The 133,528-nt window shown below is 42.5% G+C and overlaps 2 protein-coding genes across 3 annotated transcripts; one reads left to right on the top strand and one right to left on the bottom strand.

Annotated features, from left to right (window-relative positions):
- On the top strand, positions 27,102 to 28,606 carry GJA3 (gap junction protein alpha 3). Its single transcript, XM_018056529.1, has one exon. The coding sequence runs from the start codon at positions 27,316 to 27,318 to the stop codon at positions 28,552 to 28,554; it is 1,239 nt and encodes a 412-aa protein (XP_017912018.1). The 5' UTR covers positions 27,102 to 27,315; the 3' UTR covers positions 28,555 to 28,606.
- On the bottom strand, positions 41,685 to 109,628 carry ZMYM2 (zinc finger MYM-type containing 2). 2 transcript variants are annotated; one of them, XM_018056528.1, is made up of 26 exons: positions 109,415 to 109,628; positions 108,517 to 108,585; positions 89,837 to 90,338; positions 89,482 to 89,575; positions 82,678 to 82,963; positions 81,187 to 81,352; positions 80,236 to 80,448; positions 77,894 to 77,965; positions 72,975 to 73,125; positions 72,406 to 72,521; positions 69,613 to 69,729; positions 67,506 to 67,656; positions 65,166 to 65,338; positions 59,186 to 59,351; positions 58,042 to 58,076; positions 55,521 to 55,650; positions 54,700 to 54,815; positions 54,028 to 54,193; positions 52,842 to 52,967; positions 51,931 to 52,025; positions 50,598 to 50,766; positions 50,266 to 50,417; positions 47,916 to 48,030; positions 47,045 to 47,296; positions 46,637 to 46,757; positions 41,685 to 45,762 (listed from the first exon to the last, which is right to left on the bottom strand). In XM_018056528.1, the coding sequence occupies exons 3-26, from the start codon at positions 90,326 to 90,328 to the stop codon at positions 45,570 to 45,572; spliced, it is 3,867 nt and encodes a 1,288-aa protein (XP_017912017.1). In that variant the 5' UTR covers positions 90,329 to 90,338; positions 108,517 to 108,585; positions 109,415 to 109,628; the 3' UTR covers positions 41,685 to 45,569. The 2 variants fall into 2 exon arrangements, with proteins under 2 accessions (XP_017912017.1, XP_017912016.1); XM_018056527.1 differs by having other exon boundaries at positions 89,482 to 90,338.

Raw genomic sequence — 133,528 nt, 5'->3', positions numbered from 1 at the left:
CCTCGGCTCCATTAGACCCTCTGTGGCCCCATATTCAGTTTATATGAATATGTCATGTCGGAAGCAATTCCTTCCAACTTCATGTCACCTCTCAGTTTAACGCGCCTAAGGCCATTTCAGCCAGTAAAAATGTTGACTGTGGAATGCCTCCAGACTCTTCCTTTGCGCTCCACCACAGTTCATTTACCAGCAGGATTTGAGTTAGGAGTTTTCCAGGTAAATGTACTTAGCTGCCTCTGGTTCGCACGTTTTCTTCTTAAGAGTAAGGATATTATGACAGACTGGGCAAATGGCCTGAGTGCGTTTACGAATCTGGTGTGCTCTCTAAGGACACACTCACCGAGGTCCCCGCAGGTGGGGGGTACTGATAAACACAGAGATGGTTCCAGAAGCAATCATGGTGTGGAGGGCAGGTGTGTCCAAACAGAACAGCAATGTGCTGGGGGTGACGGGCACACCAAGCACCACAGGAGAGACCTGGGCCAGAAATGGTTTCTTTGGGGCCTAAAGGAGCACAAAGTAAACAGTGGAAGATGCAGCCTTTGGCCAGGAAGGGAGACAGTGTTCAGCCTGGCATTCTTCCTTTTCTTTGAGATGCTGCATGACTTATCAAGGCCTCTTTCTACCACTTGGTGTTATGACTGGCCCGCCAGTTTCTGGGGAGCCCAGTATTTTGAAGTCTTACCATCCAGGACCGTAAATGCTCTGCTGAGATTATTTCTTATTCAGGACTCATCTATGGGACAGGGAAGTCTCGTATTTAAAATGTTTTTTAAACCATCATCTAATATTAACACAGCAGCTCTAAATATTCAGTGTTATTTGGTCTTAATTCCGTTATAGATGGGAAAATCACCTAATAACATTCCACTCAAAATTTTCAGGCACTTTATCAATTGTGATATTTACACAATTAATATTTATAAGACATAAAAAGTGGTTTGGGGCAATTGTGACTCACAAGAACTCAATAAAGCATTAATTTTTCTCATTTGCCCTGATTTTTCCAAAAGAAACAGATCTCAGTGTTAACAGATGTGTGTTTGCTTGTGTTCATAGCAGCTTTATTCACACTTGCAAAAACTAGAAGCACTACAGGTGTCCATCGACAGATGAACAGATTTTTTAAAATGTGGCTCACATACACAACAAAATATTATTCAGCCTGAAAAAAAAAAAAAAAAGGAAATTATGACACAGGCTACCACATGGGTGAAACCTGACATTATGCTCAGTGAAATAAATCAAACACAAAAGGACAAATACTGTAGGATTCCACTTCCATGGGGCCCCCAGATTAGTCACATTCACGGAGATAGAAGGATGGCTTCCACGGTCTCGGGTGGGTCAAAGGAGCACAACTAATAGGCAGAGGGTCTCAGCTTGGGAGGACGAAAAGTTTCTGGAGCTGGTGCTGGGGATGGTCTCACAGTGATGTGAGTGTGCTTCAAAGTGCACACACAAAATGGCTAATACAGTGAGTTTTATGTCATGTATATTTTACTGTAATTTTTTAATATGTCTTTTCTCAACGCAAGAGACAATGGATTGTCTTCATACAAGACACTGCTGGTGATCATAAGCACTAAGAAGAGTTCTGAGCTCAGACATACCTTAAACACTGCAAACGTCTCCAAACCAGTTTATTGGTGCTATAACGCTCCCAAATAACTCCCTAAGCCTGTAGATTAGATGTAAGCACGACGCAAACACAGGTCTGAGCATGGAGCCTTTCTGCCCCACAGAGAGCACTCCTTTTCAAGTCCAGTCAGGTCGTCCAGAGAAGAAGCCCCATGTTCAGGCACAGGGGGGGCTTCTCCTCACCTCGGAAGTGTGCACCGTGGTCTCCGCTGCCTGTGTCAGGAGAATATTGCAAACAGAGCGACTCCCAGGATGGAGATGAAAGGCAGAGGAAATGCCCGTGGCCAGGTTGTGAGAGGTCACACACATCCCGGCCCCGGGAGGTGGAGCACATTTGCGTCCCTGCAGTGACTGCCTGGGCTTCATTTCTGCCCCAGACATATGCAGGACCATCTGTGACACTCACACAAGTCTAGAAACACGTAGGCGAAGAGTTTGCTCCTGAGGGTCAGCGCAGCTTTTACTCACAAAAAGAATTTGATGGGCTTTTTGTTCTCAAGTATCATGACTACCTTTGCATTTCTGAAAACATACACAAAGCTCCCAGAACAGCAAACAGAGCCATCATCTTTACAAGAAGCAGAAAATGGACATCTCTGTGGTTGTCGTCCTTTTTTAAAAAGTGATTTATTTCTGTTTTGTCAGGACAGGAAAGTCCTTCTGTTTACTGCCTGTGAGGTGGTGAGGCAGAGCTGAGCTGCTGTGTGTTTTGCTGCCTCGGCGCCATCCTGAGCGGCCAGGAGATCAGAGGCGTGGGGGGTGGCGGCGTAGGGGGACCCCAGCCCCTCATGCGCTCAGACCTTGGACAGCAGGGGCAGAGCCCCCGTGATCTTTCTGTCCTGACCTGCCCATGCCTCCCGTGTGCCCTGAGATGAGACCCTAAGGAATTGAACAAAATTCCAGTCTTTTGTTTGAATCGACCAGCCCCGCCCTACCCCCAGACCCTAATAAAGGGCACCCAGGTCCTGCTTCCCCTCCCCACTCTTCTATCTGCACCTGTGTCAACCCATCCTCCCAGTTTGTCCTCCAGGACCCTCAAGTCCTCAGTTCAGTTCAGTCGCTCAGTCGTGTCCGACTCTGCAACCCCATGAATCGCAGCATGCCAGGCCTCCCTGTCCATCACCAACTCCCGGAGTTCATTCAGACTCAGGTCCATCGAGTCAGTGATGCCATCCAGCCATCTCATCCTCTGTCGTCCCCTTCTCCTGCCCCCAATCCCTCCCAGCATCAGAGTCTTTTCCAATGAGTCAACTCTTCGCATGAGGTGGCCAAAGTACTGGAGTTTCAGCTTTAGCATCATTCCTTCCAAAGAAATCACAGGGCTGGTCTCCTTAAGAATGGATTGGTTGGATCTCTTTGCAGTCCAGGGGATTCTCAAGAGTCTTCTCCAACACCACGGTTCAAAAGCATCAATTCTTTGGCGCTCAGCCTTCTTTACATTCCAACTCTCACACCCATACATGACCACTGGAAAAACCATAGCCTTGACTAGACGGACCTTAGTCGGCAAAGTAATGTCTCTGCTTTTGAATATGCTATCTAGGTTGGTCATAACTTTTCTTCCAAAGAGTAAGCGTCTTTTAATTTCATGGCTGCAATCACCATCAAGTCCTCAGCTTCTCTTAACTCCCAGGTCACTGTCCAGACTGCGTGCACTGCTCCACCGGGGCTCAGAGCAGAGGGTGGAGACGTGGTCCCGTCGGAAGGAGGGGAAGAGACCTGAACTGGCGGATGTTCAGCACTTGGACGTCCATGCTCAGGAAAGCCCAGAGGCCCACGAGGAAACCCAGCTGACCCCAGGGATGAAGAGGGAACAGTTCTAGACTCATCCAGGCTGGCTCCACACGGCTCTCCTTGCAGAAGGAGAAAGGACTGCTCACCTCCTCACAGCCGGGGACAGCGCCGGAGGGAGCAGGCGAGTGGTGCCCCCAGGACAGAGGCGGCAGTGGGCTGGCCAGGCCTTGGAGCCCTTCAGTCAGAGAGGACAGCGCTGGGAAGGGAATGGCGCTCACTCACAGATTCTAAGACAAAAAGTTCCTTGGTTCTTTCGCATTTGACCATCCCTGAAACAGAGAGCTGTGTCCTACCACTGGCAACATCTCAGCATCATGACTGAGCCTTTATTCTAGTGGAAGAAAGCAGAGGGATCCCTGCCTCTCAAAACTTCACTTTATGTGGCTTTGCTTTTACCAAAGACCTGCCTTCGTGCCCATTTACCATCGGCTGTGCTTTGAGGTCAATGGAGCTCAGCGTGTGTGCTGGTGAGGTGACTGTTCAGTGGCCATCGTGTTGGACCTCGAGTTTCCAGGACACAGTGACCAGCTCAGCCTGTGGCCGCGCCCCCAGCCTGGTGGATGTCTTGCCAGGCCCCTGGCAGATGGGTGGCAGGTCCTTCACGGGGAGCAGACAGTCCTCTCCGCTTCCACCAGAGCTCAGAGTCCCTGCGACGGTGCTGCCTGCACTAAGCACTTGCTGAGTGAACGGCGTTCAAGCTGGATGGAGACCATCTACCCCCGACGGGCCTGTGCTCATTGAGAGAAAGGAAAGGATTAAACATGCCTCATTCTTCTCGGGGGACAAGTGCTGGCAAGAGTGTACACGGCCTGTGTGTTCTCTTCCTTGGCCAACAGCCAGCCCAGCCTCTGGAAAGAGAGTGCTGCTTCCTGAAACCTGCACACATGATCTTTCCTGTCGCCCTTGTGGCAACACTCTGCCTCGGGGACGTTACACGGGAATCACTTGAAAGCAGTGTCAGTGTTTTTTTCTTCTCCAGAGGGTTGGTGATATGAAGACAATGACACATCCGTATACTCCCGGCAACTGCAAGCCACTTACAAACACGTTCCCACACATCAAGTGAAATGGATCTGGAACACGCAGAAAAGTAAGTCTGTCCCCATGTGTGGGCACATGGGACTCCTGGTCTGGGCGCCTCGGTGTGCATGCTCAGGGCAGGGGTCAGGCCAGGTGCCCAGCATCCCTTCAGCCTCTGCCCTGCTGGCCCCCAGGGGGCCATGGAGGAACAGAAAGGAGAAAGGATGTAATAGGGTGTCCTGTGTCTGCCTGTTCACTCAGAACTGACCTGTGACACTTAGTCCCCAGTTGCTTCTTTCAGCAACTTTCTGAGGACTTCACTAATCATAGATGCACCTCTGGTCACTCTAAGGACCTTTCTCCGAGAACAGGAATCATGACGTGCAGACCAGTGTTTCTCAGACTATCTGCAGTGAAAGATTGTTTTTTCCCCTTCATCTCTTGGGGACCGATACTCTTGTAAATTACAATATAAATGTCACAGCAATGATGATAAATTGCAGGAAAAGTTTCCAAGTACTAATAATAAGAGCCATTTGGAGGCGGCAGCTGTGTACTGTATTAGACTATTTCATACACGGGCCACCTGGATTCATCTTCAAAACAATCCCACAGGGATTTCCCTGGTGGCACAGAGAATCCACCTACCAGTGCAGGGGACATGAGTTCAATCCCTCATCTGAGAAGACTCTACATGCCATGGGACAACAAGCCTGTGCACCACAACTACTGAGCCCATGCTGCAACTAAGATGCAAGGCGGCCAAATAAATTAATTAATCAAGGGGAAAAAAATCTGTCCTCTTAAAGAAAACTACAGACTACATAGATGCTATTTCATGTCGTTTTGGGCAAGTGAACCTTAACGAATGGGGAGCCGATGAGGGTCAGGTCTATGATTTGAGCTTAGACATCCTCTCAGTTATCTGAAGAACATACTTAGCTCTTTTCTGATCATCACTGCTGAGGGTAGGGACGCTGTCAGCTGGGAAGGGGGGCTTGCTCACCCACCTCTGCTCATTCCCATCACAGGTGTGGGGTGTGGAAGGGGAGTCGTCCACCCCGAGGAGTCAGGGGAGGGAAACAAGAATGACACGTTAGGCAAAAGTAAAATTAAAATGAGAGGGTGACAAAGAAGAAAATGTATCCAGTAGAAGTCAAGAAGGAAACAAGTAGAAAGCAGTTGAAACAGGTGATCAGTGAAAAAAAGTCCTGTTAATCAAGAGCCTGGCTGCAGTGGAGCCGAGCCTCAGACGCTGCTATCTCCCCAAAGCACCCCAGGGCAGAGGCTGCATCAGGAGCTGTCTCAGGGGGCCCAGGGCGGCCACTGCTCTTCTGGCCCCTCTCACTCTGTGCCCTGGACGCTCGGTCTCAGAGGACCCCAGGCTCCCAGCGGATGAGGAAGCCCCCCGCCTCCTGCCCTTACACAAGATGGCTCAGATGTCCTTCTGACAAATGTCCAGTCAGCTAGGGCACCTAGTAGGTTTTATTTAACACACTGACACACCGAGCTGGTATCCAGCCTTGATGGGATCTGAACTCATTCCTCCGTTGTGGAAGGCTGTCCTTCTCACCTCTCCACAGGCGCAGTCCCGGCACCTTTCACTGCGTCCTTCCTTTCACTGTGTCCTTCCTGCCCCCCCAACCTGACCCTGCAGGGCTTCAAGCAGCGGGAACCACCCCCTTCTAGGACTCCAGGCACTTGTGATGGATTGAAGCAAAATCCGTTTTCTTTCCTTGGTGGCTCAGACGGTAAAGAATCTGCCTGCAATGCAGAAGACACAGGAGACACAGGTTCAATCCCTGGGTTAAGATCCCCTGGAGGATGGCATGGCAACCCACTCCAGTATTCTTTGTTTTTCAATTTATTTTTTTATTGAAGGATAATTGCTTTACAGAATTTTGTTGTTTTCTGTCAAACCTCAACATGAATCAGCCATAGGTATACATATATCTGCTCCCTTTTGAACCTCCTCCCCCATCTCCCTCCCCATCCCACCTCTCTAGGTTGATACAGAGTCCCTGTTTGAGTTTCCTGAGTCATAACAGCAAATTCCTGTTGCCTATCTATTTTATGGTTCCAAGTTGGAAAAGGAGTATGTCAAGGCTGTATATTGTCACCCTGCTTATATAACTTATATGCAGAGGACATCATGAGAAACGCTGGGCTGGAGGAAGCACAAGCTGGAACCAAGATTGCCGGGAGAAATATCAATAACCTCAGATATGCAGATGACACCACCCTTATGGCAGAAAGTGAAGAAGAACTAAAGAGCCTCTTGATGAAAGTGAAAAAGGAGAGTGAAAAAGTTGGCTTAAAGCTCAACATTCAGAAAACAAAGATCATGGCATCTGGTCCCATCACTTCATGGCAAATAGATGGAGAAACAGTGGAAATAGTGGCTGACTTAATTATTCTGGGCTCCAAAATCACTGCAGATGGTGATTGCAGCCATGAAATTAAAAGACACTTACTCCTTGGAAGGAAAGTTATGACCAACCTAAACAGCATATTAAAAAGCAGAGACATTACTTTGTCAACAAAGATCTGTCTAGTCAAGGCTATGGTTTTTCCAGTGGTCATGTATGGATGTGAGAGTTGGACTATAAAGAAAGCTGAACACAGAAGAATTGATGCTTTTGAACTGTGGTGTTGGAGAAGACTCTTGAGAGGGCCTTGGACTGCAAGGAGATCCAACCAGTCCATCCTAAAGGAGATCAGTCATGGGTGTTCATTGGAAGGACTGATGTTGAAGCTGAAACTCCAATATTTTGGCCACCTGATGCGAAGAGCTGGCTCATTTGAAAAGACCCTGACCCTAGGAAAGATTGAGTGCAGGAGGAGAAGAGGATGACAGAGGATGAGATGGTTGGATGGCATCACTGACTCAATGGACATGGGCTTGGGTGAACTCCGGGTGTTGGTGATGGACAGGGAGGCCTGGTGTGCTGCGGTTCCTGGGGTCGCAAAGAGTCAGACACGACTGAGCGACTAAACTGAACTGAACTGAATGTAAGTTTCCATGTTACTCTTTCCATACATCTCACCGTCTCCTCCCCTCTCCCCCTCTCCCCATGTCCGTAAGTCTATTTTCTATGCCTGTTTCTCCATAGCTGCCCAGTAAATAAATTCTTCAGAACCATTTTTCTTGATTCCATATACATGTATTAGAATACCATATTTATCTTTCTCATTCTGACTCACTTCATTCTGTATAATAGGTTCATCCACCTCATCAGAACTGACTCAAATACGTTTCTTTTTATGGCTGAGTAATATTCCATTGTGTATATGTACCACAACTTCTTTATCTATTCATCTGTCGATGGGTATCTAGGTTGATTCCATGTTCTGAATAATGCTGCAATGAACAATGAGATACATGTGTCTTTTTCAACCCTGGTTTCCTCAGGGTATATGCCTAGGAGTGGGATTGCTGGGTCATATGGTGGTTTTATTGCTAATTTTTAAAGAAATCTCCATACCATCTTCTGTAGTGGCTATATCAGTTTACATTCCCACCAACAGTGCAAGAGCATTTACTTTTCTCCACACCCTCTCCAGCATTTAATGTTTTTAGACTTTTTGATGATGGCCATTCTGACTGATGTGAGGTGATATCTCATTGTGATTTTGATTTGTATTTCTCTAATAATGAGCAATGCTGAGCATCTTTTCATGTGTTTGTTAGCCATCTGTATGTCTTCTTTGGAGAGATGTCTGTTTAGGTCTTTTTCCCACTTTTTGATTGGGTTGTTTGTTTTCCTAGTATTGCTAGGAAATATTAGTATTGCTAGTATTTCCTAGTATGAGCTGCTTGTATATTTTGGAAATTAATCCTTTGTCAGTTGTTTCATTTGCTATTATTTTCTCCCATTCTGAGGGTTGTCTTTTCACCTTGCTTATAGTTTCCTTTGCTATGCAAAAGCTTTTAAGTTTAATCAGGTCTCACTTTACTTTTGTTTTTATTTCTATTACTCTAGGAGGTGGGTCACAGAGGATCTTGCTTTGATTTATGTCATCAAGTGTTCTGCCTATGTTTTCCTTTAAGAGTTTTATAGTTTCTGGTCTTACATCTAGGTCTTCAATCCATTTTGAGTTTATCTTTGTATATGGTGTTAGGAGGTATTCTCATTTCATTCTTTTACATGTAGCTGTCCAGTTTCCCAGCACCATTTACTGAAGAGGCTGTCTTTGCTCCATTGTATATTCTTGCTTCCTTTGTCAAAAATAAGGTACCCATAGGTGCATGGGTTTATCTCTGGACTCTCTATCTTGTTCCATTGGTCTATATTTCTGTTTTTGTGCCGGGACCATACTGTCTTGGTGACTGTAGCTTTATAGTATAATCTGAAGTCAGGAAGCTTGATTCCTCCAGCTCCACTCTTTTTTCTCAAGACTGCTTTGGCTATTCAGGGTCTTTTGTGCTTTCATATGAATTGTGAACTTTTTTGTTCTAGTTCTGTGAAAAATGCCATTGGTAATTTGATAGGGATCACATTGAATCTGTACATTGCATTTGGTAATATAGTCATTTTTGCAATATTGATTCTTCCTACGCAGAGACATTACTTTGCCGACTAAGGTCTGTCTAGTCAAGGCTATGGTTTTTCCTGTGGTCATGTATGGATGTGAGAGTTGGACTGTGAAGAAGGCTGAGCACCGAAGAATTGATGCTTTTGAGCTGTGGTGTTGGAGAAGACTGTTGAGAGTCCCTTGGACTGCAAGGAGATCCAACCAGTCCATTCTGAAGGAGACCAGCCCTGTGATTTCTTTGGAAGGAATGATGCTAAAGCTGAAACTCCAGTACTTTGGCCACCTCATGCGAAGAGTTGACTCATTGGAAAAGACTCTGATGCTGGAAAGGATTGGGGGCAGGAGGAGAAGGGGACGACAGAGGATGAGATGGCTGGATGGCATCACGGACTCGATGGACGTGAGTCTGAGTGAACTCCGGGAGTTGGTGATTGACAGGGAGGCCTGGTGTGCTGCAATTCATGGGGTTGCAAAGAGTCGGACACGACTGAGTGACTGAACTGAACCCAGAAACATGGAATATCTCTCCATCTGTTTGTCATCTTTGATTTCTTTCATCAGTGTCTTATAATTTTCTATGTACAATTTTTTTGTCTTGTTCAGTTCAGTTCAGTTCAGTTCAGTCGCTCAGTTGTGTCCGACTCTTTGCGACCCCATGAATCGCAGCACGCCAGGCCTCCCTGTTCATCACCAACTCCCGGAGTTCACTCAGACTCACGTCCATTGAGTCCGTGATGCCATCCAGCCATCTCATCCTCTGTCGTCCCCTTCTCCTCCTGCCCCCAATCCCTCCCAGCATCAGTCTTTTCCAATGAGTCAACTCTTCGCATGAGGTGGCCAAAGTACTGGAGTTTCAGCTTTAGCATCATTCCTTCCAAAGAAATCACAGGGCTGGTCTCCTTCAGAATGGACTGGTTGGATCTCCTTGCAGTCCAAGGGACTCTCAAGAGTCTTCTCCAACACCACGGTTCAAAAGTATCAATTCTTCGGCGCTCAGCCTTCTTCACAGTCCTACTCTCACATCCATACATGACTACTGGAAAAACCACAGCCTTGACTAGACGGACCTTAGTCGGCAAAGTAATGTCTCTGCTTTTGAATATGCTATCTAGGTTGGTCATAACTTTTCTTCCAAGGAGTAAGTGTCTTTTAATTTCATGGCTTCAGTCACCATCTGCAGTGATTTTGGAGTCCCCCAAAAATAAAGTGTGACACTGTTTCCACTGTTTCCCCATCTATTTCCCATGAAGTGATGGGACTGGATGCCATGATCTTTTTTTTCTGAATGTTGAGCTTTAAGCCAACTTTTTCACTCTCCTCTTTCACTTTCATCAAGAGGCTTTTTAGTTCCTCTTCACTTTCTGCCATAAGGGTGGTGTCATCTGCATATCTGAGGTTACTGATATTTTTCCCGGCAATCTTGATCCCAGCTTGTGTTTCTTCCAGTCCAGCGTTTCTCATGATGTACTCTGCATAAAAGTTAAATAAGCAGGGTGACAATATATAGCCTTGACGTACTCTTTTTCCTACTTGGAACCAGTCTGGTGTTCCATGTCCAGTTGTAACCGTTGCTTCCTGATCTGCATACAGATTTCTCAAGAAGGAAAGTCTACTCCTAGATATTTAATTCTTTTTGTTGCAGTGGTGAATGGGATTGATTCCTTAATTTCTCTTTCTGATTTTTCATTGTTAGTATATAGAAATGCAAGTGATTTTTGTGTATTGACTTTGTATCCTGCAACTTTGCAAAATTCACTGGTTAGCTCTAGTAATTTTCTGATACTATCTTTAGGGTTTTCTGTGTAAAATATCATGTCATCTGCAAACAGTAAAAGCTTTACTTCTTCCTGGATTCCTTTTATTTTTTTTCTTCTCTGATTGCTGTAGCTAGGAGTTCCGGAACTATATAGAATAATAGTGATAAGAGTGAACACCCTTGTCTTGCTCCTGATCTTAGAGGGAATGCTTTTAGTTTCTCACCATTGAGAATAATGTTTGGTATTGGTTTATCATATATGGCCTTTACTATGTTGAGGTAGGTTCCTTCTATGCCCATTTTTAGAAGAGTTTTAATCATAAATGGGTGCTGAATTTTGTCAAAGGCTTTTTCTGCATCTATTGAGATTATCATATGGCTTTTATCTTTCAATTTGTTAATATGGTATATCACATTGATTGATTTGCATATATTGAAGAATCCTTGCATTCCTGGAATAAACCCAACTTGATCATGGTATATGAGCTTTTTGATGTGTTGCTGAATTCTGTTTGCTAAAATTTTGTTGAGGATTTTTGCATCTATGTTCATCAGTGATACTGACCTGTAGTTTTCCTTTTTTGTGTTGTCTTTGTCTGGTTTTGATATCAGGGTGATGGTGGCCTCATAGAATGTGTTTGGAAGTGTTCCTTCCTCTGCAATTTTTTGAAAGAGTTTTAAGAAGATAGGCGTTAGCTCTTCTCTAAATGTTTGATAAAATTCTCCTGTGAAGCCATCTGGTCCTGGGCTTTTGTTTTTTGGGAGATTTTTGATCATAGCTTTGATTTCAGTGCTCGTAATTGGGTTGTTCATAATTTCTGTTTCTTCCTGGTTCAGTCTTGGATGATTGAGCTTTTCTAAGAATCTATTTCTTCCAGGTTATCCATTTTATTGCCATTTAGTTGTTCATAATAGACTCTTATAATCCTTTGTATTTCTGCATTGTCTGTTGTAACCTCTCCTATTTCATTTCTAGTTTTGTTGATTAGAAAAAAATTAGTAGAAGGAAAGAAATCATAAAGATCTGAGCAGAAATAAATGAAAAAGAAATGAAAGAAACAATAGTAAAGATTAATAAAACTAAAAGCTGGTTCTTTGAGAAGATAAACAAAATTGATAAGCCTTTAGCCAGACTCATCAAGATAAAAATAGAGAAGAATCAAATCACTCCAATATTCTTGCCTGGAGAACCCCATGGACAGAGGAGCCTGGCAGGCTACAGTCCTTAGGGTCTCAAAGAGTTGGACACAACTGAAGTGACTTTAGTACACATGTACTGTCTTTGTTGTTCAGTTACTAAGTCGTGTCCAACTCTTTGCTACCCCATGTACTGTAGCACACCAAGCTTGCCTGTCCTTCACTATCTCCCAGAGTTTGTTCAAACTCATGTCCATTGAGTCAATGATGCCATCCAACCATCTTATCCTCTGTCATCCCCCTCTCCTCCTGCCCTCAATCTTTCCCAGCATCAGGGTCTTTTCCAATGAGTCAGCTCTTCCCATCATGTGGCCAAAGTATTGGAGTTTCAGCTTCAGCATCAGTTCTTCCAATGAATATTTAGGACTGATTTCCTTTAGGATAGACTGGTGTGATTTCCATGCAGTCCAAGTAACTCTCAAGAGTCTTCTCCAACACCACAGTTCAAAAGCATCAATTCTTCTGTGCTCAGCTTTCTTTATAGTCCAACTCTCATATCCATACATGACTACTGGAAAAACCATAGCTTTGACTAGATGGACCTTTGTTGGCAAAGTGATGTCTCTGCTTTTTAATATGCTGTCTAGGTTTGTCATAACTTTCCTTCCAAGGAGCAAGCATCTTTTAATTTCATGGCACTGTCTTAGTTTCCCCAATTCTCAAACAGACAACATAACATCTCCCCAGGCGATGACAGGGGATTAAGCTTCTGCAGACAGTGAGAAATGTACGTGCTTGAGGACCCCAGAAATACCAGCCCAGCATCACAACCCGTGGCCTGACCCTTCCCTGGTGTTACAAGACTTTCCTTATTCATAAACAACGAAGTTCTTTTCCTCATCGGCCTCACAAGGCTTGTGGTTTTATACAAAAAGTATTATTAATAGATTCATAGTCCAAAGTGTTAGCTGCTGAGCTGTTTACCAGCGGTGGTAAAGGTCCCCTCCCTGCAACTCAGCTTCTTTCTCCATAACACGGGGAAGTGCCCCTGTCCTCACACTTGTGCAGTGAGGCTCAAGTCTGATCAAGCAGCTTGAAAACTAAAAACCACCGAGCAGCTATGGGCAGCTGCATTGTTATTGTCAGAGGGAAGACCATTTTCAACCAAAACAATCTTTATTTCTGAAGAGCATGAAACGCCAGGAAGAGGCCTGTGCTCTGAGGTGATAACCCAGCAAGCAGGGCCTCCCATACACTTGTTTTATCAGCTGTGTTCTACTTGCTTTAGAAATCACACTCTTCAACTTGAGGAGATGGAATTCAGCTGCCGGAATAACCTCCCTGTTAACCCCTCTGTTCACGTTTCTTTTAGGGTCGTACAGTAAGTGTGAGGGCTTTTTTCACTTTTTTATTGTGGTAAAATACATGTAACATAAAATGTGCCATTGTAAACATTTCTAAGTGTGCAGTGAAATGGTTTTAATACATTCAAAATGTTGTGCAATTACCACCACCATCTGTCCCCAGAATTCTGTCCATCTTGCAAAATTGAAGCTCTGCCCCCCATTTAAGCACCAGCTCCCCACCTCCCTCCCTGCCCCCACCCATCCTACTTTCTGTCTCCTTGAATCTGACTAATCTAGGGGCCTCTTTAATGAGGAATCACTCAGTATTTGTCTTTTTGTGGCTGGCTTATTTCACTTAGGATAATGTTCTCAAAATTCATCCATGTGTATCCACCCTGCATCAGAACTTCCTCCCTTTTGAATTCTGAGTTATGCTCCACTGTATGCATGGGCCACCTTTTGAATTCTGAATTATGACCGCATTTTGCTAATCCATTCATCTGTCAATGGACACTAGGTTCCCTCTGCCTTAAAGCCACCGTGACTAACACTGCTGTGAACACCAGGGTACAGACATCTCTTTGAGACCTTGCTTTCAATTTTTTTGGTAATTCCCAAAAGTGAGATTGCTAAATCATATGGTAAGTCTATTTTTAAAAAAATTTTTAAGAACTTCCATACTGTTTACCATGGCTTCCCTGGTTCTTTCAGTGGTAAAGAATCCACCTGCCAATGCAGGAGACACAGCTTCGATCCCTGTGTTGGGAAGATCCCCTGGAGGAGGACGTGGCCACCCGCTCCAGTATTCTTACCTGGAGAATCCCATGGACAGAAGAGCCGGGCGGGCTACGGTCCATGAGGTCACAGAATCAGACACCACTTAGCGACAAAACAACAACAGCAAGTCAGAATAGGCTGCAAATTCCTCCAGTGGGCAGGATAGGGCCCAGAGCTCAGCGCAAGAAATTCTTTGAGTGGAGAAAGCGGGGATCTTCACATCTTTTCCAGCACTCATCCATGGCCTTGAATGAGCAGATGTTTTATAAAAATAGTAGTTGCATTAATTTTCAAAAGTACAGTAGAAGATATGTACACCTCACAAGTAACTAAAAGACCATGCATCACCTATTAGTATAAGCATATAATGAATTTTAAACTAAAAGGAAAAAACCAAGTAACAACTTTTTCTGAACCTTAAATCTGGCTATTTAAAGAAAAGCACCATTAAATTCTACTGTCCACGATTACAGCAGGGTTACTGTGTTTACTCTGGGCGATTGTGTTCAGGAGTGAGTAAGTGAGTGAGTGAAGTCGCTCAGTGGTGTCCGACTCTTTGCGACCCCATGGACTGTAGCCTACAAGGCTCTTCTGTCCATGAAATTTTCCAGGCAAGAGTACTGGAGTAGGTTGCCATTTCCACTCCAGGGGATCTTCCCGACCCGGGGATCGAACCGCGGTCTCGCGTATTGCAGGCAGACGCTTTAACCTCTGAGCCACCAGGGAAGGGTATCTATATTGAACAAATATTTGTTGAACTTCTCTTCGTATATAAAGCGCAGATGCACCCAGATTCAACACAGGCCCTGAAGGTTAGTTCCGGCTTTGACCGCCAGAGGGCAGCAGAGGCGAGCGCATCTTCGCGGTCTCCGAGAAAGAACAGAGTGGGCGACGCCTTCGCGGGACCACGAGCGGGGGTCTCCGGGCTGTCTTCACTGCACGTTTCTTTCAGATATACATATTAATAGCATGTGGAAATGAGGTCTATCGGTTGAGGATTCAGCTCTAAGCAGGTTGGCATATGTGTATGTATTTGTACATATATGTATTTTCCCCTGAAATTATCCTAAACACAATCTCTCTTGAAACCAAATTGGCAGTCTTTACATCTAAAACTGAAACCATACGATTAGCATCTTAGTTGTCTACCTAGATAATATAAGTGTAAAGAAACCACTGTTTCCTAATTTTGGTAGTCTTTACACAATGTCACTGAAATTTTTTATTGTAATAAAACCTACATAATATAAAATTTACCATTTTAGCCACTTTAATCTTTCAGCTCTCTGTGTTAGAACTGCTCTGCAACCACCAGCGTAACTTCATCTTCTCAAACTGAAACTGTTCCCACTAAACACTAACTCCCATCCAGCCCTGCCCCTGCACCCACCACCCTACTTTCTGACGACTTTAGATATTTCATAGGTGGAATTATACTGTATTTTGTGACTGTTGACTTCACTTAATATCATCATCAAGTCCTCAAGAGTCATCTGTGTGGCAGCCTGTGTCAGAATCTCCTCCCCTTTTTAGGGTGGATATTTCATTCTACATAGAAGCACATTTTTTAAGCCATTCATGGAGTTGTCCCCACATTTTGGCGATTGTGAATCAGGTTGTTATGACAAGGTGTGCAAGTAATTGAGTGACACAACATCATTTTAAATCTGCATTTTTAATGAAAAGCTTTAAATCATTGCAATGTTGTATTTACACGTTTTAGCCTTGGAATACCAATAAGCGTTCTGCAAAGAGACTATAAATATTAAGACATTTTAGTTCTTCTATGATCAAGAAAAAATAAAACTATTTTTGTACTTCTCAGAGAGAATTAAAAAGTGAGAAAACATCTAAAGACCTATGTGTGTGTGTGTGTGTGTGTGTGTGTGTGTGTGTGTGTGTTGGTTACTCAATCATGTCTGACTGTTTGTGACCCCATGGATTGTTACCTGCCAGGCTCCTCTGTCCTTGGGATTCTCCAGGCAAGAATACTGGAGTGGGTTGCCACGCCCTCCTGCAGGGGATCTTTCTGGCCCAGGGATGGAACTCTGGTCTTATGCATTGCAGGCAGATTCTTTACTGTATGAGCCACCAGGGAAGGCTTCTATAGTAATATTTCTCAATTTAAAAACAAAACCAAAAAAAACCCTAACAACCAAAAAAACCTAGATCCAGGTAACCACCACCTACTAAATACACACACACACACACACACACACACACACACACACACACGTCCGAGTTCTACAAGGGAAGGTGTTTTAGACAAGCCTTTAGCAGCTCAGCTTTCTTTCCCCCTGGGTTACCCTCAAGTTCAGATCCCACCCGAACAGGTAAACTCTGCGGGGAGCGCAGCTTGCTAGTCAGATCTGAGCGCTAATCAAGCAACCTTGGAAGCAACCAGAGACTCGGTTGTTCTTAAAAAAAAAAACAATAGGAATCCCAGTGCCCTGGACTGAATTAAGTGTGTCTGACGCGAGCCAGGCTCGCTGCGCTATTTATAGCCCCCGGCCCGACACCACTACCCCCCCCCCCCCCGCGACAGCGTGGGCCGCTGCGATCAGGCAACACGCACTCGGCGTGGATCCTGCACCCCGCATTCACGTCCTACACCCGCACCCCTACTGCCCTAAGCGAGCGGCCGGGAGGTGCGGGGTGGGGGGTGCGGGACGTGGAGCCACAGCTTGGCTGGGGAGAAGCGGGCGGATGCGGGTGTGGAATGCGGGAGTTAGGCGTGTGAACTAGTGGCTGGAAGCAGGATGCGGGTGTAGGATGCGGTGCCAGAGCGGGATGTGTGATGTGGGCGGGGCCGGGCGGGGCGGGGCGCGGGGCCCTGGAGCCGTGTAGGATGGGGGGTGCGAGTGTGGGTTGTGGGGGTGTGGGCGGGGGATGGGGCGGGGCGCGGGGCGGGGCGCGGGGCCCGGGCGCGGGGCGCAGCGCAGGGCGCTGGGATGGCGCCGGGGCGGGGAGCCCGGGTTGCCGGGCGCACGCGTCGAGCTTAGCGCACGGAGACCGGGTGTCCAGCAGAGCGGCCCGAGCCCTGCCCGCGGGAGGAGCGACCGGGTCGGTGCGGCGGGTAAGCGCGGGCTGCGGGCTACCCCTCGGGGTCCGGGCAAGTTTGGGAGTAGCGGGCCTGTCGGCGCGGCTTGGGCACTCCCTGGGGAACTCTGGAGCTTGGCGCGGCGATGGCTTTTTCGGGGTGTGGGGGGTGGCCGGCGATGGCTTCAGACCTTTCCCTGGGCTGCGCCCCTGTGGGGCGCCGGACCTGCGCTGAGACCCTGTGGGCGCCGGCACTCCCGCGGGGCGCGCGCCGCTCTTCCACAAGGTCTTGGCTCGCCTGCGCTCCTTTAAGAAACTCTCTCAAAGTTTTTTTAAAGACTGACTGGCTCTGAGCGCCTCGGCCTCGTTTCTTGCCGCGTGTGCGCGTGGCGGCGGGTTTCAGCAGAAATTGCGGAGAATGGGCTGGTCCCGCGTCTGCGCTCTTCGGGCCGCGCTCTGGGGCTGCGGGCGCTGGCACGTGCTCGTTGTCCGGCCGGGTGAGACTCTTCCATCCCGGTGGGCAGACCCCTCGGTCCAGAGCAGCTGCGACACGGACTTCAGCGACCAGGGCAGTCCGCCAGGGTTTGCTTAAGCAAGGTTTCGCCCAAATGTGCCATTTAATAATGTTCATATGCAAACAGTAGGGGAGTGGACGGTGCTTTGGTTTTTAATCACGCAAGAATTCAAAATGATGGGTTATGACATGTGCTTCACTTCGCTGGCAGGCCCTCCGTGTGCTGGAAAATGTATTGCAAGTCAGACATTAAAAGATTAGAGTGGAAAACGGACTTATTCCCCGAAGGTCAGTGTATTCAAAGTAAACCTCAGCTAATCTGGCGCTGATTCCACTGGTTCAGCAGTTTGGTTCTTGCCGAGATAAGCATCTGTTGAGGGCAGTGCACGTGTTTTGTAGTGAAAAGTAATTCACAGAAACTTTACAACTGTAACAGATTAGACAATGCTGTTCGTGTCAACCAGCAAATGCTTAACTGGCTTAAAGCTGCCTTATAATAATGGCGTGTAACAGAATTTCATTGTTGGCCAACGAGAAAGAGAATTTTGAAATAATTTCTCTGAATGTTCTTACATTTTGTGTTCATTTTCTTAACTAAGGTAACTTTTACCCTGCACATTTGAAACTTTAATATAATTATAGTCACAGCCATTTTACACAGTCTCACACGAGTCAAGAATTTAAATCTAATTTGCCTCTCACTTGTTACCATTACTTGAACACACACCTAACACAGGATAAATAGGACATACATGTCTTTAGGATTTTACCTCAGTACAGCACATAAATATATCAAGAAGCACATAGTCTTTGTAATGTACTAAAATATTCCCAGAACATTCTAGACAGTGTGAAAGCCTTTGAGGTTGCCCAGGGTCTGTATGGGAAAAAGTTCAGCCAAACTCAGTTGCTATCCTGATGTACCCCCTCTTTCTCCCTGTGCTGTGTCAGGTCTCCCCACCCTCCAAGGCCATGCCCAGAGCTGTGTAACGCGTGTGGTGCTACCTTTTGAGCAGTTTGACAAGCCTGCTTCTCCTGCTGTATGAGAGGGTGGACTGGGTCTGGATTATTTTGGTCACTCCATGTGTAGCACAGTCCCACACATGTAATAAGCATTTGATAAACACTTACTAACTTAAGAGGCTTCCCTGGTGGCTCAGACGGTAAAGCGTCTGTCTGCAATGCGGGAGACCCAGGTTCTATTCCTGGGTCAGGAAGATCCCCTGGAGAAGGAAATGGCAATCCACTCCAGCACTCCCGCCTGGAAAATCCCATGGATGGAGGAGCCTGATAGGCTACAGTCCATGGGGTCACAAAGAGTTGGACACGGCTGAGCAGCTTCACTTCACTTACTAACTTAAAGAGTGCAAAAAATCCAATACATGTGGCCCTAAATAGCATACACATGTCTCTAAAAACACTTATGTTTTTGCAATTTCAATGTAATTCTTAAAAGCAATAAATAGCCATAGATTTTCATGTTACTTTTCATTCCTACAATGGTGGAAAATTTATCTCAAGAGATAGATTAGTACTATGCTGCTTGCTTTTGGGGAATCTCTGTGTCTTCAAAAGTGTGACACGAATGGTTCATGTAAGGTTTCTGCATTCTTATATTTTCTTTAATTTGAAGTTTGTGGCTTGCTTTAAGTTACCTGTTAACAGACTATTGATAAATGATGCTTAATGTAAAAATCACTTGATTTTTTTCATTCAGATCACATGATTAGCTCCTGAATGCTCATCTGTTCGTGAAACTCCATTTCCTCTTAGCTTTAAAATGAATCTTTTATTCTAGAACAGAGAAGAGAGTTCTGCTTTGTACTAATAGAAATAGATTCAAATAAGAAAATTCAAATAAGAAATTGATCCAAATAAGAAAATTCAGATTCTGTTTATACTATAGAAATTATTATTTCTGCAGAACATAGAAAACATTTTCACAGATGTAATTTATGTCTGTAATATAAATGGAACAATAAAATGCCATAATTATAAGGCTGTGAGGTTTTGTTCACTAAGCAAGAGTAAAGATAATACCTGAATTTGATTTAAAATGACAATTCCAATTTATATGATGAGGTAGCTTGTTGTTGTTAGCAATCAAAAATATTTGACAATTTTAGACATTCTGGACTGGAAGAAAAGAGCAAAGCCTAAAACATACTCTAACCCATGTTTCTACACGTTTCTTTTAAAGTGTGGTAGAAACAGCTCAAAAGGCACCTGTTGTCATCTGGACCATGTGCCTGGTGCTTAATCCCATGAGGTCACATGGACAGGGACCCAGAGCAGAAAGTCAGGAGTTCTTGTGCCAACTTCAGCCCTGCATGCTGTGCAACGTCAGGGAAATCACAGAACCTCTCTGGGCATCCATTTTCTGATCTGTAAAGTGAAAATGACAGTTGGGCCACTTCTAAGGTCCTTCCAGCTCTAAGATGCTGTAATTCCATGTTCCTTTCATGGATTATGAATAAGATTCCTGAAAGGTGTCACTGGGATTTACATAGGGAAATTACCTTTTAACTGCATTCTGGTGTACTGTTGAGACATCCTGACCTTGTGTTTCAGGCATGATGAGCTGCTCAGAGCACAGGAAGCTGTCACACCCTATAGTTTTCTTGATTGTTATTTACTCTTGGCCCAAACCAGCCTTCAGAAGATTGTGTGCTGTCATGAGGGAGACAACTTTATTTTTTCACTATTCAGTTATTAAAACCTTGAGGGCTAATGTGGAAGTATATTAAAAGTAACACATCACTAAAATGTCTAAATAAAACGTTTGAGTGAGTGAAAATTACTAATGGTGTTCTTAGGTCTTTTGCAGAGTTCATTCTAGAAATGGGCAACGTGGTTTAATAAAGGGCGGGAGGAGCTGACAAGGCAGTGGGTAGGGGACTGTTTGAAGGGCTTGGAGAGGGTGCCCAGCGTGGCATGAATAGCCTTGGAAGACAGTCATGTTTCTAATTTCATTGCAGACTATCTACATTTTCTGTCAACTGAACTGAAGCACGACCAGCTGGTAACTTTCTAGCTTAATATTAGAATTCTAATTGTGGAACTGTGATGTGATACTCCTATCTGGAGGGAATATTTATTTTATTCAAGTATTTTAAGAAAAAAAATACTGTGGCTAACATCTTAAGTGTACTTTTAATTTTGCCATTCCTGAATATACAAGCTTGAAGACATTTGTTCTTTGACATAGTCGTTTAAATTGCTTTTGACTTAAAATTAGCTCTCACTAAGTTTGTATGTTATAGAAGGTCAAAAACAAAGACTGGTGAATCCTTCCCTTGGACTAAAAATCAAAGTGTCACCCATATTTACCTTCACCAAATAAAGATTTAGGAGCATATGATTTTTTGCATATTCATAAGTAATTAAATTCCATGAAAGAGAAGATATGAGAATAATAATACATGGATGGCAGGAACTATTATAAATGTTTTCACACATTCTTAATGAATAAATAAGATAATGAAATTAAAATATGAATTTAAAACAGTTTCATGTTTCTGGAGATTTTTTCTTTGACAGTAAAATATACAATCCTAGAAATGCTTTAGAATTACTAATAAAGAAGCTGGAAAGTTAGTGTTTTATAATTCCACTAAATCAGTCAGTTCTGAGTGACCGTGATATTTCCTGCCACAGATTCATATTATTGAAAAGTTAAATTTCCATTTAAAATTAGGAAGGGAAACCCTTGGATATAATAAGAAATAATTTTACACTAAGGTCAAGGATACTCTTAAATTGCATATGTGTCATTTACAAAGCCATCAGTAAACACTAAAATCTTCATTATCTATTTAAAAGATCCTTAGGAGTTTTTGGTAGATGTATTCTATGCATTGTGAATATAGTATGCATGATAAGACATTGGAAAAAAATAACAAACTCTCATTCTTTTTCAAGCATATCAAAATTGATTCTTTATTAAAAGGAACATTTCTAGCATGACTAATACTTTAACAGCCTCAAACAATATTTGGGAACCAAACAAAAGAGTCTAACTACAGATATCATGGAGTCTTTGCATCATAAAAAAATACCATGAATAATCTTATGACAACAAATTTGAAACTTGGATGAAATGGAAAATTCTCTAAAAGACATAAATAATCAAAAATGACTTTAGCAAAACTACTTCTGTTAATAACAGTTAATGAGATTGAATTTGTGATCTAGTCCTCCCAACCACTCAAAATAAACAAAAAGACTTTAGGCCCAAGCAAGAGTTTTCATGGGACATTCTTTTTTTTTTTTTTTTTTTAGGTAAGAAGTAGATTTATTCAGATTCAGAGAGAAGCACACTCCAGAGACAGAGTATGGGCCATCACAGAGGGCAAGTGCAGCCTATTGAACATTTTATACAGCTTTTTACACAGAGAATTTTGAAATAACTTTCTTTTCAAACTCCAATGACAGTACAAAAAACAATAAGATCAGTCTCAAGTATGAACAAAAACATAATCTAAAATAAAGTTGTAGCCAGTTTAATTTGATTGTATATTAAAAATAAAGTCATGACCTAAAAGATGCTTCACCATCTAAAAGTCACCATCAGTTGTGGAAGTGAGAAATAGATTTAAGGGACTAGATCTGATAGAGTGCCTGATAAACTATGGATGGAGGTTCGTGACATTGTACAGGAGACAGGGATCAAGACCATCCCCATGGAAAAGAAATGGAAAAAAGCAAAATGGCTGTCTTGGGAGGCCTTACAAATAGCTGTGAAAAAGTCACCACAGATTCAGAGAAAAAAGTACTCCACCAAATCCAATATTCATTCATGATTTAGAAAACAAAGCAGACAAAGACTGAAGGAAAATTTCTCCACCTGATACAAGTTGAAACATCACACTCAATGATAAAACTTCAGAAGCATCATTTTCAGACTGAAACCAGGGAAAATGTCACCATTCCACATTGTACCAGAAGTCCAAGCCAATGTAAGAAGACAAGGGGAAAAAAAAAACAGGGATTCAAATTAGAAGAGGAAGAGACACATCTCTCCTTAAGAGGATAGGATCCTGCATCTTTCACAGAAAATCCAAAGGAATCTCCTGACTGGTCCATCTAGGAGGGGCTTTCTGCCAGGTTGCTGAATACAAGATCGATATACAGAAATAAGGTTCCTGCTGCTGCTGCTAAGTTGCTTCAGTTGTGTCCGACTCTGTGCAACCCCATAGATGGCAGTCCACCAGGCTCCTCTGTCCCTGGGATTTTCCAGGCAAGAGTACTGGAGTGGGTTGCCATTGCCTTCTCGGAATAAGGTTCCTAGGTACCAATAACAACTACTCAGAAATTATAATGAAAACAACTATTTAGAATGAAGAATTAGAACAACTACAAAGTTATCTCGGAATAAGTCTTAACAAAAGTGTGTAAGACCTGTTGGGACAGCATCCTAACGGCATAAAGATGCCCTTCATCTATGGAGCAGTAGTGCTCAGCAGTGGGAGCACTAGATTGTAAAGAGGTAAATTTGATTCATCTGTGAATTCCATGCAATTCGAATCAAAACTGTGTCTCAGATTTTTGTGGAACTTGACAAGTTCTGCCTAAACTTCATATGGAAGAAATAAAAATAAATTGTTGTGACAAATATGAAGAATGAAGCTGGAGGACTTGTCCTTTGAGGTGTGAAGTGTGTCTGCAGCCACTGCCGCTGGGTGTCCTGCCTCTTGCTGTGGTCAGTCCCTTTCTTCTGGAGAACAAGTATCCTGTTAGTCAGTGTGAAACTTTGGAGGGTCGGCTTTTTCCCTCTTTCATGCTTGTCTTTGTGGTTGATCTTTTCCATGCAGGCTCTTACAGGCCTGGCTTCCATCTTGCTCTTGGGATTCCAAAGCTACGTGTTTGGGTCATCTCCAAAGAGCAGAAAAAGAATTAATCTTTTGTTAAGAAACTTATTTTCAGTTATATTTCCTCTTTAAAGAGTCAGACCAGAATTATAAAAAGGTGTGATAAGTATGATAAAGGTGGTGCTAGAGGTAAAGAACCCACCTGCCAATGCAGGAGACACAAGCTCAGTCCTTGGTTGGGAAGATCCCCGGGAGGAGGGCATGGCAACCCACTCCAGTATTCTTGCCTGGAGAATCTCATGGACAGAGGAGCCCGGCAGGCTATGGTCCATAGGGTCACAAACAGTTGGACACGACTGAAGCAACTTAGCATGCGTTGTTGTTCAGTTGTTCAGTCATGTCCGACTCTTTGTGACCCCCGTGGACTGCAGCACCCCAGGCTTCCCTGTCCTTCACCATCTCCCGGAGTTTGCTTAAACTCAAGTCCATTGAGTCGGTGATGCCCACTGAGTCAGCATGCATGCAGGTACGTAATACCATAGTCTAGGTCTCTTGGCATCTAGAAATTACTGTCTTAAGTGTGAGAGCTGGAAATAGGCATGTAAAACATGAAAGAAAAAAAAAAGCGAAATAAACAGTCTTTCCAATGGCTAAAAAGATACCCAGATAATGCCACTTTTCAGTACACCAAACCCACTTTTCACAGCCTACCAAGTCCTTTTAGCTTTGTACCAAGTCAGGGATTACAAAAAAATAGCATTAGGGCCACCACTGCCCATGCCAAACCCTGGCAAACATTACTAGTTAAACATAGAACTCTTTCTGGGTTAGCCTTCAGGTCAGTATCCAGATCCTACCTGTGGTGTTCCAGGAAATCACAAGAAAACATGGAATGAATATGCCTGGTCATTCTATTGCCTCCAATTTGTAAACCAAGTAGGAGTGTTTTTAGTGTCAGTCTGTTACAAAAGGAAATCTAGTGCAATGCAAATTGTACATTTTGCTCTTGTTCATTCTGGGGTCTCAACTAAAACTGGCATTTCCACATGGGCAGCTCATGGTCCTCTGGATGCTGGAGCCCCTGGCTTGATCTCCAGCCCCTTTGCGCTGCCCTCCCCACCCCAGTCCTTAGAGGACCTCAGTGCTGTCTCAGGGTTCCGTGATGACTTGACCTCTAATGCCTGTCTAATAGACATTTCAGTCTGAACGTTCGTTCCTAAATAAAACTGTTCGTCCTCTGCCCCCACCCCCCACCCCCACCCTCTGACCCTCAGCTTTCACCCTTGCCCCGAAGATAGTTCTCATCACCAGTACCACTGGTCCCATAAAGACGTGGGATTGTATCACAGCTGTTCAACCCCCGCCCCCCACCCAGTACCTTCCCAACTCACCCAGAGTCAGAGCCCAGGTTCTGGTCACTGACCGTTGTGGTCCACCTGCCTCCGGTTCACCGGATCTCTGACCTGCTCCACCCAGTCCCACCCCACCTCTACCCCCCCCTCCCCTCCCCCTCCCCCCTGGGGTGTCCTCTACTCCGTCCACATTTGCCCAGCCCAGCAGGCTTGCTCCCCTCTGAGATCCTTGTTATGCCCCGGCTCTCCTCAAGCCCCGCCCCCTCTACCCCCAGCTCCCGGCTTCTCCAGGGCACCCCGGCTTGACCGCTCTGTTCCCACGTTCCAAACTCTTCTCCAGCTCAGGGCCTGTCCTGGCCTGAAAGACGCCCTCTTGACTCGGGAGAGAAGTCTCATCTCCCCGCAGCTGCCCCGCCCCTCCCCTATCGCCCCCGCCCCCACCCCCACCCTCCTCCGGGCGACAGGAGCCCCCACCGCCCATCCTCCTCCGGGGCCCAGACTGACAGGTCCCCCTCACCCTCTGGTCTCCAACCCGCCCCACGTGCTCCCCGGGCCTGGCCCGCGGCCGGGTCACTGGAAGGGCGTCCGTGGCCTCCTCGTGTGAGATCAAAGGGCCTCTTCTCTGCTTCTTCTCCCGGAGTGGACGCCTTAGTCACCGGCTCCCTTGAAGCCCGCCGGCGTCCCCAGCTCCGCGGGTCCAGCCCCTCGGGCCATTCTCTGGTCTCCGGCTCTGGGGGGATCCTCACAGGTGCGACCCCCGGACCTGCTGCCCCACGGGGTCTGGTCTGGGGAAGCTAGGGGTGCTGCTTGACTCTCTACCCCTAAGGTTAGAATTTCCTAGAAGTCACTTTTTCCAGAAGACTCAGGGGAAAACAGTAATACAGATAACAGATAAAACAAGATTTCAGAGCATACGCTCCCTGGAGCACCCGCGGCCCCCACCCAGGGCCCTGCCTCCGTCAAGGCTCAGCCCTGGCCCTCCCCCCCTAGTTGGACCCCCTACCTCTCCAGCCGGTCTCCTTCCAGCAGGTCCTTCCGCAGGACATGGGGCCATGCGGCCGCCCCGCCCCAGCACTGCAGCCCGCAGTTCGGCCCCACGGGCGCAGGACACAGGCCCCTTCCTTCGGGAAGGACAGGCTAGGGCCCCGCGCCCCCAGTCCGTCCTCCCTGCGTCTGCGCGCACACCAGTGCTGCTCTGTTTCGTTTTCACGACTGTCCCTTTCTGTCCTCCCCCACACCCGTCGACCCTCCTATCACCCGCCGGCCTTCGGCAGTCACCCAAGACGTCACGAGGCCCTTCTTTCTGAAGGACACCAGCTGTCAGGTTGGGAATCGGCCCAGCTGTGTGCAGAACGCCAGGGCCAGAGAGCCGTCGGGCAGACGAGGCCGGCAGGGGGCGGGGGCTTCCCTCAGGCAGCCCTCCTCGTGGCCTGCGGTTGCCTCCCTCCTGCTGGCACCAGTGTAGCATGACCTCTACTCAGGGCCACAGGTGCTGGGGACAGTTACCAAACCCTGCTCAGGGGGACTCACGGGCATGCTTACACCTGTGCCTGCATCCGTGCAGGCACACACACATCTGTATTTGTACCCATAGATATACATACACACCCACTCCAGTGTTCTTGCCTGGAGAATCCCAGGGACGGGGGAGCCCGGTGGGCTGCCGTCTATGGGGTCGCACAGAGTCGGACACGACTGAAGCGACTTAGCAGCAGCAGCATCATATACATACACACACTTGGACATGTACATACACATCTGTGCCTGCACACATACACCTATACATGTACACACACCTGTGCATGCACATACACACACCTGTGCCTTTGCATGTACACACACACACCTGTACATGTATACACACACCTGTGTCTGCATACATACACACACCTGCACACACACATGCACACCTGTACATGTACACACACCTTGCATGAACATACACCTGTGCATGTGCAAACACCTGAACATGCACATACAAACACACCTGTGCTGCACACATACACCAGTACCTGCACATGTGCATATACACACCTGTACATGTACACACACCTGTATGTGTGCATACACATCTGTACATGCACATACACACACCTGTGCCTTCGTGTGTACACACACACCCATACATGTAATGCACACCTGTACATGTGTGTGCACACCTGTGCATGTACACACACCTGTACCTGTACATACACACCTGCTCCTGCACATGTGTATACACACCTGTATGTGTGCATACAGCTGTACGTGCACATACACACACCTATGCTTCACAGGTACATACACACCTGTATATGTATACACACATCTGTGTCTATACACACACGTGTACATGTACATGCACAGCTGGGCATGCACACACACCTGTGCAAGTACAAACGTGCATATACATACACACCTGCTCCTGCATACCTGCATGGACACTCACAACCTTTACTGGAGGGTTCCCGCTCCGGAGGGGGTAGCACAGCTCCCCATGACAGCATATCCCACGCACATCGGGGCCCAGGGCTGCCGGGGCCGTGCCCTCGCCTCGCCTAGCCAGCCGGCCTAGTAACAAGCCTGTTCCCCTGCAGGTTAGCAGTCTGAAGCGATGGGCGACTGGAGCTTCCTGGGGAGACTCCTAGAGAACGCCCAGGAGCACTCCACTGTCATCGGCAAGGTCTGGCTGACGGTGCTGTTCATCTTCAGGATCCTGGTGTTGGGGGCCGCGGCCGAGGAGGTGTGGGGGGATGAGCAGTCGGACTTCACCTGCAACACGCAGCAGCCCGGCTGCGAGAACGTGTGCTACGACCGCGCCTTCCCCATCTCGCATGTGCGATTCTGGGTGCTGCAGATCATTTTCGTGTCCACGCCCACGCTCATCTACCTGGGCCACGTGCTGCACCTGGTGCGCATGGAGGAGAAGCGGAAGGAGCGTGAGGAGGAGCCGCCGAAGGCCGCCGGCCCAGCCGAGGAGCACCAGGACCCGGCTCCGGTGCGCGACGACCGCGGCAAGGTGCGCATCGCCGGCGCCCTGCTCCGCACCTACGTCTTCAACATCATCTTCAAGACGCTTTTCGAGGTGGGCTTCATCGCCGGGCAGTACTTCCTGTACGGCTTCCAGCTGAAGCCGCTATACCGCTGCGACCGCTGGCCCTGCCCCAACACGGTGGACTGCTTCATCTCACGGCCCACGGAGAAGACCATCTTCATCCTCTTCATGCTGGCCGTGGCCTGCGTGTCCCTGCTCCTCAACGTGCTGGAGATCTACCACCTGGGCTGGAAGAAGCTGAAACAGGGGATGACCAGCCCCTTCCGCCCGGACACCCCTGGTTCGAGGGCGGGGTCCGCAAAGCCCATGGGGGGGAGCCCCCTCCTCCTGCCCCCCAACTCCGCCCCGCCCGCCGTCACCATCGGGTTCCCGCCCTACTACGCGCCCTCTGCCTCCTCCCTGGGGCAGGCGTCTGCCCCGGGCTATCCCGAGCCGCCCCCGCCCGCGGCCCTGCCTGGGACCCCCGGCACCCCCGGCACCCCTGGCACCCTCGGCGGCGGCGGCAACCAGGGCCTGCGCGCCCCGGCGCAGAACTGGGCCAACCGTGAGGCCGAGCTGCAGACTTCGGCCAGAAAGGCCTCCCCACCCGCGTCGACACCGCCTGCAGCCCCCGCGGGTGGCCCCCAGCAGTCCCTTCCGGAGGGCGCGGCGGGGAGCTCGGGCGACAGCGACGGGGAGGGGGCGGTGACGGCCGTGGAGCTGCACGCGCCCCCTGAGGCCCCCGCAGACCCCGGCCGGTCCAGCAAGGCCAGTAAGTCCAGCGGCGGCCGGGCCAGGGCCGGCGACTTGGCCATCTAGCGGCGGCCCGGCGTCCAGGCCCAGGGCGCTCACCGGCGGGTAGCGGCCTGGAGGCGGGAGGGGCTGGAGCGGGTGGAGGGGGCGAGCGAGGGTCGGGTCCGTGTGTCAGTGCTTGCTGTTCCTAGCGCTGTGAGGTAGTGAGGGGCGCATCAGAGACGGGAGGGGGCACAGGGGCCGGGGGCCTCCAAAGATTCTCCCAGCAGCCTGCTCGCCCGGAGCCCGGCGGCCTGCCCAGAGATGCTGCGGCCCGGTGGGAGCTGTGGTGTCTGCTGTGGGAAGGCAGAAGGTCTGCGTCACTTCAGGTTGGGGTCAACGGTTTTCCAGCCCTACGCCCCCCGGAGGCTTTGGACCGCCCAGCAAGTCTAGAAGCTCTTAGCTTTATCTCTGTTTGAGACTTTAACTTAGAGTTGAATTTCATTTGGGATATTTGCCAAACAGTACTAAGAAAAGATTCCATACAGTCATTGAGTTTCTGACAGGTTTCTGAAGCCCAGGACATCAAACCACACCCTTCATGACAACTGAGGAGCAGCCACCCTCCAGGGTCAGAGATGTGGTGGGCAGGCAGGAGAGCCTGCAAGAGGCGGACCCTTGAGATAAGTTTGAATGGCCAAGGAAACTGAGTAAAAGTGTGACAAGTATGCCTTAGGTATTTATTTTTTAAATGGCATTTTGTGCTTTGATATGAATTGTACAGATATGCCTATTTTTCCCCACTTACTATCTTTCAGGAAAAATGAAGCAAATAGTCCTATTAAAATAGATACTGATCAAAAGAGTGCAAATTTTTCCTTTACATACTAGTAAAGATTTGAACTTTAAAAGAAATTCTTCGACTTTATGAGTCAGTTAATTACTGTGAAAATGTACCATATACAACCGAAGCCAGTGTTCAGAAATCTCTAAGTGCAGTTCAAATGCTTGAAGTTGTGAAGTTTTTGAATGGGAGGTTAAAAGTTAACTACTGTTGCCAGAAAATTTATTTATACAGATGAATCCATGACCTACATTTTTTTTTAACAGTACAAAATAAAACTCCTCAAGTCTCCTAACCATTCTTTGTGGGTAGCCTGTTTGCTTTTGGAGGTGTGAGTGACAGTGTCATGGTTGCCCACATGGGTACTGGTTGGGACGGGGCCATAAGGTGTTCACACTGTTCCTGCACTGACTGCAGAGGCGGGTTCTGTGCACCCGTGGCTGGATGACGGCACAGGGTCCCCAGTAGCTCCTTGTTTACAAGCCAGTGAACAGTGGTGATGCTGAGCCCAGTGCTTGTCACACCTCACCTCGCACCTCCTCTGCATCTCATCAGTCCTTGTCCCAAAAACTGTACCTTGTCCCACCTGGTTCATCTTTTACGAATAACTTTACCTTCCTGATGATGTATGGGGGGCCACACTCCACGGCAGACTGTGTTTTATATCTTAAACAGTGATTCACTGACAATATGATGAAAGGATGACTGTGTGGAGCTGGCTGGTAGTACCTGCTTGGAAGGCACATCCCTTCTCAACCTCGCTGAAGGCATGGTTAAGAAACTAGCTATTTAACCGTTAACACTACAGGAGAATCTCCATCTGGCATGTCTGTGCAGCCAGGTCTCTGAGACCACCTCCATACTCAGATGATTTAGTCTGGATGAGACACCAAACAGCCACGAGGAACCCTCACATTTTGGAGTTGACCCATTTGGCAAAACTAGCTGAAGCTGGAACAGTCCTTCCCTGTTCCCCTGTGTTCCAGGCCTCGAGATTTTCTCCACTCACCATCTAAGCTTTTCCTTGGGACACTATCCCTGATGAGAAGTGGTCCGTGGCCTCTGGATGGAGATGGGTGGGACCGCAGGAGGCCCGAGGGCCAGAAATGGACAGCCTGAGGCTGTCCTGCCCAGCCTCTGTCTTGCCAGGTCCCCCATGGATTGAGGGACGGGCAGGACGGGCAGGGCTGCCTGGAAGGGGCACCCCCTGATCCCCGCCCCTGCACTTCAGATGGGCTGGGTCCAGCTTGGGTTCTGCGACTGTCTAAACTTCCTCTGATGCAGGTTGGAGCAGTGGAGGGTATGGTTTCAGAGATACTCTTTCCTGGCCAGGCTGGTGGATTCCTTCTGTAAAACCAGCTCTACTGAGACAGACCTCAAGTTTCTCTGAGTGGGCCAAAGTGCCACCAGCTCTGGGGCTAAGCCCCTCATCCATGGGCTCCTGTGCCCCTCCGGTCACCTTTCTTTCAGCTCCTCACCCCAGGGCTCCACACTTCCATGACAGGGCACACAGGTTCAATCCCTGGTCAGGGAATTAAGGTCCCACAAGCTATGTGGCAAAAAAATAAATAAATAAAAGTTTAAAAAAGAAATGAAATGAGGTTCCATGAGTGAGATTAAACAGAAACAACAGAAAGCAGAAATAGACCTACAAGGAATTCAGATTCTAGACTTATCAGAGTATAATTGCATTATGCCTACTATGTCTAAAGAATTAAAAGGCAAGGTTAATAATAAGTGCAGAGAACAAGAAATTATAAAACTAATGACCAAACAGGAGATCTAGAAATTTTAAAAAATAACAATAGTTGAAATTTAAGACAATGGATAGATTTAACACACAGCTGAAGAAATACTAAAGGTACAGTTGAAGGGATGACTAGAATGCTGCTCTGAGAGTCACAGAAATGGGAAGCATGAAAAAGAGGTTCCATGTCATGAGGACAGAGAGGGAGAGTCCCAGGTATGCCTAATCAGTAACCAAGAGGACAGGGAACAGAGAGGAACAGAGACAATATTTGAAAAGACACAGCTGAGAATTTGCCAGGATTAACCGAAGATCCCACCCATAGCTTCCAAATCCCAATAAAGCTCAAGTCAAAGGAAAAAAAAAATCTATACCAAGACATGTGATACTAAAAGTACAAAGATCAAAGCAGGAAGAAAAATGTACAGGACATTTAAGATCCCACCACCCAGAGATAAATCTTTGCTAACATTTTAATTTTTTAATAGATATTTTCTAAATGATCATATTTATTCTGATATTTTTTCCTACTATATTATGAACATTTCTTCAGGTTAATACATTTTCTTCAAATTCATAATTTTAAAGGCTTCCTTTCTACCATATAAATATATGATAGTTTGTTTAAGCAGAATTTATATGTTGGACATGTAAATTATTTCTAGTTTTTTACTATTTTAAATAGTATATGTTGTACATCAATCTCTTCCACATCCCTGTTTCACTAGGACATATTCATAGAAGTGGAATTACTGATCAAAAGACACAAACAGCACTGAGACTTGAGATGTATCTGCCCCTCTGCTTCCCAAAGAGACCAGCACTCCCACGGGAGGACACCTCCCCACCCAAGGTCACTCCAGCAAATTCCAGACAGCTTGGTGGACACACTTCCCAAATTAATTAACTCTCACTTACACATGGATCCAAAGCCAAACAACCCAATGCTTCTAAACTAGTAAAAGGACATCAGTTCCTACACTGCGTGGGGACTAAAGTGACCCAAGTCCCTCAGGAATGTTAAAAATAACGAGCATTTGAAAACCTTTTTAGCTCTTTCAAAATTTTGCCTCCCTGTTTTCCAAAATGACTGTGCTTCATTCACTTGAACAAAACAGTTTAAAATGCAGTCGTCATCTATTCTATGCCTCCAAGAGCCAGGCGGCCGTTTATAATAAAGGTGGTCTTAGTTCACGCCGCGTGACCAAGGGCATTCAACCTCTAATCACATCCGTAATCTCGCTTTCACATTCTCTCTGGTCCATCCTACTTGACCCTGCTTATTGAAGCACTTTCATTGTGCTGGCTCAAAGGACAAGAGATGAGCAGGGACAAAAGTGAGGTCTGAGGGTTGGGTTTATGCTTGTCCCCTATCCAACTCCTCCGTCGATGAATAAATTCCCTGGAATCTGGCCAAGTCACATGATGGAAAACTCTGATTCCCAAAAAAAGCATTCCTGGTGCTTTTTTAAAGCATCGCAATCTGCCCAGGTCGAAAGAGAAAGCTCTGACGGCTCACAATAGGAGCACAGCTAGCTAGGTAGCCAGCTGTATCTGCCAGGTTTCCTCCAATCTCCTGTGAAGGGAAGGATAGCTAGCATTTTAGATGTTTCAAGCCAGACAGTCTCTGTGGCACTGCTCAGTTGTTTCACAACTGCTTGAAGGCAGGCAGACTCTGAGCCCCTGTGGCCTGAGTGCCAGGAACCATCCCAGTTCCCCAGAGATCCAGGGAATGACCTGGCTGGCAGACAGCAGCTTCCCCTGGTCCTCACCTGACTGTCACCTCCAGGGTCCCCTCCAGCCCTGAGATTCTTTGAATCTGTCACTAGGCTTGGCATTCGGCATTTGGAGTTAGGTTGTCCCATGTCAGCTGGTGTAGGGATTAGAGGGTGGAGGCAAAGGAAATCCAGCTGGTATGCAAAGATGGACCCCTGCAGCCCCGTGGTCTGGCTCCTAGACATGCCCTGTTGGTCCTTCTCTCTCTTCTCCTTACATGTGGCCATTCCCAGAGGCCCTGTCCTTTTCTCTCCTCCCTTTAGAGTTCTCCTGAGAGCCTGTCCACACCTAGTCTGATCGGTGATCAAGGAGGTGCCCCTGGTCTTCAGGGCCCCACCTGGATCCCAGACAGAGCACAGCGAAAGCTGACAGAGGGTTGGCCAGGGCTGGACGCTGCTCCTGATGGGCCTCCTTCAAAACCTCAGAACGACCACCAGCTCCCTTCCCCTCGATCCCAAATCGTGTCCCCTCTTCAGCCCGTTTCTCTGCTGGCAACTCTCACATTTGTTTCTGCCACCTGCTCCCTGCCCATTCAACTGTGTTCTCTGCCTGCAGGTTGGGCCCTGTTCAGCCCATCTGGAACAAAACCTCTCAGATTTATATTTTAAAGCTCAGTTTTGAAGTCACACACCTACTTACAAACCATCTGTGAGTCCCATTTAAATAAAGCTTCAAGGCTGCATGGTCCAGCTCCAGCTGTTACTGGCTTTTTGGGGCACCGTTTCCCTGCGTGGACTCTGCACCTGCACTGAAGGAGACCACCCACAGTACCCACTGTTCTCCCAATGCAGGTCCTTCCTCAGGAACTGCTCCTCTTAGTCTCTGAGAGTTGAATGTCTTCTGTCTTTCCCAAACCATTCTCGACCCCAATTTCAAGTCCAACCCCTCCAGTCTCCCCACACCACCGAGGTGGACGGCAGCTCCTTCAGCCTCCTTGCACCAGAGCCCTGAGTCTGCAGCCCTCTCGTCCCCTGGGTCACGTGTCACCCAAAGGTGGAGGTGCGCCTGCCGGTATCCAGGCTCCCTGACTGCTCTGTGACCATGTGTCCCCTGAACTGTCTTGTCCACTGCTGATGCCAATCAATACTGACCACGTGAAGAAGCGTGGGTGGGGGAATGGTGCTGTTTCTACCATTCCTGGGGAGAAGATCCTTTGTGTTTGGGGGCTGGGGTTTTGTTTTGTTCTCTTTTAAGACTGGCACAGATACATATTTTATAGGCGAGTCTTAATCTTAAAAAAATCAGCAGCAATGAGTAAAGTACAAGGGAGGCCTTTTCCCAGTGACCTTATGCTTAAAAAAATTTAAGAAGTCATAGTAAACTACAGAAATAGTTTATGTAATCAACAATCCTCAGAGGAACTACATAAAAAATACTTATGCTCTATCAGTGCAAGAGTAGAATATGAATGTAATTGTATTTATATACCAGTTATGTGCACGTACGGGTAAGGACCAGGTGGGCAGAATGTGAATACTCCAAGAAGATGAACTTTCAGATATATTTGTTGTATTAAGATGTTTCCCCCTTATGGGAGAAATTTAGTATTCTTTATTCTTTTCACAAAATAATCTGGCCCAAAATATTTTTTCAAGTCTAAAGCAGAATATTTACCAAAAAGAATGAGAATTGTCCAGAAAGCCATTACTTATACATCCTAATTCCAAAATGTAGTCACTTTCTACCACCTCTAAAAAGCTCTCTAGAATCTTCTTTGCCTCCTCCCCCATTTCCTGCGTGTTACCGCGTGCATCCATCAGCCTCTCCCCACAGGGTCACTGAGTGGCTGTGGCCTTCTGTTACATGCTGACTGAAAGTTTGACCACATGATTATTTCAGAGATTCAGTTCAACAAGGTGGAGTTCTGGGCCACATCACCAGGCTAGAGGAGAAGGAGAAAGACAAATGGGGATTTAAATAAACACCTCTTATTTCAGAAGGTTTGCTTTTTCACAAATATCTAGATTTGAGAGCTTCTATAATCTGTCCTGGTGATGCTAGTAGTGAAGAATCCAGCTGCCAATGCAGAAGACACAGGTTCCATCCCTGGGTCAGGAAGACCACTGGAGAAGGAAATGGCAACACACTCCAGTATTCTTCCCTGGGAAATCTCATGGACAGAGAGCCTACTGGGCTATTAGTCCATGGGGTCGCAAAGAGTTGGACATGACTTAGCAGGGACCCACATGATCTACCACAAAGCTGATTTCAGTTACAAAGGCGACCTGCTTCTTTCCTGACTCATACTCCCCCGTGTCACTGAAAATGTCCCTCATGTTGCCAGCGGGTAAACCTGGTCCCTTCTGGCACACCGGGTCGTGTATGCGTGTGCGTTTGTGAATGTGTCCAACCAACAAACACAAGACTTCCAAACTGTGGGGCCTGGAGCTGCTTCACCAGCTACCAGCTTGTCAGAACACAGTTTTTTCACCCAAAGGAGTGAGCTCAAGTGTACCCAGACAACAGCTAGTACTTTAATACAGATTTTTTTTCCTTTCAAGTTCTGGGGAAAGGGCATGATTTTCCTTCTGCAGCTTGTCAACTGAAATTTTGTAAGAATTTTGTCAGTCGACTTCCTGTAATAATAGTAACAAGGACCACCCTAATAATAGTAACAAGACCCACTGTGCCCAAGGGTGGCTGCAAGGCCAGCCCCTCTGTACTGGGGTGGGAGGCGGGGCCGGCCCGCTTGTGATGGGGGCGGGGGCACAGTCTACAGGCACAAAACACGACCAGAACGGAACCAGGCAGAGAAAGATGGACTTTGCAGAAGGGGCAGCAGGTGCGGCTGACCTGAGCCATCTGGTGGGAAGCCCCCGGGAGAAGCGACACGGCACGGATGCCGTCGCCTCTAGAAGATCCTCTGTCTGCCGACTGGGTACAAACCAAGGCCTCCCCGGCGGACTTCAGAGAGGCTGGTCCTCCATCCAAGCCTCTCCAGTCGCTGCCACTTCTGGGTCAGCAACCTCGTTAAAAAACGAGCGATCCGATGTTTAAAAAGATTGTGTGGAAACCGTGCCAACAGCGTGCTCAGCCCGCCCCCCTCAGCCAGACTCGGGCTCGGGTGGTCTGCGGAACCGCGGGAGAAAGGCGTACCCCCTCCCCCCTCCCGGCCACTGAACACGAGACAGGAGTCCCTGTGTGCAGGCTCGCCCCGCGCCCCCGTCCCGTCCCTCTCCTTCCCCATTCGTCTCTCTCTCTGCAGTCCGTCCTGTGTGACCGCGGGGACTCCACCAGGACTGCTGTCCACACCCGCCCCCTGCAGACCCAGGTGCGCCCTGGTTGGAGGACGGGCGGCTGAGATCCACGAGCAACTCCGGACACACCTCGTTCCTCTCTGGGGCGAAATCACAACCCAGGTGAGGAAGGGGCGCACCTTAACTTGGCACAAAAAATAGCGAATTAACATTCACGCTCCAGCTGAGACTCAACTGCATGTGTGCTGAGTAGCTCACTCCTGTCCTACTCTTTTGAGATCCCACAAACTAGCCCGCCGGGCTCCTCTGTCCATAGGCTTCTCCAGGCAGGAATACTGGACTGGGATGCCATGCAACCATGCTGGGGAGTGGGGGTGGTGGGGATCAGCTGCTGTCGCCAGGATGGAGGGAGACTGCCCATCCCACCCGGGTGGACCTGGTGCGCCCGTGGCCTGCTGGGGGCAGAGGTGGGTGAGGGGCCAACACTGAGGTTTCCTAGAACCCTGGCGGCCTGGGGCCTGAAATTCAAGAGGAGCCAGCCCCTTCCTTACTCTCCCTCCGCGGAGGCCCCACACCAATATCGCAAAGGGAAGGGTGCGGGTCCAAGCTAGTCCGGCAGAGACCACCCGGTCCTGATCCTCCACCTCCAGTCAGTGCTCCCTCCCGTCCTGTCCCTGGACCCATGTCTCCCTTTCCTTCAGTCACCTCACTTCGGGGAGAAGAGTCACTCCTTGACAAATACACCTAAGAGGTAAACTTTCTGAGAACTTTAATATCTGAACACATCCTGGTAGTTTGAGATAACGAATTCCAAACTGGAATAATAATTTTTTTTTGTCGGAATCTTAAAGGCACTGGGGCATCGTTTTCTAACTCACAGCACTGCTGTTAAAAAACCTGATGACACTCACACGCCCTAGCTTCTGTTTGTGGTGTTGGATTTTTTTTTTTCCTGCCTCTGGGGAACCCTTTAGAATCTTTTCTTCACATGCAGATTTTTTTCCCAGCAGTGTGTCTTGGTCTGAGTCCCTGAAGTAATCACCCTGTGGGCTGGGGGGGCCTTTCACCCGGGGTGACCTGCTTCTTCTTCCTCCCCTGCACTTTTATTCTTTCTCGAAGTCTGCCTGTTTCACGTTGCACCTCCTGAACCTTTAGTTTTCTTCTCTTTGCCTTTCTTCATCTTCTTGCAGGACTTTATGAAGATCTTCTCAAATTTGTTATTTACTTGGTATTCCAATATTTTTCTTTTCTTGTCTGACATTCCTTTTCCATAGCCTCTGTTTACTATGTTTATCTTTCCTTGAATATCACTTCCAGTTTTCTTCGTCTTCCACTGCAGTTTCTCCTTCCACCTTCCTTTTATTCTGATGTCCTTCTTCCCTGTTGAAAGCTTCCATCCTTGCTCTAGAACGAGAAGACACCTGACAGCAGGCTGCAGACACAAGTGGAGGTTCCTGCCAGGCTCAAGGGCAGCTCACGGTGCACACTGTGGGATCTCTGCCTCCCATCCTGGGCTAGCCTGCCTTCCAGCCTTCTAGGGGCCAGACCAGGTCTCCCTCCAGCCTCCACCTGTCACACATGGTGCCTGAGGCCCTGGGTCTCACCCTCCCCTGAACCTCCAGAACCCATGGATGTGCGGAAAGTGCATTGCAGGGGAATGGCTTCTTTTACAGACTCTTAAACCACATACCAGGGCATCCCTGGTGGCTCAGATGGTAAAGGATCTGTCCATAATGCTGGCTACCTGGGTTCGATCCCCAGGTCAGGATCCCTTGGAGAAAGGAATGGCAACCCACTGCAGTATCCCTGCCTGGGATATTCCATGGACAGAGGAGCCTGGAGGGCTATAAGTCTGTGGGATCACTCCTATACCCTATCTTCAGGCTATCTTGCTCCTCCAACTCTGAGATGCTGGGGTGTAAATCACTAGCTCTGCTGGATATGTTCAGCGTGTGGACACCACAGTGCAGTGACTGAACATGTGGTGTCTGGAACTGCCCATGGGAACCCTGGTTCTGTCACCTCCTGGGTGCTGAGCTCACTAAGTTATTCGGCCTTTGTACATCAGTATCTCCATCTGAAAAGTGAACTAATAATACAGCTACCCTACAGTGGCTCATAGAGAGGGCCATTAAGCAACCCACAGCCCGGATCTGGCCCACAGCCTGTGTCTATACACCCTGTGGGCTAAGAATGGCTTTACATTTTTAAAAGGTTGGAAAAAAAGAAAAAAGGGGACTTCTCTGGAAGTCCTGTGAATGTGACTCCACATTCCCAATGTCGGGGGCCCAGGTTCAACTCCTGGTTGGGGAACTGAATCCCACATGCTGCAACTATGACCCAGCGCAGCCAAATAATTGTTTTTTTTTAAGAGCACCTCCCCCCAAAATAAAATACATGAAACCTAACATGAATTTTGCAATCAACTTTGATGATAGTGAACCACTGACTTTGAAACCCAACTAAGCAAAGTGGGCGCTCCCCCAAAACCTTCCATCCCCCTCATTGTAGCTGTTAGGAAATCTTGTTCTCAATTATATTTTGAATTTTGTCAGTAAAAACTGTGTGGAAAGTTCTCTTGTACGTACCTACACAGTAAGCTCCACATTGCCTGAGATATTGACCCTTTGGTCCTATTTACATGGGTTTACTGACCTCTGAGCTTAAGAATGGGGGAAAGTATTAGAGATGTGAGAGGAAAAGGTCTGGTAGAGGGAAACAGTGAGTGGACAGAGCAGTGGGTGGGGGGCGGGCACCTGCTCTGGGGGGGTGTTTGGGGCCCCAATTGTCTCCCTACCTTCCCGCAGCTCAGTCCTTACTCCTGCCTGGGTACCTGCTCACAAAATACTTGTTCTATCAACAGCAGCAGCTCCCAGATGACTGGGGTAGACCAGAAGTGGCCAGCAGGGGTGAAGCGGCACACTGCCCACAAGAAGACCTAAACTGGGCCCAGCTGCACCCCTTACTGAGCCGGTGTCAACACCACTCTGTGGGCTTTCCCACAGAAAGGAGGCCAGTGACTATTCAGCTCATCCCCATGGCCACTCTTGAGAAACAATATCCTCAAAGTAATGGAAATAGGCGAGAAAGGCCCATCTCAAATGAGCCACATGCCCCCTGGTTACGGCAATACGTAAAAGCTGTGTCTACAACAGTTCACAGTTCTCTGGAGTTCGATGTAAGTGAACGGGAGACTCTGGTTAACGAGTCTTTCCACAAACGTAGGCTTCCTCTCAGTTTCCCAAAGGCAGGCTTTCAAACTTTGAAAAGCATAAACAATTCTCATAAGAAAAATGCCTGTATTGGCTTCTCTTCCATTCAATTCTTCCATCTCTTCTAAAGGAAATGTTAATGAGGTTTTGTGACTGTAGGTCTTGGGTTTTGAACCCAGGTGTTAAAAATGCAGCTCTCTGGGACCCACTCTGAATCTATTAAATCAACCTCAGGAGACAGGTCAGAAATCTGCATTTTAAGCTTCACTAGTGATTTCCAAGTATTTCTATTTTGAACGTTAACTATGAACCACCAAGACCTACATCTCAACGCCCTCAGCCCTCACAGACAGGAGGTCACGGGCAACCAGCAGCTCCAGAGAATGAACGCAGGGCCGATTAGACTGACTCCTGGAGATGCAGACCAGTGGTCAGAGGTGAACGCAAAGCATGTGCTATTTCATGGATGGTGGGTCAAGCTTCCTATAGATCACATTCTAGGTGCTGGACTGAAAGTGCTTACAATCAGTAATTCATTCAACAACTGTTTATGAACACCTTCCCTGTGCAGGGTTTTTCTAGGTGCTGGGGGTGGAGCCGGGATGCATACTCACCCCTGCCTGTGACCTTATCTCTGGTGAGACACCTGCTCCTGCCCCACGGCCCCCTTGGGAACCTGGGAGGCCACAACTGCGGCAGGCAGCTGGGAAGCCAATAGCACAGTAGAGACCTGGCCTGGCCTACAGTCAGAGTAAGAAAGCTGGGCTAAGAGCAGTGTGTATAAATTACTTGACCTGTGTATTAAATGTTGTTTAATACAGGTGATCGTGTTCAATAAGGCCCATGGCTCCATCTTATTCTGGCGTTCCATCACACTTTCTCTTCTCCCCAGGTAGACCACATCTTTTGAGGAGAGGTACTGTGCTCCCAGCACCTTGCTTAGGGCACCTGAGAGAATAATAGTCACTTGAGAGTGTGTGTTGGATGAATAAACAGCTCTGGGACATAACATGAGCCACTCAAGAAAGGCTTTTGAGCAGAACAGTCATGCTACAAATTCTGAGGAAAAAGGAAAATAAAAGCAGTTGTTCTTAAGCTTCAGAATTCAATGATGGTTCTACAACTGCCACTGTATTTATGCCTGTTCCCTGCCATTTTCAATAGGCAAATTTTACAGAAAGTTTTCAGTTACCTCTATCCAACTGAACACCACAAGAGGAAAAAAATGTTTCATTGAATGAAAACAGTAGATCTGCCATTACTTTTATTACAGACCTGCAATCCCTCATCAGCCACTCTGAGACCCCAAAAGTCTTTTGTACGTTTGGCCCTGCTGCACGGCATGCAGGATCTTTGTTCCCTGAGCAGCGATCAAACCTGTGTCCTCTGCATTGGAAGTGTGGAGTCCTAACCACTGAACTTCCTGGGAATTCCCATGGCACATTTATTTTTTAAGGAAAATTCTGGATCCTAAATCCCCAAGAATTTCTGATAAAGAGGTACAGTATATTTACAGTTGTATAAACAAAAAAGAGCAACTGAAGCCTGGGGCTGCACACTACTGCCACCTGCTGACAGCAGCTTAGAAGCACAGACATAATCAAAATGGAAAACTTGAATCTTGCACACAGGGCTATGAACAGCACACTGGTGACTTAAAAAAAAAAACACCTGAGAGGTTTTTTCTTTTCCAAAACCAACTGCTATGAAATAAATCCTCAGTGGTTGAAGCACTATATTGGATATTATGTGTTCCATGCACATCACACAACCTAGAAGCTGTTACCTTAGCTGCATGTGGTTCCACAGTTTGGTATCACCTCTAACTCACCAGCGCTAGCTGCCCCTCTAGGCACTGTTAGAAGTTGGTCTGGAAGCCACAGGTGAGCAGGGATGCCACCAAAATGGAAACATTAAACTAACCTGTAATGGCTCCTGACCATCTACTACAGAGCCATGAGCAATGTCAAGATTACAGGAATCTAAATAAACTACAGGTGGTGGCTGAAGTCTATGAAGACTACACTAGATCTTAACAGACTATCAGACGATGTCCAAGTATCCACAATCTTCTCTGCTTTAAACTATCATGGATACATTCCCTGGTGCTCCTCAGGAGTTCAATATCCTTACAAGTATATCTTGTTCACCCTCATAATTGTAACCTTTGGAACCCTATTTTCATCTTTTACTTTCTCTTCCTAACTACCATAGTTCGCAGTAGCTCTCTGGCACAGAGAAAATACGAAGCGAAGATCTGTGGTTTAGGTTTTATGATAACGAATTTCCACGTGCTAAGTGTACCTCTGACAGGTTATCTAACAGTAACAGGATTCACAAAACTAAGTCTAATGCCCTTTGTGTTCAGGCTATTTTAGGAGAGATTGCTCCACTCTCCAAAAAAAAAACATGTTGCTAAATAAATCATATGGATGCAAACGTAAATATGCAAAAATTTAATACAAAGTCTCTTAAGTATAATATTAACCACACTTAATTTGAAATTCCACAGTCAGAAATCCAAGGCAAAGCCTTCATCTTACAAATAAACTGAGACCCAGACAGAATAAAGGACCCTCTCCTTTATTTATTCCTGGAGCCAACTGCTCTTCCCCTGGAACCCGGCAGGATCTACATCTGCTTCATTCAACAAAAACAGGGACCTCCAATGATATACCCACAGGGTCTGTGGGTCCCTCTGGTTCTATTCCTAATATACACTTTATTCACAGATTAAATCTTGGTTTCTCTTTAGTTCTTTTTTCCTCAAAAGGCCTAAATTCATGGACTGTTTAACTCAGTAATGAATTAGGACATTATGTGTCCAGATATTAAGAACTTTCTCTTGTCCAGTATCATTTTCAGACAGTAACAGCAATTTACTTGCAGTACCCCTCTAAGATCTAGCTTCTAAGTAATGACGTGGGGGTAAAGTACAAACTGAGACACCATTTTAAGTGTTTCTACTCAGACTGACACAATTAACCTGTTCTGGACATCAAATTCTAATTTGTAAGATTTTGTTAGTGGTATCATTTTCAAGCATGCTATACTCAGGAATGGCAAAAAAAAAAAAAAAGAAGTACTTAATATTGGGGAAAAAAACCATTAACAACCGTCTATTTCTAAGAACACAGCAGAATGAGGATTGAATCCAAAGAACTGCTCTAAAAATGAGTATGGGGCTTATTGAGGGGGGAAATCCAACTGCATTATAATTTAATTAAAGAAATTTACTCTCTAAAAAACCATTTTCACACACATTTTCACGACCATATTGTTTGAGGGAAATAAGATGACCATGCAGGCAGTGTCCACTTGGGAACGCAAGTGATATGTGTGTAATAGTACATTCTGGAAATAACTGGAAAAATAAAAAGTGTAAATTTTTATAGTGATTTAAGACTGCAAGACATTTAAGATCTCAGGTTAAATGGACCGGTATTAAGAGTAATACAAACCCAAACTGTACAATGTTATCACTACTCCATCACTGTGACCCTTAACATGGTGCACATACAACCACCCTAACCCAAGCCACAGTCGCCCAGGATAGAACGAGACCCCATCAGGAGGCAGTAACAAGACGTGTGATGCACAACGCAATTCACAGCCTCCTCTCCCTGTCTCAGTGTGTGTAATCTGCTGTAACAACTCCACACAGCAGAGAAACATTAGGTACTATTTAAAATAATGTACTGTTATGGCCAAAAGAAGAGCTGAGTTTCTTGCCTAGAAAAGTCCTTTAATGTCTTACATTACCCAATACAGTTAGAAGTCTAAATAAAAAGAAAAGCGTTAATGAAGATTCAATTTTGCATGGGAAATTCACTTTTCTCAATATGAGTAAAATTTTTCATTAATTCATTTTAAATGGCAAAATCTTCTTCAGAACAGAAAAACAGAATCTTCAACAGCAATCTGAAGGCAACGTTATAGTTATAGGACACTGTCATCAGAACCACTGAGGAGCAAAATGAACTATCATTTCATTGCCCCTTTCTCATGGTCATGTAGGACCACAAACCAAGGAGGTCCAGGAAGCAACAAAATGTGCTCCAGATGAAGTGGTTTCACAGAACAAACAGTCCTCACAAAATAGGATTATTTTCTTCTTTTGCTTCTGAGAGTCAAGTTAACCAGTCCTTGGACTGCAGTCAAGACAAAGTTCTAAATCCTCAATCATATCAACATCAGAACTATGCGGACATTTCTGTTGAGAAAAGGGGGAAGCCTTTTTCATAATAAAGAGAAAGAAAGTAGCAAGACAAGGTGCTATGAATAGTGGGGCCACAGCAGGATGTATGGCGTTTGGTAAAACACACGAGGTGACATTTAGGGAAAACGTTATTGCTCTGGGTGGAATATACAGCACCAGCTCAAAGAATAAAAGATGGTTAGGATTAATCACCTTTAATCAACATGTGTTTATAGGAAAAGTGCTTAAAGCCATAGTTCTTAAAAAGGCGAGGATGAGAACATTTTTGTATTATTGTAAATGTTACCTACTTCATTAAACAATGAGCAATCTGTATCTATTTAAGTAATATCAGATTTGCTGTCAATCTATCAAATCCACAATATAAAACCAGTTAAGGGACAGAAATGTTATTCAAACTTATAAAACAAGTTAGAACCTTATAGAGTAATTTCTATGCCAAAAATATTTGTTAATTATTGCTTAAATATACAGCTGAATACACTCATGAAATTTCCCAAATCATGACTGAGGAGACTTTTTTCTGAATGCTAACATTTATCCCAAGGAAGAGAGAAATGTTTAAGGGATGTGTAGACACTGCTTAACCACTGTGAAAAGTAGCCCAATTTCCCCCAAACAGTTTTAATAATGAACATCACTGAAGTGACTCAAGAACTGGAAACAAGACCATATGATCACACTCAAGCTCTATGAAGTCAGCCAAAGGATTCCTTCAAGATAATCACAGTTGGCACTTTCTCAGTCTAGACAGTAGGATTTTATGTAAACTTCCTTGTTCTAAAAAAAAAAGGTCTGGATAAATCAACATGCGGCAGTATAAAGTTTTTTGATGCAATCTTCTATAAGAAGTAATTAAAACGTAAAAGCCAAACAATCTAACATGGAACGTGATTTCCTTCGAGATACACTTAATCCATCAGTCTCCTTCTCTGCCCTCCAATCACCTGAATTGGCAGTCATTGTACTGCTAATCCTCAGAGTGAAATGGCTCCTATCTTATTTCAACTCACTCTCTTCCCTAATGACGGTCTCAGGAGTGGCGTTTCTGAACATAATTTTACCTAGCATGAAAGCAGGTATAAGAATCTTCATAAAGTTTTAAAGCTACGGAGTCCTATCTAGGGACCCAAATGTGATCTTGTCCTCAAGGGCAGAGGAAAACCAATGGCTATATAGTGAAGGGGTACTTAGGGTTGACATAAAAAACAGAATTTTATATTTTCATCAGATGTTTTTACAAAGAAAATGTCTCTATGACGTATTAACATCATTTTTTATATGTGTGTGTGTGTGTGTACACAAATGTACACACATACACCCACACATGTATATATACAAGTGTATATATGTATATATGTGTGTATATATATAAAACTATTATTGTTTGGGATGCTATAGAAAGCCACCAGTGAGGAAAGGACACCAAGGTTTTAAATACGGGGAATAGAGAGGTCGGCCTGCAGTATGGACTCACGAAACAGTTCAACAGCATCCACACCAGGATCAACAGCATTCCCTCATCTGTTTTGGTACAAAAGATGGTATCTCTCTACACAAGCTTGTAAGGCTTTAGGAACTAAAGCATAAATCAAACAAACAAAACCCCCAGAAAAACAAAACAAAAACCCCAGCCCATTAGTTTACAGTTTATTTTAAAAATTCTGAAAGACACTGCAAGTTCTAAACTTTTAGTAGGTGCTCCCCACACACAACCATCCGGTCAGAAACCCAGCAGAAGAGCCCCCTTTCCAGGAAGCTTTGCAACAGCAGAGTGGTGCAATATGGATGTTTCTTACTACAAGAAAAAATTATACATGGCACATTCTCATTCATATTTTGTAATGTAAAAAGTTACAAACATACCTAATCAAATAAATAATAATAAAAAAAAAAGAATTTGAATGTATTTGTAAGTATCCTAAAACCACTACATAGAATAATGGCAACTTCACTCACAGATTATTTACACGGTAGTACCCGGTGTGGGTGCACTGCTACAAAACCCAGAACAGGAGGAGTAAACCTGAAATGTTTCCATAATGAAGATCTAGCAGCATGACTGCCTAACGCTGTTATCCCGACTGCTTCTGAATCCTTCCTTTTTTTAGTCTGTGTCTTCATCCAGTTCGTAATTGTCTTTATCATAAATATCTTTTACTAAAAGAACCCGTACGAGCATGTTTTCCAAGGTGTTTCGGTCCAGTGAGGCGGACGTGTACCAGACAGGGCTGTCTGCAGAGCTAGAGCATTCTGGTTGCAAATAAAAAACATCCATTCTCTGATTAAGATTCTGTGGACTTTGGAAGAAAGAAGAAAGTCAATTTCACAGTATGTATACAAAATTCCTCACAACTTATTTTTTTAAGAATAATTCTGCTACCATTACCACATTACATAGGCAGACCACACGCATGATTAACTACATTAAATATTCTATCACTTGAGACATTCTGAAAGTTAATTTCTATAATAAGATTATTTTCCCACCATAATTTAAATTACGTATTTCACTGAATCTAAGACACCATCAATAGAAACATTATTTTTAATCATTATTTTAATACTGCCATTAAACAAGTAAAGCACTGCCAATTATAATTCTTCAAGATTCATCCCAGTTCCAGAGACAGAATAAAATATATGACTGGAAGATCCAAATACTAGTGTAGCCACACAGGGCTACCCAAAACCACTTGAAATGCTAATTATTAAAAACAATCATCCTAGAGGTGACATTACTGTTTTTATGGTTCTTGACAGCTAACCTGGAGACAGTTTATAAAACTGATTACCTAAGAAAATACACTCTGAGTTCATGTTTACCTTTTAAAAATTAGAGGGTGCATATATAAAATAATGAACTAGCATAAAAAACTTATGATCTCTAAAAATTTCACTGGCTGCAAGACTCACAGCCCCCAAACTTAACACTGTTTACTGTCTGACCCTCTACAACAGCAATGATTTCCTTAGTAGAAAGCAATTTCTTAACATATGCTGAGGAGATACAAGCTGGGTGCTTTATAATAACAGGACTAAAAACATTATAATTGAAATAAGAGAAAAATTTTAAAAAGGATCAATGAAAAAAAGTCACCTCTTGGTAATGATAAATTCACAGCACCTAACTGTTACTACCACTTAAAAAAATCAAGAATCATAAATACTCACCTCTTAGACAAGTAGCATTCAAACATTTTCACAGGACATCTAGAAGGATTGGCTGTATTTTCAATTTGTTCAAATACTGGCTCATCATCTTCATGTTTTCTTTTTCCAGTAGTAATTTTATCTTAAGAAATAAAAATAACATAAACTCTCTATGACCAGCCTTCAAGAAAGGTGACCCGTCTCACTGTGTTCATTCCCACTGCTCTTACACCAAAGGATGGGACCGGGTGTGCTCAGAGCCAGAAGCTGTGGCTTCTGGTAATTCCTAATTTTAACACGACATGGGCTGTCTTATCTTATGGAAGTGACAGTCCTTGAGTTCCTAACAAGGGACCTATGTGGCCTCTAGTCAGGCAAGAAGCAGCTATCCCTACCACAGCCAATCCCAAACAAGACCAGTTACACTACCTTCACTATCTGTTCCGCACAAGGAAGACACTTGGTACCGAAGACAGGCTTTATTTTCCATGGTTAAAGGGTTTTTTTTCCAGTGCCTAAACACAGTGCCAAAGGAAAGCCGTAAGTGCTGTTCCACTGTTTTCAGGCCAAAATACTTAGTGTTAAAGTAGAAGAGGGTGTTCAGAAGAGCTACTGGAGAGTGTGATCCTAGCTGTTTTATCCTCCAGAGATAATCTTCTTCAACTCGAGAAAATATTGACCCTTAAACAGAGAGAAATATTTTTAAAGAATTACAATAAACAGTTTTCCTGTAACCGTCTAGGAACAGATAGTTAATTCAAGAACAAACCTAATCCAATCCTCCATTCACTCCAGGGCAACTAGAATGAATTTCAGCATCCCCTACGTGGCTCTGAAACAACACAGAGCCAGAACCACAACACACTACACAACTAGACCCTGGAGCCAAGCCTGGGGGCTGCTCCTGGTCTTCCAGGTGACAGCAGACTGTGGTCAGAAGGGGATTTAAATCTGTAGAAATCCTGAAAAACAATAGGTCATTTCCATTCAAACAAGTTTTCTTTATACATCTGAAACAGGTTTCTAAGAGAAATTTATATCAGAATCTCTACTAAAGGGCTTAAGAAACAAACATCCAGTTTTTTTCTTATTCCAGAGAAACTGAGTCACATTTATTACAAAGTTCTTCATAAACACTAGTTATCAATCACATTCAGTTCTTATTCAACAAAGGATGATCTGATACATTCATAAATAAGTACTCTCTAATTTAAATTATTTCTTATTTTTAGCACAATTTCTATAAAAACAAGGCGATCCCAGCAGAAAGTCACTGCCACTGTATTTAAAGGAGAATTACCGTCTGGAAGTATGCTTGGTTGCCAGCTTCGGAGTATCTTATTCAATTCTTGCTCAAATGTCTGGTATCCTGGATCAATAAATATGTTGTCTTTTCGATTACTACCACACAAGTACTAAAAAAAAAACAACAAAAAACCATACACCTTGAAGGAAAATCAACTAATTGTATATCACTTATACTCTTTATTTCCTAAGAAAAAAATAAATGCCTTATGTCTATTAGCACACTTATAAAATGGGAAATTATCTCTATCTATATACTTAGAAAATGAAAGAAACGTAAGTTACCAATTAATCTGTTCCTAAAAACACTCCAAGCTGAGGTACACACCTAAGAGCTCAGGATGTAAGAGGATGAGAGCCTTCAGTCTGTCAGATAAGAACAGAGCAGGTGGATCCACTGCTACATACAGGGTCCAGGGGATGCAGGGTGAGGCTCGGGGCAGGGGTTGGCTTCCCACACCCATGACAGCCTCGCCGAGCGGCCCAAGTGGCTCTCTATGCTCCACTCTCCTCAAGTCAGTGGAAACTTATGAATCTTATCGCCTCCTATGACAATCCTTAACAGTGAGGGTTGTTAAAGAATGATGTAAACACGAAAGTCCATCTCCAATGAGTAAAAATAAAGTATAAGGGAAACATGGGATAAGAGCACAAAGCCCGGGAACCAGGACCATACACAGCATGAGAGTGTCATGTGTATAACGGGCCACGAAGACATGAAGGGCAATAATAAGTCACTGAAGATGCATGTTGTAAATCCATTAGAAATCATCTAAGATGCATAAAAAATAAACCAATGGTGGAGGTAAATATATACAATACTGTATACAGAGCAGCTAAGAAAATCCTTTACAATTCCCTAGTATTTTCAAAAAGGTCAGTTTTCATTCCAATCCCAAAGAAGGGCAATGCCAAAGAATGTTCAAACTACCATACAACTGCTCTCATTTCACATGCTAGCAAGGTTATATTCAAAATCCTTCAAGCTAAGCTTCAACAGAATGTGAACCAAGAACTTTCAGATGTACAAGGTGGGTTTCGAAGAGGCAGAGTAACTAGAGAGCAAATTGCCAACATTCATTAGATCACAGAAAAAGCAAGGGAATTCCAGAAAAACATCTACTTCTGCTTCACTGACTACACCAAAGCCTTTGATCATGTGAATCACAACAAACTGTGGAAAATTCTGAAAGAGATGGGAATACCAGACCACCTTACTTGTCTCCTAAGAAACCTATATGGGGGTCAAGAATCAACAATTAGACCTGGACATGGAACAAGTGACTGGTTCAAAACTGGGGAAGGAGTACACCAAGGCTATATATATTGTTACCCTGCTTATTTAAATCATATGCAGAGTACATCATGTGAAATGCCAAGCTAGATAAATCACAAGCTGGAATTAAGATTGCCGGGAGAAATATCAACAATCTCAGACAGGCAAATGATACCACTATAATGGCAAAAAGTGAAGAGAAACTAAAGAGCCTCTTAATGAGGGTGAAAGAGGAGAGTGAAAAAGCTGTCTTGAAACTCAGCATACAAAAATCTAATAAGATCACGGCATCTGGTCCCATCACCTCAAGGCAAAATAGAAGGGGAAAAAGTGAAAGCAGTGACAAGATTTTATTTTCCTGGGCTCCAAAATTACTATGGACAGTGACTGCATTCATGAAATTAAAAGACACTTGCTTCTTAGAAGGAAAGCTACAACAAACCTAGACAGTCTATTAAAATGCAGAGACATCACTTTGCGAACAAAGCTACGGTTTTTCTAGTAGTCATGATATGAGAGTTGGACCATGAAGAAGGCTGAATGCCAAAGAACTGATGCTTTGGAATTGTGCTGGAGAAGACTCTTGAGAGTCCCTTGGACTGCAACGTGATCAAACCAGTCAATCCTAAAGGAAATCAACCCTGAATATTCACTGGAAGGGCTGATGCTGAAGCTCCAATACTTTGGCCACCTGATGCAAAGAGCTGACTCACTGGTAAAAACCCTGATGTTGGCAAACACTGAGGGCAAAAGGAGAAGAGGATGGCAGAGGATGAGATGGTTAGATAGCAACACTGACTCAACGGACATGAATTTGAGAAAACTCCTAGAGATACTGAAGGACAAGGGACCCTGGCATGCTGCAGTCCACAGGGTTGAAAAGAGGAGGACACAACTTAGCAACTGAACAACAAAAACCCTATTTCAAGTAAATTATCTTTGCCTTGCTTGGTAAGCCAATAAATCCTTATATTACATAATATCTTAGAAGAAAACATTTTTCTCTAGAAGAACTGCCATAACAACCTTCCTTAACAACATTATATTTCAGAGCTGTGGAATTACTGACCTCCTGAATTCCAAGGCAGAGATAGTAGATGCTATCGGGTGCATAGTTTTCCCCATTGGGCCTTCGGATCTCATTGACAAAGTGGGCCAGGCCGTAGTCCAGCTCAGCCGTGGTGTGAGAGAGCAGATCCTCTTTCAACTTCACTGACTTAGCTAAGAAAAGAAATGTAAAGTAATTGCTATTTACTGTCTGAAGATTAAGAAACCTTCTGAAATCATTTTATCCTATAAGAATTCAAATGTATTTTAAGTTCCAGTCATCCTTTTCAAAGGTGGATAACAAAAAGCCTGATTTTAAACAGTAACCAGTGAAGACAGAACCAGAGCACTTACGAGGTGTCAGCCCATCTAACACCAGAAGGTCTTCCTCGAGCCGCCTCGTCCGGACCCAGTGTCTCCAGGCATTGACCCCATACGCGTACTTGAAAGGGAAGCTGCACTCAGAATTGTCAGAGCTGTCGTCGTGACACTGGTACCCTGACACCGCCTTCCTCTTGGTGCCCTGGTCATGAAACACCATAGTCACATCTTCTCTTCCTTAAGCCTATTTATCTCACGACTTTAAGTAAGCCATCTCTCAACAAATGCATATGACAGAGAGCTGACTGGAACTTCTGATTTGAGAACAGCTACCTACAACATGAAATCTCTCTCTAGGAATGCTGTATTTCTGCCCAAATTACTTTGTATAACAAAATCATATTAACTTTTGCTGTGAGAGTGACTAATGATGAGATAATAAAGACACAAATAATAAACTAAAGATCTGAAGTAAGAGGATTCCAAATATTCATGTAAGAGAGAACTAAAGAACTTCTCCCAGACTCCACCTTAGGGAATAACTCAGTTCCTCCTGCTTCCCTGATGTACTGTTTGGCACACAAAAACTTGAAATTTGGACATAATCCAATTCTCCTATTTTCCCTCTTGTTCCTGAGCTTTTGGTGTCAGATCTAAGAAACTATGCCTGACACAAGTTAAAAAAGATTTAGGCCCCTGTTTTCTTCCCAGAGTTCTAGTTCTTACATCCAGGTCTCTGACTCACTCTGAGTTCATTTCTGTGCGTTGTGTCAAGTAAAAGTCCCATTTCATTCTACCACAGGTCTCACTTCACTTTCAATTTTTCCTTTCTTTATGGAGAAATTTGTGAAAGTCATCTTTTTCTTTTATTTAGATATTGCTTTATATTGGAAACTAGAAATACAGAAAGTTGTTAATAAAACTTTCAGAACAATGATACCTGTTCGTTTGTTTAGGTCTGAGAGCCCCGAATGACCGAATTGTCTAGCACGTCTTCCTATGTGCTGGAAGGCTTCACAGAGACCAGACATAACCAATTGTAAACCTCAACCTCACCAAAAGTCACAGGGGGAAAAACAGCTTCAACTGCTGTAAAAGTAGTGAATTTACTTTTGTAGAAAGTATGTCAGCCTTTAATCAAGATAAAAATTAAAAATAAAAGCTAAGTTGCAATGATACTCACTCTTCTATGAAGGTACAGCTATTAATAGGAGATCCTTTACTTAGAAATGAAGTAATAAAAACTTTACCTTTAAGCCATTTTAATCCTGGAAAAGGAAGTATCTTCCCATATTCTGGTGTACAACTGAAGCTCACTACTCGCACAGATGTGATGTGAGTACAAGAACAGCATCACGATTCATACCTTTTTTTTAGATCGAGGTCTAGGCTGTTCCTCATATTCTTCTCCAAAAACAGGTGGTAATAAAAACTCATTTTCCATATCAAGCTCCTCAGCAGCTGACAATCAAATCAGAAGAACTTTCACTCCAAACATAATAGCACAGGCTTGCATCACATAAACTCAACCAACAAAAGGACCAGTCCCTGACTCTGCACAATACCACGCACAGGGCAGCCTGTGCTGGCTGAAGAACCAACCATTTCTTTACCTAACCTGATCTATGAGATCTGATAACATCTGTTCAGATTCTTAAAACACACATATAATGCACATCAACATGGAATTTCACAGAATGTGAAATTACTAAAACCTGAAATTCAATTACAAGATCTACATGATCTCAGCACAAATCTATTTCAAGCTAATACATTTTTTCCGAAGTTAAAACACTTTACATCCTGTTCAGTACGCTTACTGGCTGGAAGTAGATTAAGAAAATAATGAAAAACAGGACACACTTCTTTAACCACAAAAGATCTAAAAATATTCCCTGTGAAGGTTAACTTAATTTTCAAAAAGGTTTTAAGAAAAATACTATCAATATTTTCTTTAAATTTTTAAAAAGACGCCAACACTTCTTTACTCTTCATCTCCAGAAGTTCCTATAATGAAATAGTTTTAAGGTTTTTTGTTTTTTTTTTTTAGTTTTAAGGTTTTTAAGGCTCTGGGAAATCCTGTTAATTAAGCTCCTACAATTCAACATGCGCTTCCTTTTGGAAGAAAAATGCTGAGTTTTATTTGCATGAAAAAGACAAATAGCAATACAGGCAATGACACGAACACGAGATTGTTTCCCAACCACAATGATGACCCCATAGCTAAAGTCTAGAAACACACTTCATACTCCAAGAGCAAAATTTCACGCTCAGTACCTCTGGGAAAGTCTATTTCAATATCCAAGTCTGGCTCATATGGCACATCGGGCATGCTGGACTGGGTCTCTGGCTCAGCACTCTTCAAGAGGTCAGAACCAATCATGTCCGTTTCAATAATGACACCTGTAATCAAGCCGTAGTATCATCAGAAAACAAAACAGAAAACCGCAAAATACTGATATTTAATCTAGGAAAAGCTACTTAATTATAAATGCAAAATAAGAATCTTTAATTCATCACGAAAGGAAAGAGCATGCATCTACCTTCAAATGTAAGCTACTATAAGCTTTGAATTAGATAATCATGAATACACAAAAACTTTCAATCCTATAAGTTTTCACTGTGCCTCTACCAAGAGAAAAAGCATGTTTTAAGAGTAAACAACTCTATAATTTCTAAGAACAATCTCTGGTCAAAAATAAACTTATGAACACAGACAACTGGAATTTTCAACATTCTTTTTGAATTGTGACCTAGGTTTTCCACATCATTCAATATATGCTTATTTACTATTGCCTTCTAATGTTTTGGATAGTTGTTTTAAACACTTTTGTACTAAAACCCACTGAGAAAGGCATCTTACTGAGTTCAGGGTGTGGTGGGAAACAGACATGCACGATGGAAACAAAAGTTGCACAAAATAAAAGCCTTTCTAGGAGGGTTTCATGCTGACAGTGCCCCGCTCTGGGTGAGGGGGAACGGGAGGTCGAACGTGGAGAAACGTGCTCAGACACAGAAGCATCCAGCACACATGCGTCCAGCTACCCCATCTGGCCAGCACTGCCCTAACACAAACCCTGGTTTAAATAATCCAACTTACTTTCTTAGTATAAATGAATAAAACAAAACTGGGGATAACCATCATAAAATAATAGTTTGGATATTTATAAAACCTACAAGTCAGTTTTGTGTCTGAGCTCACCCAATGAAACAAATTTAGATTTGATTTTAAAAACCAAATCTTGTCAACCATTAAAACAGAGACTGTTTGAAATAGGTTATAAATTGCTGGGCTTGAATGTGGGCTTGGCATCACAGAGCAACTACAAATCTGACGTGGGTCTCAACCTGCAATCACCTCTGCAGCAGTGCATCCCCCACACCCCCTCCAGGCTGAAGTTCAGTGAGGGGCCAGCGCAGACCCCCCACCCGCTCTGCCCACCCCAGGCAGTGAGGAGCTCACTGTGGAGGTCGGCGCCTTCCGCCTTCCCCTCGTCCTCAGTCATGTCTGTCATGGTCAGCAGCTCTGTGCCCAGGGCGTCTGAAGAACCTGTACTTTTCAGCTCTTCGGCCACAGCAGTCTTCTCACCACTGTTCATGGGGGCAGGGAGAAACACAGGGACTGGCACCTAAGGGAACAGAGGACCTACCATCAGGCTCACTCGCTTACAAGGTATTTTTCCAAATTAAAAATTACTCTGACATGTGATCTTCTTCATAATGCTGGATTTCCTAGAAGCTCTGGAAAGAATTTGTATGTTAACTGTCACAAGGAAAGCCCCAAATACAAGCAGCTACTTTTTGAAGTAAAAATTAATTTCTGAGGTATTTCCATCACCCGAGGCCTCCAGCAGCCATGCCCTGACACAGGGACCCAGCAGTGCACGTGATGACATCTGTATGTGGCTCCATACCATTCTGGCTCACAAATCTTACTTTCTTCTAAAACAAACATGAATACAAAACATAGTATATGTAAAGCAGACACAGACATTGGTTGGAACCATTTACCTAATACCTAATTAAACACAGAGTAACCCCTGGCAGAGCCTCCACCAGATCCAAGTGAAGGTCAGAAGCAGCCAAGCCTCATCCTTGCCCCCTGAGCTCACACATTTGGTTGGGGGAGACTTACGGGCACAGGCACGGTGGTGGGCACGGGGATGCTCTGGCTGTACATGTGCATAGGCACTGGGACGTACACGGGCACAGGGATGGGCACAGGCACGTACTCCGTCCTCCAGTCGCCATCTGGGGACACAGAAGGCAGTCAGGGAGCAACCAGCTTCAACCACCACCCACCCAGCTGCTCCGGGTGCCCGGAGTACCCATTTTAAAAAATGCCCAGTTTTCACAAAATTAGTTAAAAAACAACAAACTGAATGCAGTAGCTGTTCTAACTTATAGAAGGCACTGCATGTGGGAATCTTAGCTTCTGCAGTGGAAGTGGGGAGTCCTAACCCCTGGACCAAAGGGAAGTAGCTAGACTTGTTTTTTAAAAAGAAAGAAAACGTCTTTTGAAATATAATATGGTTCCAGACACCCCGGCACACTCCCCTCACACTCCCCTCACAAAAGTTTTACTTAAACAACAGAATACAGCTAACATTTAAATTTGGTGAAAATACAGGTTTGAATGATTTCAACTCACTCTGACAAGGAAACAGAATAGTTATGGTTACAGACCACACTCAAAGAGATGGTTTTCTCAGAGGAGATCACTTAACTTCAGTGGGCCCTGGCCCCCAAGGAAACCAGACCACCGGCAACATAACTTGCACGCCTTTGTAGAGACTGATATTTATTAATGACTGTAAATGAGATGCTGTATTCTGAAGGAATGTCTAGAACCAGAGAAGCAAAATCAACAGAAAGTGACAAAACACCCAACAAGTCTACTCTGAAGCCACTGCTGAAAAGATTATGGATGTCACTCAAGGGCAGGGCCTGGGTCACCTGTCTGACAGGACTTGCTCTGCATGTGGGGTTTGCAGTAGGTCGCCTTGGTCATAGTCAAAGGTTTGCACAGAACTGCCTTGTTCTTCATCTCCTTGTTGGGGGTTGGAGAAGGGGGTGGTGCTGAGCCCTACAGAGAAACAAAGAGAGACATTTTATTTCTGCCTCGAATTTTTACTGCTTTTGCTATTAAAAAATATCCAGTGTGTTCCAGTGCAGGGAGCACACATGGAACCAATGTGAACCTACCCCAACTATCAGCAAAGCGCAATAATTACCCCTCTACAGATCTGTTCATCAAGACACCACAGCACACTGTCTGGTCCTGCAGCGTGCGAGGTCTTAGCTCTCCACCAGGGTGTGAACCTGCGCCTGCCCCATTGGGAAGTGTGGGGTCTTAACCACTGGACTGCCAGTAAGTCCCCACAGCAAAATTTTTAAAAATACATGAGACAAGTCTCACTCCTAAGTGAAAAAGCAAGGTTGTTAACCCAGTATTTTGAAATTATTACGGCTTTCTGATACTCTGGCTTTTTCTAATGCATAAACTATTAATGTGGTACTAACTCTGAAAAGAAAAATGATGAAAAGAATTACCATAAATGCTATTAAACCTTAAGCTGTGTGTTTCAGGGTAATTTTAGAAACATATCTCAATAGTCTATCAGATGCTTCAGCCTGTTCACATCACACACACATGCACGCACACGCACACACACGCATACACTCTGTAAAGGAAGCTGAAGCCCTGTCCCTAAGGGCAGAAACAAAGGTGCTATGGGGAGAGCGACAGAAAAAATGAACCAGGGGTCCAAGTCAAGACATCCTGGTTGCCTGTGCTCCACTCCTGTCACTCTACGAACAGGGCACCATGTCAACTAAACTTGGTCACCTGGTAAGACAGTCAACAGGCAAGGTCTATACCTATCAAAAACGAATGCTAAAGGACCCCCAATAATGAAGACTACAATGACGACAGCCACCACATCTCAAGAGTGTCTGCTGCAGAGCTGGGTGTTTGTGTCCCCTAAACTTCACACTGAGATGGAACACCAACTGGATGGCACCTGAAGGCATGGCCTTTGGAAGGCGATAAGGTCATGAATGGGCTTGGGGTCCTCACAGAAGAGCCCCCACAGCCGCCCCCCCTCCCATGAGGACACATGGCAAGATGGGAAGAGGAAGCAGGAAGAGGCCCTCGCTAGTCCCTGGGTCTGCCGGAAGCCCCAGAATCTGAGAAACACGTGCTGTTGTTGGCAGGCACAGCTTCTGGCTGCAGCTCCTGTTATATGCTCCTGTTATATACAACAGCTCCGATGGGCGTGACTCCATGCATAGCACCCTTGCAGCACCTTCTGACATGAGCCCTCTAACCCTCTCAGCACCACATGGGCAGCAGGTGTTCTCTCCTCCCGTTTTACAGATGAGGGAACTGAGGCTCAGACGATGCATGGCCAGGAGAAGTGACAGAGTGAAGAGCTCTGAAGTCAGGGCCTCAGCAGTTCCCTGATGCAAGCCTCTGTCTCAGTGCTCTTTGTAATGACCCTGAGGAGGTTCCACCACAAGGAGCAAAGCCCCACTTACAAACGAGGGCAAAGTCACACAGAGAACCATGAAGTGACTCGCCCCCAACTATACAGCTGACTCATCCTCCGACACTCCTCAGCGGGGAACTAAGGCTCCTAGAGCTCACAGTACTAGGTGGGGAGGATTCCACACGGTGGAGCATGACGCTGGAGAGGCTCGGCTCCCCCCAGGTCACACCCCCTCAGTCCTCCCATCTTCCCGTGAGGAGGTCTCAGGGCTGTTGGAAGACACAAGTATTCATTCGCCTCAGTGCAGGTGAAGGGGTGTCTTGAAACCTTGGTCAAAAGCTTGGAAACAAGCTTTGGAGTTGCCTTATGGCTGCACGAAGAGAACCAACAGGAAGCAACCATCTTTACACTCCTCAGTGTGGACCAAGTGCCTGGTGAGCATGGGACGATTCCACTGACTGTGCTGTCCTGGCCCCCAGCATAGACCCCATCCTGTCTGAGGGGCGCTGGCCGGCCCACCCTACCCCGGCTCCCCAGAACTCCACCTCAGGCCCCTCCAAGCTCGGCCTCAGGGAGCAGTCTGGACAAACGTGCACACCTCTGCACACCACATTCCTCCGGCTCATCGTCGTCCACTGGCAACCTTCTGCTTGGCTGTTCAGAAGCTCTGTCACAGCCGCCGGACCACACACGCTCGCCCACTGCAAACGCTCCACTACTCTTGCCCAGGGACACGAGTATTCATGTGTCATCTCGCCCGACGTGGGTGAGGGCCACAACTAATCCACCTTTGTGTCCCTCAGCAGGCAGAAAAAGACCTGTTTTTATTTTGGGTAATTCAACAGAATATGAATACTTCAACCATCTCAACAGGTAAGTAAAAAAAAAAATCTTTTATTATTAATCAGATTAAAATGGACTAATTACTTTTTATGCCCACACTATAAAAGTCAGTATATTTAGCACTTTACTTAAGCAATACTTACTGTCATTTTGGTTCGGGACGTCTGACAACCCTGATCTAAAAACAAACAAATTTAAAATAAGACAAATATCACTTTCTTCAGGATTTTCTAAATCCATATTTCTCATTAATTTTTATGGATTTTTTTGAAATAGTCACTGATGGAAATATTTCATATTCTTCTGAAAGCTGAAATACAGAGCTAAGTAGTGGAATTAACTCTTTCCCCTTTTCATTCCATTACGAAGTATATACTGCTTTGGGAGCAATATCTTAGATTTAACTCTTAAATAGGTCCTATCGTCTAAAGTGTTTTTGCTGTTTGTCCTATCGACCCTGGAGCACATACAATTTGCTGAAAAACGTTTTCATTTAAATCGCAAGTGAATAGGCAGACAAATTTTTTTTTTTTTAATTGGAGGATAACTGCTTTACAATGTTGTGTTGGTTTCTACCATACATCAGCCATAAGTGCATACATACATGCCCTCTCTCCTGAACCTCTAGGTTGTTACAGAGAAGCTGGGTGAACTCCTTGTGCTAGACAGCAACTTCCTACTAGCTGTCTATCTTACACATGGTCACATTTTCAATGCTATTCTCGCAATTTGTTGCACCCTCTCCCTCCTACGCTGTGTGCAGAGTCTGTTCTCTGTGTCTACATCTCTATTCCTGCCCTGCAAACAGGTTCACCAGTACCTTATTTATTGATCCCATATATATGTATTATTATGCATATTATAATAATATTATACATATTTGTTTTTCTCTTTTTGACTTACTTGACTTAGTATAACAGGCTCTAGGTTCATCCACTTCTCTAGAACTGATTCAAATGCATTCCGTTTTATGGATGAGTAATATTCTATTGCATGTATGTACCAAAACTTATCTATTTAAGGCAGATGAAATTTTTTAAAAACAATTTTCATTATAATTCTATTTAGATTCTCTCTAACCCAACTAGACTCTATTTTTATCAACTACCATTAAATTTTTAAGAGAGTAAAAAAACAAAATGCAAAATGTCACTGCAGGCACTTCCACCTGGAGAAACCACAGAAGCTGATGTTAAACTAACCCTGAAATCAACTGTTCATTACCACCACCCTGAATCCAGGTCTGCTCAGCAGGCTTTTCAGGTCACTACCTGAAGGGACCCTTACCGTAGTGTAAGTTCTCAGGTCCCCTCTGGGTCGTCATGTTGGGCTCACTCTGCTGGCAGTAGAAGCGTAACAGGCAGTGCTGGTCACAGAAGTGCTTCATCTCGCCACGCCACTGCACCCTCTCCCGAAGGGCTCCTTGAGACTTACAGCAGTCACACCTGGCAGCCTTAATGAAGCAAGGAAGGGGTCAGCATCTCTCAGGAGAAGGTTTACAAACCCAGACATGTTTTACAAGACATGAGTTTTATAAGAGTTCTAGCATTTCAGTGATTATTGCCAAATGTAATAAAACAATGTCTGATAAAGAAAAAATAAAACGGTACTATAAATCGTAACAGTAAAATCCACAAAAATTTTAAAAGTAGTAGTTTAGCTAATTGTCAAAATCCCTTTCTATACTTACCGGAAGTCAAAGACCAGCATTACAAAGATAGGATTACCAAAACAAATGCACAATGGTGGACCAGGCTGGTCCAGTGAGATTTAACATTACGAGATAACCAAGAGCCACACTGATACACAGGTCCAAGTCTCCCACAGTCACACTACACTGGAAATCTCTTGTTTAGTGAATAGACTTCCCAGGATCAACTAACTCATAGTAGACCAATTTATACAACTGTACAGGCCAGAATAATTCTGAAGCCAGCACTTATGCTAAGAAAAATAATGGATGTTATTTTGAAGTGTTTTGTTTCAATAGTTTAATAAACTTGAAGGGCTTTCATAAACATACTGTTTTAACAGCTAGAACTTCAACTTTTTGTTTTAAAACACTCAATGTTTAATTAATTAAAAACCAATTAAATTTTAAGACCACAAATTTGAACTACATCTAGGAAAACAATCAGTCCTAACTAGTTTATAACTTAATATGCAAAATAAAACAGACTAGAATTCATACATAAACAAGTTGTACTTTTTGATGGCCAATCAATTAACCTAGGGACAGAATTTTTTGAGAGTCCATTCTGCCTAGATTTTACTCATTTTCACTGTTTCTTAATACCCTGATCAATGAGTAGACCAAAGGTATAAATAATTAATTTTAAAGATAATAGTTTTCATAATTTAGTTATCTAATTACAGTAGAAATAAATTACTGTAATTTAAGAAATTACCCTTTAGTTTAGCCATCAACTTAGAAGTTTTGACAAAGCAATAAATGCCAAGTACTTGGTGGTGGGTAACGGGCCCAAGGGAGCTCCCCTCACTACTCTGAGTCAGCCTTTCCCTGCCTCCATGGGAATCCCACGCATAACACGACAAATTCTAGCTGGCACATGAACAAAGCACTGTGTGGGTAAACAGGTCTTATATAACAAACATACCCCAAGTTAGAACATGGGTTCTTTATTTCTCCAGGTCTGGTATTTCTCCTACTGAATACATGTTAAATGAATGAAGATGTACAGTATAAGTTATGACTATTAAGTGATGCCAATATGACACCTCTCGTCCACAAACTTGGGAGCTTAAATGCTATACTGGTAATATTACATGGTAACCTCAGTAACATTAGCACTATCAACCAGGTCTCAGTTTACTTGATAATAAAAAAGTCCCTACATAAAACTCTCACCAGCAGAGATTGTTCTTTAACCACTGACGTGCTCCAGGTTTCTAGGGTTTTTCCCTTTTATGCTTTATACTCAAAGAAAAGCCAAAGCACCAGCTATATGTGAAGAACAGAGCAAAAGTGAAGATAAGGACCTGAAACAAGGGCCTGACTGCCCTTCCACACACAGAGCAGTGAGTGACTTTCTAGGGCCCAATGTTGAAGTAAATGCAGGGTCCAAGCAGACACAAGTCTGAACGAAGGCTCTCTGTAGGGCACCCCAATACAAAGACAATGAAAAATCCAAGTGAGTTACTATGGCCAACCAGAAACACAAATCCTAACAGATGTGAAATGCAGTAAGGCGGTTCTCAATAACACCTATAATAATTTGTACTTACACACAAAGTACTGACTTCTTGTACATGGTAATATTCCCAGTTACACAGTAATTCCATAGGCCTAGTGCCAACAACCAAGCACATTCCACCCAAAGAATCTGAACAATAAACTCACTTCATTATTTTATAATTACAGACATTTGGAATTTTGTCCTAACATCACCTTAAGCTCCTTCTTTCCAGAAAATTCAAAACAAATTTAGAATGTTTCTACCCCCCTTCCCTCTAAAAAGGAGCAAGATTAATGCTCAAAAGAAGACAAAATATTTATGGTTTTTTTTTCAGGATAAAGGATAATAATAGAACTCAATACTAATTTGAATACCAAAATCACAATTTTAGAGGTTATGAGCCTCTTGCTTTGGGCTGTTTCTCCCTTACTCAGCCACTCAAACAAACTCCTGGTAAACTGTGTGGAACCTGCGTCAATAGAAAACCTTGTGAAAGACCATCATTCCTTACCAACACCAATACCACTGCCTCCCACTCATGAGACAGAACTCTTAGGAAAGCTTAACATGGCTACAGCTAAGAACTGAAGTATGACGTGGTTCTGCTTTAACAAATATTGTATCATCTTTCACTTCATGGTTTTCCTGTCACTGTAGAAAATCAAGGATTGTATATTACTTTTAGGGGGAAAAAAAAGTTACTGTTTCAAGCAATCTGAAATAATAGGCAGAAACTAAATTCTTAATTCAAAAATGTTAATCCTCCCTCGCAACTAATCCAAGAGCCCCTCTTCAGTAACCTTTAATCCCACCTCTCAGCTAATCTAGGAGCCCCTCTTCAGTAAGCCAGGGAAGACCACTGGACAGACACTACACTCACAAAGCCCGTGACCTATCGTGGACAGTTTGGGTTGATGTACCCACATCCTTGAAACCTTCCACCCTCTTGTTCCCTACTTCACCAACCATACCTGATTTTCTAAGGGGGAACCATGAATGGAACAGAAATAGAGAATTTTATAGTCATTTATTTCAAAAAAGAATGCAGAAATAAAAGCCTGGGCACTGGGTACTATGCAAAGCACAAAAGTGTTAAGAATTCATCAGTTATACCCAAAGGCACATTAAAAGCAAGAATATTAAGCACTTCCTTTCTAAATCTAATGTCAAAAAATAAATAATTTTTTAAATCAGTATTTCTAGCAGTTTATAGACAAAAAAGAAAAACATAGAAGCCCAAAATATTCTTCAGTCATCCTTTCATAACTAAGGCTTATTAAAATCTAAGTATTAACCTGACTACAGCTCAAAGTCCCACTACTTAACCATTAGGACATTTGCTAAAGAATTTAACACTGTCACCCTTCCCTACTGGTTTTTAAAACAAATCAAAACCTGTACTAAAAACCTGTAACTTGAAAAAAGTTTCAGAAAAGCTCCTTAGTTCTATTAAACAGAGTACTAGGAAAGCATTCTTGGGAAACCATGGGACTTTTGAGTTATCTTCACTGTATATCAAACACCTAGCTATCATTTTATTATAATACTAAATCCTTTTTCTTCAAAAATGTAAAACTTACAGGAATGAAAAGACCTATCCTCTCACCTGGTTTCACATTATGTCTGGAAACAATAACTTTAAGGAAAAGTGAAACCTACTTCCTTCTAAAGAATTATCTGGGAGAAGAAAAAACATTCATTTTACTCTCAGCATTTCCTGGTTGCATGATTTCAATGGTCTCTGAATTCTAATTTAGATGAGATAGTACTTAATTAACCTCTATCTTAAATCCAAAAGCAAACCACTATACAGACCTGCACAGATTATTCAAAATGTCTTGTCTAGCTAAACAAACATAGGCAGAAAAATTTTAAATATAGTATCAAATACTTAAATACTTAAATATAGTATCAAATAAACAAAAATGTAAAGCCATTTATACTCTAGGTGGTCTCCCAAACTGAAGAAGGAAGATGAGAAAAGGTGGAAACTCGGTATGTGTGCTCTGCCGGGCTACCTGCTCTCGTTAGTAAACATCCCCTAATGGGGCACTTTTTGTGGATTATTGGTCACATTGTTTAACTAACTAAAATCTAAAATTTTGAGTTCTTAAATTTAAAAACTGGAAACGGAGAGAGGTTCAGGAAAATGTAATTTGGTTGGGACTCAATTTAACACATTTTTTCAAGACCACATGACAGTAACAGTGAATAAAGTGCACTCATGGTAAGTGCAGAAAACATAGATGGCTGAGGGAAAACTCACAGGCAGCGACTCTGAATCAGTACCAGCTGCCTCCACAGCGGCACAGTGATTCATCAGGAGGGGCAACAGTCTCCTCATTTGGTAGGTCGTAATCCTACTGATTACATTAAAATCATCACTGCTGCATGCCTCACAAACTTCTAGATCAAGTACCTTTACTCCTCCAATTAGCACAGTTTATAATAATGCTATGTCATACATTATACAAAGATATGCTGGGCTTAAAATAAAGCAAGAAATAATTGAAATGTTTAATGTACAGAATACTGACATTAAACATAATTGTCACTAATTAATTATTCAACTTTCTGAATGTACTGCCTCACTGAAATTTCATTATTGAGCACATAAAAACATGAGCTACAATTATCCTTTAAATAGACAACATCGCGAATAACTTGGTCTTCTGTCAAGGAATGCTTCTTTGCTTCCCAAAAAAGAAAAAAGGAAACCAAAGGATTTCTATATTTAAGTTATAGATAATATAAAGAGAACAGAAAGAATCAAATCAAAGAAAGAAGCCACAGAGAAATACAGTTCATGTGCTCTGAATAGAAAGCAATATCCTCTAGGATATTTTTTAAAATTGAAGTTTTGAATTCACAATTACACAATTCAGCAGATCTGTATAATAAAATAATGACAGGGAAATCCTTAGTACCACATGGTAACAACTTCTGTCTCAAACAATAAAACAGATGATGGAAAAGGTGACAGTAAGAATAAAATAGAGTTTCCACATTTGTGCCACTAAACACCTTCACTGTTTTCAAATGATCCAAAACCGATTTTAAAAACCTCTACATGATGTAAGAAAAGGAGTATTTGTGTGTGCTAAACTGAAACTGAGCATTTAAAGTCACTGAAGAAACATCTTCTGAGTGACATCTCATCTGTAACAAGGTGCTGCTTCAGATGGAAAGGCATGTGTGTTCAAGTGAGTTAGTACTTACCCTGCGTGTTTCTAAAATCTGAACCTTAATTCTAAGGCTTAAAAAATAGAAACAGTAAAATAGTGAACTAACTTTAAAACTACAACAAAATCTTCACCTATGACAACTTGTAAAGTATTACTTTTCTCTATTTAACAGATGCTTGTTACTATGTCAAGCTGTATATTCAAGATCTACATCGAGAATTCCTACAATTCTCTTAAGTAGTGTCACTTTACCACTAGTAGCTTTCATTAAGAGACTAAATTACTGTACATGTTTCAACCATTTTATTGTTGATTTCTTTAGGAGCATTTCACAGATCTGAGGTTACAATGACATCTGGCCTTAAGTGCTTTAGAACTGTATTCAAAGCAAAGCTTAAGCACTAACATGGTTTTCATCAGGTAATAAAAGTTTGTTTTCATTTGACTAAATAAAGCCCAAATTTATACTCATTTTCTTACTGGAAAAGAAATCAAAGCAATGGACCAAAAGGGGCTTCTGCTTTTTTTAAAGTAGCTATTTCTAAGACACTTACATATGTATTCACAATTTCAAGGTAAATGTTTCTAGTCTCTATTCATACATAGCATCCTTTCCATTTGAAATTCTTCAAAGATCCACAATTAAAGGGGGAGGCAAGAGGGGGAGAGTAATATTTTAAAACACATCCTAAGTATCTAAAACAATAACCTGTCACTATTCATAATTGATAAAGAAGCCATCAAAAATATTTCTATTTAGTGAACTAATGACACACAAACTTTAGATAAATACTCCATGTTGTTAAATGACCCTGCAAACAAAGACACACCCTGCTGAGGGAGTGATGCGTCAAGGCATGGAGTGAGGCTGGCAGGGGTACTTGCCTTATAGTACCAGTCCTGGAAGCGGCGGCAGCACTCCTCGCTGCAGAAGTCCCGTACCACGCCGTCCAGCTCCCTTGTCGCCCCCTTCTTACACAGCTGAGAGCAGTAATTGCAAGTCACGCACCTCAGTCCTAAACGCCTTGCGAAGTCCTGTTTGTACAACAGTTTGCAGCCTGAAAAATATAAGATTTTAGTATTAAAACAAAAACTGATTTTTAAGGTAAGAAAGAGTTGACATGTCAAATAGATCACTGGCTTTAGAAAGTGTTTATAAATTCACACATAAAGTCCTCTTTCTCTTCTGATCAAAACTGTGAAATCTAGTATGATCAACACCAGCCTCTGAACAGTGGAACAGAGTGTGGAATATTAGATTTAGAATATCATGCAGGTTCAAGTAATTAATGTAGTAAGGCTTTCAAATGTGATAATGACTCAGAACTGTTATATCTGCTCTGTGCAAATATAATCCTGCTTGAGTGTTATCAACACAGCACAAATGGGCATTTAGAGAACTGAAACATGGAGACTGTTGAGAGGCACTGAGCAGACATTCAGCTAAATAGGCATTTTAGCTCAAGTCTCTAACCTTACAAGTGTCTGTCACCCTAAAGGACCTTCAGGTAAGTAAAACTGGTTTAATGACTTGCCCAAAAGAGCAGTGTTACTCTATTCTTTCATTAAAACACTTCCTTTACCTACTATATAACTGCATTATTTTAACATATTTAAATCTTATTTACTCCTTGTATCTTTATAAGGATTAAATAACCTTCATACTTCTACTCATGATGTGCACGTAAGAATGAACTTCTGCTGTTGTACCAATGAAATCCTACCCACTCTTTAATAAGGATGGCAGCTGTTTCCTATGTAATTTACTAGGCCATTACTTATACACCATCCTTATGACTTCTCTTCTATTACTATGAACAATATTTTAAAACATGTTTAATATTTTACCTTTATTAGCTTTATCTAACTAGCTTTTGATGGGAGTACCAGGTATTACATGTTTTGTTATTTTTGACAGGTTCCAGCAGAGAACTAGGTGTAGTTAAGAGAAAGCACAAAATATATTATTAAACATAAAAAAAAAAAATCCCTTTTAACCTTTTATTGCCCAAAGCTATAAGTTCCTCTACCTGAAAATTATGTTCTTCAATGTCAGTTATCTATTTGTTGCTAATTGTCCCTCATTTCCATAAAATCCACATAATCCAAATGGTATAAGACCATTAATGTGTGTGCTAGCCCTTGACAAGGACATGTTCCAACTTGTGAATCACTGAGACTGCCACTGCACAAAAATTCAGGTAGAAGAGCTAAATTAATTTAGTCATTCTTTTCAATGAAGCATATGTCACTTTTTATTAAGCTAAAACCTTCATAGTAATCGTGACTGCTCTTCTCCAGGGTGCTGGACCCACATGTGCAGGAATGCCTGCTGTAGGCAGCGCTGCCTGGAGTCATGGCCTCGTGTGTTGAAGATGCCTGATGATGGACTAACAGTCTTCTGATACTGCTGTCACTCTACTGCATTTAGATCTCCCGACCTTGCTCTTGCCTCTAACCAGCAGAAGATATTGATAGAAAAAGAGGATCCAGGAAGAAGGGGGAAAAAAAACTGGGAAATAATAGATTAGGACAGCAGGTAGGAAAGCAGAGTCCAGTGCCTGGGGCCACAGAATCGAAGGGAGAGCCACATATAATAAATAAAGAGTCCAAAGCCCATAGCTACAATCCTGATTCCTATCTCTGGAGAATCAGAATGAGAAACGGAGTTCATCTCTATAACCAGCCGCCTGGCACCAGAGCAGCAAGAACTATACATTGAAAGAGGATTTCTGGATGTACTGTAACCAGGGCCAGCATCTCCCTGGCCTCCCAGACTGAAAACCTGGAGGTCTTTTCTGGCTGTGGTGATGCCCGCACTGATACAGGGAGTACCTCTGCAGACCAGCAGTCAACTGGGCAGGGAATGGAGCCAGTGGACAGTAACTAATCCACCTGGAAAATCAACTTTCAGATCACTATTTGCCTGTTTAGAAATGACTTGGTGTGGCAATGCTTTGCTTTTCTTTCACCCTCAAAACTTCCTTGTAATGGAAAAACATGTTATCAAATTCTTAGAGATCAAATACTGTGAGGCCCAGAGATCGATCTATCTATCTATATAGTATTAGTAACAGTAGAAAAGCAAACAATGTTTTTGTTCAGCTATACTAAAATTGTACCGCTACTCTGAACATATTTAGTGATAAAGTTCAAAAATATTTTGGCAAAAAATTAACATTAAATATTAATGAAAGTTATGAACAACACTGTATATACACTTGCCTTCACTACAGAAAGGTCTCTTAACGCCAGAGAAATTTACTGTTTCATGAAGAGTCTTCTCCTCTTGACAGTATTCGCAATATGTAACTATGCAATGCAGCTTCTTATAGTCATCTGAACAAGTTTTGCTGCAGAATTGATGAACTTTGTTCTAAATGCACAATGGGAACCTTGGTAAGTATATGACAACCACCTCAAGAACAAGTTTAAGAAATAAACAAGCCACTTTTACAGAAACAAAGTTAAATCATTATCTACTTAATGTTACAATCCTTAGTGATACATTTCCTATAATAGACCACAGACACCTAATTTAACTAATTCACTGCTGTATTTAGACGTAGCTCCACAAAATTCAATACCATTAACTACCCTAAAATTACTCAAAGAATAAAAGTGCAAGTATCACTAAGAAAAGGTGGCAGTCCAGTGTTGCTAACAGAACTGGAGAAATGGGAAAACAAAGGAAGGTACAACATGGGTAAGCTACAAGAAAGAACAAATACAATAATATGATTTTCACTCAAAAAGAAGTACTCTCTGTGGAGTACAATCAAGTAGGCTCAGTTGCATTTCTGCCACAGCATGAACAGTAACAGCCCTAGTAGGGGCCACTGCATGGTGTGTGCCCAGTCTAAGCTGGTTCCCTTGAGTGGAGCAGGTTAATAATCACAGAGTTGTGTCTCCTGTCCCCAAACCCACCAGAGCCAGAGTGACTTCGCAAGTAGCCAGCTGAGCAGGGGTAAGGTAACATGTCCAGGGCTGCAGCCTTCACTCTCTTACTACAGAGCACAGAGACGAGGTCCAAACCATCTGCCTGACAGTCACAGCACTATCTGAAGACCAAGGGGACAAAGGCCAAGGTTTTGGAAACACCCCAGGAGTGAGACGAGCTGGCCCACAGAGGACAAAAAGCCTCACTGTCAACCGTGGGACAAGAAGCAAGAGGCCTGCAGGACAGGCTCACTCAGCCTCGTGTAAAGACCCACAGCTGGGAACACAGAATGGGCAGCACCAGCTTGGGGCTGCTGTGGGGACCCTGCTCACCCGGGTGGCCAGGCCCAGTGTGTGCAGGGCCCTTGGCTCCTGTGTGCACTATGCTATGCACCCACCGCCTTCTTTGGCACCCCTTCACTCCCTCCTACAGGCCTAACAACCTTCCTGCTGTGATTTAAAGAGGGGAACAGTCACTGAAAACCATCACTGGTGCCAATAACAGTCTCAAAGAATGACCAATTAAAACGCTCTTAAGACAGCACCAAACAAAATAGCAATACAAAGAAAATTTTAGGGGCAAAATAATGCAACCTCGGATTTCCAAAGTACTTCAGAAATCACATGGTCCCGTTCTGGGGAGCACCTTCTGCCTGAGACTAAGACACCAGGGATGAGACAACAGCCACTAGTAGGTCTGGCTCAAGGGCAGCGGCTCTTAGCATTACATTTTGTGACCATCTTATCACACACTCCATGCCCTCGAAAACATGAAAGAATGACTGCAGGTGAACACAGCTCAAGAAGCTGTGTCTAGCTAGGGCCACCCTGTTCCTCCCTCCCTGCCTCCCTCCATCCACTCCTTACTGCCCCTTTCCAAAACAAACATTAATGCTCAGAGTTTCTGCTTTGGCGAAAAGATATGGCAAAGTAAATTAATACACTGGTGAAGACAAGGAAGGGTGGTTAAGAAAGGGAAAAAAAATTCATATTTGGATTCTTTGATAAAACACAACATAAACCTAAGGCAGTATAAGATCCTACAGTTCACAGACAATGCTTATAAACACAGGGTGGGGAGAGAGGTGGGAACAGGAACATTCCACAGAGAAGACGCTGTAGGTATGTGGCCAAGCAAAGACTCCTTACATTACCATGAACACAATGTGGAGTATGACTTCAGTGTGCTCTTTGACTTAAAAAGAAACAGGTCCTTCCCTGGTGCTATTCCCACATTAAAAAAAAAAAAAAGGGCAAATAATCCAATCTTCACTAAATCTGAAAAACGAACCTTTATTCACTAGGAAATAGCTGCTCAAATGAAAATGCCATGATTACTATACTAGACTTTCACTGTAGCAGAAGATAGTATGCATAAAAAAACATGACTTGCCTCCCATTCCAAGATTTCTGGCTTTGAACAGAAAGAGTTTTTGCAATAGTTGCACTTCAATTGAATATCACTTGGTGCTACAAACTGGCCATTGGGAGACGACTGCATGCTGAGAGCCTAAAACAGAGCACAAGATACAAGTCTGAGGCGGTTTTACAAGTTTTATTTGTGACAACCATCGAGTATCAACTAGATCCAGAAAATAATACACATCTTTAAGTTCTTATCTCAATATATAAAATGATATTTTTGAATTTTGTCTTTAAAAATACTAGTATACTAAGTTTAGTTTGATGAAACTGAATTTCATTTTTTACCACACAATTTCTATTAAAAATGAAAAAAGAAAATTAGTTCAACTGTGACTTTTTTCTTTAAGAAAATATAAACAAATAATAAATAGTGAGGTTGCTCCACCAAGTCCTGAACCAATAACGAAACACAGGAAGAACGCAATTCCCAACTCTGCCTGTAACAGCTGATACTGCAATCATTTTCATTCCAAGTGCATCCATGAAAATAGTCTTTTCCTAATTTTTCTCAAGGTTTTTTACATGCAATGTTGGGGAGGAAAAGATTTGTACAAGGGGACAATAGAGGACAGGATGGTTCGCTGGCATCATTAACTCAATGGACACGAGTTTCAGCAAACTGTGAGATGGTGAAGGACAAGGAAGCCTGGCGTGCTGCAGTCCATGGGGTCACAAAGAGTCGGACATGACTGAGTGACTGAACAACAATGAATGGATAACCAGGAATTTCAGTTTCATTACACTTTAAAGAGTTAAAAGGATTTACAGGTTGGAGATAAGCAAACATGAGTGTCCCAAGTCTTTAAGAATTTTCTACAGTTTGTTGTGATCCACACAGTCAAAGGCTTTAGCATAGTCAATGAAGCAGAAGTAAATGTTTTTTTTTTTAATCTCCCTTCTTTTTCTATGATCTAGTGGATGTTGGCAATTTGATCTCTGTTTCCTCTGCCTTTTCTAAATCCAGCTTGAACATCTGAAGTTCACGGTTCACGTACTGTTGAAGCCTGGCTTAGAGAATTTTGAACATTACTTTGGTAGCATGTGAGATGAGCGCAACTGTGTGGTAGTTTGAACATCCTTTGGCATTGCCTTTCTTTGAGACTGACATGAAAATTTACCCCTTCCAGTCCTGTGGTCACTGCTGAGTTTTCTAGATTTGCTGGCATACTGAGTGCAGCACTTGAACAGCATCACATTTTAGGATTTGAAAAAGCTCACCTGGAATTCCATCACCTCCACTAGCTTTGTTCGCAGTGATGCTTCCTAAGGCCCACTTGACTTCAAACTCCAGGATGTCTGACTCAAGGTGAGTTACACATCATGGTTATCCAGGTCATTAATACCTTTTAGGTATAGTTCTGTGTATCCTTGCCAACTCTTCTTAATCTCTTTTGCTTCTGTTAGGTCTTTACTGTTGCTGCCATTTATCATGCCCATCTTTGAATGGAATATTCCCTTGATGTCACCGATTTTCTTGGAGAGATTTTAGTCTTTCCCATTCTATTTTTTTCCTCTATTTCCTTGCATGTTCACTTAAGAAGGCCTTCTAATTTCTCCTCGCTATTCTTTGGAACTCAAGTTCAGAAGGGTATACCTTTCTCTTCTCTTCTTTCATCAGCTATTTGCAAGGCCTCCTCAGACAACTTTGCCTTCTTACATTTATTTTTCTTTTGAATGTACACTGCCTGCCTGTACAATGTTACAAACCTCTATCCATAGCTCTTCAGGCACTCCATCAGATCTAATCCCTTCAGTCTATTTGTCACTTAAACTGTATAATCATAAGGGATTTAATTTAGGTCATACCTGAACGGTCTAGTGGTTTTTCCTACTTTCTTCAAACTGAGCCTGAATTTTGCAATAAGGAGCTCATGATCTGAGCTACAGTCAGCTCCAGATCTTGTTTTTGCTGACTGTATAGAGCTTCTCTATCTTAAGCTGCAACGAATATAATCAATCTAATTTCGGTATTGACCATCTGGTGATGTCCATGTGTACAGGCATCTCTTGGGTTTTTGGAAAAGGGGTGTTTGCTATGATCAGCATGTTCTCTTGACAAAACTCTATTAGCCTTTGTTTTGTACTCCAAGGCCAAACTTGAGTGTTATTCCAGGTACGTCTTCACATCCTACTTTTCCATCCACTTAGCACAAAATAAAACCTTCCCTTTAAGAGTCCGATGTTACTCAAACCATCTATTAAGAACACACTGCACAGCAGGCACTGAGCACAATGACACTGTGTGAAAATGAATCAAGAAAAATCTCAGTGAAAAACAGAACCAAGAAGCCTGGTTGGCTCACCCCACAGACCCTAGCAGGAGGGAGACTGTCTCCATGGACAGCAAGAACTCAGATTCTCACCAGCCTCCAGGTAACTTGGGCTCAAAACCAACCCCAAGGCAACCCTAACCCTCCTTTGTTCTCCAGACTTGTCTGTGGTGCCTCCTGGTTGGCTATTCCTAAATGAACTCGATTTTGCTGGCTAGACCACCTTCCCTTTTGTTTTAAAGGTTGATAACTAAAATATATTTTCCTTCAAGATCAGTATCACAAATAACAGTTAAGTCAATTTGAGTACCCACACTAAGTAGATCACTGGTAAAGTCATACCTGCTCTAGCTCCAGAATCTCCACCCTCCAATCTGACCGTCAACAAAACCATGTAAAACTTAGCATGTTAAATACAGATGAAGTCATGTCACAGTGTTCATTTTCTACCTATATTTTATCAGAAGCATTAAGCAAAATAAAGAACAAACCTGGAATTTAGCCACACAACTGGAATTACAAAAGTTATACAACTTTCCATCAGGCATTGTGGCTTGATACTGAGGTAAAGAGTTCCGCTTACAAAAATGGCAAATAATTCCCAAACCTAAGAGAGAAAAAGTATATATCAGATTTTTTATGAAATAGCCAAGGTTTTTCCTAAAAATCTTAATTGACCTCTCAGACTAGTCTACTAATGAAACTTTCTATATACTATTATTAATTTCTGAGATTAATTGCACCTTAAAAAAATACTGTCATAAAAGAGTCTGATACCATGTCTCCAAAACATACACAGATACATGAAACAATCTCATTTTAGACAATGTTTAAATGGAAAAACAATTTTAGCTAAGAACACAGGCATGGACAAACTCCACCAATAATTTAAAAACTAAATGATCAAAACCATTAAAATTTTTTTACATTAACAAAGTTTAGTGCGATGATAAAATTAAACCATTTATGTGGTTTAAAATGAGCATAAAAAGAGGAGAAATCGTTAAGAAATTATTAATGTTATTAAAGTTCTTAAACTTTCCAAATACCTGAAACTTACTTTGTGATTTTGCATATTTTGTCTTGTGACTGTTCATGCAAGCAGTTGAACAATATGGCTCCATATACCCATTAGGACCTATACACTGAGTCATATCAAAAAACCTGCACTGTGTTCGGCAACCAGTACAAGTGGTCAGTTTTCCATATTTCTAAAATTTGAAACATAAAAAGAAAATTAAGAATTTAACTAAAAAAGTATTTTTCATTATACTTTTTCTCTCTGTAAAACAATTTTGTTCATTTCTCATCAGGCTTAGTGGGTCAAAAGTCTTCATCTGAGGCTGAGTTTATTGCAATGCAGCTATATTAGGGTCAAACAAAAGTATGATCTAAGCTAAGTCTCCTTCAAAAATAGTGGTTTTCCCTATTAAGTTAAACTAAATTGTTACACATAAGTAAACAGAAACTGAAAATCTAAGGCAAACTGTTTACCCGTTCACCATGATGACACACTTCCTCGTCTTATGGTAGAAGAAATTAATGAATACTAATAATCAACTACAGTCCTTCAAAGGAATAATCTGAAGATGTTAAATACTTTTTCCATTGAGCTGCTGCTATTTCAAGCACTCTGATGCTTCCCTTAAAACTGATTTACCATGCTTCTACTACATTAAAACCTCATTCAACCAACATAAAACACAGAAATATTTACATTTTTAATTAAAAAAAAATTCACACCCAGAGGCTGGTGTGTCTATATACAAGAATCACCTTGAAGTCAAACAAACCTAAAGGCAAACCTTTAAGTGCAACTTTTATTTGATGTTTTTTTCTGAGTGGTAACAGAACTATCATAATCAGTTACATCAAATGTCACATTTCACCACGCAAAGTAATCATCTTTTCAGTCCTCTGCATTTGCAGACACAAGCTCATCACATGGAAGGGACTTGAGCATCCGTCCTTCCACATGATGTTTAGACTGTTTCCCTTTTCTTTGCACCCAACACCATGCAGTACAATGTGATGATATAAGAAGGCCTCAGGACATTCCATGGATAAATGAATAGGAGATGTCAGGGGAAAATGACAATCAGGCCAAAAATACCAAAAAATGAGCAAACTGCATGGATAAATCTCACAAATGCCACAGGATTTGAGAAAACAAAATAATAAACTGAAGGTAAAAACATTAGGCAAAAACAACAACACTGATAAAAGAGAAAAACTTCCTCAGCATATAATAAATGGAAAAGTTATGAGAAAACAGCTATTTACATTCCAGGAATGCATGTCATATTCATACTGGTTCCTTATTTACTCAAACAACACCTAGAGGAAGCCATAAACATTACTTCTCCAAGTGGAAACCAACTCATCTCCTTATTCAATCTCTGAAAGGCTAAAAAAAAAAAAAAAAACCCACCCAGAAAAACTTATCAACAACAAAAGAATGCTAACATGGAAAAAAAAAAAAAGAAAAACTGCAAACCTGTTAAGTCTGATTATGATTCTCCCAAGGTTACAGGACAATAGAGGAAAAGGCTGGTTTTTTGTTTGAAACAAAATATGTTTTCCTGGAGCCTAATATATACATTTTATATTGGAAGGAAAAAAAAAATCAGTAAGACAAGGAAAAAACAAAAGAATGTTTAAAATCTGGCACCACAGCACAAATAAGGAATACTAAAAATATCAGACACCTGCCATTGTGTCACAGATCTACACAGAGAAAAGCAAAGTGGCTCTTAGCAGTGGACGTAAGACCTCCACAAGGCAACTCCTAGGAAGAACTGTTTTACCAACATAACTGAGGCCCAATCATCCACTCTAACCTACATTACATGTTTTAATTTATCAGAAATATCCTTCAAGTTGACAATGAGTTCACTGTCAGAATGGCTAAGTACCAATCATTAGTAACTTTAAGACATACCAAAAAAAAGTAAACCAATTAACTTGGGTCAAGTAAACAAGAAGCTAGGCAACTGATCCCCACTAAGAAATAGTTTTGTGTGAAGACGGTAAGAAAGACAGAATCATCAATACTGAGAACACTATAACCTTTACATTTGCCACTACTCCACCTAACGGGAGAGTATTAGCGAAAAAGACATACACTGTCATGCCGCATTTTCTCTGCTTCCGATGTAAATAATCAACATAATCATATTTAAACCTCATGCTTCTATAAATATACACTGAATGGTTTAAGAACAAAATTAAGTGAAATAAATTCACAATTATTACGTTCCCCATTCAGGTGTGGGGGAAACCTACTTATAAATTCAGTTAAAAAAAAAAAAGTATAAGGTAGATCTGATTGAAACAGCACTGGTGTAAAAAGTAAAAATAATGGGGTGTTTATGGCAAATAGACTCATTTCCAGTCTACTCACTGAAAAAAAGTGCCTTATTAACCAACTCCACATGAATATAAAAATCCATCACACGATTCCAAAACTTTCCCCTATTTTTTCCTTTACTATGTAAGCAAAATATCTCATTTATTACATTTTTAACCAAGTGAGTGGACAGCAGTGATAGGTGCTCAAGCAATAAAGGCTGGATGGAGTTGTAACTGCGAATCTAACCCAGGAAATGGGCATGTGTGTGGCTGCACAAAACCAACTCCTAGCCGCATCCAGAAACAACTGAAAGCTAACTTGTGTCCATAACACCGCATAAAGAAACATACCCCTTTAAATTCATTAACATCCAACCGAACGACATGCAGCTTTGTTTTTCATTCCTATTAGAGGCAATAAACCACACTAGTTAGCAGAACACGTGACTTTGTCAAAAATAAAAATTCCCAACTTTTTATCTATACTGGCAGGTGTATCAATGTATCACAGATGTCAACCTCAAAAAAATTAGTTATTAAACACTATACCTTACTACTTAATGCATTAATACCATGTGCATAAATCACATTTAATACTTTTAAAACTATATTTTGAATAATTGGTCCTATTTGTAATCATACATATTTTATTTATGCATCTAACAGCGTTCTGAGAATCCATCTAACCATGTTACCAAAGGAGTCCAAAGCATAACAATAGTGAAGAACTAAATCTGTGGAAGAGAGGCAGTGGTAAACTGTCAACAATGACATGATATTATACTAATTTCTATACTAAGTGAAGATTAAGAGATAAATTCAAGCAAACCTTGTACTTCATTCGTTCAAAAAAAAAAACCCTGAAATTCTTCCTTCATGTTGCAAGATGTTTGTGCAGAAAAATAAAGATCTAAAAAATTTACACACCATCATGCTTGACTTTTCTTCACTATTGTATAGTTTACAGTTTTTCTTTCAGTACCTATATACTAGTTTTGCAATTTTTAGAATTTTTCTAATTTGACAACAGATGCTAAAAATAGTGAAAAGTTTGCTGAGCAACATGGTATTTACATAGTATAAAATACATCCCATCAAAATAACTTATCTATGGAGGGAAAAACAGCAACTGCCCTGGAGAAATGGGACAGCGCCCCCTTGATCGAGTGAGCCAAGCCAATGCACAAGAGCGGACAGCAGACATCACGTGCCTGCTGGTCTGACGCTGCACAAGGATGTGTACTGCTGCCCAGGTATTCGTGCCCACCATGCCCACCTCAGTGTGATCCTGAGAAAACAGCAGACAAACCTAACTCAAGGGTGCTTCACCATCTGTCCTGCAGTGCTCAGAAATATCAAGGTCACAAAAGACCTTGGAACCCGACAGACCAGGGACCAGTTCAGAAGTCCCTTATATAAAATGGTATAGTATGCACATCTCCCTCAATTATGTATAATAACTAAAACAATGTAAATGATATGTAAACAGCTGACAGTGTGTAGCAAATTTAACTTGTGATTTTCGGAAGTTCCTGGAATTTTTTGCCACACCCCACCCCCAACACATTTTCAGTCAACTGAATCCACTAGATGTAGAACCTGTGTAATAAAGGGCCTCTAAAACATAGAAATTTTATATAAAAAGGACGTATAAAATGAGTAGGCAAAGCTATTAAAAGAGCTACTATGATAAATATGTTGATATACTCAAGAAACCCATGGAGGAACAACATGAACATAATGAGGCCAGAAATAAGAGGACATAAAAAAGACCCAGACAGAACCTCTAGAGATGACACAAAGGCCAAGCCAAAAACTACACCACACGGAACTAACAGTTGGTTAGAAATGATGAGTAAAACCAGTAAAACCAAAGAGAAGTCTCTACAAGGAAGCAAGAAGGAAAACAAGACTTAAAAATCTTAATAAGTAATGAGCCACTGCAACCAGGAGCAGGAGCAGGAAGTCTAGCACACCTGGAACTAGGGTCTCAGGAGGAGAGAGGGAGAAACTGAAAAAAAGGTTTCTTTAAATAATGGCTTATGACTCTGGATTAGATGTTATATAAATCTTTTTTCCAATTTGCTATAACAGACATTAACAAACAAATTTTCAATAAAGTCTATAGATGAACCAAACAGCAGTATTAAATTAAAAATGTCTTTTGATTGCTGTACTACAATTTTAATTACTGTTAATTGTATACATTTATTATTCAAATACTAATTTACTCATGCAGCTTAACAAATATAGATTTGGAAACAGTTTTTGAAAGAAAGGGGTTTTTTTCCCCCTCTTTCAGGTAGGTCCAAGAGAAGGACTTTTATATTCTACATTTAAATGCTCACTGTGGTCAAGGACTATGAGTTAAAAATCTGTATCTTAAACTAATGTTTAATAACATAAATACCTAAAATCAATAGAATACATTACAAGAAAACACACATAATATTAAGTGAAATGAAAGTTTGTTTGTTTGAAGAGATAAAGAAAACGATCATCATCATGACAGATTTTAAGTTCAGAAATGTTAATATGTTTCCAAATGGACATGATTCTCAGACACACAATAAGGCAGCAGCAGCATGTGTCATGTGGAGGCCATGGCCAGGCCACACTCCCACTTACCTCAGGCTGCGTGAGGAAAGAGTCTGGTGTGTGATCTCGAACCTCCTTCAGGAAGCCTGGATGGCTACCTACCTAAAAGAAGATTTTAAAAGGCTTTATTTATTTAATTATTTTTTTAATTGAAAGATAATTGCTTTACAGAATTTTGCTGTTTTCTGTCAAACCTCAACGTGAATCAGCCATAGTTATACATATATCCCCTCCCCTTTGAACCTCCCTCCCCATCCCACCCCTCTAGGTTGATACAGAGCCCCTGTTTAAGTTTCCTGAACCATACAGCAAATTCCCACTGGCTGTCTATTTTACATATGGTAATGTAAGTTTCCGCATTACTCTTTCCACACACCTCACCATCTCCTTCCTTCTCCCCATGTCCATAAATCTATTCTCTGTGTCTGTTTCTCCAAGGCTGCCCTGCAAATAAATTCTTCAGAACCATTTTTCTAGATTCCATATATGTGCATCAGAATACAACATTTATCTTTCTTTCTGACTCACTTCACTCTGTCTAACAGATTCTAGGTCCATATAAAAAGATATAAAGAAAGGCTCCCAGACTGAAAGGTCAACCAGCAACCTGTAAAAGCTGATTTTTAATTACCTATTTCGTGATTTAAAACAACCTCATCCAACTTTACAAACGCCTGTCTGCTCTATCCGTGCCAATGCCCAGCTTACAGAATAATTATTACATAACTTCAATGATCCTATAGAAAAATAAGGCCCAGATGATGGTCACTATTTTTAACTAAGGTATGTACATTATTTTAGACATTGATGCTATTTGCACACTTAGTAGTCTAAAAGTCTCGCTTTAATATTCATTCTGCTGCCTGCCATATGGGAGACCTGGGTTCGATCCCTGAGTTGGGAAAATCCCCTGGAGAAGGGAGATACCCACTCCAGTATTCTGGCCTGAAGAATTCCATGAACTATACAGTTCCTGGGGTCACAAAGAATCGGACACTACTGAGCGACTTTCAGTCAATCAATCTACTGTAGTAGTCTGGAACTGAACCCAAACATCTCTGAGCTGTGCCTGTGCCAGGTTATTCACCATCAGTTATCTGTAGCAGCAAAACAACGGAGATAATATGCAATACCATCCACAGCAAAGTAACCAAATAAACAACAGTCAGCCCAGTGTTGTCTCGTATACTGGTGATCACTGGCTTTTGGGAGGTGAGAGGAAACACCATAATCCACATGGCACCAGCATAAAATGAACATGAAGTCGGGGAGGGAGACACACAAATACAGTCATGGAAATAACTTCAAGAGCACAGATAACATTAAAATATAATAAAATAATTAGGAATTTCTAAGTTTTAAGTTTATTTATTTTCTTTGTTTTCAATACTCTGTCTCCCCCTCCACCCCAAATACATTATCTTTAAGCTCTTACTCCCAATGAGACTGTATCTGGAGTAGGGGCTTTAGGGAAGCAGTCAAGACTAAATGAAGTCCTACAGGACACTCTTTCTCCTGAGCACAGAGGAAAGACCACATGAGGTCACAGAGAGAAGGCTCCCTACAAGTCCGGCAGAGCGGCCTCACCAGAATCACCCTGGAAGGGCATCTTGATCTTTAAGCCGCCAGAACTGTGAGAAAGAAAATTCTTGGCTGTCTGAACCCCTCAGTATTTTGTTATGGCAGTCCTAGCAGATTAATACAAATGAAATTTATAAGTTTCTCAAACTTAATTTTTAACCAGCTCACAAAATACCTAAAAACTAAGCCGTGAAAAAAAGAATAAGGAATATATTGACAGGGGATGCGTCTAAGACACAAATGTACAGTAAAGCACATACAGTATGCTCCCTTTTGTACAGGAAAAAAAGAGAAACTAAGAACAAATTATTTCCTTAATTTTTCAGAAAGAACAGAAAATAGAATACTATTAAAAATTGATATGTATAAAGAATAAGTAGGAACCAACAGACGAAAAAAATGGGGGCCAACTTCTGACTTTTGAAATCATTAAAAAATAAACTAAATCAAAACATCTTAATTTCAAATTAATTTCAAATTAATATTACAAATGAAATAAGATAATCATTCCTAAGCATTAATAATCTGAAAAATCATATTTATGACCCCTTTCCAACACCCCAAAAAAATTCAAAACCAGAATCACTTTGGTAAGCATTTACCTATGGTAAAATCACAACCTTATTTCCAACCATCTACATATATTTCCACATTTATCTGAGATAAGGTTATCTCTAAGATGTTAATAATGGAATTAAATGAGATCCCAAGATAAATCTAGTTATCAAATGCTGTTAAGGGTAAAACTATCATAGCAATTTAAAAACACACTCAAACCAGTGGTGAATTACCTGCTTGTATTCACTGACACAACTCTGGCAGCAAAACCTCTTTTGCTGACCATCAACGACCAGGACATTGTTCCCAGCTCCTTTGCTGGGCAGGTACTCGCCACACTGCTCACAGCAGTTCATTATAAGGCCATTAGCCATCCTGTATCTGTTAAAGCAATGGTCACTGCACAGCTTATGAGTCATGTTTTTAAAGCTAACTTCATGGCGAATCTAAAAGAAAAACAACAAGCAAAATTTTAAAACACAAATTAATACACAACATGTAGCTTAAGTCACAAGGTGCTCCAACAGAAAGAAAATGCCTCTTTTTCTATGTAAGGCTTGTTTAGGAAAAGGGCAAAACAAAGTACATTTCATTTTTAAACTTTTTTTTAACAAACACAAGGAATACACGTATGGCAGGAAACAGGGAGGACCACCAGGATCATAATACAAACTTCTCTAAGAGTTCTCTATAAGTGATAGGAAGCAACCCAGTCTGGGTAGTATTAAACTTCTAAAACAGATTGGAAATCTTCAGCTAAATCCAAACGGAAATATAAAGTACATTGCTATACAGAATAGGGAGAACTATTATAAATAATTCAAATAAGGATGGATACACAGATTTATTTTATAAAATGCCAAAACCATAATATATTTTTAATGAAATCCTCCAAAATATCCCCACCACTTATTTCACTGCTTAGACATGACTGTTGCCTCTTGTTTGAAGTTTAGCACCATTTAAACACTATGGTTTTGTCTGTGAGTGCTCCCAACATCAAGGAAAAAGTCAACTGATGCTATATTTCAATTTTTTCATAACTGCATAAAGGGATAGTTATAAGACAGATTTCATATACCCTCACTTTTAAGAAAACACACACTGATGATATATCATTAACAGTTAAAGTAAAAAACATTCCTATTAATCAGAACTAAGTGATAAAGCACAGAAATACAAACCTCTGTTAGTTTACCACAAATTGTACATCTTGATTTATTCAGAGCTCCTTTAGTAGGATTCTGTTTGTCTTCATAGAGAGACAGACAAGATGTGCTACAGAACTCCTGGAAGGATTCACTCGAGTCCACTTGAGCAACAATGGTTCCTTTCATTGTAGTTATATCTCTGAAAAGCAGCAAAGTCAAGCTCCACTTAAAAATAAATCAAATACAAAAAAAGGAAGTGACATTTTTAACTTCCATAAATTGGAACCATTTTTAGATTCATTAAATCACCTTTACTATGTAAAAACTCTTGGTTCAGAAAAATATGATGAACACAGAAGCTTGAGAAGCAGTACTATTAAACCCCAGCCACCACTCAATTCATCTTCAAGCTCCTTAACAAGGCTTTCAGACACTGGAAACACTTTAAAAAAAGTTTTTGTTATAAATGTGGAGTTTAATGTCAAGGCCTAATTTATTGAGGTATAAATTATGATACCTAGGCAATTTTCCTCTCCAGGTAAGCAGAAAGCATGAGGTATCTAGGTCACAGGAATACAACATTCTTTTAGAGCGCAAAAGTGAATTTAAATACATCCCATAACCCAGAATAACCCCGCTGACCATTCTGTACAGCTCTCAACTACAATTAAAATGTTAAGAAACCACCACATTGATGACTTTCAAAATTTTCCTTTAATTCTGAATTTTCAGGTCTTATACTACTGTATGCAAGTCTATTACTGTAAAACAACCAAAAAATGTATAACAATTGCACCAATATTTGAATTTACTAAGCTTACACAGGGCACTCAGCCCTTTCCAAATTTCTGAGATCTAAAATATCTTCACAAACATGGGCTGCTCAAGAGATGGTACAGAAAATCCATCTGCTTGACCTTGTACAAAACATGCCATATTCATCTTATTTTTAACTAGTGAGGCCAGACATAGAAACAGCAGGAGAGGATTCACTACAAGGCTGTCAAAAAATTGGCACCTGAGTCGACAAAAGTTGAGCATTAAAAAATGACCTAACGTTTAAGATAAACATAAATAAATGCATACAATAACCAAAGTTTTGCCAATTTTAAACAATCTTAACATGAAAGTACTCTTAATTTTGACCTATTTTAATACAAAACTAGTCACACATAAATTGCTTAAGAATTTTATCGGGCTAGAACTAAATTCTTATAATTAGTAATGTAAATAAGCATGTATGTATTTTTTACAAACTCAAGAAGTCCAGTGGAGATCACAGATATATTTATTACAGGGATCAAGGATCTAAATCAACCCCAAACCAAAGCCCAACCAAGTAGGAGGCTCTTATTCCTAAACCACCTCAGCTTGACAGAGAACACTCTAGTGCTCTACAAATTTTAGTCTTAGCTTAGCTTCTGCATTTTCAAAACATGGTGATTCACCTCTAAAACAATTTTTCTCAAATTTTATATCACCAATATTCAACCACATGGAAACATGTTTAAAGGTAAACCTTACTTTTTACACATAACACAAAGTTTCTTTGGAGCAGGCTTGTGAGAGAAGGAAGAAAGGCAGGTGGTAGAACAGAAGAGGTGAGCTGATCCTTTTCGCTGATAAGCTGTCTGTCCCTTCTGCAGAGGTTTTTTGCAGTTTGCGCAAGTGACTTTAACTGGTTTAGTGGGTTGCTGTTGGGCAGAAGGCTGGAAAATCTGTTTAGGAAGCGAGGCCACTGGTGATAAAGAATCCACCCCTGGCTGTTTCTGATTACGGGGAAAGGATGCTGACTGGGAGATCCAAGAATCTAAAAAAAAACCACACACACATACATTGAAATTTGTATCAGAGAAACATTCTGTACATTTCAGACATCAGGAAGGTACAGTACAGTGGACAGTCAAAGGCATAGACTTTGGAGTCAGCAAGGGTGACATGCAGGCTTCATTACCTACCAGCCCAGGAAGTTACTCACTTGGCACGTAACTCGTCTCTCAACTGCAAATGGAAACTTTAAACAAGATAATACATGGTTTAAAAACCATGTATGATTGACATATAGGAAGCACTAAAAAGTATTAGCCTTTAGTTATTAAACAGGAAGAACTTACAGAATATGACTTTAAGCAAGGAACACATATATCAACATAAAAGTATAACAAAATCTTGACCAACCAGAACCTTTGACAAATATAACATAGGTTGGATAAAGTTACAAATGATTATACTCAAAACATATTTCTAGGAACTTCCCTTGCAGTCCAGTGGTAAGACTCCATGCTTCCACTGCAAGGGGGCATGGGTTCGATCCTTGGTCAGAGAACCAAGATGCCACATGCTGCATGGCACAGCCAAAAAAATTTAAAAATAATAAAAAATTTAAAATAAATCTTTCTGAGAACAGCTTTTCCATATACATGTTTCATTCTATAGCCTCCAAGTACATCACATAATATCAAAGAAATCAGAGTGTTACACAGACGTGGGGACCAATACACCATCACCCAGGGGTGCTGCCCCTGCCAGCAGCACAGCCTACTGGGCATGGCACTGAGAGCTGGGAGCCCAATGCTGGGGAGCAGAGGTCCACCCCTCTCTCTTTCACAGTCTGCTTCAGTGGGATGAGCAGTGAGCTTCCAGCCGACCACTGGTCACCGCTCCACAGCCTCTCGATGCAACACCACTGTGTGTGTGCGTGCTCCATTGCTCAGTTGTGTCCAGCTCTTTTGCAACCCCATGAAGTGAGGTCGCTCAGTCGTGTCCGACTCTTTGCGACCGCATGGGCTGGAGCCTACCAGGCTCCTCTGTCCATGGGAATTTCCAGGCAATAGTCCTGGAGTGGATTGCCATTTCTTTCTCCAGGGGATCTTCCCAACCCAGGGATCAAACCCGGGTCTCCTGCATTGTAGACAGACGCTAAACCGTCTGAGTCACCAATACTGCAAACGTTTTGCATTTTGAAACTTTTCATGATATTGCTTCTAACTTCTACTACTTTGTCCTCTTGTAATATTTTTCCTTTCAAGCTCCTTGTGAAATTTGAACTTCCATACAAAAAAGATGTCCTTTTATATGAAAAACAAGTACAAATATATCCAGAGTATGAGGACATTTCTTTACTACCAAAACCTTAAAGAGGGCAAGTTCCTGGTTCTGACCAGTCCACGGACATAATGGTTTCCAGGGGCTACATACACAAATTTTACCCAATCCACAAACCCCTCCAAATAAATCCATACTTGATACAGAGAGTAAACAAAGTGCATTCCAGAATCCTGTCACCCTGATACCATGAGGGCCGGTTTTAATGAAGAGGTAAAAATACTAATGAACACGAAGAATGCAGATCACTGAAATGGCAGTTCCATCTCATGAAGGGCCATCAGACAAAAATTTTATTTGAATATATGTTAGAAGGAATAGCTTTTACAACATAAAGTGGCTCCTTAGAATTTTCAACTCTGTAGGCTTCTCATTTGAATATATACTTAAAGGAACCTATTTAAACCTAAAATCATCTATTAACTTGACATTGAAAAACGGCAATTTTTTTTCAATTTAGTTTTAGGCCCTGTAAACTAAACACACAGTAGCTCCTTTTATCTATAGTTCAATTCTTACATTTCCCCTACTTTCAAATTTTCACCTCCTCCAACATCAACACACTTTTAGGAATGGAAGGGACTTAAGCATTCTGTCTGAAGCCTCTGTTTTACACAAGGAACATCAAGGAACAGAGGTTAATTTGCCAAAGTCATCATTAGTCTAAGAGCCAGCATAAACAGCTAGGATGTTGTAATTATCCATTACAAACAAAGACCGCAGATACACACAAGAGCTAATCTGTAAACTCAGGAGCAAAAGGTGTATCTGTCTGGCTTTCTGATGTGCACTTGACATTCCCTGACTCAGCAACAGTCCTAAAGTACTAGGGGTCCCAAGACACATGGATAAGAATATTCTTAAGTTATTTTTTGTGATCCACACAGTCAAAGGCTTTGGCATAGTCAATAAAGCAGAAATAGATGTTTTTCTGGAACTCTCTTGCTTTTTCCATGATCCAGCAGATGTTGGCAATTTGATCTCTGGTTCCTCTGCCTTTTCTAAAACCAGCTTGAACATCAGAAAGTTCACGGTTCACGTACTGCTGAAGCCTGTCTTGGAGAATTTTGAGCATTACTTTACTAGAGCGTGAGATGAGTGCAATTGTGCGGCAGTTTGAGCATTGTTTGGCATTGGCTTTCTTTGGGATTGGAATGAAAACTGACCTTTTCCAGTCCTGTGGCCCCTGCTGAGTTTTCCAAATTTGCTGGCATATTGAGTGCAGCACTTTCACAGCATCATCTTTCAGGATTTGTAATAGCTCACCTGGAATTCCATCACCTCCACTAGCTTTGTTTGTAGTGATGCTTTCCAAGGCCCACTTGACGTCACATCCCAGGATGTCTGGCTCTAGGTGAGTGATCACACCATCTTCATCGTGAAGATCTTTTTTGTACAGCTCTTCTGTGTATTCTCGCCACCTCTTCTTAATATCTTCTGCTTCTATTAGGTCCATACCATTTCTGTCCTTTATTGAGCCCATCTTTGCATGAAATGTTCCCTTGGTATCTCTAATTTTCTTGAAGAGATCTCCAGTCTTTCCTGTTCCGTTGTTTTTCTCTATTTCTTTGCATTGATCGCTGAGGAAGGCTTTCATATCTCTGCTTGCTATTCTTTGGAACTCTGCATTCAGATGCTTTTATCTTTCCTTTTCTCCTTTGCTTTTCACTTCTCTTCTTTTCACAGCTATTTGTAAGGCCTCCCCAGACTGCCTTTTTGCATTTCTTTTCCATGGGGATGGTCTTGATCCGTCTCCTGTACAATGTCACGAACCTCAGTCCATAGTTCATCAGGCACTCTATCTATCAGATCTAGTCCCTTAAGTCTATTTCTCACTTCCACTGTATAATCATGAGGGATCTGATTTAGGTCATACCTGAATGGTCTAGTGGTTTTCCCTAGTTTCTTTAAGTCTGAATTTGGCAATAAGGAGTTCATAATCTGTGCCACAGTCAGCTCCCGGTCTTGTTTTTGCTGACTGTATAGAGCTTCTCCATCTTTGGTTGTAAAGAATATAATCAATCTGATTTCGGGGTTGACCACCTGGTGATGTCCATGTGTAGAGTCTTATGTTGTTAGAAGAGGGTGTTTGCTATAACCAGTGCGTTCTCTTGGCAAAACTGTATTAGCCTTTGCCCTGCTTCATTCCATATTCCAAGGCCAAATTTACTCCAGGTGTTTCTTGACTTCCTACTTTTGCATTCCAGTCCCCTATAATGAAAAGGACATCTTTTTGGGGTGTTAGTTCTAAAAGGTCTTGGAGGTCTTCATACGGTTGTTCAACTTCACCTTCTTCAGTGTTACTGGCTGGGGCATAGACTTGGATTACTGTGATATTGAATGGTTTGCCTTGGAAACGAACAGAGATCATTCTGTCATTTTTGAGATTGCATCCAAGTACTGCATTTCGGACTCTTGTTGACCATGATGGCTACTCCATTTCTTCTAAGGGATTCCTGCCCATAGTAGTAGATATAATGGTCATCTGAGTTAAATTCACCCATTCCAGTCCATTTCAGGAGGCAACAGTTAGAACTAGACATGGAACAACAGACTGGTTCCAAATAGGAAAAGGAGGATGTCAAGGCTGTATACTGTCACCCTGCTTATTTAACTTATATGCAGAGTACATCATGAGAAACGCTGGACTGGAAGAAACACAAGCTGGAATCTAGATTGCCAGGAGAAAGATCAATAACCTCAGATATGTAGATGACACCACCCTTATGGCAGAAAGTGAAGAGGAACTAAAAAGCCTCCTGATGAAAGTGAAAGAGGAGAGTGAAAAAGTTGACTTAAAGCTCAATATTCAGAAAACGAAGATCACGGCATCTGGTCCCATCACTTCATGGGAAATAGATGGGGAAACAGTGTCAGACTTTATTATTTTGGGCTCCAAAACCACTGCAGATGGCGATTGCCGCCATGATATTAAAAAACGCTTACTCCTTGGAAGAAAAGTTATGACCAACCTAGATAACATATTCAAAAGCAGAGACATTACTTTGCCAACAAAGGTCCGTCTAGTCAAAGCTATGGTTTCTCCAGTGGTCATGTATGGATGTGAGAGTTGGACTGTGAAGAAAGCTGAGTGCCGAAGAATTGATGCTTTTGAACTGTGGTGTTGGAGAAGACTGTTGAGAGTCCCTTGGACTGCAAGGAGATCCAACCAGTCCATTCTGAAGGAGATCAGCCCTGGGATTTCTTTGGAAGGAATGATGCTAAAGCTGAAACTCCAGTAGTTTGGTCACATCATGCGAAGAGTTGACTCACTGGAAACGACTCTGATGCTGGGAGGGATTGGGGGCAGGAGGAGAAGGGGACAACAGGATGAGATGGCTTGGTGGCATCACCGACTCGATGGACATGAGTCTGAGTGAACTCCGGGAGTTGGTGATGGACAAGGAGGCCTGGCGTGCTGTGATTCACGAGGTCGCAAAGAGTTGGACATGACTGAGCGACTGAACTGAACTGAAGAGTCATTTAAATACTAAAAACTGGAATTGAACTCAATAGAGAATTAACAAAATCAAACATATACTCTTGATATGGTCAAAAGTTAAAGATCTACTGTTTATTTAAAGGAGTGGGAGGAAGGGAAAGTGTCCAAAGCTAGACCTATCCTGCAATCCCAGGTTACAATTAAATGTACCATCCTCAACAGTAAAGACTGCACACTATGTTCTTTTTCATACATTTTTAATATATTTAAAATTATAAGAGACAAATAGCTGTTTGAAACTAATTTGACTATTATCATGTCTTAAACTTTTATGTGAGCCAGAAGGAAAGATAGTCTAATATACAGCTGATAGCCATTTAAATTGGTAAAACCTTTCCAGAAGGCAGCATGACAAACTATTTCCACAACTTAAAAATGCTCTCACAAGTTCACATACACATATACACATCAATGACCTACCAACAAATATATGTAAATACATACAAGGGGAAATGGTCTTGGGAGACATTAGAATTTTTCAAAACTGAGTATTGAGAAACATACTTTTTTCAAAATCACTATAAACCAGAACCTTTTTATAACCAATGATCTTTGTACAGATGGAAGCAGTGACACTCTGTGATCCAGTAACTTTACTTCTAGGAGTAAATGCTAAGAAATCATCAGAAATTTGAGGGGAAAAAAGTTCATCATATACCAACAACAGCAAAAAAGGAAAATGGTGTAAAAGCCAAATATGGCGACTGGTATAACAAAATCCAATGTGCAGTCATTACAACTTCCGTGTATAAACAATTTTAGTGTTATGAAAAAATACAGAGCCACATTACGTGGAGGGAAAACAAGAAGGAACATTATGAAGAAGTGCACTCAAGCAAGTTAAGAAATACAAAGGAGAAAGAATGACAACCAGCCACTCAAACCATTATCAACAGTGGTAGGTAACCTTCAGTTAATCACCTTATATGGGTTTTCCCCCCCTATTTTTTAATTATGGATTTTCCAAATATTCTTCAGTAATTAGACATTACTATCATAACCGAAAAGAGTAAGTAAGAAAAACAACTAGCATTTCACAAAACATTCTACACAGCCTCGGTTTCAGTCATTTCTTATTATTCCCCACAATCCTAGGCTGATAAAGTTGCTAACAAGCTTAAAATGATGAAGCCTAAGAAGAGAAGGTACACGAGAGACAGGCAGGCCTCATATGGTCAGGAAAAGCCACAGAACTCTTCTCACAGCTTCCACAGAGTAAAGCTGCCTGCAGAAAGTATTTTCAAATAGTCAAGAAATTTACCAATCTTTACATATTAAAAAAAAATTAGTGCTAATAAGTAAAAATTAAAATCAGACAGGCAGTCAAAATTAAACACAAATCTAAATGCAACTATACATTATATTGTTCCTCACATGTACTAAGTATCTTTTCATTCTCTATTTGCACATTAAAACCATACCATTAAAAACACAAGAGCATAAAATGAGTACATGACAAATAGGATGCCAAATTATTAGATTTGAGCATAGTAAATATAAAGAGTATTTTGTTCTGATTAATTTTCTAATACTCTACAGAGAAATATTACATACATAGTTTACATCTCTTATTAGTTAAAATTTGAAACTTGAAAGTCAATAGAATTAACACATCTTACATGAGTAAACTAACCAAAGTAGCACCAATTAGGACAATGAAAGAAGAACCTGCCTGTAAACAACCCCTAAAGGGGGAGCGGGAGAGGACCCTCACTGCTTACCAGGGTTGTGATGAGCTGCAGACTCTCCATTCTGAAATGCATCTCCTGCCACATTCATTCTACCAGGATTGAAAGGTCCTACTGCAGTCTTGGTCTGTGAAGTTAAAGACGGGGTGTATGTTTGCATATTAACACCAAAATTACTTGACTGCAGTCCATTAGAGACATCTCCCAAGCTGGCATTCTGCAGAGATGTTACGTGTGTGATCATCAGGTTCATGTCTCTCCCGTCAGTGTGTTCTAACTGGCCATCACTCACAGAGCCGACGCCTGTTTCTAAGGTCGTAACGTTAGCGATCTGAATCTCAGAGTCTGGTTCTGTGGTGATACCACTATTACCCATTCCTGCATTTACCTTACTTCTTGAAAAACTGGAAGGGGAGAAATCCACATCATTGGTTCTGTTTTTAGACTCAGATGGTCTCCGTTCAATAAAATTGGAGGAATTTTTCTCTTGCCCTTGATTTGTTTCCATATCCTCCTCATCATCAATGACGATCGTCTCACTTACACTCCCCTTCTGAGAAGCCAATTCTTTTGAGGAAGGAAGAATTTTGGAATCATTTCCTGGCATCTCTTCATTTTTTGATAATGTAAATGTTATGGTTCTTTGATCAGCCACCACTGGTGCACAAGGAGGAGGTGGTTGTACTGGTTCAATAAACACAACATCATCATCATCTTCCACTGATGAGCTCTGAAATTTATTAGATCTATTCACTAAAGGATTAGGTGGCCCACTAAATGAATTTCCTACATCTGTGAGACTAGCTGCCATGGCCGTCCTCCCCAACAGAATAGGAGTCTGATCAGTCACTTCCAATCCTCCTGCTGAACCTGTGTCCATGCCAAAGACCCTGTTAAGGAGAAGGAAAAAAGACACACGTTACAAATGTCAGTATGTGGCTTCTGATGCAACTCAAATTCAAAGAATTTTTTTGAAGGTACTTTTACTTTCTTTCTTACTCTAAGTGACAACAATTCTTATCGATGATGCAGGAAAATTTGATATCCATTCTGTGATCTTCCCTCAGTCACTAATCATTTCATATAGTTTAACATGTGATATAAAAATAACTTGTAATATAAAAATACAGGTAATTATGTAATTTTCAAAGAATATGCAGTATATTTGTAACCTTCTCTTCTTTACCACTGCCTACCCTATAAATTTTAACACTGAAAACATACATAAATCGTTCCACACACATGAACAACAAAATAACAAATCTGATCATGACAATCTCCTCTTGATATTTATCCCATTTATTCACTGTACTGAATAAAATGACATGATTTAATCTCCAACTTTCCTTATCTTTTTTAAATCCACTATTCTCACATTCCCTGGCTCCCATTGTAGCTACATGATTAAATCCTTCTGAGAATCCGAAACTTTTGTCAACTGTACCCACAAAGTGTAAATGCCCACTGCTCTGCCCTTCGTGTCCATCTATTGGGCTGTGTAACAGTCCTGACAACATCAGATACTAAGCCCTGGAACCTGTAACTGTTACCTCACATGGAAAGGGGGTCTGTGCAGAGATGACGAGGAGAAAGGACTTCAAAATGGGCTTAGCTGGGTGAGCCCTGTACATACCTCTCTTGTACCCCATTAAGAGATAGAGGAGACAACAGGCACCAAGACCAGAGGCGGCTGCGGAGAGGGAACGACACAGCCCAGCATGTCACAGCACCAAAACCTACAGGAGGTGAGGAGCGAGCCCTCCCAAGAGCCTCCTGGGCAAGCTCAGCTCTGGTGACACCTTGGTTTGAGCCCCAGGCCACCAATTTCTGACTTGTGACTTCCAGTTTTAAACTGCCAAGTTTGTGGTAATTTGTTACAATAGTCCTAGGAAAATATTATCTGCCCCTTGGTTACATCTTCAAAATAACCCTGATACAGCTGTAATATTTGTCCCATGTTCATGACTTAGAAACACTAATTAACCAAGTCACACAGCTAGAATGCATCTCCAGGTCTTCACCGCAACAGTCCAAACTCCTCATGACTCTGCCACAGTCGATTCGTATTTCTGAGCACCTACTACACAGGCAGAGCTGTGCCAAAGCCAACGAGACAGCAGCAAGTTAACAATAAAACAGTCAGAAAGGAGAAAAATAAGTTACTGAGCAGATAGACGATGAGGTGATGGGCACGGACGGTAGCAGACCCAGTCCTGAACATGGATCACCTTCATCTCAGAGGCTAAACAGGAAAAAACAACAAGGAGGGAAAATGCAGGGTGAGTACAGACTGCAGGTCAATTTGCAGAAAGACAGACAGGACCGTGAAGTGGTTTGTACCCTACACCTTCAAAGGAGACAAGACTGCAGCTCTGCAGGTTTCGGGCCCAGTGGAAACTCTGAACTGCCTGGTAACCCTTCTTCTCTCATAAGGCCACTCAGCCCAGTCTGAAAACACAGAAGCTTACAAACACTGCCTCATCTATACGGCCATGTGCTTACATCGCAACAAAAGCCTCTGAATGGAAGACAACCACCCTAATATAAATAATTATCACGCTGACAGACGGCTGACAGGGATGGAAAAACTATTCACTGTGTGTTTTGGTGCACTTTCTGAATTTGTGAGCATGACTTCTCACTTATTAAGTTAAAATTTGACTTTTAGAAAAAACAATGGGCTAACAGGATGAAGAAAAAAGACCAAAGACCTCTGTGAGCAGGGGACACTTCACTGAGACCTGGAATGACGAGCAAGAGCTAACTGGGAAACTGGAGTGAGGGCAGCTCCCAGAGAAGCCCAACAGGAACATGGCTGACACTTCCAGCACTAGGGTGAAGGCCAAACATGGCTGGAACAAGGTCCAGGTCCATGGAAGGGAACAGGACAAGAGGAGATACAAAAACAAGCAAAGAACTCACCAAAGTCAGCAAGTGAGGTTAATAGTTGCATTCAACAAAGATTTATGGAGCACCCAGTATATACAAGACACAGTCTGAGGCATTGAGAAAAATCAGTAAACCAAACAGGTCAACACCCCTGCCATCAGAAATCATGAACCTGGGAGTCACTTGATGGTCTAGTGGTTAGGACCCCAGGCTTTCACTGTCAAGGCCCGTATTCAAGCAACCACCAGGAACTATTCTAAAATTCCACAAGCCAGAAAAAAAAAAAAAAAAAAAAAAAAAAAAAAACCACAAACGTGTGAATCACTATGTTGCACACTTCAAACTTTTAGAATATCATGAATCAATACTTCAATTAAGAAAAAGCAGTAGCTCAGATATATAAATCAAAAGTGCCCAAGGTTCCAAGACAATGTCAGGACTCAACACACACTGCACAAAGCTTGGCTCCAAGGCTTCCCTTGGTGCTCTAGTGGCTAAGGATCCACCGGCCAATGCAGGGGACACAGGTTCGGCCCCTGGTCCGGGAAGATCCCACGTTCGGTGGAGATTCTGGGCACATGCTCTGCAACTACTGAGCAGGCACCATAGAGCCCACAAGCCACAATGGCTGAAGTCCACACTATAGAGCATATGCTCCACTATAAGAGAAGCCACCACCATGAGAAGCCCACACACCACAGAGAAAGCCCACACAGCAATGAAAACCCAGCAGAGCCAAAAATAAATAAATCTTTTATTTTTTTTTTAAAAAAAGCTTGATCCTACAACTCTTCATTCTTCTTGTTTAAGCTGTTTGTTTCAGCATGGAAGACATGCTAATATTAGAAAATGAGGAAAGACACATTTATATCTGCTTTAAGGAAAGTAGTTAATTTCATTTAAAAATTTAAGGGGTGACTATTTTGCCTTACTCAAAGACCTAAAAATTATCATTCTAAGCTCTAAGACACTTTAACTGTTATTATTATTTTTTTAGCTGCACCATGCAGCATTCAGGATCTTAGTTCCCCAACCAATGACTGAACCCAGGCCCTTGGCAGTAGGAGTGCAGAATCCTAACCACTGGACCACCAGGGAATTTCCCTAAGACACTTTAAATACACTTTCAAATATTAAAATATATACTGTATTAACCTAATAAGGAAGACTTGTTTATGGTAAAACAACAGCATGTGCTGGGAGAAACCTTCACATCAAGGCATTCACTTAACTTTAAGTAAACATAAAAAATTTTTAACCTCACTACAGAAAGTTTTAAATGCTGAAATAAGCTGAATAACATGATTTAAATTTTTAATAATTGATTCAATTAGGTTCTCTTAAAATACAAATACATTCATCCAGTAATAGTTAACATGTATTTAATACTTATTATGAGCCAAATACTCATGATGATTAAACATTCAAGCAACCCAATGAAAAGTAAAATCATTATCTCCCTTATACAGATTTTTTAAAAAATGCAATCATCTAAAGTAAACTGCCCAGGACTTCCCTGGTGGTCAAGTGGTTAAGAGACACCACTGAAGGAGGCATGGGTTTGACCCCTGGTCAGGGAACTAAGATCCCACATACCACAGACAAAAAAACCCTAAAAGTAAGCTGCCAAGACCACAGTGAGAAAATGGGAGAGGTCAGGATCTGAATGTTCATAACTACTATATAATATGTTATTAAGTATTAAACAATAATAGAGCACAACTCTTATTAATTAAAAAAAAAAGACCACACCATTCAATAAAAAAATAACCAAATCAGTATGTGAAATATACAAGTATCAAAAGGAAGAAATATCAAGCCCAAAGTGCCAGGGTAAGATGAGATGTAACACAAATGGAACTGACTTGTAGTTAACATCTATCTGTCAGAAGCAAGGAAGGATCTTTATCAACGTAACAATTTTCAGAAGAATGTGGTGTAAATCCACTGAACTTAGGGAATGCAAAGGCTTTTAAACCACAAGTTTCTTGGATCTTTTCTGTATTTCAGCATACCTAAAACAGGATGACAATTTCTGGGGCTTAAGACAGAACTGAATCCCCAGTGCCCTCTGGTGGCCGTGAGGTGTCCCCTCATGTCTCCTCCCAGTGTGTGGGGAGAGGAGAAGACTTCCCTTGCTGCACAGTTCTCATCTCCTCATTTCTCCTAACAGTGTAACTATGGGGAGAGAAGACTTCTCTTAATGCACAGTTCTCTGCAGTAAATCCACGCTTCAAAACAGAGTAATTACTCAGCCATAACAGTTCTTTCCAAATCCTAGATTATAAATGTGGTCACTTCTATACGCCAGAGAGAATATGCTTCAACTACCACTCACTCAGCCCTATGAAGAAAAGACAATCTAATTCAAGTTGGTCTCTTCTACCTTATCCAAATAAAATCTATTCCCTTCAGCCACTTTTCTATACTAAATCAATTCTAATTATCTATTTAACACCAAGCAAATAACTTCACTTTTCTGGGCTTCAATTTTCCCTAAAATAAATGGCATTTATTTTGCAGTTTTTCTTAGAATTTAAAAAGATAACTGAATGTGAAAATCAATTAACACACTGTTAACTCCTAACAAGCACCAGGCAGTTTTGTCTGTACCTGAAGATTTCGGTTAAGTTTCTAATTCATTTTTAGGCTTCCTTGTGATACTGCTTCACTGTTACGGACCACATGCTTGCGTCCCCCTTCAAATCCATGAGATGGTATAAGGAGGCGATTAAGTCAGGAAGGTGGGGCCCTCATGAGTGAGATGAGTGACTGTTTTATAAAAGACATCAGAAAGCTCCCTCTCCCACCACAGGAGGACCCAGCACGAAGAGAGAAGCCTGTCTGTGAACAGGAAGCAAGCCCTCACCAGCACCTGGTCTGCAGAAGCCCCAGCCATGGACTTTCCAGCCTCCAGAACTCTGATTCATGAAGGTCTATTATCTCTGGTACTTCTGTTATACCAGCCCAAGTGGACTGAGACAATCATCATAAATTATAAATGCTTTCACAGCTTTACTTGGTCTTTGATTCCATGAGAATCAATTAATCCCAATACTTGACCTTATCATGAAAAAAAGAAAAGGTAGTTAAAAAATAAAATGCTTGGGACTTCCCTAATGGTCCAGTTGGTTGAGATTCTGTGTTTCCAATTCAGGGGACATCAGTTCTATCCCTGGTCAGGAAACTAAGATCCCACATGCCACATGGCATGGCCAATAAATAAATAAAATGTTGACATTCACTACAATAAAGTATTAGTAGTTGCTAAGAAAAGCTAGTGAACTTTCAATGAAAATCACAAAGAAAGCATTTCAAAATGATTCAAGAAAAATATTCATTCATCATTTTCTCGCTGATTAGCCCGAGCTTTCTAGGTACCAAAGGAGGGGCAAAGAAAGCTAAGGTAAATTCATCTCTAGTAATAGTAAAGGCTATTATTCAATATGTGTTTATGGCATCTATAATAGTTCTGAGACAGTATGACAAATTAAACTTTTTAAAAATAAAAATCCCTGGGAATTCCCTGGTGGTCCAGTGGTTAGAACTTTACACCTAACCACTGCCACTATCTAACCCTGTGCTTCCAATGCAGGGGGCATGAGTTTACTCTCTGGTTAGGGAACTGAGATCCTGCAGGGCCTGTGGTACAACCCACAAAAAAGTAAACAAACAACTGGAGAGGGTGTGGACAAAAGGGAACCCTCCTACATTGTTGGTGGGAATATAGATTGGTGCTGCCACTATAGAGAACAGTATAGAGGTTCCTTAAAAAAAAAACTAAAAAAAGAGCTATCATATGATCCAGCAATCCTACGTCTGAGCACATATCTGGAAAAGATGAAAACTCAAACTAGAAAAAATATATATGCACCTCAATGCTCATAGTAGCACTATTCACAAGAGCCAAGATATGGAAGCAATCTAAGTGTCCACTGACAGAGAAATGGATACAGATATGGTGGATACATACACAATAAAATATTACTCGGTCAGAAGAAAGAATTCACATCAACATAGACGGACCTAGAGATTATCATACTAAATGAGGGAAGTCAGATGAAGACAAATGTCATATGACATCACTTGTAGAATCTAAAAAATGATACAAATTTAGACTCACAGAAACAAGATAAACTTACAGTTACCAAAAGGGAAAGGGGGGTGGAGGTGGATAAGCTGGAGTTTGGGATTAACAAATACACAGTATTGGGATTTCTCTGGCAGTCCAGTGGTTTAAGACTTCAACTTCCAACGCAGTGGGTTCAATCCCTGGTTAGGAATCTAAGCAGCTAAGATCCCACACTGTCTCCTCGCCAAAAAACCAAAATATTAAAACAGAAGCAATACTGTAACAAATCTACTAAAGACTTTAAAAATAGTCCACAGGGGAAAAAAAAGTCTTAAAAAAAAAAAAAAACCACATAGATACACACACTACTATGTATAATATAAATAAGGACCCACTATAAAGCACAGGGAACTACAGTCAATATCTTATAATAACTTATAGAAAAGAATACAAATAAGAATATATATATAAAACTAAAATCACTTCACTGTATACCTGAAACTAACACAACACTGTAAACCAATTATACTTCAACTAAAAAAAAATTAACCAAACAAAAGTCCTGGAGATGAAAAATTTAATAGCAGAAATGAAAAAAGTCACTAGAGGGGATTAACAGCAGATCTAAGCAAGCAGAAGAAAGAATCAGTAAAATGAAAAGCAGAATAATTAAAATTATCCAGTCTGAAGAGCAAGAAAACAAGAATGAAGAAAAATGAATAGAGCCTAAGAATCTGTGAAACACCACTATGAGCACCAATATATGTAACAAAAAGAGACAGAAATGAACAAAAAACACATTTGAAGAAATAATGGCTATAAACTACCCAAATATGATGAATATAATGAGGATAAACACATACACCTAAGAAGCTCAATTCCAAGATGGCCATACCAAGACAGTAATAATCAAACTGTGGACCCAACAGTAAAAGAGAATTTTGAAGTAAGAGAGAAGTGACTCATCATATGCAATGGATCCTCATCACCAGATTTCTCATCCAAAATCATGGATGTGAAAAGCTATGGCATGACATTTAAAATGGTAGGGGAAAAACATCTGTCAACCAAAAATCCCATATCCAGCAAAATATTCCTCCAACAAACATGAGCAGTTAAGACATTCCCCCCAAAAATAAAGGCAAATTTATTACCTGCAGACCTACCCAATATGAAATGCTAAAGGGAATCCTTCAAGCAAAAATACAAACTACAGAGTAAGTTGAAGCTGTAAGAAATACAGAACACAAATGAATACATTAAAAAAAAAAAGGCAACAGGAAGCCAGTACTAATGTACCTTTGGTTTATAACTACTTATTGCCTTATGATTTAAAAGGCAAAAGCATAAAACAATAATTATCAATATGTTAATGAATACATATAAAGATGTTATTGGCAACAAACCTAATGTAAAGGGAAGGACAGAGATGTGTAACAGGCAGAGCATTCAGATTGTTCAAATGTAGCTGTTGTAATACTGATTCTTATTTTAATCCTCAAAGTAACCATTATAAAAATAATTATAAACTATACAGGAGAGAAGAAAATCAAAATGGTACACTAGAAAAAATTAAACACAAGAGAAAGTGATAATAAAAGAAATGGTGGGGGGGTGAGGATTTAAGACAAACAGAAAACAAGTCACAAAACGGTGGAGGTAAACTTCTTACTCCTTACTAACAATTACTTTAAATGTAAATAGACTAAATTACTGAAAGAGCTTAGGCTGGATAAAAAGACACACATGATCCATCTATATTCTATCTAGAAGAGACTCATCTTAGATAAAAAAAAATACAAGGAGGCTGAAAGTAGGATAGAAAAGATACCCCATGTATATAATACCCAAAAGAGAAATGCAGTGGATGTGTGGATATTGGACAAAATAAACTTTAAGTCAAAAAAGCTTACAAGAGGGTTTCCCCAGTGGCCCAATGGTAAAGAATCCATCTGTAAATACAGGGGAAACAGGTTCAATTCCTGATCCAAGAAGATCCCACATGACACAAAACAACAAAGCAACTACTGAGCCTAGCTCTAGAGCAACTACTGAGGCCTGCACACCTAAAGCCTGTACTTCACAACAAGAGAAGGCCCAAGCACCACATCTAAGAGAGTAGCCCACGGAGCATCAAAGAGCCAGCACAGCCAAAAATAAATAAATAATTTTTAAAGCCCTGATTAAAAAACGAAACTTGGGAAATAAGAAAATAATCATGAGACAAAAGAAAACAAAAACACAACATATTGAAACTTAAGGGTTGCAGCGGAAGTTTTACTCAGCAGAAAACTTACTGCTATTAACATCTACATTAAAAATCTCAAACCAATAAAGTTTACACCTTAAGAAATCAGAAAAAGAGCTAAATAAACTAAAACTAGCAGAAAGAATGCAGTAATAAAGATCAGTGCACAGATACACAAAACACAGAACAGTAAAATAAAAGAAGGGCTTCCCAGGTGGCGCTAGTGGTAAAGAATCTGCCTGCCAATGCAGGAGACATAAGAGACATGGGTTTGATTGCTGGGTCTGGTAGATGCCCTGAAGGAGGGCATGGCAACCCACACCAATATTCTTGCCTGGAGAATCCCATGGACAGAGCCTGTACAGTCCATAGGGTCACAAGGAGTTGGACACGACTGAGGCAAGCACACACACACACACACACACACACACACTCCAGTACAAAATAAAAAGGAGGGGGAATGAAAAAAAAATTTTAATAAAAAATAGAGAAAACATGGACAGAGCCTGTACAGTCCATAGGGTCACAAGGAGTTGGACACGACTGAGGCAAGCACACACACACACACACACACACACACACACACACTCTCCAGTACAAAATAAAAAGGAGGGGGAATGAAAAAAAAATTTTAATAAAAAATAGAGAAAACAAAAAATTACAAATATGTGGCTCCTTGAAAAAATTAACAAACCTTTAGCTAGACTGACAAGGAAAAAACTCTCTAAGGTTATTAAAATCAGAAACAAAGAGAATTCTCTGGTGGTCGGGTGGTTAGGACTTTGCCCTTTCACTGCCAGGGCCCATGTTTGATCCCTGGTCCAAAACTAAGATCACACAAACCAAGCAGTGCAAACAAAAGAGAAAGAAATTGACATGTGACTAGCAGAACAAATATAAAATTGTTTTTAAAAAATCAGAAATATTAATAAGGTATCACTAGTGACTTTATAGAAATGAATGAATATAATTTTGCAATTATATGCCAAAAAACTGGACAACCCAAAATAAAAAAATGTTGAAAACAGGTAAATTTTTAACACAAACTACAAAAATTGACTCAAGAAGAAACACAAAATCTGAATTATAACATGCAAAGAGACTGAATAAGTAATCAAAAATCTCCCAATAAAGAAATCAGGACTAACCAGGTGAAGTCTACCAGACATTTAAAGAAGAATTAACACTGTTCTTTCTCAAATTCTAATGATGTTCAACATAATCAGTTATTAGGGATATGCAAATCAAACCAGGAAAGACATCACATCCATCAGGATGGCTACTATCAAAATAAACAAAAAGTAACAATATTAGTGAAGGGAAATTGGTTAGCTGATTGAAGAAAGGATGATTTCTTGTGCACTGCTATTGGAAATGTAAAAAGGTGCCACCACTATAGACAACAGAATGGAGGTTATTCAAAAAATTGAAAAATGGAATTACCATAAAATTCGGCAGTGCCACTCTAGGTATACTATATCCAAATATTTTCTCTATAGTTAATCATTGTTGTATGGTACCATATGTATTTATCAATATTAAGGGATTTAGTCAGCATTTCATTGAATTTAGACATATTTGAAGACAAATTAATCTTTTATATTATTCAAGTCTTCCCATTCAGATATATGTAAATCTGTCCATTCTGGTTTTCTTGCATGTGTTACCGTATTATTTTACAATTTCCTTCATAAAATTCTTGCATATTTGTTACAGTTGTTCCCATTGCTTGCAATAGTGAAATGGATTTTTCCCATTACATCATAAAATGTTTACATAGCAAAGAAACACAATAAGGTACAAAAATATGAAAAAGATACATGCTATATAATGGGTATATTCCATACTTTAGAAAGAAGACAAATTAAACTGACAAAACTTTAACTATTTATTTGTAATATTTAGTGTTGGCAAGAACATGGAAAAACTAGTAGAAAGGGCAGTGAGTTTTGTGGTCCAGTGAAAAGCAATGTGGCAGTGTCTATAAAAACATGTATGTAATATGCACATGTGCATGTTCAGTCGCTAAGTTATGTCCAACTCTTTGGGACCACATGGACTATTGCCAATCAGGCTCAACTGTCCTGGGATTTTCCAGGCAAGAATTCTGGAGTGGGTTGCTATTTCCTCCTCTGGGAGATCTTGCTGACCCAGGGATAGAACCCGTCTCCTCTGTCTCCTGCATTAGCAGGCAGGTTCTTTACCACGGAGCCACATGCTGACTGGTTCTCCAGAATCTCCCCCAGAGAAAACACACATGAACCCAAAGGAACTACTTTATATATATTTCATGCAGCACTGTAAATAACAGAAAAACCCAAATAGATTAAATGTCCACCAACAGAATATCTGAACTGCTAAAAAAGTGCACGTCATTAAGTGCCACACAGCATTTTAAAAAGAAATCCTTACATACTAACTCAGAAAAATGTCTAAGACATACTACTAAGTAAAAAAACCAAGATGCAGGAAGATGTATATAGTTGTTTATTGTTGTTCACTCACTAAGTCATATCTGTGTCTGACTCTTTGAGGCACCATGGACAGTACCTGTGGTATACCAGGCTCCTCTGTCCTCCAGTATCTCCAGACTTTGCTTGGAATCATGTCCATTGAGTTGGTGATACTATCTAACCACCTCATCCTCTGCTGCTCCTTTCTCCTTTTGCCCTCAATCTTTCCCAGCATCAGGGTCTTTCCCCATGAGTTGGCTCTTTGCATCAGGTGGCCAAAGTATGGCATACAGCATACATGTTTTCAATATGCACATATAATTTATTATTACAGGTACATGTTAATATATGCCCAGGAAGGATTTAGAGTAATACACACTAAACTGGTACTACTACTCATCTCTGGGCAAGTGAGGAAAGGAGCCAGGAGATCAATGACAGATGAACACAGATTATGACTTCATGTTGCTTACCATCTAGCCACAAAATCTCTTTTAAGAAAATCTCTTTTAATATCTTTATCAGATATGAGACAATGCTACTCTGGTTTTAGAAGCTGATAGGAATCATTTAATTAACATACTAAAAATCCATTCAAGGGCTATGCCAGCATCTAAAAAATAACCTCTTTTGATCTAATAAATAAATGAATAAATCAATTAATTGATTCAAGTGAGGTAACTTGAGTGTAGAATTTCCAAGTTAAGGAATAATCTCTTATTTTCCATAGGGTCAAACTTTAACTGCAAGATAATTTCAAATAATTTTAATTTTCTCTGGGGATCTCATCCACTCCCCTGATTTTAAATAAACCCTCAATGCCCAGACTGATTAACTCGTCTCAGTTGAGGTGTCTCAAAGCCCCAAACCACCTACTCCCACATCCAAGTCATCTGAACTCCCTTTCACCATTTATCTACCCCTCCTCCAATCTTTGCCATTTGGGGGAAGTTAATGTATCAAGCTTCCCAGGTGGCTCAGTGGAAAAGAACCCGCCTGTCAAGCAGGAGACTTGGGTTCGGTCCCTGGGCTGGGAAGATCTCCTGAGGAAGGGCATGGCAACCTACTCTAGTAACTTGCAAGAGAATCCCTATCCATGGACAGAGGAGCCTGGCGAGTACAGTCCACGCAGGTGGCAGAGAGTCAGACAGGACTGAGGATGTGCGTACATGCCCTGGCCCTGACACTCTAAGGCTCCTCCTGACCTCACCCTGCTGAAAACAGGCTACTCACACTTCTGCTGAACTAGCACTACCACCACCACACAGAACTGAGACTTGTGGACCAGCCTAACATACTGGTCAGTACAACTCACATTAATCTGCTGAAGACCCTTGCAACATAAGGAAAGAGATTATCAAAAATGTCAATTGCTTATTTATGTATTTATTTGGCTGCATTGGGTCTTAGTTGTAGCATGTGGGATCTAGTTCCCTGACCAGGGATCAAACTGAGCCCCTGCATTAGGAGCTTGGAGTCTTAGCCATTGGACCACAAAAGAAGTTCCCAAAATGTCAATTGTTGATAATAGTATATATGCAAAATGAGTAGTATGCTGAGAATGAAAAAAATCAATGTTATTTTAAAAATACAAATCTTGGGGGACCTTATAAACTTTTTTCTGTCTGAAACCTCTAGCTGTGCATCACAATCTTACTTAAAATACTTAACTTAAAAACCTCAACACCTGCTTCACTGACTACGCCAAAGCTTTGACTGTGTGGATCACAGTGTGAAAAAGTTCTTAAAGAGATGGGAATATCAGACCACCCTACCTGTCTCCTAAGAAACCTGTATGCAGGTCAAGAAGCAACAATTAGAACCAGACATGAAACAATTGACCGATTCCAAATTGAGAAAGGAGTGTGACAAGGCTGTATTCTGTTGCCTTGTTTTTTTAACTTACGTGCAGAGTATATCGTGTGAAATGCTAGGCTGGATGAATCACATTCTGGAATCAAGCCTGCTGGGAGAAATATCAACAACCTCAGATATTCAGATGATACCATTCTAATAGCAGAAAGTGAAAAGGAACTAGAGAGCCTCTTCATAAAATTAAGATGCTTGATGAAAGTGAAAGAGGAGAGTGAAAAAGCTGCCTAAAAATTCAACATTCAAAAAACTAAGGTCATGGCATTTGGTCCTATCACTTCATAGCAAAATAGAAGGAAAAAGTGGAAGCACAGATAGATTTTACTTTCTTGGGCTCCAAAATCACTGTGGACAGTGACTGCAGCCATGAAATTAAGATGCTTACTCCTTGGAAGAAAAGCTGTGACAAACCTAGACAACGTATTTAAAAGCAGAGGCATCACTTTGCCAACAAAGGTCCATACAGTCAAAGTTATGGTTTTTCCAACAGTCATGTATGGATGTGAGAGCTGAACCACAAAGAAGGCTGAATGCCAAAGAACTAATGCTTTCGAACTATGGTGCTAGAGAAGACTCCTGAGAGTCAAACCAGTCAACCCTGAAGGAAATCAACCCTGAGTATTCATTGGAAGGACTGATGATGAACCTCCAATACTTTGGATACCTGATGTGAAGAGCTGACTTATTGAAAAAGACAATGACACTGTGAAAGACTGAAGCCAAAAGGAGAAGGGGGTGGCAGAGGATGAGATGGTTAGATAGCGTTACCCACTCAATGCATATGAATCTGAGCAAAATCTGGGTGATGGTGGAGGACAGAGGAGCCTAGTGTGCTGCCATCCAGGAGGTCATAAAGAGTCTGACATGACTTAAGAGACTGAACAACAACTGCTACACACTACAACTCTAGACTTCAATAAAGAAAGTGATGTCGCTCGGTCGTGTTCAACTCTTTGCGACCCCACGGACTGTAGCCTACCAGCTTCTCCGTCCATGGAATTTTCCAGGCAAGGGTACTGGAGTGCGGAGAAGGCAATGGCAACCCACTCTAGTACTCTTGCCTGGAAAATCCCATGGACGGAGGAGCCTGGTAGGCTGCAGTCCATGGGGTTGCTAACAGTTGGACATGACTGAGCAACTTCACTTTCACTTTTCACTTTCATGCATTGGAGAAGGAAATGGCAACCCACTCCAGTGTTCTTGCCTGGAGAATCCCAGGGACCGAAGGCTGGTGGGCTGCCATCTATGGGGTTGCACAGAGTCGGACACAACTGAAGTGACTTAGCAGCAGCAGCAGCAACAGTACTGGAGTGGGCTGCCATTTCCTTTTCCAGGGGATCCCCGCGCCAGGAATCGAACCCAGGTCTCCTGCATTGCAGGCAGACACTTTATCCTCTGAGCCACTAGGGAATCCCCTAGACTTCAATAGTACACAAAAATTTATTCTGCAGTTACAAAGTCCTTCAAGTGTTGTGTAAAACTTGATCCAAAAAATACATCTTAAAATATGCAATAAAACAACAGATATGCTCAAACGTGTTGTAATCCAACTTTTAACACACTTTAAGATCACCAACTTATCTTGTTACCCCAAGTTAAGTGTTTGGTGCTGGTCTTCAAAATTCTCTTCTCAGTACTATTTTAATAACAGAAACCTAAGATTATAAATGGACTTGTTTAAAAAATAAGCTGCACATATAAAAATTAGCGATTCTGATTATGTAAAACAATTTTTTTTGCAGGTAAACAATCAAAATAAAAAATTAAAAACTACAATTGTTACCCGAAGCCTCATAGCTGAAAATTATTTACCCAACAGTAACTTTCTCAATGACAATTTATAGTTTTTACATATTGGAGCTGTCCGTAAGAACTTTGAGATCTGAATATCTTAAAGTGAAAGTCAAAGCGGCTTAGTCCTGTCTGACTCTTTGTGACCCCATGGACTGTATGTAGCCTGCCAGGCACCTCTGTCCATGGAATTCTCTGGGATAGACTACTGGAGTGGGTAGCCATTCTCTTCTCCAGGGCATCTTCTCAAGCCAGGGATCGAACCCAGGTCCCCAGCATTTCAGGCGGATTATTTACCATCTCAGCCACCAGGGAATATCTTAAAAGTTCTGTTCAATTCTAAAATTCCAATTTGTGCTCTGACAGGAATAGAAAAAAATTAACCAACTGAAATAAAAAAATGGAAAATACATGGAATCAACACACTGTCTCAGGAAACTTGCTTCCTAACTTAAAATGCCCTACATAAAATACTGTTAATCCAAAGGGAGAAAGCATTTGGGTTTAGGCTCATCTTGCATTGCTTAAATAAAACATGAAAGGTGAACATGTCAACGTTCTCTTATAGTAAGTGTTACTCAACATAATAATATATGTGTGAATAATATTACCAGTAGACAGATATGAATGCCTAAAAAGAGATACAAAATTTCTAATTATACCACACCTTTTGACAACAACAGAGCTCCAGCATGCATATATATTCTTTTCATCACAGTTACAACACAGCATCTGACTAAAAGTAAAGATTCACTTTGCCTCAAATGCATTAGTAAGGCACTCTGTACCTCAAACAAGGGCAACATACAATAAAACTTCTAAAAATAGGAACATTGTTGTACAAAGATGGTATGTCAAGCTCCATAACCACACAAAGGTCTGAAATGTTCACTGTCAGCATCGGTGTGACAGCTGAATATTCAGAGTTGTCCCACTACACGGGGTACAAGAGTCCAGCACAAGAGAACCTAGAGGAGAACTCAGAAAAGCAGGGCCACTCTCCCTTTCCCTCAACTGTTTGACAAAGGACAACAGGAGGGACACACACTATTAAGGATGCACTAAAGAAGGTACCATAAACGTGAAGTATTTTTAAATATCAAAATACTTCATAAGTACAACTAAAGGTACCTAACTCACATTAAGTGCACGATACATTCACATGTAATAAAGAACTTTGATTTCATCAAAGTGAATTTAAAATTGTCAGGTTATCTTTTTGCCTGGTGCATTAAAGCACCATTAGTTGATGCTTTTCAGTAAAAAGTAAAAGATTTTTAATTCTGAGCTAAATCGTTAAGGAAAACAACCACCACATCCCTTCAAAAAGTGAGACTCCCCTGATGTCAGTGGTTAGGACTCTGAGCTTCTACCACAAGGGTCACAAGTTCAATACCTGGTTTGGGAACTAAGACCACACATGCTGCACAGCGCAGTCAGAAAAAAGTATATCCGTGTATAAATTATAGTTGGGCCTCCCTTTTACTGAGTTCCTTCATATCAGCAGATCCAACTGCCTGCAGCACTATTAAAAAAAATCCAGGCATAAGTGGACCCACAATTCAAATCCATGTAGTTCAAGGGTCAACTATATTTGAAAGAATCTTAGCTTTCATTAGTATACATATGTTGACATTACAGGCAAGTCCTGATTATACATTTCGTATGTCCTCATCTCCAAATGTGTACTTAACCAATTAACCTTCCTCCACCAACATCACAAATAAGTACAAAGAAAAATTTTAGAATGGTAGATCTTTTGGGAAAGTATGTGGTGATAATATAAGCTTTACCCATCTATTGACAGCTGAAAGATCTAATCCCTGATCCACTATATCTGAATGATTTAATGCCTGAAAAGACCTTTAAACTCATTACAGAAGTTATATTCATTTTAAGTTACAGTATTTAAGAAATAGACACTAAATTGCACACATACACACTGAAAAAAAGAGAGTATATTATTTCTGATTCAAATAGACCCTATTAGTTTAAAAACAGTTAAATAATTATCTTATAGTTATCTAATTGACAACTGTGGTACTACTTTTTTTTCTTAAAGGTATTCAGTAAGATTTAACATTCCATATTTGTTTACCCACTGGTCTCCAGGAAAGGAATACAGGCTGAAAAGGTTGTAACTTCCAGTTTTTTTCAATTTCTATATTTGTGAAATAAGCATATTATATACTTTAAAACAGGATAACACAAAGGACTTCCCTAGAAATCCAGTGGCTAAAACTCCACACTGCTAATACAGGGGGCACAGGTTTGATCCCTTATCAGGGAACTAAGATCTTATAGGCCTCAGTGTGGCCCAAAGATTAAAAAATAAATAAATAAAATAAATGAAAATTTACAAATGAAACAGGACACCGCAGCTGCTGAACTCAGGCCTGTAACCAAAACTGGTTAAGTTCAAATCCTGTTTAAACGAATACTACTGCCTGGGTTATCTGCTTATGCCTGTTTCCTCCTCTATGAATTAGGAATAAAAACACTAAGTTTTTATAAAGATTAAATCATTTAATATGTTAAAAAGTAGTCTGGACATGTGTTGATAATTATAGAATGTAAATGACAGGTACACAGAGGTTCAATATACTATTCTCCCTCATAAAGTTGATAGTTGCCATAGTAACTTAAAAAAAAAAACTTATGCTGGCATACAATACAGGCTCAATACATGCTATTTTTATGGCCCTGCAGGCCATTTGCCAAGATTTCCTTAAAGGAAATAATACATGAAAGTATGGGGGACCTGCCTAAAGCGGTATTTGCTTAATACAAGTTGCCATCCTCACATCATCCTTCACAATCAGTACTCAGTTTGTGTTCATCGTCTATTATTTTTTGGCCCATTTGAGACTTAATATTTAAGTATAAGCGACCATAACTCATGACTCACCTTTGACAGAGATCTGCAAGTTAACTATCAGTGGGCTCCAGAGATATAATGTGTCCAGAACAGTAACTTCACTGATATTTTGTAACTCATTACAACGGATGGAAAATGACCTGTTATGTTTACCTTACTGTCTAGCATATTACAAGGCTACTTTAAAACCGACAAATTGCAAGCATTAAACAATTACTCTCAGGTAACACGTTAGGAACAACTCAAGGGAACACTAAGCATCACGAAAGATTTGGGGCTAAGAGTAACCAGAGCAGGGAACTAGGTGATAAAGTAAGACAACAGGAGGAGGGGGCCTCACGCCTTTCCTAAGCAAACACGTCAAAGACATCCACCAACTCATGAACCCTAAGAGTCAAAATTCATGTTTTACATCACACACTGAGATCTAAATCTGCCTTTCTGCTTCTCCAACCCTTTCAATCAATTCTCCATTGAAAAGGAAGAGAAAGTGTTAAAAGATGGTTGCAGACCAGGCTTCAAACGAAACGACTTCAATTCCCACCCTGGAGCTCTAGAGGGCGCCAGCAATATGCCCTCCTTCCTCCACCCCTCCTCCCGGGTAACGTGAGCAGCGGCAGGAGCCCGTCGTCTGGTTGCTGAGGTTGGTATTGCAGCAGGAGCGCTCTCTGCAGCGGTGCAAACAGCAGCGCCCACTCCCAGCTGCCTCACCAGCCATTATCCAGGCTGCGCCCCAGGGGCAGTGCCACCCAGGGGGAAGCTCCTCCCCCTCAAAACAACGGGGACGCACCGGTCCCCAGGCCGAGGCCCTACATTAACCTGCCAACGTCTTCCAGGAGCATCAAATTAGGGGCGAAAGACTCACAATCGGGGTGTTGTCCTCCTCACGCTCAGCCAAAGATGCACCAGGTAGGGATGAATTCAACTCCTGGTCCTGGGATAAGAGAAAAAATGAAAAAATGGATCAACAACATCTAACCAGGTGGAAGAACCAAGTCTTTTCCACCAGAAGGAGGCAGAGAACGGAATAAGAGGTCAAGGAGGTTCGGACCTTCGATTATTGCTCCCTAGCCAGGCATCAACAATCCCCTCCAACGTAAAGTAGAGCAAAACGGCATAAAATTTTTATTTGGGACCAAAACCCACGTGAAAGGCAAACCCTGGGGGGAGGAGGCGGAGGGCAGCAGGCCTGCTCGGGGAGGGGGAGGGGTAAGGGAAGGGCGAGCGCAGCCTCGACGCCAGCAGAGACTCCGATCCCCGGGATCGGCCCGCCCAGCGCCGTCTCTGCCGCGCCCGCACCCACGCCGGGCTGGGGGGAGCCCGCGTCGCCGCGGGGCGGAAACCCCCCGCCTGTGCCCCCGGCTCTTGCCCCGGGCCCGAGACTTGCCCCCCCCGCAGTCGGCGACCGGCAGCGCTGCCTCCCCGTCCGCCATTAGAGACCCAGCCAAACAATACGTGCGGAGCCGAGCCGCGCGCGCGCCGGGGCCGGGGCGGCCGAGGAGGGGACCGGCGCGGGGGACCCGCGCCCTCGCCCTCAAACTCGGGGACCTCGCGCCGTCGCTGGGAGAACGCTAACGGGACCCCGAGCCCCCACAGAGGCGCCCCTCCCCCACCCACCCCACCCCACCCCCACACAGCGCGACCCCCACAGCCGGCCCCCGCCCCGGGCGGCCCCGGGCGACCCCCGCCGCCAGCGGCTGCCTCACTCTGCCCTCGCGGCCGCGCCCGCACTCCCGCAGCCCGCGGGCCGCCCGCCAACGCGCCTGGGACATCAGCGGAGCCGCCGGCAGCCTGAGGCCCCGAAGCGGCAGCGGCGACGGCGGCCGCGCCGCGGGGCGCTCGTCCCGGGTCGGTGGGAGGCTTCGGAGGCCGCCCTCACCCATCTCCGCCTCCCGGCGCCTCCGCCTCCGGAGGCTGCGCCGCTCCCGGCCACCCCCACTGTCGGCGGCCCTGAGCTGGAGACACGGCGGGGACAAGCCTCACCCGGTTCTGGCTGCGGCTCCGCGGAACGAACCTCCCCGCCCCCGGCCCACCCCCCTTCGGCAACACGCGCAACTCCGCTCGGTCCAGTCCCGGCTTTAGCGCTGGTGAGGAGGCGGAGGCGGCGGCCGCGGCGGCGCGGCCCGACCCGGCAGGCCCCGCCCCCTGCGCCCTCACTGGCGGCCGGGGAGGGCGGCCTGGGCGCCTCGGGGATGCCCATTGGCTGCGTCCGCCTTCCTTCAGGACCCCCCCCCTTGAGGGGGTGGTCCGATGCCCTGTCCGTCAGCCGCAGACCACACCCCCGCGCCTCCATTCCATACCCCCCCCTTCCCCGCCCCCACCGGGGCCCGGCCCGTCAGGGTCGGGCCGCCGACTCCGGTTCCCGCAGCCCTGGCCGCGGCTCGGCCCCTGGGGCTGGGCGCTGTCGGGCCCCGGCGGCCCGAAGACCTGATCCGGGCCACCTGCCCTCGCAACGGCTACGAGCGCCGCCTCCTCAGGAGCGCCGCGGCCTCGATGTCCCCCAAGCCCTCCCTGTCCAGTGTCTGGGAGCCCCGTGAGGGCTGGCAGGGCAGGGGCTTCGGCGAAGGGGGCGGGAGCAGGGGTCTGGAAGGCCGGCGGCGGGGCCCCGCGCGCTCCTAGGACTGGAGGCGCTTCCCCTCTCCTCAGCCCCGTGGGGAGGCGTCCCCCGCTCCCGTCATGGCTGAGGGAGGAGACGACGTCCTCCATCTTGTCGGGACCGCGGGGGGAACTGGGGGCAACTCCGACTGGTCCCAAGAAGCCGGGGCTGGGCCCCGCGGTGAAGACGGCGCCCGCTGCTGGCTGCGAACCTGGGCCTGGCCGACGTGACGGGGTCCGGCCCGGACGCCGCTCCCGCCTCCGCCGGTCAAGATGGAGGCGACTGCGGGTCCTCGATCCCGGCGCCCGCCTGTCGGAAGGGCTGGGCCGGGCCCGCCGGACCCCGGCCTCTGCGCTCGTCTGCCTCGCGGCGTACAAGGCCGCGGGGCAGGAGGGTGCGCAGGTGCGAGGTCTACCGGGCGGGGCCGAGCGAGCTCCTACCGAGGAGCCACCTGGGCCGCGGGGCTCGGCTTTTGTTCGCCGTCTACACCTACGTCCCGGGCGCGCGTCACGGGCTCTGCGGGTCCGGAGGTTCCACGTAGGAGGCGGGCGGGGAGGCCGCCCTGGCGGCCGTCGGTGGGACTGCAGCCGGCGCCGTTGGGGCGTAAATGGATGGATACAGTGGACCTAATTTCACACACCGCCTGCTAGTGTAAACAGACGCGTGATGTTCAACTTTAAAGTTCACCACGATGGTGGACAACATGAACTTTCTAATGAAATTATAATCATCCATGAAGGTCTCAGAAAAGACTGAACTTTAAGAGACGCTACTTACGGAGCACAGTCTAGTAGAAAGTGTTTCATTGTGTATAAATCAAGTAATGAATATACTGGTCTTTATTTAAATTGAAAGATATGCATTTAAATATGCATTTTAACCCACTTCCTCAAAATGGTACGATTTCTTTTTCTGCATTTTATTTCTTAATTATAAAGTTTTTCAGTTGTCAGTAAAAATAAAATATCCTTGTAAGACTATGTGTATTACCCAGTACCGTTTTACATTGACATTCTTCACGTCACCATTTTCACGACAGAAACGTCCGCTATTACAAAATGCGCGATAACATTGTAATCAGTCCATGAAAACTTACATCATCCCCTTTCTGTTACCACCAACCATTGCAATAACTTCTCTTCACTAGTTTATAATTAGATGGCTTAAGTAGCTGCTGCTGCTGCTAAGTCGCTTCAGTCGTGTCCGACTCCGTGAGACCCCATAGACGGCAGCCCCCCGGGCTCCCCTGTCCCTGGGATTAAGTAGAGATACTTCCAAATAAGCTCTGTCACAGACTTTAGTGACAGATTGGATTACTGCATGCCGTTTAATTTAAGGAAGCTCTATATTGACACTAATTATCTAACTGTATTGCTGTTTTATAATTAACAAGAGTAATAATTGCTTATTAGTATATATGTCACATTTTGTCTTCATTCAAATCCATTTGTCTGTGAAAACGTTCACTAGATTACCTACATGATATCAGGGAGAATTTTAGTTGAGACTTGAAAATGGGGGAAAACATTTTGTGTCATAATTTAAATAAAAGCTACATTTAATTTTATAGAAAAGCACTTATAAAAACAAATATTTGAATGTTCACAACAGAATTATTTGTAATTTCCAAAAAGTAGAAACAACTGAAATATCCATTAACTAATGAATGCATAAACAAATGTGGTAGATCCATACAATGGAATATTACTCAGCAATAACAAGGAATGTAGCTCTGACACGCTACAATATGGATGAACTTTGAAGACACTATGCTAAGAAAAATAAGCCAGCCTATACATTGTATGATTCTATTTACGTGACTTGTCCAGGCAAGGCAATCTATAAAGATAGAAAGTAGGTTAGTTCCCTAGGCCTGGGGAGGTAGGGAATGATAGCTAAAGTGTAGGGAGCTTCTTTTTGGAGCAAATTGATTGTAGTAATAATTGGACAACAGCTCTGAATATGAAAAAAAAATGAATTTTTCATTTTAAATGGATGAATTGAAAAAAATGGATAAATTATATGGTATGGAATTCTACAGTCCATGGGGTTGCAAAGAGTCAGACATGACTGAAGCAACTTAGCACACACACACGCATGAAATTATAACTTGAGAAGGCTTTTACAAAAATGTGTGTGTGTGTGGTGTTATTCTGTGCTAATCACAAAAGCAGACTAAGCTTTGCAAGAACGCAACATGAAGATCTGAGCAGAGGACTTGTATTTTAAATACTTGTTTGGCCACTCAAACCCTTGAGAAAGTTTCCTTCTCTTCTGATCTGGATGAGAATGCAGAACTGACATGGATGTGACTCCACCATTCCTCAGCTCCGTGACCCTAGACCTTCTAGAGCCTCAGTATCTCAGTCAATAAAATGAAGGAATTGTACATAATGTGCCCTTGAATAAAAGTCCACTTGTCTCTTCAGTCTTTTCATCCCTCAGGATCCCAATGTCTCCTCCATCTCTTCTCACTTTCCCAACTTATTATGAACATTGCTTTCCTCTCAGTTCCTGTGGCTTTTCAAAAATTATTAAATAACCCAGTATATTTACTACATATATATATGTATACACTTTCCCCTATGCTGGAATGCAAGGACCCACCACGTTTCTCATTTTACTTCCCAAGCATCATTGCCCACCCAACTGCCTTCTAAACTTTAGAGGTCGTGACTACAGTAGAAGCAAATTTTTAAAAAGAAAATTGTATCCTGATTATGGAGGTCATTTCCAGTAATCAAATTATATGATTTTCATAAAATCATTAGCTGAAAATAATTACTTAAATCTTAGTTTTTGCCCATTTAAGAGTTCCTTATATTATCAACTATTGTTTTTTGAGTTTCTGTACTAGGTTACAATTCTCTAAGAGACTGAGATCTAAAATTAAGCAAATCCAACAACTTTTAGTTTAGCATACTTTAAAAAAAAATATTTTTCATACTTCCATAGGTAACAAACACACAGTGACAAAAACAGAAAGCAAACAATAACAACAACAAAAATTGGAAAACCAGTGCAAAAAGAGCAAAAGAAAGAAAATTACCTGTAATTCTTCACCCAAGGTTGGCTCCTGGTAACAGGTCATATGCTTTTCCCCAGCAGTTTTAGGTTCACAGCAAAACTGAGCAGTAAATACACAATTGCCATGGGCCCACTGCCCTACACATGCACAGCCCACTCCACTATCAGCGACCTCTCTAAAGTGGTCCATTTGCTATAGGGAATGAACCTGCATTGACACAACACTCTCACCTCAAGTCCGCAGGTTACACTAGGGTTCACTTCTGTTACAAAGGTTATGCTAGTATATACATTCTATGGGTTTTAACAAATGCATGTTGGCATAGTTTCACTCCCCTAAAAATCCTGTGTTCCACCTATTTAACTCTCCATCTCTGTAACTCGTGCCAATCACTGACCTTTACACTGTCCATAGTCTAATATTTCCCAGGATGTCATATAGTTGGAATCATATAGTAAACAGCCTTTTTAGATTGACTTCCTCCATTAGGCAGTAAGCATTTAACAGTCCTCCATGTCTTTTTGTGGATTCATAGCTCATTTCTTCTCAGTTCTGAGTAATATTCCATTGTCAGGACATACCACATTTATTTATTCTTTCACCCACAGAAAGAAGCCTTGGTTGCTTCCAAATTTTTGGCAATTATGAATAAAACTCCTATAAATATCCATGTTCAGGCTCTTTTATAGATATGTTTGTAACTAATTTGGATAAATACCACAGAGCATGACTGTTGTATCTTATGTTAAGAGTATGCGTAGTTTTGTAAGAAACTGTCTTCACAGTGAACTTCTGCGTCTCCTCTGGTAATGAGGAGAGTTCCTGATGTCCATGTCTTCATCAGCATTTGGTGCCTTCAGTGTTCTGGTTTCTCACCTCTTAATAGGTGTGTAACAGCAAGGTGGTTTCTACTTGCTGTTAACATTTTGACGTATCAGTATTTTTCTACAGAATGTTTTCAAAAATTTATATCATCCTTAAGAAGTATATCTTGCTCATTTTTTATTATGTGATATAGAAGTGAAAAAGAGATTCAGTAAAAAAAATCTGGTGATACCTAGAAGAATAAAATTGTCCTTAAGAACAGAGTCATCATCTTTATTGTTGTCAGATAAATAAAAAGATTTTAAGATGAGATGCATACAGTGGAGACAAATATGTAGCTACGGAAGACTTGTACTTTGACTTCCCTCTGCCTCTAAGACAGAAATCAAGTCCAAGAACCCACCTATGGAAAAGCAGGACCAAGATTGGCTGCATACTCATGACAGGTAGGGAGATTTTAAAAAAAAAAGCTTATTTTTTATGTGATGTGACATAAAACAATTAGTGGGAAATGCATTTGAGACACCATAGCTGTATTGATAAGAAACTAATTTTGAATTCAATCATCATTTTTAAATGTAATAAAGAAATAAGAAATATAACCAGTGTTAGAGTCATCAAGTTTGATAAGACAGAAAAGTTTTATCAACTAATGCTTAGTGAGGAGCTGTATTCAATATCCTGTGAGAAAACATAATGGAAAAGAAGAGGAAAAAGAATATGTATAAATATAACTGAGTTACTTTGCTGTACAGCAGAAATGAACACAAAATTGTAAGTCAACTCGACTTCAATAAAATTGAGTAAGAAAAACCTAATGCTTAGTGGTAGTAACAAAAATTAGTCATTGTTGTTAGCATAATACGGAATTTTTAAGACCTGTATATTCATTCATTCCACAGATATTAACTGAGTGTCTAAGTTATGCCAGATAATATGATAAGTGTGAGGGCTAGAACACAGAATAAGACGGATACAATCCTTGGCCTCAGGGAGCGTATAGTCTACCCTAGATTAGATAGACATGACAAACAAAGAATCTACGAAATTAATAAAGTAATTACAGTGGAGAGCTAGTAAGGGAACAGAGCTGGTTATTAGGGAGTACCATTGGAGACTTGTCGAGGTCTGTACTAATGACTTCCACTAGTACAGGACCTGTACTAATGACCATGGTACACCTTTCTGAGCAAGTGGTCTTTCCATTGAGATCTGCCCTGAAAGTGAAGTGAAAGTCGCTCAGTTGTGTCCTACTCTTTGCAACCCCATGAACTATACAGTCCATGGAATTCTCCAGGCCAGAATACTGGAGTAGGTAGCCTTTCCCTTCTCCAGGTTATCTTCCCAACACAAGGATCAAACCCAGGTCACTCACATTGCAGGCAGATTCTTTACCAGCTGACCCACCAGGGAAGCCCAAAGAGATCTGCTCTAGAAGCAGCTATTAGAATAACAAGGGGGAGGCAGACAGAGGAGGAGCAATATCATAGGACCTTTCTTATGCTGTTGTTCAGTCACAGTCGTAACCAACTCTTTGCAACCCCATGGGCTGCAGCAGACCAGGCCTCCCTGTCCCTCACTGTCTCCCGGAGTTTGCCCAAGTTCATGTCCACTGAATCAGTGATGTTATTCAGGCATCTCATCCTCTGCCACTCTCTTCTCCTTTTGCCTTAAATCTTTCCCAGCATCAGGGTCTTTCCCAATGAGTCAGCTCTACGAGTTAAGTGCCAAAGTATTTGAACTTCAACTTCAGTCCTTCCAATGAGTATTCAGGGTTGATTTCCCTTAGGATTGACTGGTTTGATCTCCTTGCTGTCCAAGGGACTCTCGAGAGTCTTCTCCAGCACAATTATATGTGGACTCTAAAAAGAAATTATATAAATGAACTTACTTACAAAACAAAAAGAGACTCACAGACTTAGGGGATGAACTTATAGTTGTGGAGCAGGGGCAGGGGGATGGGGGGAAAGAGATAGGGAGTTTGGGATGGACATGTACACTGCTATATTTAAAATGGATAACCAACAAGGACCTACTGTACAGCACATGGAACTCTACTCAATGTTATGTGGCAGCCTGGATGAAAGGGAATTTGGGAGAGAATGGATATATGGATATGTGTGGCTGAGTCCCCTTGCTGCCCATCTGAAACTACCACAGTTAATCAGCTTACCCCAATACAAAATAAAAAGTTTAAAGTTTGCAAGGTGGGAAAAAAAAAGAATAACAAGGGAAATATTATTCTATTCTAGACAGCAGGAAAAATAAGAATTAAGCTCATCCTCCTAAGATCTGGAGATGACTCGGGTAGACAGTAGAGGGTCAAGTGAAAGGGTGACACCACAGGTGCCAGGAGAGCTGACAAGAGTATAGTTCAAGGAGGGTTTAGTAGGCCTGCTGAGGAGTCCGGATTTTATTTTACTGCATGAAAGTGAAAGTGAAGTCGCTCAGTCGGGTCCGACTCTTTGCCACCCTACGGACTGTAACCTACCAGGTTCCTCCATGCATGGGATTTTCCGGGCAAGAGTACTGGAGTGGGTTGCCATTTCCTTCTCCAGAGGATCTTCCTGACCCAGGGATCGAACCCAGGTCTCCTGCATTGTAGGCAGATGCTTTACAGTGTGAGTCACCAAGGAAGTCATGGAGAAGCCACAAAGATGGTTTTTAAGTGAAAAGGTGATAAGAAACTGACATTGTACATGTTAAGCAAATAACCCTGAGCATTTTGGGAGGCTAGCTTGAGGATGGCCAGAGTGGTCTGGGCCAGGCCAGCCTCTGCTGTGAAGTCAGTAGAGGGGACTGATGGTGTGAGGTACCAAGACTTGGAAGGGACTGCCCTGTGATCTAGTGGTTAGGACTCCGTGCTATCACCAATGACAGTGTGGGTTCGATCCCTGGTGGGGGAAGTAAGATCCCTAACTTCAGGGGGCAGGGGAGGCAAAAATCTTTGACTGAGAAGCTAGTTTGAAATTTATATGCAAAGACTTTCTGATATCAAAGTGTTAGCAAATCTGATCAATTTTGTTCAAGAATAGATGAGAAGATTCACAAAAAAATAGAAGCTAGGGACTTCCCTGGAGGTCCTGTGGCTTAGACTTCATGCTCCTAGTGCAGGGGACCGGGGTTCAATCCCTGGTCAGAGAGCTAAATTCCACATGCCACAACTGAAGATCCTGCATGCTGCAACTAAGACATGGTAAAGGCAAATAAGTACATTTTAAAAAAAAAAACAGAAGCTTTCTATCAACAAGGACAGCTGATTGGAGGCATCCTAAATAGAACAAGAAATTAATCCTAATTTGAATTGATTGAATTTTTGAGAGAGTCCAAAATTTGTAAGTAAAATATTATTGAGCATTTTACTTACAAATGCTTTTTACTTTCTTTTTTCACAAACTTGGAAAAACAGCAGTTAGGTGGAAAAACAGCAGTTGCTGCTGCTGCTGCTAAGTCACTTCAGTCGTGTCTGACTCTGTGTGACCCCATAGACCTCAGCCCACCAGGCTCCCCCGCCCCTGGGATTCTCCAGGCAAGAACACTGGAGTGGGTTACCATTCCCTTCTCCAATGCATGAAAGTGAAAGTGAAGTCGTTCAGTCGTGTCCGACTCTTCCAGACCCCATGGACTGCAGCCTACCAGGCTCCTCCATCCATGGGATTTTCCACGCAAGAGTACTGGAGTCGGGTGCCATTGCCTTCTCCGAAAAACAGCAGTTAAGAATACATAAATGCAAAAAAAAAAAAACAAAAAACAAAAAAAACATAAATGCTTCTGAATACAAATAAATGACTGTTATTCTAATTTATTTTCATATAACACCACAACAGTTCTTTTTAATATTAGAAATAACCCAGTATGAAAAAAAAGTGAAGCGGATTTTCTTTCCTTCTGTTCTTGTTTCCTTTATTTTCCAGTTAACCAAGCTGCCTCAGAGTCTATACATAACGGCCCAGCTGCCCAGGAGTGTAGACAGTATCACCCAGTTGCCCAGGTGTCTATAGATAACCGTCCAGTTGCCCAGGGTTGGGAAGATCCCCTGGAGAAGGACGTGGCCACCCACTGCAGTGTTCTTGCCTGGAGAATCCCATGTACAGAGGAGCCTGGCGGGTACAGCCCGAACGGTCGCCAAGAATCGGACACGACTGAGCGACAGAGCACAGCACAGGCTGCCCAGGCGTCTATCGATAACCATCCAGTTGCCCGGGTGTCCCAGAAATAAGACCTGGGGGGAGGTACCTGGCCGCGTGGACAACGGGGCAGGGCTCAGGGTAGCCTCCCAGGACAAGGCGCAGCCCGCACTGCAGGACCCCCCCAGCGGAGGCGGGTGGAGGGAGACCTAACGCTGGAAGAGGGAGGGAGGCGCCCAGGCAAAGCTGGAAGCCGCGACGAGGCGGCCGAGTGCGGGGGGAGTGTAGTCTCCCGGTCTCCTGGACGTCCCCGCGGAGGCCGAGGCCGCGCTGGAGGGAGCTCCGCGGGTGGGACAGCTGGGGGGCCGAGCTGAGGGGGAGACAGCCGGGCGGGGAGCTAGTGAGGGGGGCGGGGTACAGCTGAGGGGAGCGGACGGGGAGGACAGCTGTGGGGGCGAGAGAGCGGAAAGCTGGGGGAGACAGCTGAGAAGGCGAGCCAGGCGGGACAGCCGGAGGGGGTGGTTAACGCGGGGAGCAGCCCGTGGGGAGAGCGGGGTGGGGGGGGGCTTCACAGCTGGGGGGACGAGGTGGGGAAAGCGGGGGGTGGGGGACGAAGGGGGACATGAGAGGGCCGAGCAGGAAAAAAGGGGACAGCGGGCGGGGTGCGAGCGAGGGTGTTACAACTGGGGGAGCCGAGGAGGGGACACCTGGGGAGGTCCGACCATGGGGCGGTGGCGGCGGAGCTTCGTGGGTCCAGGGCTGGGGTGACCTCGCGGCCTCGGGGGTTGAAACGCGTCTGGACGCGTGGTGAGCGGCTGGATCCCAGGTGAGGGGTGGCGGCTCCGCTCCCAAAACTCCGGCTTCAGGTTGCACCCTGGATCTCTCTCGCACGCCTTCTCCCCCGGGCTAGGTCACGGACCCCCAGTCCTGCCCCCGAGCTGCACCCCATAGACGGCTTCCTCCGGGTCCGCCCTCCCCAGCGGGCGGGTGGACAGCAGAGGGCCTTTCTGTCCCCTCCACTACGATCCTTCCTGGTAGTCGGGGCTCGGCCCTTCTCGGGCGGGTGCGGGTGTGAGAGAGTCCGCTGGAGACCACCTCCAGGATGGGAAGGTACCAAATGGCAGACCGAACCATGTATCACCACCCTTTTCACCGGGATCCTGCGAGGACTGGGCCCTCCTGGTTCTTTGCAGACCTCCCCGACCATCCATCGTGGACCACAGGACCCTCTGTCCTCTCTTGAGCCGCTGGCCCTTCTCCCTCGCTTGCTCCCCCGGGTGGCCACACTAGCTCCTCTCTGCCCTGTGCTCTGCTCAGGGTGCTGTTAGTTGAATGCTGGCTGGGGTGAGTGGACATGAGGGGCAGAAGCAGGTCAGCTTTCTTCCTCTGCATCACTCTGGTCTTAGGGGCCAGAACAGCACCCCACCTGTGAGAGCCGCGGCTCTCACCTGATAGCTGTGCAGTCCTGCCCTGCATGGTCCTCGGAGCCATCTTCCCTGAAGCCAAGCATCTTCTCTCACCATAACAGCATGAAACTATTACCAGAAATCAATCACATTAAAAAAAAAAAATCGAGAAAAATGTTTACACGGAAATTAAACAACTTGCTCCTAAAAAAAAAATTGGTCAAGGAAGAAATCAAAACAAGAATTTAAAGGATAACCTTCAGTTCAGTTCAATTCAGTCGCTCAGTGGTGTCCAACTCCTTTAGACCCCATGAATTGCAGCATGCCAGGCCTCCCTGTCCATCACCAATTCCCGAAGTTCACTCAAACTCATGTCCATCCAGTCGGTGATGCTATCCAGCCATCTCATCCTCTGTCATCCCCTTCTCCTCCTGCCCCCAATCCCTCCCAGCATCAGAGTCTTTTCCAATGAGTCAGCGCTTTGCATCAGATGGCCAAAGTATTGGAATTTCAGCTTCAACATCAGTCCTTCCAATGAATATTCAGGACTGATTTTCTCTAGGATGGACTGGTTGGATCTCCTTGCAGTCCAAGGGACTCTCAAGAGTCTTCTCCAACACCAGAGTTCAAAAGCATCAATTCTTCAGCGCTCAGCTTTCTTCACAGTCCAACTTTCACATCCATACATGACCACTGGAAAAACCACAGCCTTGATTTGACGGACCTTTGTTAGCAAAGTAATGTCTCTGCTTTTGAATATGCTATCTAGATTGGTCATAACTTTCCTTCCAAGGAGCAAGCGTCTTTTAATTTCATGGCTGCAGTCACCATCTGCAGTGATTTTGGAGCCCAAAATAATAAAGTCTGACACTGTTTCCACTGTTTCCCCGTCTATTTCCCGTGAAGTGATGGGACCGCATGCCATGATCTTAGTTTTCTGAATGTTGAGATTTAAGCCAACATTTTAACTCTCCTTTTTCACTTTCATCAAGAGGCTCTTTAGTTCTTCTTCACTTTCTGCCATAAGGGTGGTATCATCTGCATATCTGAGGTTATTGATATTTCAGCTTGTGCTTCATCCAGCCCAGTTTTTCTCATGATGTACTCTGAATATAAGTTAAATAAGCAGGGTGACAATATACAGCTTTGATGTACTCTTTTTCCTATTTGGAACCAGTCTGTTGTCCCATGTCCAGTTCTAACTGTTGCTTCCTGACCTGCATATAGGTTTCTTAAGAGACAGGTAAGGTGGTCTGGTATTCCCACCTCTTTCAGAATTTTTCACAGTTTATTGTGATCCATCCACAGAGTCAAAGGCTTTGGCATAGTCAATAAAGCAGAAATAGATGTTTTTGTGGAACTCCCTTGCTTTTTTGATAATCCAGTGGATGTTGGCAATTTGATCTCTGGTTCCTCTGCCTTTTCTAAAACCAGCTTGAACATCTGGAAGTTCAAGATTCATATATTGCAGAAGCCTGGCTTGGAGAATTTTGAGCATTAATTTACTAGTGTGTGAGATGAGTGCAATTGTGCGGCAGTTTGAGCATTCTTTGGCATTGGCTTTCTTTGGGAGTGGAATGAAAACTGACCTTTTCCAGTCCTGTGGCCACTGCTGAGTTTTCCAAATTTGCTGACATATTGAGTGCAGCACTTTCACAGCATCATCTTTCAGGATTCGAAAGAACTCACCTGGAATTCCATTAACTCCACTAACTTTGTTCATAGGGATGCTTTCTAAGGCCCACTTAACTTCACATTCCAGGATGTCTGGCTCTAGGTGAGTGATCACACCATCGTGATTATCTTCATCGTGAAGATCTTTTTTGTACAGTTCTTCTGTGTATTCTTGCCACCTCTTCTTAATAACTTCTGCTTCTGTTAGGTCCATACCATCTCTGTCCTTTATTGGGCCCATCTTTGCATGAAATGTTCCCTTGGTATCTCTGATTTTCTTGAAGAGATCTCTAGTCTCATTCTGTTGTTTTCCTCTATTTCTTTGCATTGATCGCTGAGGAAGGCTTTCTTATCTCTCCTTGCTATTCTTTGGAACTCTGCATTCAGATGCTTATATCTTTCCTTTCCTCCTTTGCTTTTCACTTCTCTTCTTTTCACAGCTATTTGTAAGGCCTCCCCAGACAGCCATTTTGCTTTTTTGCATTTCTTTTCCATGGGGATGGTCTTGATCGCTTTCTCTTGTGCAATGTCACAAACCTCATTCCATAGTTCATCAGGCACTCTATCTATCAGATCTAGTCCCTTAAGTCTATTTCTCACTTCCACTGTATAATCACAAGGGATTTGATTTAGGTCATACCTGAATGGTCTAGTGGTTTTCCCTAGTTTCTTCGACTTAAGTCTGAATTTGGCAATAAGGAGTTCATGATCTGAGCCACAGTCAGCTCCCAGTCTTGTTCTTGTTGACTGTACAGAGCTTCTCCATCTTTGGCTGCAAAGAATATAATCAATCTGATTTCAGTGTTGACCATCTGGTGATGTCCATGTGTAGAGTCTTCTCTTGTGTTGTTGGAAGAGGGTGTTTGCTATGACCAGTGCGTTCTCTTGGCAAAACTGTATTAGCCTTTGCCCTGCTTCATTCTGTATTCCAAGGCCAAATTTGCCTGTTATTCCAAGTGTTTCTTGACTTCCTACTTTTGCATTCCAGTCCCCTATAATGAAAAAGGACATCTTTTTTGGGTGTTAGTTCTAAAAGGTCTTGGAGGTCTTCATAGAACCGTTCAACTTCAGCTTCTTCAGCGTTACTGGTTGGGGCATAGACTTGGATTACCATGATATCGAATGGTTTGCCTTGGAAATGAACAGAGATCATTCTGTCGTTTTTCAAATTGCATCCAAGTACTGCATTTCGGACTCTTTTGTTGACCATGATGGCTACTCCATTTCTTCTAAGGGATTCCTGCCCACAGTAGTAGATATAATGGTCATCTGAGTTAAATTCACCCATTCCAGTCCATTTTAGTTCGCTGATTTCTAGAATGTCGACGTTCACTCTTGCCATCTCCTGTTTGACTACTTGCAATTTGCCTTGATTCATGGACCTAACATTCCAGGTTCCTATGCAATATTGCTCTTTACAGCATTGGACCTTGCTTCTATCACCAGTCACATCCACAACTGGGTATTGTTTTTGCTTTGGCTCCATCCCTTCATTCTTTCTGGAGTTATTTTTCCCCTGATCTCCAGTAGCATATTGGCACCTACCAACCTGGGGAGTTCCTCTTTCAGTATCCTATCATCTTGCCTTTTCACACTGTTTATGGGGTTCTCAAGGCAAGCATACTGAAGTGGTTTGCCATTCCCTTCTCCAGTGGACCATATTCTGTCAGACCTCTCCACCATGACCCGGCCATCTTGGGTGGCCCCACATAGCATGGCTTAGTTTCATTGAGTTAGACAAGGCTGTGGTCTGTGTGATTAGACAGACTAATTTTCTGTGTTTATGGTTTGTGTGTCTGCCCTCTGATGCCTCTCACAACACCTACAGTCTTACTTGTGTTTCTGTTACCTTGGAAGTGGGATATCTCTTCATGGCTGCTCCAGCAAAGCACAGCCGTCCAAGATACCCCTTGGACAAGGGGTATTTCCTCACAGCTGTCCCTCCTGACCTTGAACATGGAGTAGCTCCTTTTAGCCCTCCTGCGCTCGTGCAGCCACCGCTCCTTGGAAGTGGGGTTGCTCTTCTTGGCCACTGACCCTGACCTCGGGAGTAGGGTAGCTCCCCCCCAGCCGCCGTCCCTGACCTCAGGCATGGGGTAGCAAAAATAACCTTAAGTAAGTGTTAATATAAAATTCTACTTTTTATAAATTTTTAAAATTATTTCTTTATTGATTATGCTGGGTCTTGGTGGCTGTGTGGGCTTTTTCTCTGGTTGTAGTGCAGAGGCTTCTCATGGCTGTGGCTTTTCTTGTTGCAGAGCACAGGTTTTACGGCTCCTGGGCTCAGCAATTGCAGCTCCCAGGCTCTAGAGCACAGGCTCAACAGTTGTGGCACATGGGCTTAGTTGCTGCGAGGCATGTTAGGGAGCAAACTAGTGTCTCTTTACCACTTAGCCACCAAGGAAGTCCTACTTTTCATAAAATATTAATTGAAGTGTGTAATACTTTGTGTTGGTTTAATCAAAGAGTTAACAATTTAATCCATATGTCATTTATTAAAGAATTGTAACACTTTGTTTTATGGGCATAGAAATTTTTCAGTTGAAACTTACTTACATATTTCTGTTGCAGAGCAATATCATAGGATGATTGCCAGAATAAAACTTTTAAGAATAAATATGCCAGAAGATGTGGTTCATTTATTTGTTGTTTTTCAGTTGCTCAGATATGTCTGACTCTTTTGCGATCCCATGGAATGCACCATGACAGTCTTCCCTGTACTTCGCCATCTCCTGGAGGTTGCTCAAACTCATGTCCATTGAGTCAGTGATGCCATCCAACCATCTCACCCTCTGTTGCCCCCTTCTCTTCCTGCTGTCAATCTTTCCTAGCATCAGGGTCTTTTCCAGTGAATCAGTTCTTAGCATCAGTATTGGTGCTTCAGCTTCAGCATCAGTCCTTCCAATGAATATTCAGGACTGATTGGATTCAGTCTCAAAAATGACAGAATGATCTCTGTTTGTTTCCAAGGCAAATCATTCAATATCATGGTAATCCAAGTCTATGCCCGGACCAGTAATGCTGAAGAAGCTAAAGTTGAATGGTTCTATGAAAACCTACAAGATCTTCTAGAACTAACACCCAAAAAAGATGTCTTTTTCTTTATAGGGGACTGGAATGCAAAAGTAGGAAGTCAAGAAACACCTGGGGTGATGTTGGGACCTAACAAACGCCATGATAGGCTTCAGGGACTAAGGTAGGACTCACGGGAAAGGCTGAGTCATTGCCCAGTGAGGTCATCCCCACGGATGCCAGGACTTGTCTAATCAGCATACTCCCCGTAACCTGGTTTGAGTTTATCAGGACGTAAAAGACATCCCCCTGCAGCCAATAGCCAATTAGTAAATACGAGGAAACCCCTGCAGCCAATAAAGATTAGCCAATTAGTAAATACTAGGAAATTCCTGCAGCCAATCAGCCCTTGCCAACTCTCTGTTCTAAAACCTATAAATACTGCTGTAAATCTGGGCTCGGGGCTCCTTGCTCCACTCCACTGCGTTGGATGTGGTGGGAGCCCTAGCTCAAGCTAGAAATAAAACCCCTTCATGTTTTTGCATTGCTGTGGACATCTTATTCTCTCAGTTTTGGGGACTCGGACTCTGGGCATAACAGTAACAGGCAAATTTGGCCTTGGAGTACAGAATGAAGCAGGGCAGAGAGTTCTGCCAAGAGAACGCACTGGTCATAGTAAACACCTTACAACAACACAAGAGAAGACTCTATACATGGACATCACCAGATGGTCAATACCAAAATCAGGTTGATTATTTTTTTTGCAGCCAAAAATGGAGAAACCCTATACAGTAAGCAAAAACAAGACTGGAGCTGACTGTGCCAGATCATGAACTCCTTATTGCCAAATTCAGAAAGTAGGGAAGAAAATTGAAGAAAGTAGGGAAAACCACTAGGTCATTCAGGTATGACCTAAATCAATCCCTTATGATTATACAGTGGAAGTGAGAAATAGAATCAAGGGATTAGCTCGGATAGAGTGCCTGATGAACCATGGACTGAGGTTCATGACATTGTACAGAAGACAAGGATCAAGACCATCCCTAAGAAAAAGAATTGCAAAAAGGCAAAATGGCTGTCTGAGGAGGCCTTACAAATAGCTGTGAAAAGAAGAGAAGAAAAAAGCAAAGGAGAAAAGGAAAGATATACCCATTTGGATGCAGAGTCCCGAAGAATAGCAAGGAGAGATAGCAAGGATACCAAGGAAGAAGCAAGCCTTCCTCAGTGATTGGTGCAAAGAAATAAAGGAAAACAATAGAATGGGAAAGACTAGAGATCTCTTCAAGAAAATTAGAGATACCAAGGGAACATTTCATGCAAAGATGGGCCCAATAAAGGACAGAAATGGTATGGACCTAACAGAAGCAGAAGATATTAAGAAGAGGTGGCAAGAATACACAGAAGAACTGTACAAAAAAGATTTTCATGACCCAGTTATTCATGATGGTGTGATCACCAACCTAGAGCCAGACATCCTGGAATGCGAAGTCAAGTGGGCCTTAGGAAGGATCACTATGAACAAAGTTAGTGGAGGTGATGGAATTCCAGGTGAGCTCTTTCGAGCTCACCTAAAAGATAATGCTGTGAAAGTGCTGCACTCAATATGTCAGCAAATTTGGAAAACTCAGCAGTGGCCATAGGACTGGAAAAGGGCAGTTTTCATTCCACTCCCAAAGAAAGCCAATGCCAAAGAATGCTCAAACTGCCGCACAATTGCACTCATCTCACACTCTAGTAAAATAATGCTCAAAATTCTCCAAGCCAGGCTTCAGCAATACGTGAACTGTGTACTTCCAGATGTTCAAGCTGGTTTTAGAAAAGGCAGAGGAACCAGAGATCAAATTGCCAACATCCACTGGATTATCAAAAAAGCAAGGGAGTTCCACAAAAACATCTATTTCTGCTTTATTGACTATGCCAAATCCTTTGACTGCACGGATCACTACAAACTGTGGAAAATCCTGAAAAAGATCGGGATACCAGAACACTTGACCTGCCTATTTAGAAATCTGTATGCAGATCAGTAAGCAATAGTTAGAACTGGACATGAAACAACAGACTGGTTCCAAATAGGGAAAGGAATACAACAAAGCTGTATATTGTCACCCTGCTTATTTAACTTATATGCAGAGTACATCATGAGAAATGCTGGGCTGGATGAAGCACAACCTGGAATTAAGATTGCCAAGAGAAATAGCAATAATTTCAGATATGCAGATGACACCACCCTTATGGCAGAAAGCAAATAACTAAAGAGCCTCTTGATGAAAGTGAAAGATGAGAGTGAAAATGTTGGCTTAAAACTCAACATTCAGAAAACTAAGATCATGGCATGTGGTCCCATCACTTCATGGGAAATAGATGGGAAAACAATGGAAACAGTGACAGACTTTATTTCTGGAGGCTCCAAAATCACTGCAGATGGTGACTGCAGCCATGAAATTAAAAGACCCCTCTTGGTAGAAAAGCTATGACCAACCTAGAGAGCAGATTAAAAAGCAGAGACATTACTTTCCAGCAAATGTCTGTCTAGTCAAGGCTATGGTTTTATGAGTGGTCATGTATGGATGTGAGAGCTGGACTGTAAAGAAGGCTGAGCACCGAAGAATTGATGCTTTTGAACTGTGGTGTTAGAGAAGACTCTTGAGAGCCCCTTGGACTGCAAGGCAATCCAACCAGTACATCCTAAAAGAAATCAGTCCTGAATATCATTGGAAGGACTGATGTTGAAACTGAAACTCCAATATCTTGGCCACCTGATGTGAAGAGCTGACTCAGAAAAGATACTTATGCTAGGAAAGAAAAATTTGAAGGCAGGAGGAGATGGGGACGACAGAGGATGAGATAGTTGGATGGCATCACCGACTCCATCACCATCTCAATGGACATGAGTTTGAGCAAGCTCTGGGAGTTGGTAATGGACAGGGAGGCCTGGCATGGTCCATGGGGTCACAAAGAGTTGGACGCGACTGAGTGACTGAACTGAACTTAACTGATTTCCTTTAGGATTGACTGATTTGGTCTCCTTGCAGTCCAAGAGACTCTTGAGTCTTTAACACCACAGCTCAAAAGCATCAATTCTTTGGTGCTCAGCTTTCTTTATAGTCCAACTTTCACATCCATACATGACTACTGGAAAAACCATAGCTTAGACTAGATGGACCTTTGTTGGCAAAGTAATGTCTCTGCTTTTTAAAACACTGTCTAAACTGGTCACAGCTTTTCTTCCAAGGAGCAAGCGTCTTTTAATTTCATGGCTGCAGTCACCATCTTCAGTGATTTTGGAGCCCAGGAAAATAAAGTCTGTCTCTGTTTCCATTGTTTCCCCATCTATTTTCCATGAAGTAATGGGACCAGATGCCATGATCTTTGTTTTTTGAATGCTGAGTTTTAAGCCAGGTTTTTCAGTCTCTTCTTTCACCTTCATCAAGAGGCTCTTCACTTTATTCTATAAGTGTGGTGTCATGTTCATATCTGAGATTATTGATATTTCTCCCAGTGATCTTGATTCCAGCTTGTGCTTCATCCATCCTGGCATTTTGCATGATGTACTCTGCATAGAAGTTAAATCTTCTTTGTGACAATAGAAGGGTGACAATATACAGCCTTGACATACTCGTTTTCCAATTTGGAACCAGTCTGTTGTTCCATGTACAGTTCTAATTGTTGCTTCTTGACCTGCATACAGGTTTCTCAGAAGGCAGGTAAGGTGGTCTGGTATTCTCATCTGTGAAATATTACTCAGTCATAAAGAAGAATGAAATTGACTCAGCTGAAGTGATGTGGATGAACTTAGAGCCTGTCATACAGAGTGGATTAAATCAGAAAGAGAAAAACAAATATCATATATTAATGCTTATATGTGGCATCTAAAAAAATGGTACCAATGAACCTATTTGCAGGACGGGAATAAAGGTGCAGACTTAGAGAACAGACTTAGGGACACAGTGGAGGAAGGAGGGTGCGTGTATTCAGAGAGTAGCATTGACATATATACACTGCTGTTGCTGCTGCTTGGTTGCTCAGTTGTTTCTGACTCTTTGCAACCCCATGGACTGTTGCTTGTCAGGCTTCTCTGTCCATGAGATTTCCCAGGCCAAAATACTGGAGTGGGTTGCTGATTCCAGGCTCAAACCTGTGTCTCTTGCATTATCAGGTAGATTCTTTACCACTGAGCCCCAGGGGACTTCCTCATTTATTTCTATAATATAGTTCATAAAATTTTTCCTAATACAGAGCATGTCCTACAGTTTACAGTGGGAGTAGGTTATAGCATCCCTCTGGGAAAATATGCATTTCAATCCCCAAATGCACTGAAAAAATGTCTGTTTCTACCTGGAGACATTTAATTGGAACTGAGTAAATGGCCCCAAGCCATTTGTAGTATAGTCTAGTGAGCTTCTCTTACAGAAACATCAGGGAAGCTAAATGAAGATGTTATAGAGAAACTAATGGGCTTAAGAAACAAAATTGTTTCTTGTTTTCAGAAAAAAATCTGGAGACCAGTTAGTACAGCAAGTAAAGGATGGACAGGAAGTTGATGTTGTAGTGACCCGTGTGTAATGTAGCATAACTGGAGAAAAATTAATGACTTTATTTATATAAAGTAAGGGAAAGCGTTGGCTTTGAATTGCTTCCAAAATCTGAGTAGATCAATAATTTTCTTCTCTGTATCACTCTATGGAAGAGAACAACTGCTTAACACATGGCGTAACCCCCAGTTTTGGCTTACCATTAAGGATGAACTTTATTTTTTGGCCTTGTAGCCTGTGGAATCTTAGTTCCCCAACCAGGGATCCAATTCATGCCCCCGTGCATTGGAAGCATGGAGTCTTAACCACTGTGCCACCACAGAGGTCCCAAGGGTGAACTCTATTTCATATATTTATTTTATTTCTTTTCCTTCCTTCTCTTTTTTTTTCTTTCTTTCCTTTAAAATTAGGTAAATTAGATACTTGAAGAGGGAAATAATAGCCCACTCTAGTATTCTTGCCTGGAAAATCCCATGGATGGAGGTGCCTGATGGGCTACAGTCCATAGGGCTGCACAGAGTCAGACACAACTGAGAGACTAACACACACACATATACAAATTAGATACTAAGACATCAGTTGGAACCCTCTTCACAAATCTTTCAAGTCCATATTATGAATTAAATAATATTCTGTATTTGATTCTGTGTTTACACAGGTATGTTTACATAAACATTCATATTCTGAAAATATCAAGTGGAATCCTTTCATTTCTCACTCTCACATTGGCTTTTTCAGCTAGCCATATAGTACAGATGTTCCAGATCAGTACAAATATTAATAGGTCCACCCAATCCTTTTAAATTGCTGCTTTGTAGTCCACACTACTGCTTTGCCATACTGCCTTGCTTCTCTCATTTGTAGCTGTCAAAGGGAACAATTACAGGCCCAAAATGGCATCACTTGTGCTAAAGCCAATGGTACAACCTAGACTAAATACCTAATCTAATTTCAGTTTCAACCTTCCCTAGAAATGTAATCTTAATCAATCAGTTTGAAGTTTTCTGGTTGGCACCAATGAAATAACTTTCATGTGGGTCCTCTCTAATCCTCACACTTTCCCCACCCTCACCCAGAGGAAGGAGAGGCAGTCTGCAGGATAAAAACCAGTCCTTTTGCCCAAAAAAATGATGTCCTGGCCCCAAATAACCCTTTCTTTCCTTTTGCTATGACTTCCTTGCCCCGCCCTACAGCTTATAAGAAGCTTCCATTCTGCACAGCTCCCTCAGTGGGCCCTGCTGTCTACTAAAATGCATGCTACCCAGTTCATGAGTCACTGAAAAAAACAATTAGCTGTCCAGATTTACACAGCTAAATTTTGTTCTTAACACAAATTAGGTATGATGATAGTCCATTTTTATCACATGGGGTTGTAATCAGAGTTAAAAGCCTTGATGTGCTATTATAATACGGTCCTGGCACAAGGGCCTATGTACTACCAGAGGTTGGGGGAAAAAACCCTGTAGTTCCATCTCTTTCTTTTTTCATACCTAGTAGTAGGTATTCCATAATAAATGGGCTTCCATGGTGGTTCAGATAGTAAAGTATCTGCCTGCAATGCAGGAGACCCAGGTTCCATCCCTGGGTTGGGACAATCCCCTGGAGAAGGGAATGGCTACCCACTGCAGTATTCTTGCTTAGAGAATCCCATGGACAGAGGAGCCTGGTGGGCTACAGTCCATGAGGTCACACAGAGTTGGACACAACTGAGCGACTAACACTTTCACCTTCATAATAAGTATATTCCCTAATTTGCAATTACTCATACAGTGATTACTGTTTAGGGTATTTTCAATTTTTTGCTGTCACAAATTTAGCTTCAGTGAGCATCCTGGAACAAAAATCGCACAATTTTTAACTTCTTAACAATTTTTTGCTTCTTCAGTTCAGTTCAGTTCATTTCAGTCGCTCAATCATGTCCAACTCTTAGCAACCTCATGGACTGCAGCACGCCAGGCTTCCCTGTCCATCACCAACTCCTGGAGCTTACTCAAACTCATGTCCATTGAGTCAGTGATGCCATCCAACCATCTCATCCTCTGTCATCTGCTTCTCCTCCCACCTTCAATCTTCCCCAGCATCAGGGTCTTTTCAGATGAATCACTTCTTTGCATCATGCGGACAAACTATTGGAGTTTCAGCTTCAGCATCAGTCCTTCCAATGAATATTCAGGACTGATTTCCTTTAGGATGTACTGGTTCGATCTCCTTGCAGTCCAAGGGGCTCTCAAGAGTCTTCTCCAACACCACAGTTCAAAAGCATCAATTCTTCAGTGCTCAGCTTTCTTTATAGTCCGACTGTCACATCCATACATGACTACTGGAAAAACCATAGTTTTGACTAGACAGACCTTTGCTGGCAAAGTAATGTCTCTGCTTTTTAATATGCTGTCTAGGTTGGTCATAACTTTTCTTCCAAGGAAGGTCTCTTAATATCATGGCTGCATTCACCATCTGCAGTGATTTTGGAGCCCCCCAAAATAAAGTCTGTCACTGTTTCCATTGCTTCCCCATCTATTTGCCATGAAGTGATGGGACCACATGCCATGATCTTAGTTTTCTGAATGTTGAGTCTTAAGCCAACTTTTTCACTCTCCTCTTTCGCTTTCATCAAGAAGCTCTTTAGTTCTTCTTAACTTTCTGTTTCAGCAAAAACTGTTAACAACCAGTGCTGATGAAGTATGAGGAAAGAGTTAGTTACTCTCATATATGAATAGTTGGAATACAATCTGGTAAATAAATGCAAGTAAAATTTACATATACTGTGATCTCACTCTTTTAATTTTTTTGAAATTAATTGAAATTTTAAAATTAAAGTTTTTGAAATTAATTTTTAAAAATTTAAAAGAAAAGAATGAGATCATAGTATATGTAAATTTTACTTGCATTCATCTACCAGTTTGTATTCCTACTAAGGGCTTCTCTGGTAGCTCAGAAGGTAAAGCATCTGCCTAATGTGGGAGACCTGGATTTGATCCCCGGGTTGGGAAGATCCCCTGGAGAAACAAATGGCAACCCACTCCAGTATTCTTACCTGGAGAATTCCATGAACAGAGTAGCCTGGCAGGCTACAGTCAATGGGATCACAAAATGTTTTACACCACTGAGTAACTTCACTTTATCTACTAAATTAAATACTTATGAGAAAATGTTTTAAAATTAATCCAGATACATTTTTTCTTTTGTCAAAGTGTCAAAGTGGAAGGTTAACTTGGGTCATGTGGTCAAAAAATGTCATATTAGTATACAAAGGATGTAGTGATAAAGTTCTCAGGAACTGCAGTCCCACTCCCACCCTACGGTCTCCTGTCTCCTGAGGGATTCAGGATGGAGAACACAGGATAGTGGTCCTAGATAAGGTACATAACAAAAGAATGATTTCAGGGAATTCCCTGGCAGTTCAGTGGTCAGGACTCAGAGCATAGTGGACACAGTTTCCATCCCTGGTCAGGAAACTAAGATCCCGCATGCAGTGTGGCCAAAAAAAAAGTCTAGTAAATATACGAATTATAGCAAGTACTAGACACTAGGAAAGAAACTAAGAACCTTTTTTCTTGGCATACTACTCATCAGTGCTTTTCAAGTTCTTTCTCTTCTTTTGAAAAAAAATTATATGACTTCTCCTGACTTAGAAAATCCCTCATCTGCAAAAATGAGCTTCTTAATAGTACAATCCATGATTAAATGAGCAGACAAGAATAAAATATTATATGTACCAAAACCACTAAATGTTCTTTCTAAGATCCATGTGATGAGGTCATATTATGGGAAAAATTGCATATGATACAATCCTTTAATTCTGGAAAAGCCTGAAGCAAACCATCTTCATGATAAATATTTTTTGGAAAAGTATTTGGAAAATAATATTACAAAGACATTCTTCCATGTTATACTTGTACGTGTTGGATTTTGAGAATTAATTAAAAATCATAGAAGAGACTAAGATTTTCAAATACCTTATTGTTGCTCACTGGAGAGGCCCTCATTCCATCTAACAAACACAAATCATGCTTAGAATTTTTAAAAGACTCTCTTGAAACCCTCCTCCTGTTTTTTTGATTCCTGACATAGAAGCTGAAAAGGGATACAGTGAGGTGAATACCTTTGCCATTCACATAGCTAATGAGTGTTTGCTAATAATCATTTTTTACTTCACTGAAAAGTAGCTCTAGAACAGATGTCTAGACTTGGACATTATCTGACAGTCTTTCCTAGGACATTCCTTCATATCCGACAGCAGGAAAATTACTGAGCAGCCACTCTGGCCCAGAGAATTGGTGAGGAAAATATCAGTATAGCAGCCATCCTTTACAGCTAGGCTGGATGCAATGTGATGTGAAGCTAGGTGGTGAGAGACTTGCTGTAGAAGGGTTTTCAGTGGACAGCTGGGCTTGCATCCCTGCCTCTCTGAGCACCATGGAGGTGCTGCAATGCAGGAAGCAATGAGATAAGCCAGTGTCTACCAAGCAGGAGTGTCTCCAAATGGACAATAATTTGTGTTGCAATGTCAGCATTTGGGGGATCAGGAATTGCTGGCATTTGAACTTGCAGCTTTCTTGCAAAGGAGTTAGAAAAAGATGGATTGCATTTCTGTTAAGATGGGGCCTAGCTCAGGAGGCTGGCTTCCCTCACTACTGAAGTCAATTTTGGGAGAATTTTGTCTATTAATAGGCTGTT

Source organism: Capra hircus, chromosome 12 (genome assembly GCF_001704415.2).
Source record: "Capra hircus breed San Clemente chromosome 12, ASM170441v1, whole genome shotgun sequence".
Taxonomy (NCBI): domain Eukaryota; kingdom Metazoa; phylum Chordata; class Mammalia; order Artiodactyla; family Bovidae; genus Capra; species Capra hircus.
This window is presented reverse-complemented; position numbering and strand designations above follow the sequence as displayed.

Bases quoted from the DNA above. Each gene is read 5' to 3' on its own strand.
- GJA3 (XM_018056529.1), top strand. From the start codon at position 27,316: ATGGGCGACTGGAGCTTCCTGGGGAGACTCCTAGAGAACGCCCAGGAG.
- ZMYM2 (XM_018056527.1), bottom strand. From the start codon at position 90,328: ATGGACACAGGTTCAGCAGGAGGATTGGAAGTGACTGATCAGACTCCT. The intron at 58,077-59,185 runs GTAAGGGTCCCT...GTTTGTTTTTAG, and splicing joins ACCTGAGAACTTACACTACG to ATCAGGGTTGTCAGACGTCC. The intron at 54,194-54,699 runs GTAAGTCTCCCC...CTGTTCCCTTAG, and splicing joins CCACCACCGTGCCTGTGCCC to GTGCCAGTCCCTGTGTTTCT.